This window comes from Mirounga angustirostris, unplaced genomic scaffold, assembly GCF_029215605.1.
Source record: "Mirounga angustirostris isolate CCGP_5_RB_7025 unplaced genomic scaffold, mMirAng1.0.hap1 SCAF_3, whole genome shotgun sequence".
NCBI lineage: Eukaryota > Metazoa > Chordata > Mammalia > Carnivora > Phocidae > Mirounga > Mirounga angustirostris.
In genome coordinates this window covers 57,123,225-57,267,403 of record NW_026991711.1, presented here as the reverse complement: position 1 = coordinate 57,267,403, position 144,179 = coordinate 57,123,225, and the positions used below count along the sequence as shown (strand labels likewise).

The following is a 144,179-nucleotide window of genomic DNA, read 5'->3' as shown; positions in this document are numbered from 1 at the left end:
TCTTTCTCTGATTGACTTATTTCGCTCAGCATAACACCCTCCAGTTCCATCCATGTGGTTGCAAATGGCAAGATCTCATTACTTTTGATGGCTGCATAATATTCCATTGTATGTATATGTGTATGTATATGTGTATATATATATACACACACACACACACACACACCACATCTTCTTTATCCATTCACCTGTCGATGGACATCTTGGCTCTTTCCACAGTTTGGCTATTGTGGACATTGCTGCTATAAATATCGGGGTGCACATACCCCTTCGGATCCCTACATTTGTATCTTTGGGGTAAATACCCAGTAGTGCAATTGCTGGATCTTATGGTAGCTCTATTTTCAATTTTTTGAGGAACCTCTGTACTGTTTTCCAGAGTGGTTGCACCAGCTTGCATTCCCACCAACAGTGTAGGAGGGTTCCCCTTTCTCTGCATCTGTGCCAACATCTGTCATTTCCTGACTTGTTAATTTTAGCCATTCTGACTGGTGTGAGGTGGTATCTCATTGAGGTTTTAATTTGGATTTCCCTGATGCCGAGTGATGTTGAGCACTTTTTCATGTGTCCGTTGGCCGTTTGGATGTTTTCTTTGGAAAAACGTCTGTTCATGTCTTCTGCCCATTTCTTGATTGGATTCTTTGTTCTTTGGGTGTTGAGTTTGATAAGTTCTTCATAGATTTTGGATACTAGCCCTTTATCTGATATGTCATTTGCAAATATCTTCTCCCATTCTGTCGGTTATCTTTTGGTTTTGTTGACTATTTCTTTTGCTGTGCAAAAGCTTTTTATCTTGATGAAGTCCCAATAGTTCATTTTTGCCCTTGCTTCCCTTGCCTTTCGTGATGTTTCTAGGAAGAAGTTGCTGCGGCTGAGGTGGAAGAGGTTGCTGCCTGTGTTCTTTAGGATTTTGATGGACTCCTGTCTCACATTGAGGTCTTTCAACCATTTGGAGTCTATTTTGTATGTGTTGTAAGGATATGGTCCAGTTTCATTCTTCTGCATGTGGTTGTCTAATTTTCCCAACACCATTTGTTGAAGAGACTGTCTTTTTTCCATTGGACATTCTTTCCTGCTTTGTCAAAGATTAGTTGACCACAGAGTTGAGGGTCCATTTCTGGGCTCTCTATTCTGTTCCATTGATCTATGTGCCTGTTTTTGTGCCAGTACCATACTGTCTTGATGATGACAGCTATGTATTAGAACTGGCAGTCCGGAATTGTGATGCCGCCAGCTTTGCTTTTCTTTTTCTTTTTCTTTTTTTTAAAGATTTTATTTATTTATTTGAGAGAGACAGAATGAGAGACAGAGAGCACGAGAGGGAAGAGGGCAGAGGGAGAAGCAGACCCCCTGCCAAGCAGGGAGCCTGATGCAGGACTCGATCCCGGGACTCCAGGATCATGACCTGAGCTGAAGGCAGTCGCTTAACCAACTGAGCCACCCAGGTGCCCTGCTTTTCTTTTTCAACATTCCTCTGGCTATTCGGGTCTTTTCTGGTTCCATACAAATTTTAGGATTATTTGTTCCATTTCTTTTTAAAAAGTGGATGGTATTTTGATGGGGATTGCATTGAATGTGTAGATTGCTCTAGGTAGCATTGACATCTTCACAATATTTGTTCTTCCAATCCATGAGCATGGAATGTTTTTCCATTTCTTTGTGTCTTCCTCAATTTCTTTCATGAGTATTTTATAGTTTTCTGAGTACAGATACTTTGCCTCTTTGGTTAGAGTTATTCCTAGGTATCTTCTGGTTTTGGGTGCAATTGTAAATGGGATCGACTCCTTCATTTCTCTTTCTTCTGTCTTGTTGTTGGTGTATAGGAATGCCACTGATTTGTGTGCATTGATTTCATATCCTGCCACTTTACTGAATTCCTGTATGAGTTCTAGCAGTTTTGGGGTGGAGTCTTTGGGTTTTCCACATAAAGTATCATATCATCTGCAAAGAGTGAGAGTTTGACTTCTTCTTTGCCGATTTGGATGCCTTTGATTTCTTTTTGTTGTCTGATTGCTGTGGCTAGGACTTCTAATACTATGTTGAATAGCAGTGGTGATAGTGGACATCCCTGCTGTGTTCCTGACCTTAGGGGGAAAGCTCTCAGTTTTTCCCCATTGAGAATGATATTCGCTATAGGTTTTTCATAGATCTAAGCCCAGCTTTGCAATGGTAAAGGAAGGATATGAAGCAGAGAAAGTAAAAGAGAAACCCTACCCTTGTTGATTGCAGAGAGCAACAAGGAAGATGTGGAAGGAAGGACCAGTTCTCTGTGATCTGTGCAACAAGGAATTGTTGTTATCAAATATTGGTGAACATGCTTTCTTACAAACATTGTGTGTAGGCAGTGAGATCTGAATGCCTGATGAGTGGGGAAGGTTAGTGAAAGCTGTGGTGTTTGCAAGTTATTGTGGAAAGAGTTAGGATTATTATTTCCACATTTCACTTCTAATATTTTTTTTTGAATATCAGAAACACATACTCATTGTAAAAAGAAGGAACTTTTATCTCATCATCCGGAGCAATCACTGTTCTTGTGTTTTCTCCTGTAATTTCTTTAAAGGCAATCCCCAGAAGCCTCAGGAGTTTCTGAGAATGTCTACGAATTTAAAAAGAACTTTAAGAAGAAAAACTAGGAGGGGCGCCTGGGTGGCTCAACAGTTGACCGTCTGCCTTCGGCTCAGGTCATGGTCCCAGGGTCCTGGGATCGAGCCCTGCATCGGGCTCCCTGCTCGGCGGGAAGCCTGCTTCTCCCTCTCCCACTCACACTGCTTATGTTCTTTCTCTCGCTGTGTCTCTCTCTGTCAAATAAATAAATAAAATCTTAAAAGAAAAAAAAGACAAACTAGGAGATAAGAGAGTAAATAATGCATGAGATACTCAGAGATGAATCTTAGACTCTCAGAAATGCTGTTTGGAATAAATCTGAAGGAGTGGTTTGTTAAATTTTATCATCTTAATTTATATTATAATGAGAAATGGAGTGCAGATGACTTCCGGGTCCTCATTTTCTCCTACTCTTGTAAGACTGCTAGAAGAAATGACTCATTATAGAGAGAATTAATGAATGGGAACTAATGAGCAAGAGCCAGGGACAAGTAAAAATGACTGTAAATATATGAACACCTTTGGTCTTGACCGTAGTTGGAATCATGTTAGAAACACTCAGTGGATTACTTTTACTTAAGGTGTCTAATGGTCCTTGTCTAAAATGAATTTAATTGTTACTTTTCATTACATTTTTCCATGTTTCAGTGACCTGGACATTCCTTAGCGAGCTGCATGCAGGTTTGGAGAAGTTAAATTGCAGCTCAATAGGCGTTGACTTTAATAAGCTTTTAAGTTTTGTTTTGCATGAAATTGTTAATAGAATAGGGAAATGTGGTGACCAGTGGTTCTCAACCTTTACTAAGGAAAAGGTCTCTTCATGATGTAAAACGATGTGATAGACCACTCATATAATACTGGCTTTCTTTGCCTTGTCTATGTGAATATGGGTTAGTGTATTCTGTGGAATAATTACTTGACTTCAGGCCATAGGCTGGGCTTCAGCTACTTATTAGAGATGAGCAAGCATCTTGCAAAGAAGGACTCTTAGCGTAGAAAATCTCCTCCTACTCAGGAGTCCTCCCACTCCTGGAAACTTCTTTGAGTCCGGTTTTCTCAGGAATTTTATGAGCCTTCTTGTTTTGTCAGTTTGTCTTACTTCAGTCACTTGTGGCAGGCCTGAGCAGGAAACTATCTCTGCTGTATGGTTTTGTGATTCCTTCCTTTGTTCTGTGGTAAATACCTACTTTGATCCAATAGATTAAGCCAATTGAGTGACATAGAAAGGAGCCTCAGGGCGCCTGGAGGGCTCAGTTGGTTAGGCATCCAATTCTTGATTTCGAATCAGGTCATGATCTCAGGGTCATGAGATGGAGCCCTGTATCAGGCTCCACACTAGGCTCCATTAAGATTCTCTCTCTCCTTCTCCCTCTGTCCCTCTCTCCACCCCCTCCCCTTGTGTGTTGCCTTTCTAAAAAAAAAAAAAAAAACGCAAGAGAGAGACTCTTGACTGCCTATCTGCTGGTCCTATTTTTATTGTTACACGCAGGCCAAGTGCGTCACCCAGGTTGATGTTTGAGTGCAATAATTTAACTTCAATGGGATACTGCAGATTTCTCTACAATATTGAGAGAACTAGAAGTACGTTTTGAGTAGATACTACATTGTTGACGTTTCCTTTGATTTCTTTCGGGGTACAGATCCTGCAGCTTTCTGCCCTGTTTTAGCTAGGGATGCAACTGTTCCGGTTATTATTTTGTTCAGAAAGGAGAGAGGAGTTCTGTTGAGTCACTCCATTCAGTGCTGGCTGCAGAACATTTCTTGCACAGTTGGAAAAATAGTCTGTTGCTTTTATTGAAAGGATGATCTTTCCTTTGGCAGGAACAAAACCTGTATTCTATCTAGCAGAGAAACACTTATGTAGTCAGAAAGACAGTCACTTTTAGCTCTAAAAAATATACCAATTGAAAGCTAGTTTTGTGATGCAAATGTAGTGCCAATGACTAAGCTACTTTGAAGTGCAGAAGTCACAGAGTGGCTTGGCAGAGGCCTGGAGTCTCCCCGCTCCCCCCATAGTATTCTGAACAGATGCTGAAATCCTTACCTTTACTAGAGTTTTGAAGGTTGCCTTTCTTACACTGAACACACTCTCTTTGTCAAGAGAGTTTAGAAATACAGTACTGTAAAATTTAAGCCCCTCTGAAAATAAGCCACCAGGAGAGAAGTCAGCATAATGTTTCTGATTCTGGGTTTCGTTGCCGATTTAATCATTTATTCGCTCGGTGGACTTGAGCAAATTACTTCACTAAGCCTCAGTTTCCATATCTGTAAAGTGGAAAAGATAAGAGAATTTACCCCATAGAGTCATAGTGGAAATTAAATGAGATCTAGCACAGTGCCAGCATAGTGGTTCCAGTAATACCAGCTATTATTATTCTATTATGAATAAAATATCTAGCAGTAGCTGGTATTTTATACCCACTCTTAAGTCCTAACTTCTTACTCTTTTTTCATGGCTTTTTTTTTTAATGCCATACCCTGCTAATGCCCCTCACTCAAAGACCACCAAGAACATTCCTGTAGTTGAACAAGTTGGATTTGCTACTCGTAGCAGAGAAGGAAAACACCATGGGAAATCATGGGTGTCTCAGTAAGAGGGTTTCAGAAGGAAACTTAGGAGGGTTTGGGCTTCCATTGATCACTTGGGGGAAGGTCTGAGGAAGCAGGAATTGCCTCTAGATTGGGTGCTGTCGGAAAGTGGGGGCAGTTCTATGATTGGGTATCTCAGTGAATCTCATCTATAGGAAGGGGAAATGAATGAGGATAAAGTTGTACAGGGTAAAGAAGTAGCAGTCACTCATTTTGGCTAAGGGAGCGGAGGTGTTTGGTATTTTGTGGGTGGCACAGTGATCTGTTTTTGTCTGAGCTTTGCCAAACTCATGAAGTGGCCCGGCTTTGTCCCATTTTATCCTGGTCTCAGAGTAGCCTTGTCCAAGGCTGATATTCTGTGAGACTGTTTGTGAGAATCACATGGTCTAGCTGTGAGCACCAGGCCAGCTTCTCCGTCAGGGGCTACTCCTCTTTCTTTCTCAACCATGATGACTAGAATTCTGAAGAAATACTCCAGTGATTTAAATGAATATCACCTCTCTCTCCCATGCAGAGTTGAATGAGATCCTAGCCAACTTTTCAGGAAAAAGTCATCACTCATTTATTCAGTCAATAGAGGTTTTTGTTTGGGATCTATGGGCATTGTTCTTTGTGCTGGGGCTCTGACAACAAGCAAAGGAAGACCACCTTATATTCTAATCAGGGGACGTGGGCAAACAAGGAAACAAATGAAGAAACCAAATGTTCTCAGCTCTTGATAAGTGCTCTGAAGAAAGTAACCAGGGTTTGACAGAGAATAATGGAGGGTCTGTTATTCACAATGAGGACAAGTGTTACAGAGAGCCTGGTGGAGCTTTTATGGACTGGTTGAGGCTGTAATTCAGATTTCCTACATCACAGCCTGTGTTTAATTTCCTTAAATCATTTCCTTGAGTTATTTAAGTTTGCATCTCTTATGGTATATTTGCATGCACACATTTTTCTATAAGTGATATCAGTATTACTAATAGATATCAGACACAGGATTTTGTACTTATGCTAAGAATATTTGAAATACTTAGAAATCTCAAATCTGGTAGGGAAAAGTGTAGGGTAATGGAGAGTCTTTTGAAAATTTGCATTTGTAGATTGTGGGGTTTGTAATACACTGTTTTATTCCACAATGATGTGGCATGAGAAATTAGCCAATTCTGGAAGCTCTATTAAAGAGGAAATACAGTTTTTCAGTTACTTTACTTTATTCACATGGCAATACATTTTCAAGTCCACTAGTTTTTTCTGCCTTCTTGCAAATTAAATAACTTGGGCCTAATTTTTCAGTTTTTACTTTTACATTTTTCTTTGACTATTAATCAAATTGTGCCTTCTGATTGTGGCAATAACAATAAGAAAAAATAAAGACCATTCTTAAGAATACAAGTATTTTTAAAATTATAGATTTAAATTAAAAATTAACAGCACTTATTAAACTTTTAATTGCATTAATTTTGTATTTTACTTCAAAATAAAATGACCAGAGTTAGAATTTGAAATAGTATGAAAAATTCAGTAATGTGATCATCTCCTTCACATTTGCTTCTGGGATGGAAAATTCTTTTTTTTTTTTTAGCAAGCCTTCATTTGTCTTACCACCTCAAGCATTTACTCAATTACAGTTGACCCTTGAACAACATAGGTTTTGAACTATGTAGGTCCACTTATATGCAGATTTTTTTGGGATAAAGTGCAGTACTGTAAATGTATTTTTCTTATGATTTTCTTAATAATATTTTCTCTTTATTGTTAACAATACAGTATATACTATATGTAACAAAGTGTGTTTACTGTTTATGTTATCACTAAGTCTTCTTGTCAACAGTAGGCTATCAGCAGTTAGGTTTTGGGGGAGTCAGAAATTATACATTGATTTTTGACTGCATGGGGGTCAGTGCCCCTAACCCCTATGTTGTTCAAGGGTCAATTCCATTGGAATTGTCCATTGAATATTTCTTGGTATTGATAACTTGCTGGCCCTTCTTTGCTAATTTAGCTGGTAACAAAGAATTGGCTCAGTACCTTTGGGCAGACAGAAGAGCAACACAAAGATAAAGGCTGAAAAGTTCAATTCTTCCTTAGCAATAAAGGTTTGTTGTAAAAGCTGATGCTATATCTAGTTATTTACCTGGGGATGTATATCTCATTGGCATATGAGGAGGGTGCTTTTTTCCTTTTATCTCTAACTTTAACAATTTATGTACCTTTGTAAGGTATTTATTAAGAAAACATACACTGGTTTTTGATAGGCAAGAAACTGGCTGAGTTTGGATTGTGACAAATATAGAAAGGATAGTGGGAATCTTCCATAGTCAGTAGAGGCAGGAACAAGATGGCACCATGGAAACACCAAATTTTGCAAGTTGGAAGATATTGTATTTGAAATTTAATTGACAATTTCCTCTTGGCCAAATCTGCCTAAAGAGAAACAAAGCAAAAATGAACTGTTGGGACATCATCAGAATAAAACACTTTTACACAGCAAAGGAAACAATCAACAAAACTAAAAGACAACCTATAGAATGGGAAAAGATATTCACAAATGACATAACAGATAAAGGGCTACTATCCAAAATTTATAAAGAACTTATCAAGTCAACACCCAAAAAACAAAAGTCCAGTCAAGAAATGTGCAGAAGAGATGAAGAGACATATTTCCCAAGAAAACATACAAATGGCTAACAGACACATGAAAAAATGTTGCTATGACCCCGCAATTACACTACTAGGTATTTATCTAAAGGATACATAGTGATTCCAAGGGCACCTGCACCCCAGTGTTTATAGCAGGAATGTCCACAATAGCCAAACTATGGAAAGAGATGTCCATTGACAGATGAATGGATAAAGTTGTGGTATAGATAGACAATAGACTGTTACTTGATGATCAAAAAGAGTGAAGTCTTGCCATTTGCAATGACATGGCTGGAACTAGAGGGTATTATGCTAAGTGAAATAAGTCAGTTGGAGAAAGACAAATACTATATGATTTCTCTTACATGTGGAATTTAAGAAACAAAACAGATGAATATAGGGGAAGGGAGGGAAAAATCAAATAAGATAAAAACTGAGAGGGAGGCAAACCATGAGAGACTTAAATATAGAGAACAAACTGAGGGTTGCTGGAGGGGAGTTGGGTGGGGGGATGGGGTAATTGGTGATGGGAGTTAAGGAGGGCACTTGGTATAATGAGCACTGGTTGTTATATGCAAACTGATGAATCACTAAATTCTATCCCTGGTACTAATAATACAGTATATGTTAACTAAATTGAATTTAAATAAATTAAAAAAAAAGGAAATAATGGTATGATTTTTATTGTACACACACACACACACACCCCACACACCCCACATCTTCTTTTTCCATTCATCAGTTGATGGACATTTTGGCTCTTTTCATAATTTGGCTATTGTGGACATTGCTGCTATAAACATTGGGGTGCATGTGTCCCTTCAAATCAGCATTTTTGTATCCTTTGGGTAAATACCTTGTAGCGCAATTGCTGGATCATAGCAGAGCTCTATGTTTAACTTTTTTTTTTTTCTTTTTTTTCTTTTTTTTTTTCTTCTTATGTTAATCCCCATGCATTACATCATTAGTTTTAGATGAAGTGTTCCATGATTCATTGTTTGTGCACAACACCCAGTGCTCCATGCAGAATGTGCCCTCCTCAATACCCACCACCAGGCTAACCCATCCTCCCACCCCCCTCCCCTCTAGAACCCTGTTTGTTTTTCAGAGTCCATCGTCTCTCATGGTTCGTCTACCCCTCCGATTTCCCCTGCTTCATTCTTCCCCTCCCGCTGCCGCCTTCTTCTTCTTTTTTTTTTTCTTAACATATATTGCATTATTTGTTTCAGAGGTACAGATCTGAGATTCAACAGTCTTGCACAATTCACAGCACTTACCAGAGCACATACCCTCCCCAGTGTCTATCACCCAGTCACCCCATCCCTCCCACCCCACACCCCACTCCAACAACCCTCAGTTTGATTCCTGCGATTAAGAATTCCTCATATCAGTGAGATCATATGATACATGTCTTTCTCTTTTTGACTTATTTCACTCAACATAATACCCTCCAGTTCCATCCATGTCGTTGCAAATGGCAAGATCTCATTCCTTTTGATGGCTGCATAATATTCCATTGTATATATATACCACATCTTCTTTATCCATTCATCTGTCGATGGACATCTTGGCTCTTTCCACAGTTTGGCTATTGTGGACATTGCTGCTATAAACATCGGGGTGCATGTACCCCTTCGGATCCCTACTTTTGTATCTTTGGGGTAAATACCCAGTAGTGCAATTGCTGGATCATATGGTAGCTCTATTTTCAACTTTTTGAGGAACCTCCATACAGTTTTCCAGAGTGGCTGCACCAGCTTGCATTCCCACCGCCAGTGTAAGACGGTTCCCCTTTCTCTGCATCCTTACCAACATCTGTTGTTTCTTGAGTTGTTCATTTTAGTCAGAATGACAGGTGTGAGGTGGTATCTCATTGTGGTTTTGATTTGGATTTCCTGGTGATGAGTGATGTTGAACATTTTTTGTTTCTGTTAGCATTTGTATGTCTTCTTGGGAAAAATGTCTGTTCATGTCTTCTGCCCATTTCTTGGCTGGATTATTTGTTTTTCAGGTATTGAATTTATAAATTCTTTATAGATTTTGGATACTAACCTTTTATCTGATATGTCATTTGCAAATATCTTCTCCCATTCCTTAGATTGCTTTTTCATTTTATTGGTTGTTTGCTTCGCTGTGCAGAAGCTTTTTATCTTGATGAGGTCCTGAATGTTCACTTTTGCTTTTGGTTCCCTTGCCTCCAGAGACATGTCTAGTAAGAATTTGCTGCGGCTGATGTCAAAGAGGTTACTGCCTATGTTCTCCTCTAGGATTTTGATGGATTCCTGTCTCACATTGAGGTCTTTCATCCATTTTGAGTTTTTCTTTGTGTATGGTGTTAGAGAATGGTTGAGTTTCATTCTTCTGTATATAGTGTCCAATTTTCCCAGCACCATTTATTGAAGAGACTGTCTTTTTTGCATTGCATATTTTTTCCTGCTTTGTCAAAGATGAGTTGACCATAGACTTATAGGTCCATTTCTGGGTTCTCTACTCTGTTCCATTGATCTATGTGTCTGTTTTTGTGCCAGTACCATACTGTCTTGATGATTACAGCTTCGTAATAGAGCTTCAAGTCCAGAATTGTGATGCCACCAGCTTTGCTTTTCTTTTTCAACATTCCTCTGGCTATTCAGTCTTTTCTGGTTCCATACAAGTTTTAGAATTGTTTGTTAGCTCTATGAAAGATGCTGGTAGTATTTTGATAGGGATTTCATTCAATATGTAGATTGCTTTGGTTAGTGTTGACATTTTAACAATATTTGTTTTTCCTATCCAAGAGCATGGAATGTTTTTCCATTTCTTTGTGCCTTCCTCAATTTCTTTCATAAGTGTTCTGTAGTTTTTAGAGTACAGATCTTTTACCTCTTGGGTTAGATTTATTCCTAGGTATCTTGTGATTTTTGGTGCAATTGTAAGTGGGATCAATTCCTTGATTTCTCTTTCTGCCACTTCATTATTGGATGTATAGAAATGCAACAGATTTCTGTATGTTGATTTTATATCCTGTGACTTTGCTGAATTCATGTATCAGTTTTAGCAATTTTTTGTGGAGTCTTATAGGTTTTCTATATAGAGTATCATGTCATCTGCGAAGAGTGAAAAGTTTGACTTCTTCCTTGTCAATTTGGATACCTTTTATTCCTTTTTGTTATCTGATTGCTGAGGTTAGGACTTGAGAACAGACATCCCTGTCATGTTCCTGACCTTAGGGGAAAAGTTCTCAGTTTTTCCCCATTGAGGATGATATTCACTGTGGATCTTTTGTGTACAGCTTTTATGATATTGAGGTATGTTCCCTCTATCCCTACACTTCAGAGAGTTTTTATTAAGAAATGATGCTGTAGGGCGCCTGGGTGGCTCAGTTGGTTAAGCGACTGCCTTCGGCTCAGGTCATGATCCCAGGGTCCTGGGATCGAGTCCCGCATCGGGCTCCCTGCTCTGCGGGGAGCCTGCTTCTCCCTCTCCTACTCCCCCTGCTTGTGTTCCCTCTCTCGCTGTGTCTCTCTCTGTCAAATAAATAAATAAAATCTTAAAAAAAAAAAAAGAAATGATGCTGTATTTTGAAAAATGCTTTTTCCTCATCTATGAGAGGATCATATGGCTTTTAAACTTTCTTTTATTAATATGGTGTATCATGTTGATTGATTTGCAGATATTGAACCACCCCTGTAGCCCAGGAATAAATCCCACTTGATCATGGTGAATAATCCTTTTAATCCTATTAGCTAGTATCATGGTGAGAATTTTTGCATCCATGTTCATCAGGGGTAGTGGTAGTAATTCTCTTTTTTAGTGGGGTCTTTGTCTGGTTTGGGGATCATGGTAATGCTGGACTCATAGAATGAGTTTGGAAGTTTCCCTTCCATTTCTATTTTTGGAACAGCTTCAGAAGAAAAGGTATTAATTCTTCTTTAAATGTTTGGTGAAATTCCCCTGAGAGGCCTCCGGCCCTGGCCTGTTGTTTGTTGGGAGATTTTTTTTTTTTTGAAGATTTACTTATTTATTTTAGAGAGAGTGCAGGATGTGGTGTAGGGGCAGAGGGAGAGAGAATCTCAAGCAGACTCCCCACTGAGTGCAGAGCCTGATGTGGGGCTTGATCTCACAACCCTAAGATCACGACATGAGCCAAAATCAAGAGTCTGACGGTCAACTGACTGAGCCACCCAGGTGCCCTTTTTTGGGAGATTTTTGATTACTGATTCAATTTTTTTGCTGGTTATGGGTCTGTTCAAATTTTCTATTCATGTTTCAGTTTTGGTAGTTTATATGTTTCTAGGAATTTATCCATTTCTTCCAGACTGCCCAATTTTTTGGCATATAATTGCTCATAGTATTTTCTTATAATTGTATTTCTTCAGTGTTGGTTGTGATAGCCCCTCTTTCATTGGTGATTTTATTTATTTGGGTCTTTTCTCTTTTCTTTTCGATAAGTCTGGCCAGGGGTTTATCAATTTTGTTAATTCTTTCAAAGAACCAGATTCTAGTTTTGTTGATCTGTTCTATTGTTTTTTTTTTCTTTTTTTCATTTCTATATCATTGATTTCTGCTCTAATCTTAATTATTTCCCTTCTTCTGCTGGTTTTAGGCTTTATTTGCTGTTCTTTTTCCAGCTCCTTTAGGTGTAAGGTTAGGTTGTATATTTGAGAGTTTTCTTGCTTCTTGAGGAAGGCCCATATTGTTATGTACTTCCCTCTTAGGACCATCTTTGCTCCCAAATGTTTTGGACTGTTATGTTTTCATTTTGGTTTGCTTCCATGGTGGGTTTTTTTTTTTTTAATTTCTTCTTTAATTTCCTGGTTAACCCATTCATCTTTAGTAGGATGTTCTTTAACCTTCATGTATTTGTGGTCTTTCCAAATTTTTTCTTGTGGCTGACTTTAAGTTTCATAGCATTGTGGTCTGAAAATATGTATGGTATGATCTGGATCTTTTTTTACTTGTTGAGGGCTGATTTGTGACCTAGTATGTGATCTATTCTAGAGAATGTTCCATGTGCACTCGAAAAGAATGTGTATTCTGCTGCTTTAGGATGAAATGCTCTGAATATGTCTGTTAAGTCCATCTGGTCCAGTGTGTCATTCAGAGCCATTGTTTCCTTGTTGATCTGCTGCTTAGATGATCTGTCCATTGATGTAAGTGGGGTGTTAAAGTCCCCAACTATTATTATATTATTATCAATGAGTTTCTTTAAGTTTGTTGTTAATTGATTTATATATTTGGGTGCTTCCAAGTTAGGGGCATAAATATTTATAGTTATTAAATCTTGTTGGATAGACCCCTTTATTATGATATAGTGCCCTTCTTTAACTATTATTATAGTCTTTGGTTTAAAATCTAGTTTGTCTGGGTTGTCTGGGTGGCTCAATCAGTTAAGCGTCCACTCTTGATTTCATCTCGGGTATGATCTCAGGGTCATGGGATTGAGCCCCACATCAACACAAAGTCTGCTTGTCCCTCTCCCTCTGCTTCTCCCCTTGCAATCTCTCTCAAGTAATAAAATAAAATCTTAACACAGTCATAAAAAAACACAAAACTTATTTTGTCTGATATAAGAATGGCTACTTCAGCTTTCCTTTGATGTCCATTAGCATGATAATTTGTTCTCTACCCCCTCACTTTCAAGCTGGAGGTGTCTTTGGGTCTAAAATGAATCTCTTGTAAGCAACATATTGATGGGTCTTGTTTTTTAATCCATTCTGATACCCTGTGCCTTTTTCTTGGAGCATTAAGTCCCTTTACATCAGAGTCATTATTGATAGGTATGAATTTAGTGCCATTGTATTACCTGTAAAATCCCTGTTCCTGTAGATTGTCTTTGTTACTTTCTATTCTTTGTTGTTTTTGGTCTGTTGTTCCTGCTTAAAGGATCCCCTTTAGTATTTCTTGCAAAGCTGGGTTAGTTTTCACAAACTCCTTTAGTTTTTGCTTGTCCTGGAAACTCCTTATCTCTCTTTCTATTCTGAATGAAAGCCTTGGCTGCATGTTTTTCCCATTTAGCATATTGAATATATGATGGCACTTCTTTCTGGCCTGCTACATTTCTATGCAGGTCTGCTGCTAACATTATGTCTCTACCTGTATAGACAAAGGACATTTTGTCCCTAGCAGCTTTCAGAATTCTCTTTTTATCTTTGTGTTTTGCAAGTTTCACTATGATATGTCTTGGTGTTGACCTGTTTTTACTGATTTTGAGGGGAGTTCTTTGTGCCTCTGTTTCCTTCCCCAGATTAGGGAAGTTCTCAGCTATAATTTGTTCAAATAAGCCTTCTGCTCCTTTTCCCACTCTTCGTCTGGGACTCCTATGATACAGATATCATTGCACTTTGTGGAATCGCTGAGTTCCCTAAGTCTGTATTTGTGATCTAATAGTTTTCTTTCCCTCTTCTTTTCAGCTTAACCCCCCACCTCATAATTTTATCTTCTATATCACCTATTTGATCTTCTGCTGCTTCCATCCTCATTGTGATTATATCCAGTTGCTTTTGCATCTCGGTTATAGCATTTTTCATTTCAGCCCAATTAGGTTTTAGGTCTTTTATCTCTGCAGCCAGGGTTTCTCTGGTGTCTTCTATGCTTCTTTCAAACCCAGCTAGTATTCTTATGATTGTTGTTCTAAATTCTTGTTCAGATATATTGCTTATCTCTATTTTGAGCAAATCCCTGGCTATGATTTTTTCTTGATCTTTCTTTTGGGGAGAACTCCTCTGTCTTGTCATTATGTCTAGGTTTCTGTTTTGCGTATTATGAAAGCTTGTTATGTTTCTTGCTCCTGAGAGTAATACTATATTAAGAAGGGGTCATACATTGTCCAGGGCCTGGTGTTTCTGGTATATGATGTGTGCACTCTGCTGTTGTGTTTTAGCTGCTCTTTGCCACAGGCCAGTCCTCTACAGAGTTCCTCCTTGCTTGCAGTGGGGAGTATTTGGAACTTTAACGAGGTGTGCTTTGATTTGTTTGCTAAGATAAGCCTCACATCTGCTAAGTTCTCTCCTTCCAATTGTGCAGATTGTTTTCTTAATCCTCGGATCGGTTTCCTAGTTGTTCAAAATGATTTGATGTTGATCTAGCTGTGTTCAAAGGATGAGGCAAACTCAGGGTCCCCTTACTACTCTGCCATCTTAACTCCTGTTTGTTTGTTTGTTTGTTTTTTAACACAGTGTTATATATTGGTTCATGACTGTAATCTTAGCTTCTCTTTGGTCATTTCTGTACCTTGTATTGACTTAATATTCTTGTTTTTACACAGATATTGTTGTTTGTGAGTTTTTAAATTTTGCTTTAGATGTTACCTGACAGGTAAATTTCACTGCCCATTGCAGTTATTCTTTTACATTACCAATTTTTACACTAAAATGACTAGACTATCAATTTATTAAGAGAGGAGAACTTACATTTTCTAAATCCTCCACAATCTATGGCTCAAAATTGACTCTATGGGAGGCACTCAGTACTGTAAGTCCTTATTTTGAGAGATGGCTCTCTTTTATTCCTGGACTTGATGTCTCTTTAATGGAAAGCTGCAATATTATGAGCCATAAACACCCATATCATATAAGACTACATTTTTTCCTTGTATTCTGAGATAGAAAGATGAAGTGAAAAAGACTGAGAAGTGATGATGGGGTTTGGAAAAGACTGCCAGATTTAAACATACATGACTGAAAAAAAGATGAAGTGTTTCCATTTCACTGCATTTGTAGGAACAATTCCATGACCATATTCCTAGATTCCTGTGCTATTCTAGTGAATAGGCTGTTTCTTGAGCTAAGAGTATTTGGAAAAGTCAGGTTTCATTCTTTGGTTTGTTATCCCTAACCAGTGGTACTTTGTGAGTGTTTTTTTTCTTTGCTCAAGGTTTTCTTTCCTATCCTTCCATGACTTTTTTTCCTTTGTTTCCCCACATTGATTGACAAGGTCCCTGCTAAGCATGGATCAGGTGTTGGGTGGAGGCCTACTGATTGGTCCTTGGGTTGTCTACTGTTCTGTGATGTCCACGTCAGCTGTGCTGTCATCCTCTGATTCCAGAAGTCACAACCACCCTTCCTGTGTTCTACCTGTGACTGCCTGCATGCAGATCTAACACCTCTTTTTCATCTCTTGAAGAATACACTTACCCAAAAACCTGGTAGACAGAAGATTTCACTGAGGATTTTATAGTGAACAAAAAGGAGTAGATTTACCTCAAACATTCACATCATGCAATTTTAACATCTTCACTAGACAAGTTTATTTTATCCTCAGCTTGGTGGCAACTGAAGTTTTCTGCCTCCTTTCCCCTAAATAAAGCTCTTCTCTCCATTTTCTGGATTTTGTTTGGGAGTACTTAAAAATGTTCACCACTTTATCCTAGAGAGCAGTGAAAGCTCTCATTATGAGAAGTTCTTTTGCCAGCCATTACCAAGATAATAACTGTCTATCAGCTCCCTTTAAAGCTGTTTTCTTGGCAGATTGCACTATTTTCTCTTCAGCTGTCCACCTCCCTCACTTGAGAATAAATGTAAAAAGTCAAATGAGAAAAGTGTATAAGTAAATATGGTTTATGTTTCCATAAATGATAACTACAGTTCTAGGCCATCAGTACATTTTAAATATTAATTTTACAAAAAAGAATTAAAAAATTTTAAAAAACCAAATTTCCTCTGAGTTCTTAGATTCAGATATTTCCTTCTGTGTCTTTGGGCTTACTTATTTGTTGGCTGCTTTTGCCATTTTTACAGATGTTGTTAATATCCTCAGTGTTTGATTATCCTTGGTTGAAGCAAGGAAAACTTTTTTGATATCTCTTTCAGCTTCTTTGAGCAGAGTTGCAAAATAAATGAATTTGAATTTTATCTTCCTTGCATTCCCAGCCTGTCTTTATTGAAGAAACATGTTTCAGTTATGAATACAGATGTTTGAAGTCACAAGTTGCTTGTATTGAAGGTTTATTATTTGGAATGGCAACTTGTTCAGAAAAACCCATATCAAAACTTTTTTTTTTTCCTTTTTCTTTTTAAATTTTATTTTAGTATGTTATGTTAGTCACCATACAATATGCCATTAGTTTTTGATGTGGTGATCCATGATCCATTGTTTTCATATAACACCCAGTGATCCATGCAGTATCTGCGCTCCTGAAAACCCATCACCTGGCTAACCCATCACCCCACCCCCTCCCCTCTAAAACCCTGTTTGTTTCTCACAATCCATAGTCTCTCATGGTTCATCTCTCCCTCCAATTTCCCCCCATCCATTTTTCCCTTCCTTCTCCTAATGTCCTCCATGCTATTCCTTATGTTCCACAAATTAGTGAAACCATATGATAATTGACTTTCTCTGCTTGACTTATCTCACTTAGCATAATCTCCTCCAGTCCCATCCATATTGATGTAGAAGTTGGGTATTCACCCTTTCTGATGGCTGAGTAATAGTCCATTGTATATATGGACCATATCTTCTTGATCCATTCATCTGTTGAAGGGCATCTCACCTCTTTCCACAGTTTGGCTATTGTGGACATTGCTGCTATGAACATTGGGTGCATATGGCCCTTCTTTTCACTACATCTGTGTCTTTGGGGTAAATACCCAGAAGTGCAATCGCTGGGTCATAGGGTAGCTCTATTTTTAAATTTTTGAGGAACCTCCACACTGTTTTCCAAAGTGGCTGTACCAACTTGCATTCCCACCAACAGTGTAAGAGGGTTCCCCTTTCTCCACAACCTTTCCAACATTTGTTGTTTCTTCCCCTGTCCATTTTTGCCATTCTAACTGGTGTAAGGTGGTATCTCAATGTGGTTTTGATTTGAATTTCCCTGATGGCTAATGATGATGAATATTTTTTCATGTGTCTCTTAGTCATTTGTATGTTTTCTTCAGAGAAGTATCTTTCATGTCTTCTGCCCATTTTTTGACTTGACTGTTTTTTGGGTGTTGAGTTTGAGAAGTTCTTCATAGATCTTAGATACCAGCCCTTTATCTGTAGTGTCATTTGCAAATATCTTCTCCCATTCTGTGGGTTGCCTCTTTGTTTCGTTGACTGTTTCCTTTGCTCTGCAGAAGGTTTTTATCTTGATGAAGTCCCAAAAGTTCATTTTTGCTTCTGTTTCACTAGCTTTTGGAGATGTATCTTGAAAGAAGTTGCTGTGGCCGATGCCCGAGAGGTTACTGCCTATGTTCTCCTCTAGGGTTTTGATGGATTCCTGTCTCACATGGAGGTCTTTCATCCATTTTGAGTTTATCATTATGTATGGTGTTAGAGAATGGTCGAGTTTCATTCTTCTGCATGTGGTCCAATTTTCCCAGCACCATTTATTGAAGAGACTGTCTTTTTTCCATTGCATATTTTTTCCTGCTTTGTCAAAGATTATTTGACCATAGAGTTGAGGGTCCATATCTGGGTTCTCTATTCTGTTCCATTGGTCTGTATGTCTGTTTTTGTGCCAGTACCATGCTGTCTTGGTGATCACTGCTTTGTAATATAGCTTGAAATTGGGTAACATGACGCCCCCAGCTTTGTTTTTCTTTTTCAACATTTTGTTGGTGATTTGGGGTCTTTTCTGAATCCATACCAATTTTAGGGTTGTTTGTTCCAGCACTTTGAAAAATGCCATTGGAATTTTGATCGGGATGACATTGAAGGTATAGATTGCTCTGGGTAGCATAGATATTTTAACAATGTTTATTCTTCTGTTCCATGAGCATGGAATATTTTTCCATCTTTTTGTGTCTTCTTCAATTTCTTTCACGAGCGTTCTGTAGTTCCTAGAGTATAGATCCTTTACCTCTTTGGTTAGGTTTATTCTGAGGTATCTTATGGTTTTTGGTGGTATTGTAAATGGAATCGATTCTCTAATTTCTCTTTCTACAGTCGCATTGTTAGTGTATAAGAAAGCAACTGATTTCTGTGCATTGATTTTGTATCCTGCCCCATTACCGAATTGCTGTATGAGTTCTAGTAATTTGGGGGTGGAGTCTTTTGGGTTTTCCACAGAAAGTATCACGTCATCTACGAAGAGAGAGAGTTTGACTTCTTCTTTGCCAATTTGAATACCTTTTATTTCTTTTTGTTGTCTGACTGCTGTTGCTAGGAATTCTAGTACTATGTTGAACAATAGTGGTGAGAGTGGGCATCCTTGATGTGTTCCTGATCTTAAGGGAAAGGCTCTCAGCTTTTCCCCATTGAGGATGATATTCGCTGTGGGTTTTTCATAGATGGATTTTATGAACTTGAGGAATGTTTCCTCTATCCCTATACTCTGAAGAGTTTTACAGGAAAGGATGTTGTATTTTGTCAAATGCCTTTTCTGCATCAATTGAGAACCATATGGTTCTTCTCTCTCCTCTTATTAATGTGTTCTATCACACTGATTGATTTTGAATGTCGAACCACCCTTGCATCCTGGGGATAAATCCCACTTGGTCGTGATGGATGATCCTTTTAATGTATTGTTGGATCCTATTAGCTAGGATTTTGTTGAGGATTTTGGAATCCATATTCATCAGGGATATTGGTCTGAAATTCTCCTTTTTTTGGGGTCTTTGCCTGCTTTGGGGATTAAGGTAATGCTGGCCTTCCAGAATGAGTCTGGAAGCTTTCTTTCTGTTTCTATTTTTTGAAACAGCTTCAGTAGAATAGGTATTATTTCTTCTTTGAATGTTTGGTAGAATTCCCCAGGGAATCCATCAGGCCCTGGACTCTTGTTTTTGGGGAGTTTTTGATCACTGCTTCAATCTTGTTACTGGTTATTGGCCTACTCAGGTTGTCAATTTCTTCCTATTTCAGTCTTGGCAGTTTATAGGTTTCCAGGAAGGCATCCATTTCTTCCAGGTTGCTTAATTTATTGGCATATAGTTGATGATAATTTTATAATAATTGTTTCTATTTCCTTGGTGTCAGTTGTGATCTCTCCCCTTTCATTCATAATTTTATTAATTTGGGTCCTTTCTCTTTTCTTTTGGATAAGTCTGGCCAGTGGTTTATCGATTTTATTAACTCTTTCAAAGAACCAGCTTCTAGTTTTGTTGATCTGATCTACTGTGTTTCTGCTTTCTAATTTATCGATCTCTGCTCTAATTTTAATTATTTCTCTTCTAATGCGTGGCTTAGGCATCATTTGTTGCTTTTTCTCTAGTTCTTTATGGTGTAGAGTTAGTTGGTGAATTTGGGATTTTTCTGTTTTTTTGAGTGAGGCTTGGATGGCTATGTATTTCCCCCTTAGGACCGCCTTTGCTGTATCCCATAGGTTTTGGACCGATGTGTTTTCGTTCTCATTGGTTTCCATGAATTGTTTAAGTTCTTCTTTGATTTCCTGGTTGACCCAAACATTCTGGAGCAGAGTGGTGTTTAGCTTCCAAGTGTTTGAATTTCTGCCAAATTTTTTCTTGTGATTGGTTCCAGTTTTAAAGCATCATGGTCTGAGAATATGCAGGAATAATCTCAATCTTTTGGTAATGGTTGAGCCCTGATTTGTGACCCAGTATGTGGTCTATTCTGGAGAAAGTTCCATGTGTGCTCGAGAAGAATGAGTATTCTGTTGTTTTAGAGTGGAATATTCTGTATATATCTATGAGGTCCATCTGGTCCAATGTATCATTCAAAGCTCTTGTTTCCTTGTTGATTCTCTGCTTAGATGATCTGTCCATTGCTGAGAGTGGAATATTGAGGTCTCCTACAATTAACGTATTGTTATCAATATGACTCTTTATTTTGGTTAACAGTTGGCTTGTATAGATGGCTGCCCCCATGTTGGGGGCATAGATATTTACAATTGTTAGATCTTCTTGTTGGATAGACCCTTTAAGAATGATCTAGTGTCCTTCTGTGTCTCTAACTACCGTCTTTAGTTTAAAATCTAATTTGTCTGATATCAGAATTGCTACCCCAGCTTTCTTTTTATGTCCGTTGGCATGGAAGATGGATCTCCGTCCCTCACTTTCAGTCTGGATGTATCTTTAGGTTCAAAATGAGTCTCTTGTAGACAGCCTATGGATGGGTCCTGTCTTTTTATCCAATCTGCAACCCTGTACCATTTTATGGGATCATTTAGGACATTCCCATTGAGATTGATTATTGAAAGTTATGAATTAATTATCATCACGTTTCCTTTGAAGACCTTGCTTTTATAGATTGTCCCTGTAAATTTTTTTCTATATCACTCTTGGGGTCTTTCTCCTTTTGTAGAAACCCCTTAATGTTTCTTGCAGGGCCTGCTTAGTACTCACATATTCTTTCAGTTTCTGCCGGTCTTGGAAGCTCTGCATCTCTTCATCCATTCTAAATGACAGCCTTGCCAGATAAAGTATTCTTGGCTGCATGTTCTTCTCATTTAGTATCCTGAATATGTCTTGCCAGGCCTTTCTGGCTTGCCAGGTCTCTGTGGATAGGTCTGACGTTATTCTGATGTTCCTCCCTCTGTAGGTAAGGAATCTCTTCCCCTTAACTGCCCTTAAGATGGTTTCCTTGGTTCTAAGATTTGCAAGTGTTATTATTACATGCCAGGGTGTTGGTCTCTTTTCCTTCATCTTGGGAGGGGTCCTCTCTGCCTCTAGGACACGAATGTTTGTTTCATTCCCCTGATTAGGGAAGTTCTCAGCTACAATTTGCTCAGATATATCTTCTAGTCCTCTCTCTTTCTCCACCCCCTCTGGGATTCCAATAATTCTGGCATTGGAATATTTCATGGTGTGACTTATTTCTATGATTCTATTTTCATGGATTCTGAGTTGTTTTTCCCTGGCCGCCTCTTTTCCCTTTTTATCTATTATTTGGTCTTCTGGGTCACTAATTCGTTCCCTGCCTTGCTTACCATAGCTGTTAGATTATCTAGATTAGATTGGGTCTCAATGATAGCATTTTTAAGTTCTGCCAGTTCAGCTTTCATTTCTGCCCTTAGAGACTCTATGTTGCCATTAATCGATTTCTCCATTCTAGCTATTGTCCTCACAATTGCTAGCCTGAATTCCATCTCCGACATCTTGGTTATATCTGTATCCACTTGTAAGTCTGTGGCAGAAGTCACAGTCTCTGAGTCTTTTCCTATTTTGGGGGTTCCTCCTCGTCATTCTGTTGAGGGGTGGTTGAGGGAATGTGCAGAGTCCAAATTATTGACCAGAACCCAAGCAAGATGCACCTGTTTTCTAGGGACCTTAGGGTTGCCTGCCTCTTGTTTTCCCAGCCTGTCTTCTGCGGGAGGGGCCTGCCGCGCTGTTACTCAGGCAACCCTGTTTGGGTGGAGTTGCCCTGCGTCCCTGTGGTGGGGGATGGGCTCAGTGGGAATCAGTCTTTGGGGCTTTTGTTCTCTGGCAGCTTTCCCTGGTGGCTTTCCATGTCTCTTCCGCGAGTCAGAGCAGAAGAGACCGTTTCCAACCCTCTGCCTCAGAGCAGAGAGACCTTAGTCTGTTCTTCAGTGAGCTCTCCAGGCCACACCGTCTCCGTTTCTGTCCATGCTGCTATAACCTGCAGTGTCCTGGGTTGTGCACCCCTCCGCAGCGCTCCCAGTCCTGCCTCCAGGTCGGGGCACATCTCTGCCCTTTGTGCTTCTAAAACTGCCAGCCCTCCCAGTTTGTAGGTGTGACTCCACCGCTCCGAGTTTCCGCCCCCGGGGCTGCCCTAAAGTCTTTTCCCCGCCGCTACCGGTCTGCGAGTCTGTGCCTGTCCGCAGCACACAAGGCTGTTGCTCACCGGCGGTGCAGGATCTCCATGGCCAGGCACCGTCCCGCTGCCATTTATCCTCTGATATCTGCCCGCGGAATCACAGCTCCCTGCTTTGTACCTTGAAACCAACCACCTCTGATATCCTGCTTGTAGAGATTCAGATCTTACATCTCAGGCTGATTTCGTGCTTGTTCAGAGTGGTGTGGAAGATAGCCAGCTCATTTCCGGTGACTCGTTGGAATAGGGTCCCCTACTCCTCCGCCATCTTTTCCTCTCCCTTCTTGTATCAAAACTTTTAAGAGAAACAATTCAGAACCTACATTCTCTCCCATAGGCAGTCTTTCTTATCTTACTTTTTATTATATTCTGTGTCCTTGGAAGCAATTTTTGATAAAAATATCATGGTCAGTTTTACTTTAGACATCTCTTTTTGTCAGAAATTATTATTATTATTTTTAAAGATTTTATTTATTTGAGAGAGAGAGAGAGAGAGAAAGAGCACAAGAGGGGGGAGCGGGAGAGGGAGAAGCAGACTCCCTGCTGAGCAGATAGCCTGATGTGGGACTTGATCCCGGGACTCCAGGATCATGACCTGAGCCGAAGGCAGTCGCTTAACCAACTGAGCCACCCAGGCGCCCGTCAGAAATTATTTATAGTAGGTAGTGGCATCTTGCATTTACATATACATTTCTTTTCTTAGAATTTGTCTTTAAGAATTAGAATTTGAACTAGAATTTATCTTCAAGAGACTCTACATGGGGGATGTTAATAATGATAATAACTGATAGTGTTTGACTTGTCTTTTTTGTGTGTTTTTAAGAAAAAAACTCTAATCTTTGGGGTAATATATAGAGCCTGGTGTAGTTATGGAATGAATGCTTTCAAAATTCCCAAATGCCAATTCTGATACCATCCTGCTAGTTTTGGCCCATCTCCTTTTGTGTACTCCACCTTCCCAGCTACTGTCAGTCATCCTGTGCTGAAAGGACGGGTCTTAATAATCATGTCAATTGCTTGCATTCATTTCATTCCTGTTTTGTTGAGGTATTGTGCAAGGTGTTTTGTGAACATTTTCTTTAATCAACAGTCATAAATAAGTCATAGGTATGAATACCCCTCACAGGAAAGAAACAGGTTCAAGAGGAGCCTCCCTTATGCTGCTAAAAAGAAAAAACAAGATTTCAAACTATGTTTCTCTGACTCTGGAAAAGCTCTCCATTACATCATGTCTTTTCCAGGATGATGACACAGTACTGTCTGATTTGGCATTATTCTCTAACCCATGGGCCCACCCAGTGATTTGACCTGACTGCCAGATGAGAATCTCCGGGCTGACTACATTCTTTGGGCACTCAAACTTGACATTGCCCTGGGGCCAACTTTGCCACCAGGACTGTTGTCTCAGCCCTGTCAGTTTTGCCTTACATCTCCAGTTTCCTGGCCATTCATCCAGCATGTCTTGTTTTTGAGTTAATATCCTTAGGACAGAGCCACCCTGAGAACTACATTTTAGAAAGGAGTCCAAAATTCAAAATTTGGAAAGTTCAGCATTTTTGAATAAAATATTTTGAAATCAAAGAATATCCCAATTTTCTGTCCACTTGCATTATTGAAGGATTGTTAAAAACTTTAAGAAAAGGTTTATGTTTTTTTTTTTTTTTTAAGAAAAAAAAAAGGCAGCTCAGGTCACAGCCTAGAAATTGAGGTCTCTGCTCAGAGTTGAGAGAGAGAGAATTTTTAAAAGTTGGGGAAATAGGGGCAACAGCTGTCCCTTTTGTTATCCTTAGTGCTGCAGTCCCAGGATTTTAGGTTCCTTCGTCAGATGCAGTGTCATCAGAACCTGCTGAAGCAGAACCTGTCACCAACCCAACAGCTCCAAGGATTTACCCTGGGGCCCATCCACATTTGCATTCTCCAAATGTAAGCAGGGAATCAGAGGTCATGTGAACTGGCCAGGTTGGAATCCTGATCCCCAAATACCTAAAAATGCTCCTCTTTCCCCAGTGTGTCAAGGTGTGAGCCTTTGAAAAATTTCCCCCAAAAAGCTTAAGAAATCAACTCATTCATTGGATTTTAATTGAATTCCTTGAGATGACTAAGCAACAGATGCCAGGATGATAAACGGCAACTAGGAAAATGCTAATCACACATCAGCCTGGAGGTATAAAGTGACAGAAGCAAAATCTCTGTGGGTCACCCCAGCTAGTGTGGCAGAGAGAAATGAGCTTGGGATTTGAAGCCAGAGGGCCTTGGCAAATTCAGGGGGAACCTCTTTTTTAAGTGTAATTTTTATTATTTTTTTAAAGATTTATTTATTTGAGAGAGAGAGAGGTGAGGCAGAAGTAGAGGGAGAGAGAATCTCAAGCACACTTCCCACTGAGCATGGAGCCTGACATAGGGCTTAGCCCCACCACCCTGAGATCATGACCTGAGGCAAAATCAAGAGTCAGACACTCAACAGACTGAGCCACCGAGGTGTCCTTAAGTGTAATTTTTAGACCAGTTCGGCAATATCTCTGTATAACAGTGAAATACTCATTTCACTTTTAGGGGTTTTGTTAGTATTACATGGGAATTTTGAGTACTAAAACACTTTGTAAAAATGTAAAGTACTCCACAGATGTTTGTTATTTGCATTATTATCACTATTATTACCTTGTTAAATTAAGGGAACTAATTTATTTGAAAGGCACTAGTTCTAAAAAGGGAGGGAGGGAACTCTTATTGAACCTTGTGATCCCAGGATGCTAAAGATGAGTGATTCTGGATTAGAGGAGCTTGGAGAGTTAGGGTGTTTAGAAGCTTGAATACCTGAATTATGGGAATTTTACCCTTGGCTTATTGCGTGGACTTTTAAAGGGAACTTCAGGTCTCAGTTGAGTTAGGGTCAATAAATCTTTATTGAAATCCTTGTTCCAAGTACTATCCTGTGTGCTGGGATTCTGAGACAAATGAGACATCATTTCTGCCCTTCAGAAGCTATAGACTGGGGGAGAAACCAACATAACCAGACTATTTTGATACATTATGGTAGCGATGGAATGAAGGTACATTCATGGTGATCCACCAGCACTCTATGGATCTCCAAATCCAATGGAGATTTTTCAATACTTATAGGAGCCTGCCTGCCTGCCTCCCTTCCTCCCTCCCTCTCTTTCTTTCTCTCTCTTTCCCTCTCTCTCTCTCTTTTCCTTCCTTCCTTCTTTCCCTCCTTCCTTCCTTCCTTCCTTCCTTCCTTCCTTCCTTCCTGCCTGCCTGCCTTCCTTCCTTCCTTCCTTGGCTCAACCTGTCCCATATTGAGTTTAATTGCTATAAGTTGACACCTGAGTTACCTTCCAGATTTCTATGCATATTGATAGTTTCCCACATTGGTAGTCTCACTTTCTCATGATAGAATTAGAGTTTGTTTTCAGACCTTTTGCAGTTATGATGCAAAAATGTGACTTAGGTGCTACAGTCAGATGTATCTGTGTAGCGTTTAGGGGAGGAAGCAACATAAGGAGGTACCTGTGGGAAGACTGGCAAGTGATGGTAGAGGCATCTGATTCTTCTGAGGGCATTTGAGGCAGAGTTTTTGGCATCCAGTCTATGTGAGTTCAGGACCAAGCACCTTGTGGCAGTGGTGGAGTCTCTCCTGTAATTGAGTATTGCTTCTGATGGTTTCAAGATGTGTATCATTACTATTGACTTCTCTGGTTTCTCTATAAATTCTGCAAGATAACAAATATCCTTTAATAAATTAATTTTTGTAAAACATTATTCATAATTGCCAATACTGACTGCCATGGGCCTCAAATTAAGAGTTTTGATGTTATCTCTCAGTGAAGTGGTACATACATTTTTATGTCTATGTGCTATAAGCATTAATTTTTAGAAACAAACTTTGTTTTTTTAGGGCAGTTTTTGGTTCATAGCAAAAGTGAACCTAAAGTAGAGAGTTCCCATATAACTCTTACCCTCTACATGCACAACCTCCCCCACTATCAACATCTTGCACCAGAGTTACAATTGATGAGCCTATGCTGACTTGTCATCATCACCCCAAGTCTATAGTTTACATTAGGGTTCACTCTTGGTATTGTATACTCTATGAGTTTTGATAAACATGTAGTGAAATGTATGTGTCATTTTAGTATCATACAAAATAGTTTCACTGCCCTAAAAATTCTCTGTGCTCCATGGGGCACCTGGGTAGCACAGTTAAACATCTGACTCCTAATTTTGGTTCAGGTCTTGATCTCAGGGTCATGAGGTCAAGCCCTGTGCTATGCTCCATGCTGGGCATGGAGCCTACTTTAAAAAAAAAAAAAAATCCTCTGTGCTCTAACTCTTCATCTCTCTACACTAACTCTTGGCAACCACTGATCATTTTGCTGTGTTCCTAGTTTTACCTTTTCCAGAATGTCATATAGTGGGAATCATACAGTATGCAGCCTTTTCAGATGTAGCTTCTTTCACTTAGTAATATGCACTTAAGAATCCTCCATGTTAGGGGCACCTGGGTGGCTCAGTCGGTTAAGCGTATGCCTTCGGCTCAGGTCATGAACCCAGGGTCCTGGAATCAAGTCCCACATCGTGCTCCCTGTTCCACAGGAAGCCTGCTTCTCCCTCTCCCACTCCCCTGCTTGTGTTCCGTTTCTCGCTGTGTCTCTCTCTGTCAAATAAATAAATCTTAAAAAAAAAAAAAAGGATCCTCCATGTCTTTTTATGGCTTGATAGCTCATTTCTTTTGTCACTGAATAATCCATTATCTAGATGTATCACAGTTTACTTATCTATTCACCTAATGAAGGACATTTTCGTTACTTCCAACTGTTGGCAATTATGAATAAAACTGCTGTAAACATGTACAGGTTTTTGTGTGACTATAAGTTTTCAACCCGTTTGGGTAAAATCAAGGGACATAATTGTTGGTAAAATTGTGTTTAGTTTTGTGAGAAATTGCTGAACTGCCTTCCAAAGTGGCCGTACCATTTTGCATTCCCACTAGCAGTGCATGGGAGTTCCTCTTGCTCCACATCCTCACCAGCATTTGGTGTTATCAGTGTTGGGATTTTGGCCAGTCTCACAGGTACATAACGGTATCTTATTGTTTTAATTTGCAATTCACTAATGACATACAATGTTGAGCATCTTTTCATAGACTTATTTTCACAAAAGAATTTTATTAATTTAAATTCAATTATTTAACATATAATATATTATTAGTTTCAGAGGTAGAGGTCAGTGATTCATCCATCTTATATAATTAATACCCAGTGCTCATTGCATTGCATGCCCTCCTTAATGTCCATCACCTAGTTACCCCATTCCCCTCCACCCCCCTCCCTTACAGTAACCCTCAGTTTATTTTCTATAGTTAAGACTCTTATGGTTTGTCTCCCTCTCTGATTTCATCTTATTTTATTTTTTCTTCTCTTCCCCTATGATCCTGTTTTGTTTCTTAAATTCCAAATATCAGTGAGATCATATGATAATTGTCTTTCTCTGATTGACTTATTTTGTTTAGCATAATACCCTCTAGTTCCATCCATGTCATTGCAAATGGCAAGATTTCTTTTTTTTTTTTTTTTGGCTAAGTAGTATTCTAGTGTGTGTGTGTGTGTGTGTGTGTGTGTACCACATCTTCTTTATTCATTCATGTGTCGATGGACATCTGGGTTCCTTCCATAGTTTGGCTATTGTGGACATTGCTGCTATAAACATTGTGGTGCATGTGCCCCTTTGGATCACTACATTTATATCTTTGGGGTAAATACCCAGTAGTGTAACTGCTGAGTTGTAGGGTAGCTCTATTTTCAACTTTTTGAGGAACCTCCATACTGTTTTCCAGAGTGGCTACACCAGCTTGCATTCCCACCAACAGTGTAAGAGGGTTCCTCTTTCTCCACAACCTTGCCAACATCTGTTGTTTCCTGACTTGTTAATTATAGCCATTCTGACTGGTGTGAGGTGGTATCTCATTGTGGTCTTGATTTGTATTTCCCTGATGATGAATGATGTTGAGCATTTTTTCATGTGTATGTCTTCTTTGCAGAAATGTCTGTTCATGTCTCCTGCCCATTTATTGATTGGATTATTGATTGATTGGGTGTTGAGTTTGATTAGTTCTTTATAGATCTTGGATACTAGCCCTTTATCTGATATATCATTTGCAAATATCTTCTCCCATTCTGTCTGTTGTCTTTTGGTTTTGTTGACTGTTTCCATTGCTTTGCAAAAGCTTTTTATCTTGATGAAGTCCCAATAGTTAATTTTTGCCTTTGTTTCCTTTGCCTTCGGCAATGTGTCTAGGAAGAAGTTGCTGCAGCCGAGGTCAAAGAGGTTGCTGCCTGTATGCTCCTCTAGGATTTTGATGGATTCCTGTCTCACATTTAGGTCTTTCATCCATTTTGAGTCTATTTTTGTGTGTGGTGTAAGAAAATGGTCCTGTTTCATCCTTCTGCACGTGGCTGTCCAATTTTCCCAGCACCATTTGTTGAAGAGACTTTTTTCCATTGGATATTCTTTCCTGCTTTGTCGAAGATTAGTTGACCATAGAGTTGAGGGTCCATTTCCAGGTTTTCTATTCTGTTCCATTGATCTATGTGTCTGTTTTTGTGCCAGTACCATACTATCTTGATGATTACAGCTTTGTAATAGAGCTTGAAGTCTGGAATTGTGATGCCACCAGCTTGGTTTTCTTTTTCAACATTCCTCTGGCTATTTGGGGTCTTTTCTGGTTCCATACAAATTTTAGGATTATTTGTTCCAGCTCTGTTAAAAATGTCAATGGTATTTTGATAGGGATTGCACTGAATGTATAGAGCCTCCATTTTTTATTGCATCTCATTCATAGCCTTTTTGAGATTTCAACTTGATTAGATTTTAGTTCTTTTATTTCTCCAGAAAGGGATTCTGTAGTGTCCTCTATGCTTTTTTCAAGCCCAGCTAATATCTTTAAAATCATTATTCTGAACTCTAGTTCTGACATCTTACTTATGTCCATACTGATTAGGTCTCTGGCAGTCAGTACTGCCTCTTGTTCTCTTTTTTGAGGTGAGTTTTTCTGTCTTGTCATTCTGTCCAGAGAAGAATAGATGAATGAGTGAACAAAATACTAAAATGGTAACAATGATCCCAGAGAAATATACAATAAACAAGTCAGAAGAGACCCTAAACAAACAAACAAACAAAAATTAAAAAAGAAAAAAATAGAGAATATAGTCAGGTGAATAGAACAGAGCAATACACTGGATCCTGTGTGTATTTTGATCTGTTTGTTAGAAAACTAGGTCCCAAAATTGTAAAGAAAGAGAAACTTTTATATGTACAAAAATAAAATTAAATACAATGAAAGGATAGAATGTAACTCTAAAAAAGAAAATTAAAGACAGAAAAAAAAAGAAAGATAAATAAAAAAAAGAAGGAATATAAACAGGTGAATAGGACAGAGCAATACACTATACCCTGAGTATATTTTGGTCAGTTTGTTAGAAGAAACTACATCTCAAAATTATAAAGAAAAACTTATATATATACAAAAATAAAGTTAAATACATTGAAAAGAGAGAATGTAACTGTAAAGATGAAAGTTAAAAAAGACTTAAACAAAAGAAAGACAGAATATGATCAAACAGGTGAAGAGAACAGAGCCATACACTAGATTCTGTGTGTATTTTGATCTGTTTGTTAGAAGAAACTACATCCCAAAATTGTAAAGAAAGAAAAAGTCATATATATACAAAAATAAATACAATGAAAGGATAGAATGTAACTGTAAAAATTAAAATTAAAAAAGATTAAAAGAAAGAGTTGCTAAAATAAGAAATTGGTTGAAAAAGGAAAGAAAAAAAATTAAAATTGAAAGACTAAAGAATCATAGGAAAAAAACCCATGAGTTCTATATACTATTTTCCCCTAGTGCTGGAGTTTTGCAGTTCTCTATGATCGGTAAACTTGGGCTTAGCCAGATGTTTTTGCTGATCTTCTAGGGGAGGGGCTTGTTGCGTTGATTCTCAAGTGTTTCTGCACCGAGCGGAATTGCACCGCCCTTGCCAGGGAGCCAGGCTAAGTAATCTGCTCCTGTTTGCTCTATGTGGCTTTTGTTCCCTGAAGGCTTTCCATGGATTTTAGAGGATGAGAATGAAAATGGTGGCCTCCCACTAATCCTACTATGGTTTACTTTCTGCATTTGTAACTGAGGAATAGGCCACATTTCCATTTGAGGTTTGTGGAAAGAAATAGGCCACATTTCCATTTGAGGTTTGTGGAAAGAAATAGGCCACATTTCCATTTGAGGTTTGTGGAAAGAAACATCTATTTTATTGTTTAATAAAAACAAATACAGATTTTATTGTTCATGAAAATAAAAACATTTTTGCTGCCACATTCATGAAAAAAAAAAAAAGAAAGAAAGAAAACAGTGGCCTCCCAATCTCCAGTCCCAGACCTGAAAGCTCGGGGCCCCACTCCCAGTGTGCCCTCAGAGAAAAGCAGTCAATCACTCCTGTCTCCCCGGTCTCCAGCCGCACTCTGTGCTCACCCGGCCTGTGACCGAGCATTTCTATCTCAGGCATGTGACCCTGTTTCAAGTCTCCAAACCTGCAGATTCCTGTGTTGTTGCCCCTGGGGGAGGAAGGAGGGGTCTTGCTGTGGTTCTGCTGCTTGCTGGGCCCCTGTTAGGATGGTGGCCTGACCATGCTGCAGTTCACAGTATATAGCAACCCTGAGCTGAGAGCCCACTCCTGGGCTCGCTGATGGCAACCGGCTTCCCCACCCCGATGCCTGGGAACTCTGCTGCACTCAGGCACCCCTCGTCTTCCTGTGACTCCAGGGATCCAGAAACCACACTGTCCCACCTAGGATTCCAACCCCCCTTTGCCACCTGAGCACCTTTCAGGTAGGGATGTACCTCATTGGAGCAGACTTAAAAGAACTAATTTTAAACAATAAACTTGACATCCTGTTTTTGGATTGTCTTTATATTTTATTATGCTGGGAGCCTAAAACAATAGAAATGGTTCCGGGCTTTCTCAAGTTCTGAGAGATTCTGCCTTGAGTTGAAGAAAGAAGAGTAAGGGATGAGGGAGAGAGGAATGGGGATGGTTGTGAAGAAGTACATTGTCAGAGGTAGAGGATAGTAGACTTAAAGAGTGATGAAATAAACTATTAGAGAACAGGGATATTCTTTCCTTTCATAAAGTTAGTCATTCACTTCTAGTTGAAGGGTGAGCCAGAGTCTCCTGAATGTCTGCTACCTGGCTGTCTGGTGAATAGGAGCAAACTGTAAAATAGGCTTTTGTGTAGCAGTTCCCCTCTGACCTCAGGCCCTAGTGGTCTGAAGTGAGTGACCATCTTTGTCATACAGGAAATGCTTCTGTGTGCTTTCACCTTGACCAAGATAGAGTTGCAAAATGTATTGGCCTAACTATTAGCAGGACTGACTTCCACCTTTTCTTTCTGAACGATGACCCATCGTAGGGATGCTATTAAGATAAAATGTGATAATGGTGTGAAGATACTTTAAAAAATAAAGTGTTTTACAAACGAAAAGTCCTACAGGATTGATTTTCCATTTTGGCTTCTCATTGATTGACATTTACCGAGTTTATGGGACCTTTAGGATACAGTATTCTAAGTTTAATGGGAAGATTTATTTTGTTTCCCAAATGAATCTTGCTATGAATGCCTCACCACTTTCTTTTGTAGCAAAATGTACCTTGTGACTACTCAATAACATTCTTAATAATGAAGAAGTGAAAATATTATTTAACCACAATTTATTACTTTCCCTAAAAGTTTTCAGTTAGCAATATATTTGGGAATTCCCTCTCACATTAAAGATCTCTCTTGATATTCACCTCTAAAACATGAGTTTGAGGTTTTGATATGATTCTACTTTCATAAGTAGAAAATAGCAATTTTTTTATCTTCAAAAGCCTTCAAGCACTATCTTAAATATCTTGTCTACATGTTACGTTTTTTCTTTTAAATATTAGAAAGAAGGTTTCTTTTTTGTAATTTTCTTAAGGAAGATCTGAAAAATGATTATACTTTAGGATGAAATGCCTTAAAAATTGACTAGAATAAGGAATGCTGAGTTGTAGCATTTTTTTTTAAATATTATGGCTAATGTTTATGAGAATAGTCAATGATTATAATGTTGTTTTCATTGAATCATTGAAGGTCAGTAATTGATAACACTTTAAGATTGTGGGAAGTTTTTTATCCAATTTTTTTTGTGCAAATGCATTAATTCTCTTAAAGTTTAGCACTAGTCAGGCTTTGGATTAATGTTTAAATAAGCAAAGAAATGTTGACATTGACCAGTTGGATAATTAACCACTGTGCAACATAGTGTACAATTCTAACTTCTATAAATTTTGGAAATATTCATTCATCAATGTTTATATATTACACCAAGATTACAGAAGACTACATATAATATCTCCAGATTTCCTACTTTGGAAAAATATTGTACTTTCAAGTAGTTGTGTTTTCAGCCTCAGGGTGAAACTCTTCCACCCTAGAGCTAAGTAATTTTGAGCTAGTTTACTTAATACTGGTGAATGAGTCTGAGGGCTTCAGGGAGTTCAGTTTTTCTTCCTTTCAGTGGGGAGCTAAAAAGGCTTTTGCTTTTTTTTTTTTTTCCTTAAGTAGGCTCCATGCCCAGTGTGGAGTCCAACATGGGGCTTGATTGAACTCATGACCCTGAGATCAAGACCTGAGCTGAAATCAAGAGTTGGATGCTTAATTGACTAAGACACCCAGGTGCCCCCCAAAAGGCTTTTTTTTTAATTTTTAAAAAAATTTTATTTATTTATTTGAGGAAGAGAGGGAGAGTGCACCAGCAGGGGGAGAGGGAGAGGGAAAGGGAGAAGCAGACTCCCTGCTGAGCATGGAGCCCAATGCGGGACTCGATCCCAGAACCTGGGGATCATCACCTGAGCTGAAGGCAGATGCTTAACCGACTGAGCCACCCACGCACCCCTAAAAAGGCTTTTTTAAAAAAGGATTTCATTTTTATGGTTCTCAAAAATCTCAACACCTTAGTAATTACTAAGTCAACATATATTAAGATTCAATACCTAGCATTGCAAAGTAATCATTTGACATTTAATGGTGGAAAGGGTTATCAAGGGGTTGTGTCACTAGTAAAATAATAAATGACTTTTTTGGGTAGAAAATTAGAGGCAAATGTGCAATTCCCATGGCTCTGTGCTGGGCAGCTGAGTTCTATGGAAAATAGAAGAGAACAGAGGAGTAAATGAATTGGGAAAATGTGAGTAATGCTCCATGTATATTAAATGGACTCAGCAAGGAATGGAGCATTGGTACAAGTTAAATTAAAACACCTTTAAAAATCTGTGTAACTGGTGGGCGCCTGGGTGGCTCTCGGTTAAGCGTCTGCCTTCAGCTCAGGTCATGATCCTGGGGTTCTGGGCTCTAGCCCCATGTAGGGCTCCCTACTCAGTGGGGAGCCTGCTTCTCCTTCTTCCTCTGCCCCTCCCCCTGCTATGTGCTGTCTCTCTCTCTCTCTCTCTCAAATAAATAAGTAAATAAAATCTTTAAAAAATATTTGTGTAACTTGACATATTTAGAACAGAGCTCATCTTCTCCACCACCTCCTATCCTTCAACCAGCTTCTTCTCTTCTTGATTCTTTCTCAGTTAGTGGTTTGTATTTTCTAAATCAGTTAGTGGTTTATACTCATCTAAACCTGAGGTCTGGAAGTCATCCGAGATTCCTTCTTCTTTGTTAACTTCACATTTGGCACCAAGTCCTATCAATGCTACCTCCTACATTTGTTCCCTTCTCTCAATCCACCAGGTTCATGAAATTACTACAAATGTCTGCCGTATCACTTGCCACTCCATGTCTCACCTAGAAAACATCTACTTGCTTTTCAAAACTTTCCCTAAAGATTACCTTTTTCCATTAAGACTGACTGACTCCTGGGCACCTGGGTGGCTCAGTTGGTTAAGTGACTGCCTTCGGCTCAGGTCATGATCAAATAAATAAAAATAAAAAAAAATCTTAAAAAAAAAAAAACTGACTGACTGACTCCCAACTGTTCCAGTAAAACTGTGGTTCTTAGCTTTGGTTGTACTGGAATCACCTGTGGTGTTTCAAAAAACACAGCCGCTTACAGATATTCTGATCTGATGAGTCTGGGGTGTAGACTGCAGTAGGATTTTAAAATACTCCACAGGTGATTGATTCTAAGGGGTAGTCAAGGTTGAAAATTACAATAAAATAATCTCCCCCTTGTATTGCCTTCTCTACTGTATCTTATAACAATAGTTCTGAAGACTGATTAAACATCAGTCACTGGGGTGCTTTAAAAATACAGATTTTGGGGGTTCTGGTAGACAGACTCTAAGGCACTCCCCAATGACACCAACTTCTGGTGTTGAAGCTCTTGTAAAAACCCCTCTCCTTGGGTATGGGTGGGATCTGTGACTAATATTTTGACAAATAGAATATGGCAAATGTGGCACAGGTCACTCTGTGGTCATTGATTACACCAGGTTAAATAAGTTCCTTGCTAGCAGATTTGCTCTTTTTCCCTTGCTGGCGGCTTTGAAAAAGCAGTCTGCCATGTTCTGAGAAGGCTCTGGATAGGGCCAAGTGGCAGAACTGTGAGCAGGTTTTAGGAGCTAAGAGTGGCCTCCAGTCAATAACCAACAAGAAGCCAGGGACGTCGGTGTTACAGCCACAAAGAAGTGAATTCTGGTAACAACCTAACAGAGTTTGGAAATAGATTTACTGTCAGTCATGAGTCCAGAGGACAAGTGAGCTCTGAGTGACCTTGGTAGAAGCCTTGCAGAGGACCCAGCTAAGCTGTGCCTGGACTTCTGATTTAGGGAAATAGATAATCAGTATGGGTTGTTTTAAGCAGCTAAATTTGTGGTAATTAGTTATACAGCATCAGAAATGAATACAGGGCCTGTTATGCTTTTTCTTATAACCTACCCTATTTAAGGCCTCATTCTAAGATGAAAAGATAGAAACTACTTCACTGGTTAGATATCCGGATGCCTCTGCAATGGCCTAATAGTAATTATCCTCAAACCCTTTAAGCTCTAGGATTCCAAAACCTACCCTTCTACTCCCAAAGTCTATGTGTGAGTGAAATATGTCATTGCTGGGTGCAGTGAGCAAATCCTTGGTGTTTTCAAGGGTATCTGATCTTACAGGAGATACTTGGTAGGAAATGCTGGGATGACCTGTCCAAGAGGTGGTTCTGAGGATTTAGGGGTTCCTTCAAAGAGAGGCCTAACCTGATTGGTGATACCAGGTAGGTAAAGAATTACCCTTCATCTTTCTTTTCTCTCTTTTTTAAAAGACTTTATTTATTTATTTGAGAGAGAAGGAGAGAGCACAAGTAGGGGACGGGCAGAGGGAGAGAGAGAAGCAGACTCCCGCTGAGCATGGAGCCCAATGTAGGGCTCCATCCCAGGACCCCTGGACTGTGACCTGAGCTGAAAGCAGATGCCCAACCGACTGAGCCACCCAGGCACCCTCATCTTTCTTCTCTGATGTGAAATCTTCCTATTGACACTTAAAGCCGAGGGCAAAGAGATAGAGTTGAGAGGTCTCTCTGTAGGTGTTCTCCTTTAGGATGCAGGGTTGGAACAGATTCCAGGGCCCCTCAGTGTAGCTTCCTGTTGTTAGCTGTATTCAAAGTTTTGATGGCAAATCAGGGAGGAAGGGGAGGAGATTCTATATGGGGTAAGAGATTATATGATATTGAATTTCAAGGTCCTTCCTGACTCTAAGATTATTTGATTCTAGAATCTGCAGTACTCCTAAAATAATTCTGTGAGAAGGATGTTCACATCTAGGTAAATGCATTGGTCATTAGTACTGGTCTATTGATAAGTGTCCACTCAGTTCTCTTATTCCAATAACATCTATAAGTTGGCTGGGCACTTTCTCAGACTTTCTAAATCAGTTGCCTGTTGGAGCTCCATTAATGTTGTCTTTTCATCATTATTTTAGATTCTTTTTCCTGCAGATTATCAAAAAATGAGGTATTGTTCTCTAATAAAAGAAAAGTATTTCTGGTAGGGCGCCTGGGTGGCTCAGTTGGTTGAGCGACTGCCTTCGGCTCAGGTCATGATCCTGGAGTTCCAGGATCGAGTCCCGCATCGGGCTCCCTGCTCAGCGAGGAGTCTGCTTCTCCCTCTGACCCTCCCCCCTCTCATGTGCTCTCTCTCTCTCATTCTCTCTGTCTCAAATAAATAAATAAAATCTTTAAAAAAAAAAGTATTTCTGGTATATTACATTTGGTTCTCATGAGTCACCTTACACTTTAGCATTTAAGTTACCGTTTGTAATAGTGAACTTTCTAGTGATTATCCTAACTTGAATTTCACATAAAAAAAACAACAACACACAAAACAAAAAGGAATCCATTTTACTTTTGAAACACAGTAAAGAATCAGTGCCTTTTTAATAGATTTTCTTTCATCATATTAGAGTAGAGACATTGAACATACTTTGGGATGCCTAATGAAGAGTCAGAGGATTCTTATTATTTCTTGGAATTAGTAACCTTTTAACACTATCAGATCAAGGATTGCTTATTGAATATATACTTCATGTCCACCCTGAATCAGGAGAAAAATAAAACACAGTTTCGATACTCAAGGAACTTCATGCCAGTTGAGGAGGAAAGATGTGTACGTGTGAGACAATAGAAGTCAAGGGGACAATTATGCAGAGCACAAATAACTAGTTTAAGGGAGGTTAGAGATTAAAGCAGGCTTGAAGGTTCAAGGAGGATTCTGGACGAATAGCTGCCTAGCTGGGCCGACAGGGTTGTAAGAAGTAGGTGGGAAAAAGATAGGGAGGCAGGTATTGTCCATCAGGGTGGAAACATGAGGGAAGAAGAAAAGCTCATTGGCCCTGTATTAGTTTTCTAGGGCTGCTGTGACAATATACCATGACCTGGATGGCTTAAAACAACAGAAACTTATCCTTTCACCATTCTGGAGCCCAGAAATTCAAAATCAAGATGGCAGCAGGGCCATGCTGCCTCTAAGGCTGTAGGGGAGAATTGTTCCATGCCTCTCTTCTAGCTTCTGTTGTTCCTGTAATCTTCGGTGTTCCTTGGCTTGTAGATGCCTCATCCCCATCTCTGTCTCCATCCTGGCATGGCATTCCTCCTGTGTCTCTGTGTTTCTTTTTTTCTTATAATAGTCCCCTTAGCTTACCAGATGAAGGGCTCACTCTACTCCAGTATGACCTCATCTTAACTTACCTTTTAATTACATTTGCAAAGACCATTTTTACATCAGGTCACGTGTGCAGATTCTGGCAGTTAGGATTTCAGGGTCTTTTGGGAGGACACAATTCAACCCATAGCAGCATCTGTGGGGGTTAATTGGGAAGTAGCAGACCAGCCCTGAATGCCAAACTGAGGTCTTCAGATGTAGGCACTGGGAGCCCCTGAAGAAAGCTGAAGTCCTGCACATGGTGCAGAAGAAGGTGGCATGCTGAAAGCATGGAGGGATATTAATAATTTAAATGAATTTGAAGAGATGGAGCAAGATGTGGAATCGTGTGTATAGTTAATAGAGTGTACATTTTAAAAGTGATAATGGCCATATATATGTAGAGACTACATCTGGAAGAATTGGAAATCACAGTAGTTTCCTCTAAAAAGAGGAACTTGGGGCCCTTGGGACAGGAGTGGGACTGGAGACTTAATTTTCCCTATAATTTTTCTATTTAATTGTCTGCTTGATTTATTTATTTATTTTTTTTAGCCGTGTATGTGGATTACCTATACAAAAAGGAACACTGCAAAAAAGTAAAACTGAAAAATAGACGTGAGGCATTTTACTATGTAAAGCAGCCATAAGGTAACTTAACGAAAATTTGAAATATCGTCATTAGAGAATAAATGTGTGTGTTCTCCACATTTAAATTTCTTCATATTGAGTCTTCTAGATCAGGCAACTGCTGTGTATCAAAGGACCAGCCCTTGGTGTCAGCAGATAAGAATACCCAGTTGGTCTGGGTGTTTGAGTGTGATGTTCTCCCTACTCCCAGCTGCCTTTTCTGGTGTCCTCATTGCTTTAAATATTTAACCTTAAATCTGTGTTTTCCCCTTGCTTTAAAGTTTAAAGTCACACTCTCTTCCTCAACGAGTGAAAGTTAAGACTAATTGGGCTGCCAGCACTACCGAGGAGAAGTGGGATGACCTTGTCCCCCACGCTATAGGACTGGGACCTAGAGAACAACTTGACACATCTATTTCTGGACCTCCGATGACTCCCATGGAGGAAAAAGAGGAGGCAGGGCTGTGCTGGTGGCTTCTTTCTGGCAGTGGTGAGTGGGAGAGGTAGATGGGGCAGTGTGGGTGAGACCACGCACAAGTCTGGCTCAGAGGAGACGCATCCACTGAGAAATCTGCCCTGCGGAGGGCATGAGATGAGAACTGCCTTTCTTCCTACACCTCAAATTACTCCATGTGCCTCCAGGCTGCTACATTCAAAGAGATAAGCATTAATAACCATGGAGACTGGTTTCCTCAGATGGGACATCCTTGTCATTTTATCAGGGTTTTCTGGAACATTGCTACCAAAGCTCCAAATGACATAATGCTGCAAAAATCTAATTCTTGGCCTTCGTAATCTCTGGGCAGTTCACACCATGGCAGCCCTTGAAATTGGGGTAGTTAAAATTAGGCAGAAAATTTGCTTTGTTTTTAACTCCTTCAACTGAAAGAGGCTCAGAGTATGCTGAGCAGAGAACCCCGGCCCTGGCAGTGTGGGCCTCTCTGGGCGTCCTGAGCTTTGGTGCAATGCAGCTAGCAAATGTAAGAGGCATCCAGCCTGGGAGTTTATCAATTCAGTTCAGCACACTTGCTGAGCACCAGTCATAAGCCGGGTAGTAGGGAAGATAAATAAGGCACAGTTTTCAGTCTCTGGTGAGAAAGAGATATATATATATATATATATTAAAAAAAAAATCCAGGTCTACAATCCCTTATGCACATTATTGAAACCCCAAAACCTCACGGAATTGAATTCTTTTTTCCAATAACCCATCTGGCAGCAAAACTTGAACTGATGTGAGTCTGTTTACATATATCCTTTATTTATCCCCTTTAGGGTGACTCTTCAAATGTTTTGCTTAAGAAAAATTAATGGGATATTGCCCCACACCCCACTGGGGATGTTATATAACATTGTTGATTATGCACCAGATTTCTTTTCTAAAATCCAAAAAATTCAGAATATGAAGACCCATCTGGCACCAAGGGGTTGGTACTAGGGTCTATGGACCTGTAGTTGTTAAATGCTTCTTTCTCTGGAGGAGAGCCTTCTTTCTCTGGCACCTGGTACCTTCTAGGATGAGGACTCAGGCTACATTGTCTCTTTATGGCAACAAACTTTTGTTAAGTAGCAGCCTCAACCTGGCTTTCTCTAGAACTGGGGTTTTCCACCTTTCCAGTTAGGACCCTATAGTTTCCTTAGGCTTTTTGAATAATGTTCTTTCTTCACTGCAAGTGTTGCCTTGCCAAAGACTTATTCCCTTTTCCTAATATTCCCAAATTTCTCCTTGTAGGTATTGGTTAATCCTGGTACAGTTTGATCGTTTCTTTCAGAGCTCTAAATAGTCTGTGTCCTACTTAAGCTATGGACTCCCTTTGAAATAGTAGGTAGACGGGCACCCAGGAGTCAGCCTCCAAAACAGGGAGATTCTGCTCTTCAGACAAAAATAGGCTTTTCCAATCTTAATATAAAAGTGTTTCTAAATAGTGTTGATCCCTCATCCTCTTGTCCTCCCTCCTTTCTTCCTATAGGCAGACATAGGCTTGTGGTAAAGTTTAACTTTAGCAAGTGCCATGTTCTCTTTCTTTGGGACTATGAGCTCACATCAAAAGTGTCTAGGCATCCAGTTCTCTCACTTGAGCGGGACAGAATGACTTGAGTGGTCCTCGTTCCTGTGAACTTTGAGGCCGGGGGAGGGAGTGTCTCCCTTGTGTTCTCTGATATCTGAGATGTAAATCACTCACTGGAAGGGGTGACAGCCTCTTCGAGGGGCTTGAGGAGGCTTTTTAAAATCTGCAGCATTGAATTTAGATACTTCTGTGTGGGGGGACACTTGCCTGGACTAGAGGAGGTCACAGGACCTGCAGAGTAGTTCCAGGATGGACTCACCGGATGGGAATCAGAGCGAAAGGCAGGGAAGGTTTTAGTTTTCTAAGGAACATCTAGGAACGAAAAACCAGTATTCACTGGGTGTTATACGCAACTAATGAATCATTGAACACTACATCAAAAACTAACGATGTACTATATGTGGGCTAACTGAACATAAAAAAAAAAAAAAAGGAACCAGGAAAACCAGTATTCAAAGCGAATACATTTGTAATACATTTTGTTAGCATTGTCTCATTGTCTGTTTCCCATCCACGGCAGGTAGGAAAGCTGGTAAAAAAGAAAAAAGAAAAAAAAACAAACTAGTGTGATTATTTTTAGAGATAGCATGTGAGAGTTCCTTTTACTATTTGAAATCTTCTTCTCTTTCTTCCCATTTAAAAAATTCATCCCCAAATGCAATTCTTTGTAGAGAATTTAGAAAATACGGCCTAGTTAGAGAAGAAAAGAAAAATCCCATTATCTTGCTGCCTAGAAATGACCATTTTTATCATTTTGCTGTATGCCCTTATTGACTTTTTTTCTAAGCCTATTTAAAAACTTCAGTGGATTGATATTCTTGCATGCATATAGTGTATGTCTGTGCATGAAGCATGTGGGTCTATCAATTTCACAATGTCTTTTAAATTTAAAAATATGTCAAGTTCATCTCTTCGTGGTTCAATAAATTTACTCCAATTCGATCATTTTTTCCTGATTCTAGTATTAAAGAAGAAGGGCCTATGTTTTCTTCTAGGGGTTTTATGGTTTCAGGTCTCACATTTAGGTCTTTAATCCATTTCGAGTTTATTTTTGTGCCTGGTGTAAGAAAGTGATAGAGTTTTGTTCTTTTACATACAGCTGCACAGTTTTCCCATCACAATTTATTGAAAAGACTGTCTTTCCCCCCATCGTATATTCTTGCATCCTTTGGGGAGGATTTAGAAGTGTTAGAGGGGCGCCTGGGTAGCTCAGTTTGTTAAGTGACTGCCTTCCGCTCAGGTCATGATCCTGGAGTCCTGGGATCAGTCCCACATTGGGCTTCCTGCTCAGCAGGGAGTCTGCTTCTCCCTCTGACCCTTCCCCCCCCTCTCATGTGCTCTCTCTCTCTCTCAAATAAATAAATAAAATCTTTCAAAAAAAAAAAAGTATTAGAGCTAGTGAAGGAGCCTGAAGGACATTATGGATGAGTTGGGTCTATGTGATTAGGTCATCAGTGTTTGTTAATTGACACTTACTGAAGTTAGACTCCACCCTCTCACAGAGACTGGGAGATAGGGTTGTTATCTTCCTTGATGACTGCATTTCCAAGGAATGACTTCCTGATCCTTGAGGACATGCCTGAGTTGGGAACTGGCAAGAGGCTGGGAGAAGAGTTACATCTCCAAGGGGCAGAGAAATATTCACAATAGAAAGTTTCCAAAGTAAATGTTCTACGGAAAAGGAGGTCAGGGTAACATAGTCAGGAAGAACATGTAAAGTTTAGTCCGGCTTAGGGGACATTAAGACCATCTTGGTCAGTGGAAAGCAGTGGCAAGCTGGCTGAGACCCTGGCAGACTGTGGAAGAAAGATCTCCTCAGGACCTGGTCAGTAGGGACTTAGAACATCCCTTCTGTTCCAAGAAGAGTGTTAATAAGTAAGTAGCTTAGTGTATTTTAAACTGCATTTGCATTAATTTATAGAGAAGACAGTTCAGCCCCTAATGGACTTTCAAAATCCAGGCCCTTTTACTGACAGCAGTCTTTTAGTAACTTATTCTCTTATGAAAATTAATTTTTGAGCTTGAAACAAGATGCTAAATGATTTTCAGCACAGGGGATGGTTATGTTAGATGGAGAGGGACTAGCAGAAAACAAAATGCTCTTTCAGTGTTTCACATTTAGGATTAATCAGACTCAAGAAAACCAGTTCTCTGGTCACTGTTACTGGTAGTTACTCTTCCCTCAGGAAGCTACTGAAACACAAGAGTGTTTATAACTCCTACTTCACGGGAATGTATTGTTTAGCATAATGTCCTCAAGGTTCATCAATATTGTAGCACATGGCAGGATTTCCTTCTTCTTGCAGGCTGAATCATACTTCATAGTACATACCTACTGTATTTTCTCTGTCCATTCATCCATCAGTGGACATGTAGATTGCTTCTATGTATGGCTATTGTGAATAAGGCTGCAGTGGACATGGGAGTGCAGATAGCCTTTGAGATCCTGTTTTCAGTTCTTTGGATAAATACTTGAAGTGGGATTGATGGAGAGCAACACTGGAAGCTGACGAGTAGGTTTTGAAATCATTTTAATTTTCACTTCCTACAAGTAGTTTCTCATTGAAATGCTGGTGCTCAGTAGAAAAGGATTCATAAGGAATTTATGTAGAAACATGGAAGGTGGGTATAAGGGTTATAGAGTGAGAGAAACAGGTGTTTTAAATAGCAGGTGATTTCCTTTCCATTCTCCCCAGGCTCGTGCAGTGGGAGGTGGCCTACTTGTGTGGAAAAAGGAAAGAAAGCTCTGGTGCTTGGTTTCTACAGGCTCTGGGCTAGTCATCAAGGGGTGCGTGGCCCCTGAATTTATTTGTGAAATGTATGCATGGGGCAGTCTTTGGCTATCTCCAGATGCCTGGGAAGTCTGTGGCTCAGAAGGAGCTGAGAACCACTGGCTGTCTTGTTCTGTCTGGTACTCACCGTATGGCCTTGGATAAATCACTTGACCCTGGAGACTCAGTTCTTTGAGTGGATGATGATGAACATCTCACAGGTTTGGTATAAAGGTTAATGATGAGATGAAAATAAAAAATGTTCTGACATTTAAACGCTTAATAATTGTTTATTTTCTTTTTTTCCCTTCCCTCCCAAGCTTGTCAGAGGAGAGCCATTCTCTGGGGAATTAGGGAACAGTGGGTTCTGCTCTGAGCTCATCCTAAGAAATGTTAAGGCTAAGTAACTTCAAAGTTACAGGAAGAAGAATCTCCCCAAATTTAAAATTTAATACCCTTTGCTGCTGTGATCACTTACCAGAAGCAGCAACAAAAGCCCCAGAGAAATGCATCCAGCTGGGGTTCATTCTGGGAAGCATTTCCTAAATTTAGGCCAGTGCAGGGAAGACACTGGGCACAAGGTCACACAGACCCCACTGTCAAAGACACTCAAAGTGGGGCATGCCTCCCACTTGCTAAGGAGGGACATTGGGGGCTGTGAGAGTCCACTGAGCCCCCCTGGGGGAGGCAGAAGTGAACTACTCCTTAGACTCCAGACAAATCTTTTCTGTTTATTTTATGAGCATGAGCTCAGTTTTGTTGTCGCATCTCAGAGGGGAGCTAACGAAAGATGTTAAATGAACGAGCAGTATGGACCTTCGTAATAGTTGGACGGGGTGTGGGAACAGTTCCCACTTGGAAAGAAAGGTCCATAGTAGGACCCTCAAACTTCCCTTTGTAGCAAAATCACTGTTGAGGTAAAAGTGCAAGTGTGAAATTATAAAGAGATGAGCTGGCAGTAGGCTTGACTTTTTTCTTTCCCTCTCATTTATTTTGCATTTCAGATAACCAACTAGCACATGATGATTAAAAGAGGATGCCGTGTCCTTTGCCTTCTGTCTATCGTGGAGGATGTGTGAAATGAAGTGCTAACATGAGGCCACGGGAGAAACTTCCGGGGAAATGTAAGTGCAAACTCAGCTGGTGGGAAGGCACAGTGAGCTTTTTGTGTTATAGATTCTTCCTTGCTCAAAATTCAACTACAGTATTTATATACTCTATACGTTATAAACTTAGTATAAATTCTAAACATTATTATACATATTCTATATATTTCCTATATGTAGTATATATTACAAATATATTGTTTATATATTTAAATTTTATATAAATTATAAGTGTGTATTTCCCATAGAGAATATGTATTATATATTACATGTAGTTTTAAATTTTATCACATAGTTAATATTATATATATTTGTTACATATAAAATAAAATTAAAAACTGCTACTTTCTCCCATCAAGCCATGTATCTTGTTTGAGGCCTTTGGAAATCACCCCCACAAAGATCTGGAAGGGAGCTAATTTGCACAGGGTCACAGAATCAGTCAGGGTAATTCTCTAAACATGCTCACAACCTGACATGCATTTTTTCTATCTCAATTGCCAGCAGGTGTTTCTTAAGGAAAGAATGCTTTCACCTGACCAATTTCCTTGCATAGATTTGAGTCACATTGTGTTATCTTAAATTGCCTTGGGGAGTTAAATAATGTGTTGTCGCTGAGCAGAATTTTCAGTTTCTTTGGGGGTTGGATATTGTCCAGGTGCTCACTGAATAGAGATATTTGGGCTGTTTTTACCTCATTATTAGAATGAGAATGAATCCCTCTTAGATTCTCATCTTATAAGGTGAGATCTCTCAACTAGTGATTTTTTTTTTTTTCTGAGAGAGTAGACATAAGCTAAAATTTTAGGAACTTCTTAGAACTGAAATACCATTTAGCTTTTCCTCAACAAAGAGTCTGCAATTATAAATAAATCATTTGTTAATCTTATAAGGGTAGTATCTAATTCTATATGGAAACATCCTCTGGTAATTCATTTGTGTTTGATGCTCTCTCAGGGTTTCCATAGATTCTGATCACAGGCCATGTTTATAAACCCTCTTTACAAAATACAGCCTAGAGCTGAGCAATTAAGATTTTAATTTTATGCAGCTTGATTGCTCTCCTTCACTTAAAAGAAGTGAATAAATGCCTACATTGAAGAGAAACGTTATTAACCTTTTTTGTTTGTTTATCAGACTTGTATAGCTTGCATCAAAATACTCATGTAATATTACAGTTTGGCTTATCTTATTGTTATGTGCTGTGAATTTTCTCTCTAACTTATTGATAGTGGTTTGCATACAGCAGGTGCTCAGTATTTCTTATAAACTTATTACAATTCATACCAATATTGCCTTTTTGATCTTATTGCAGCATCACACTGATTTTTCATTAAATTTAACAGCTTTACTAAGAAATAATTCACATACCATAAAATTCACCTATTTAAAGTGTACAAGTCAGTGATTTTTAGTATATTCACAGTCATACGACCATCAACAGTATCTAATTTTAGACTATTTTCATCTCCCCCCAAACCCTGTACTCTTAGCAGTCACTCCTTATTTCCCTCCAACCTCTCTAAACCGAAGGCAACCACTAATCTACTCTGTTTCTTTAGATTTGTCTATTCTGGACATTTTTTTTTTTAATTATGTTAGTCACCATACAGTACATCATTAGTTTTTGATGTAGTGTTCCATGATTCATTGTTTATTACACCCAGTGCTCCATGCAATACGTGCCCTCCTTAATACGCATCACCCGGCTTATAAATGAAATCATACAATACGTGGTTGGCTGTGATTGACTTCTTTCACTTAGCATAATATTTTTAAGGTTTATCCATGTTGTAGCATCTATCAGTGCCTCATTACTTTTTATTGCCAAATAATATTCCATTTTATGCGTATATCACACTCTGTTGATCCATTCATCAGTTGATGGACATTTAATTTGTTTTCAGTTTTTGACTATTATGAATAATGCTGCCATGAACATTTGTATACAAGTTTTTGTGTGGACATATTTTCATTTCTCTTGGATACATATCTAGCAGTTGTATTGTCGGGCCATATGGTAACTCTATGTTTAACTTTTTGAGGGAATGCCAGATGCTTTTCTAAAGTGACTGCACCATTTACAATACCAGTGGCAGTGTATGAGAGTTCCAATTTCTCCACATGCTCATTAACACTGTTAGTATCTGCCTTTTTGATCATAGCCACCTTAGTAGATGTGGAATGGTATCTCACCATGATTTTGATTTGTATTTCCCTGATGGCTACTATATGTTGAACATTGTTTCATGTGCTTATTGGTCATTTGTAAATCTCCTTTGGAGAGATGTCTTTTTGAATCCTTTGTCCAATTATTAATTGGGTTGCTTGTCTCTTTTCATTATGGAGTCCTAAGAGCTCTTTATATAACCTAGATATAAGTCTCTTATCAGATATATGATTTGCAAATAGTTTCTCCCTTTCAGTGGGTTATCTTTCTGCTTTCTCGATAGTGTCCTATCATGTGTCCTAACATGTAAGTTCTGAATTTTTACTAAGTCCAGTTTATTTTTTTTTCTTTTGTTGCCTGTGCTTTTGGTATTTCATTCTAACATACCATAGAGATTATGCTATGAGAGATCATCTCAGAAGGAATATTTCTTGGTTGTGTAATAATTAACTCCCACTTGCATGGGGGTCCAAAATAGAGCTATCTTTAGCACTAACCCTAAGTAAAAATGTGATCTAGATGATGCTTGTTTTCAGCATCCCCGTTCTGTACCTCACTGGTACAGAAAGTGTGCTTTTGGCACCTGCCCTTTAGTAGATGTCTCCAGTGTCCCACATCACATCCCCTCATCTATTGCTGATTTCAGCCATGGCTGCCAGGGACAGTTCCATGTGAAGTCAGGTGTCCCTAGAGTACACAATACTCACTTAGGGTGAGACCAGCATGTCTTTCCACTTTCAGCTCTAGGGTCTTCTCCTATGGGTGCAGAAGCCCACAAGTACAGTCAGAAGAACAGGGGAGTTACTGCCCTATAGGAGTCCTTTTCCAATTGGGGATGGGAGACTATGGATAATTCTTCAATTTCCCTTTCTTTAAGCAGAAATAATTCTGGGAGGTGAGAAGACCCCAGCAGAATGGAGCCCTGTGCTTGTATTTTTTGCCTCATCATTCTCCTGCTCCCTTCTTTCTGCACGCTGGGAGAGTCTCTTGAATGGGTTTCCTGCTATCATGTCCTTCCCTCAAGCTTTGCTTTTGAGAGAACCCAAACTAAAACATCCTTGGTGGTTCCCCCTCATCCTGCCTCTGGTATCTTGCGCTGTCCTCCATCTCCTGAGCTATCTCTGCAGACTCCTGTGGGAACATAACCCACGCCTTTCCTGAGTTTCTCTGTTTCAATAAATCTTCTGTATATTTAATTTCTTTTGAGCTCAGTTAGGTGGTTGTATAGCTAACCTGAGGTACTTCTGTACCTTCTGGGAACACTTGCATTTTAAAGAGTAACTTTGGTGACTTTCCTGATAATAGATGGAGGGAGCTGTTCTAGCAACAGCAACTCAACTTTTCTCTCCTTCCTAAATCACAGCCCAAGGATGACTATCTTCTGTCACATTTGAGACAATCTCGTGTTGACTATTTCCCCAACTAATATTGTATTATATCTTTGCTGCAGACAGTGGTTAAATTATAAATGTTATATCTGTGACTTAAGATACTTCTTTGATAATAAGTTAAGCTGGCTTGAAAGAAGGATAAATGTGGGGATGTTTTGATGGCCAGAGGACAGATGCTATTGCAAGGCTGCAGGAAGAGACTGGAATAGGTACAATAAGGAAAAGAATAAAGCTAGAAACAAGAAACAGTAAGGGATAAAGTGCACAAAGGATTGGACAAATAGTCACTTAGAACACATTTTTGGGTAGGTAAAGTCTGTGATAAAGGTTTGTTGATGAATAAATGCACGAATAAACAATTTTTCCTTTTATACCAGGAAAGAATATACATATCATATTTACTGTGGTCCTTGTAACAAAATTTGATGGTTTTAAAAATATATTTAGATACTCCTTCAGGAGTCAGAGCCCAATTCCCCTCCCCTTGAGTTAGAGCTGGATTAATGACTTGCTTCTAAGGAATAGATTGAAGTTGAAGTGATGGTGTGTAACTTTCGGGAACAAGTCATGCAAATGCACTGTGTCTTCTGTCTTGGTTAATCCCTCTCAAATTGTTCACTTGGGATAAGCCCATAGCCATGTTGCTCTATGGAAAGGCTCACACAGTGAGGAACTGAAGCCTCCAGACAATAGCCATGTGAGTGAGCTTGAAAGTGGATCTTCCAGCTTCAGATAAGCTTTCAGATTACTGCAGCCTGCACCTCTCCCCACCCAGAGATTGACTGCAACTTCATAATAGCCACTGAGCCAGGGGAATCTAACTAAACTACTTCTGGATTCCTGGTCCCTTGAAAGTGTGTGAGATAATAAATATTTGTTGTTTTAAACTGTTGAACTGCTAAGTTTTAGGATAATTTGTACACAGCAATAGATTAATATACATGGCCAAACCTCAATAAATGGTAGTGGTGGTAGTGGTTGTGATCATAAAATGATGATAGATGATGAAGATGATGAAGAAGGTGATGATATGATGATGATGATGGTGGAAAAGGAATAGGAAGGGGATGATATTGTTCCAAAAATCTCCTGTTTGGGAGGAGAGAAATCTTTCTTATAAACCTCTTTTATATATTTTGCTGCTTCTTTGGCCAGCTTTTGTCTGAACCATGAGACAAGGAGTGCTGTGATGTTGCTTCAGGGGTGAGGCTCTTGCTGGTGGGTGGAGAAGTTCTAGTTGTTTGTGGCCACATTGGATTCTTCCACAGTATCTTGGCACTGTGACACTTTATAAGAGGATACACATGAATGATATTCCACTTTATACCAGGCTCTGCCTCAGTGTCAGTAGACATGATTTTTCACTCTCTTTGTGAAAGTATAAGCCACTGAGCAGTGAGTCGGTCTCACCAAAATCACACATCCAGGACAAAATTCAGGTATAATCTAGAAATATGTGCTTGCTTATGCACAAATGGCTGTTATGACTTCTGTCACCTTCGTGCTTTAAAATAGAGAGGAGAACAATTTGGGTTCTGCTGGTCACTAATCTTGGATAGATGAGCCATGGAGGACTGTGTAATGATAAGGACAATGATAATAATGGCCACTATGTATAGAGCGGACGTTTTATATAACCATGTATATCATCTGTTATGCTCATCACAACCCTGATTACTAAGAAGAAGGTTGCATTTCAAAGATGTTAATGAACCCATGGCTACTAGTAGTGTTGAGGCTGAGCCTCAAACATGGTTCTGGTGACCTCCAAAGAATGATTTCTCTCTACTGTATGTACCACACTGCCTCCCTTCCTTAATACACAACCATTGCCAAAGGTTTAAGAGGGTAAACACATATCCAGTTTATGGAACTGTTTCAACTTGATGGGTACAAATATAAAAATTAGAGTTTTCTCAATACTTTTTTTCAGTTATGCTCTGTTCAATCTCTTTTCCCCCATCCATAAATGAGATTCTCGGCAGTACTGTAGCTTATTGATCACTCTCAGTATTTGGTCAGCGCAGTCTGTGGTGGGAAATTCCTGAAATGGCTCCTGTGTTAGAGAGGCTCACACAACAACATCCAGGGAGAAGCTGAGCCCTTCAGTGTAAGAGCTTATGAGGAGCTGAATGAGTGAGTGAGCTTGGAGTCCTATCTTTCTTCATTTGAGCCTTAAGATGACTGCAGCCCCAGCCACCATCTTGATTGTAGCCCGAAGCAGAGGATCCAGCTAAGCTATACACAGATTCATGTGTCATAGAAACTGTGAGATCATAAATGTCTGTTGTTTGAAGTCACTAAATTTGTTTTGCAGCAGTAGATAACATAGTTTGATCCAGTTTAAAATTTTAATACAACATCCAATTTAATGTTCATTTCCTCTCCTTCTTTCTTTCCCCTTCTGGATGTGGTTCGAGAGACTTGCAGGACCTGCTCTTCCATTTTTTCCCTCACTCCTGCCATTTTGGGGTCCTGTCTCCCCTGGTGGGTTGCGGCTGGGTGTAGGAACAGGGAAAGACACAAATATCTCTTACTTGACTGGTGTGTTTGTTCTCTATGCTGTTACTGTTTTTCTGGCTTTTACTAAATGTCTGTCAAACAAGTGTTCACATACTGGCTCCCTCTGGGGCATATGTGTGGATGAGTTCTCTGTTGAATCCTTCAGAGATTCCTAGTTTCTTGGTCCTTTCTGATTCTCCCTGAACAGTTTGCACACCAGATATTCGGGTTCAAGTTCTTACTGTTGGACTTTCCTCACTATCAGTGGGATCTTGAATGGGTACCTACAAGGTGGAACAAGTCCAGCTACCTTCAGGTATGTACATTTTCCACTGTCCCTCTGCTACCAGCTCTCTCTGCCCTGCTGTTCTCTCCAAATAGGATTGCCAGATTTAGTAAATAAAAACATAGAAAATCCAGTTAAATTTGAATTTCAGATAAACAATGAATACTTTTTTAGTATAAGGAAACTCCAGTGCATCTGTATTTTATCTGGCAACCCTATCCCCATACTCTTGAATTTTTCTCTAACAGCACACAGAGGAGAGATCAGAAGGGCCATTGAATTGAAACTGAAATGCTACTCTGTGGTAGTTAGTAGAATGATTCTCATGGCTGTCTCCTTGCTTGACTTGAGATGGGAAACACAGGGAAAGAGGGACAGACTCATCATGAATACTAAATTCTCTTGAGTTGTCTATTCAGTGGTTTCTTTGATTCTCAGGTGTGCATTTTTGTAGACTAACAGAGGGGTGGGCAGTGAATTTTGGGGGGGTATTCTTTGGGAGTGTCTGGCCCCAATTATGCATTGTGATGCTTTCTTGGACTCAGTGTGGGGTGGCATGCTCTGAATCTGGGAAAATAGGAAAAAAATTCTCCTCCATATTGTGTGTGCAAGTTACAGCACAGCTGCTTTAGGGTAATCATAGGTTTTCTCATCTAAGTTGTGATTTAACTTGCTTTTGTTACCCTAAGTCATCACTTATATTTCAATAGCATGTGGGCTTAAAATTTGTCAGAGTATCCACATGGTGAAAATGAATAAAATTACCTTATTTAGCCTCCCTCCCTTTCCTGTGTTTAAATATTTTGAAAAACTGTTTCCTTGATGCCTTTTTGAGAACTTGAATCTTCATTAAGGCATCTCTCCTTGAGTTGGTGAGACATTGGTAAGCTCTGATGTACCTAAAGTTCTCTATTATGCGGTCCCATATTTTTTCCTTCCTGAACACCCTAAATTGACTGCTGGTGTCCTTTGCCAATAATGTTGCCAAGCACTTAACCCAAACCCCCCAAAAGGGACCAGGTACTCATTCCCCAGGCTGCCTACAGCTCACAGCTCAGGCCCTTCCAGGGAATCATCCTGGACTGCAGGAACTACCTCACTGCAAGATTGTACCCCATGCTTGGCCGAGAAGGGGAGGCAGCCTACAGCCATGCTTGGTCCCTAGGGGAGGCTGAGGGGGAGGTAGAGAGGGATGCATGATACAAAGGTCTTGTCATTTTTTGGCATGTTTGGGACAATTTCATCTCCATTTCACAGTCCCTCCCTTGGGTTGTCTGTGTCCTTTGTTGCAATTATATTGTTTAAATTCTGTACTTTTTTCTGCTTTTTTCTCTTTTTTTTCTATTTTATACTGAACTTTCCTTCAAAATCAGTTTGGAAAACACAACAGGATTAAGTTCCATTTTTATTTAAAATGTTTTTTTCCTAGATACTTCTCAAAACTAGCTTGAAAACAACATGTTTATTACAAAATGCTTAAATTCCATAATTTCTGTTAATAACATTGTTTTCTACTGTATTTTTACTCAGAAGTTGCTTGGAAACTTCATTTTTATCCCAGCAGGCATTCTGTACTTTTCTGTTAAGTATTTCTTTTATTAGCTTTTTCCTAAAAATTAGCTTGGAAACACAGCTTTTTATCACAACAGGCTTAAATATCCTCATTTTCAGCAGAATTTAGGCTCGTTTTGATGAAAATAATTTTCCCAAGCTAAGTTTCAGGAAAAAAAATCTGGTATAGACCACCTTTTCAACAGAAAAGTATTCAATTGAAGAACTTGATGCTAATCACATTTGCAAGATAGTTAAAGATGAATCCTTTCTTACTAGGTCTGAAAGATTATTTCTTTCCCTAAGGAATGTTTTTGATAACAATTTAGAAATAGATTCAGCTCAGCATGTTTTATGAATATTAATATCTAACATTATTCATGGCATCATGAATAAAGCCTTGCCTGTCCTTTAATGATATTCTTAGACCAGCTGTTCCGTCCCCAATTTTTTCTTGCTTCCCCTCCCCCCCCCTTTAAAAACATCCTCTGTCGTGTACATGGGTGATCTGGTGATGCCATCCTCTGGTTTAAATTTTTAATGGGCTTTCCATCGTCAAGAAAGTGGTTTTTAAACTATGTTCTGCAGGGTGTTGGGTTCTGTGGAGGGGTTCAGAGGCTGCTGTTGACCCTGGGCAAGCACAAGGGGGAGTCTGAGTCACAGGGGCTCCAGGCCCCCAACTTTGTTATTAGCCAGAACAGTTTTAATGGGTTCTGGGCTACATAATGCCAGGGTTTCCTGTGCATTTCCTTCATACAAATGGTTCTAGGCATTTTTTAAAAACCTCATTTTCAGTGGTATGAGTTACAAATATTTTTTTCCCCTCACTTTGTATCTCTAGAGTGCAATTATGGCCATAGACCCTTTATTTTTCCATTTTAAAAAGAACAACTGAAATTATTACATGCCAAATTAAGAGGAAGTTTAGCATCTTCTTTTTAGGATACTCCCTGGTATTTTATGAACTCTGGGAACTAACATGATTGGAAAGTTGAGGTTCGTCAGGGCAACAGGAGATGGGTCAGATACTGCCACTACTCCTTGAAGCCACATGATGTCACTGTGGACAACTGGCCATTTTGACAGATTGTGTAGGTTGGCTTCTGGCTCACAACTACGCAAGCCACTAAGAATCCTCAAAGAAATGTCTGTGTGGTGGGTAATCCACTGACTCTTTATTGTGCTTAGGTAAGGGGTCCCACACCTGAATTCCCAGGGACATAGGTCTTGATACTTACTTCTTTTTGGCCCTTGTAAAGTCGTCATCTAGGCACCAGAAGCCCCAAGAACACTGTTAATGAACTGACTCTGGGATCTGCTCCTTGTGAAATCGTCCCCTATGTCTTGCTGGCAATTCATATTAGTAGGAGTTGGACAGCTTTTCACCTTTCTAGCTCTTAAACTACAAAGGGTCTTATTACATTAACTTTATTGGAGGATAGGTCTATATACTCCTCACCCTCTTAATGGCTCCCAGATGGCTTCCAGGGACCACAACACCTTTACTATAAGTCTTGCATTCCATGGTATTTACCCTCTCCTGGGGAGGGGATTCAAGATGACTTTCTGGAAATCTTTTTTTTTTTTTAAAGAAACTTTTTTTTAAAGATTTTATTTATTTATTTGACAGAGAGAGCACAAGCAGGGGGAGTGGCAGGCAGAGGGAGAGGGAGAAGCAGGCTCCCCACAGAGCAGGGGGAGCCTGATGTGGGACTCGATCCCAGGACCCTGGAATCATGACCTGAGCAGAAGGCAGTTTCTTAACCAAATGAGCCACCCAGGTGCTCATGGTAATTTTTGCTAGAGAAGAGGATGACTCTTCCCCCTCCTTCACCCTTTCAAGTTTTAGTTTTTAGCAGAACATTCTCCAAATGATCATAGTCACTTCCTTTGAGAAGTTAATATCTGGTAAAAGAGAAAAAGACATAAACTTATAATTATTTTAAATTTTTATAAGTACAATAAAAGAGGAAAAGAGTATGTAAGAACAGATGCTGGAAGAATTGTTGGGGTCAAGATTGTGAAGGGGATTGGGGCACCTGGGTGACTCAGTCGGTTAAGCGTCTGCCTTCAGTTCAGGTCATGATCCCGGGGTCCTAGGATAGAGCCCCTTATCTGTCTCCTTGCTCAGAGGGGAGCCTGCTTTTCCCTTTCCCTCTGCCTGCCACTCCCCCTGCTTGTGCTCTCTCCACTCCCCCCGTCAAATAAATAAAATCTTTTAAAAAAAAGATGGTGAAGGATCTTATATATCATAGTATGTAAATTTTATTCAGAAGTAATAGAAAGTGAGAAGAGACCTTTAAACATCAGAGAGACAGGATAAATTTTGTTTTTAGGCAACTAATTTCAGAGGTTGTGTGGTAGATAATGAACTCTGTAGGGAGAGACCAGTGGTAGGGAGGCTTCTTAGGCAATGAGCTATTGTCATAGTGTAGGCAAGAAATGTTGAGGGCTTGGACCAGTGCAGTCCTAGTGAGACTGAAGAGGAGTGATGAATTCTGAAGATTTTCTGAAGTGGAATTGATAGAAATTGGTGAGACTGTGGAAGTCAAAAAGAGGAGAAGACAAGACTGGCCCTAAGAGTTTGGATGTTGATACCATATTGAATGTAGTGAGTTTTAGATAGAGAAAATTTTGTAATGAAAGAAGGTAAGTACTGTTTGGGGACATTGGATTGGAAAGATATTTCACTGGGTATATAATTCTAAGGTTGGCAGTTTTTTCTTCCAACACATTTTATGTGTCATTCTAGCTTTCATTGCAAATATTAAGAAGTCAGCCAAAATTCTTACTGCTGTTGATTTGAATATAATGGGTCTATTTGTTTCTGACTGCTTTTCAGATTTTTCTCTTTATCTTTGTTTTGTAGCAGTTTAACTGATGTGCCTAGGTATGACTTTCTTTGTGTTTTCTTGCTTGGCTGGATAGTTATCCTGTTTTGCTGAGCTTTTTGAATGTGTGGTATTATGTCTTTTTTACCTGTTTTAGAAAATTATTGGCCATTATGTCTACAACTATTCTGAACATTCCATTTTCTCTCTCACCTTTGTATGCCATTCCAACTAATGTGTTAGAAAACTTGGTATTGTCCTACATGCCTTTCACATTGTGCTCTGTTTTTTGTTTTCAATTCTTTTTTCTTTATTCTCAGTTTGGATAATGTAGTTGACCAGTCTTCAGGTTCATGAATCCTTTTTTTTCTGTTGTTCAGTCTGATATTAATTAAGCCTTTCTAATGCATTTGTAATTTAAGACACTGTATTTTTCAGTCTTAGGTTATCCATTGGTTAGTTTTTAGAAATTCTACTTCTCTATAGAAATTGTCCATCTTTTCATTTGCTTTGTCCATCTTTTCCTCTCATTTATTTAACCTATTTATTATAGTTAAAGTGCTTGTCATCTAATTCCAATAATTTGTTTATCTGTGGGTCTTTCCCATTGGTGGTTTTTTTACTTTTCTGGTCATCAGTCATCTGATTACTTTTCTTCATATGTCTCACAATTTTTTATGGTATGATGAACACTGTGTTTTTTTTTTTTTTTAAGATTTTTTTTTAATTTATTTATTCATGAGAGAGAGAGAGAGAGGCAGAGGCAGAGGGAGAAGTAGGCTCCCCACAGAGCAGGGAGCCCGATGTGGGACTCGATTCCAGGACCCTGGGATCATGACCCAAGCTGAAGGCAGGCACCCAACTGACTGAGCCACCCAGGCGTCCCTGAACACTGTGTTTAATAAATTTTTTATTTTAGAATAGTTTTAGATTTACAGAAAAATTATGAAATAGCAGAGAGTTCCCATATATCCCAAATCCAGTTTCCCCTCTTATAAATACCTTACATTAATATGGCACATTTATCACAATTAATGAACCAGCATTGATACATTGTTGTTAACTAGAATTCACACTTTATTCAAACATACTTAGTTTTTACCTAGTGCCCTTTATCTATTTTAGATAATAGATTATATTATCTACCTAAAATAGATAATTTATATTTATATTTAGATGGGATGACTCTTTAGGTTCCTCTTTGCTGTGACAGTTTATCAGACTTCCCTTATTTTAAATGACCCTCAAAATTTTCAGGAGTATTGGTTAGATATTTTGTATAATCTCCTCAATTGTCTGATGTTTTCTGTGTGATTAGGCCAGGTTATAGATTTTAGGGAAGAAAACCCCAGGGATGAAGTGCCACTTTCTTTACATCATATCCGGTGTATATACTATTACTGTAAATTATCACTGTTGATGTTAGTGTTTGTCAAGTTTCTCCATTATAAACTTACCTTTATTCCCTCTCTCCCTGCTATACTCTTTGGAGGGAAATCTGTATGCATAGCCTATACTTAAGGAGTGGGGAGTGAAGCTCCACATCTTTGAGGACAGAGTATCTACACAAATTATTTGGACTTCCTCTGCATGGGTGATTTATTTATTCTCTTATTATTTATTTATTTATTTATTCAACCATTTACTTAGATCACTATGGCCTCATAGATACTTATTTTGTATTTTGGGTTATAATCCAATACTACATTATTTATTTTGGTGCTCAAATTGTTCTAGTTTTGGCTATTGGGATCTCCTTCCATTAACTTCTTTGACATTCACCCCCAACTTGTGGGGTTTTTTTGAGCAATTCCATCCTTTATGGCATTATAAAATGCTCCAGACTCATCTTTGATAGTTCTTGCCTGTCCTAGAATCAGCCATTTCTTCAAAAAACCATTATTCCTTCTACTGAAGAATAGTGTTAGAAACCAATATCTGAGTTCTAGGTGTGCTTGTTGCTGCTGGTGGTCTGTTGTTGATTCCAGGCCCTTATACATACACATGTCTATAAATATTTATGTAACCATCTGTATTTATACTAAGCTGAACATGATTTCATAAGGATGCTTTCAACTCCATCACCAAATGGATTATTATAGCCTTTACCCCTTATATGTAACCTCCCACTCCAGCAGTAAGAAACCTGGTTCCCAATATCTGCCATCCATTTACTGTTTAATCAATATGCATGTAGAGTTTCAAACTGCTAATCTCTCCTCCCAGGGGAAACAACTTAATCAATTAGGGTACAGTACTTATGCGTAGTTCCTTTCATCTTTAGTCTTATAGACTCCACTTATTTCCAAAGTCACTTAGGTCAGCCCTTTTTCCCTCCACCCCCTTCAATGTTGTCTCATATGTTTGTTATACAGTTAGATTCTTTTTTCTTCACATTTTTCATTCTATCCTGGGATCTCCCTACCTTCTAAATAATTTTAAAAAACATTTGTATGCATTAAAGTTCACTCCTTGTGCTTTTGGCACAAGTTCCATGGGTTTTGACAAGTGCATAGTTTCACATATCCACCATTACAGTGTCATATAGAGTAGTTTCACTGACCTAAAAAAAAAAAAAAGCCCTTTCACAGATGACAGAAAACTCACAAAATCTTTTCTCCTGGGGAGTAAGTCTTTATTATGGACAAGGTTTGGGTATTTTTCACAATTAGTACTATTCCTCTTCCCCTTCCCCTGACAAGGCAGTAAGGGGATGTTTGTAGGATTTTTATCTTGAGAACTAGTGAGATTTCTTGGGGTAAATCACACAGAAATTAGAGGGCGCTGTGCTTCACCTATTTAATCATGCCCCAAACCCCATGGTAACCACTGCTCTGCTTACTATTTCTATAGTGTTATTTTTTTCCGGAATGTTATACAAATAAAATTGTACATTATGGAGCTTTTTCAGACTTGCTTCTTTCACAGTGCTTTTAAGATTTATCCATTTCATTTAATAACTTGATAGCTCATTCTTTTTTTATTGCTGAATAATATTCCAGTGTCCAAAATATATCAGAGTTTGTTAATCCATTAACCTATTGAAGGATATCCTGGTTGCTTCTAGTTTTTGGCAATTGTGAATCAATGACTTTTCTAACACCCATCAAAGAATCAAGGTTGGAGGGAAAATTCTTACCCCCAAATAAGGAGAAATAAGTGCAAAGAGAGAGTCATACATGGAGCAGTAGTCCCTGGAGTGATAAAATAGAGAAACATTTGAATGGTGATTTTGATATATTGCTGGAGGTTACACTTGGACATGAGACATGACAGTGAAAATCTCCTTGGGGGCCCTCTAATTTCTGTGTGATTTACCCCAAGAAATCTCACTAGTTCTCAAGATAAAAATCCTACAAACATCCCCTCACTGCCTTGTCAGGGGAAGAGGAAGAGTACTAATTGTGAAAAATACCCAAACCTTGTCCATAATAAAGACTTACTCCCCAGGAGAAAAGATTTTGTGAGTTTTCTGTCATCTGTGGAAAGGGCTTTACTCCCACTCCAGACCTCTCTAGCCTTCCTGTCTCACCTAAGATGGGGACAGGGGTAGGGAACATACTCAACAGAGATAAGAGGTTCAAAGGAATAGATTTGAAACATTGTAGCCAGGCAAAGGAGGGAAATAAAGAGCTATAGCACTGGGGAGAAAAAAAAGAAACTTGTGAAGGTCACAGACAAGAGACACAAGCCCACTAAAAGACTGAAACTTAACCAGAGGATTATAGAATGCTTATCCTCCTTTGTCCCTTATAACCACACAAATAGGGATCCTGTATAACTGGATTATAGCTGAAAGATATGCAAGATATAGATTCTCTCTGAGGAGCAGTACTTAGGAATTTTCCCCAAAGTCAACAGGTGAGACAAACAAGGACACTAGAGGAATTTGAACCCTCTGACAGTTACAACTACAGCAAACATTAAACATAGCCCAACTCTGGCCAGAGTAACATAAATTCCCACACTAAAAGGTTATTTACCTCAGTTTCTAATACCCAATACAATACGCCTGGCTTTCAGGAAAAAAAAAATTCAAGTCATGTCAAAAAATAAGAAAAAAAATTCACAGTTTGAAAAGACAAAGCAATTATCAGAAACAGAATAAGATATGACACAAATGTTAAAGTTATCAGTCAGGGAATTGAAGATACTTATGGCTAATATGTTAAGGGTTCTAATGGAAAAAGTAGACAAGATGGAAGAACAAATGGGTAATGTAAGCAGAGAGATAGAAGCCCTAAGGAATCAAAAGGAAATTCTAGAAGTTAAAGACCGTAATAGAAAGGATGAATGCCTTCAATGAGCTCATCAGTAGGCTTGACCCAGCCAAGGAAAGAGTCAGTAAGCTTGCAGATACGTGAATACAAACTTCTCACACTGACATTAAAACAGAAAAAAAAAAAAAAAGAAAAGAAAATGTAAAAACCCAAGAATTGTGAGAAATTTCAAAAAGTGTAACATTCATGAAATTGGAATACCAGAAGGAAAAGAAAGACTAGGCAAAAGAAATACTTGAAGTAATAATGATGAAAAATTTCCAAAATTAGGACAGACCCCAAACCACAAATCCAGAAAGTTCAAAAACACCAAGAAAGATTAAAACCAAAAAATCCATACCTAAGAATATCACAATCAAACTGTAGAAAGGCCAAAGCAAAGAGAATATCTTGAAAAAGTCAGAGAAAAAATACTTTATCTGTAGAGGAACAGGACTAAGAATTACAGTGGACTTCTCATCAGAAATCATGCAAGCAAGAACAGAGAACAAACTATTTAAAGCATTAAAAGAAAAAAAAATACCAACCTGAAATTCGATATTCAGGAGAAATGAAGACTTTCTTCAACAAACAAAAACTGAAGAATTTCATTGCTAGCATATCTGCTCTGCAAGAAATGTTAAAAGAAGCTCATCAGGCAGAAGGAAAATGATATATTTACAAAATATATCTGATGAAAGGCTTGTATCCAAAATATACAAAGAACTCTTAAAATACAGCAATAAAGAAACATCCCAATTTTAAAAATAGGTAAAAGATGTGGACTGATACCTCACCAAATAAGATATACAGACAGCAAATAAGCATATAAAAAGGTGCTCAACATCCTATGTTATGAGGGAAATGCAAATTAAAACAATAATGAAATACCACTATAAACCTATTAGAGTGGCTAAAATCCAAAAAACTGAAAATACCAATTGCTAATTAGGATACAGAACAACAGACATTCTCATTCATTGTTGGTAGGGATGCAAAATGGGACAGCACTTTGGAAGACAGTTTGGCAGTTTCTTACAAAGCTGAATATAGGCTTAGCATAATCCAGCAGTTGTGCTTCCTAGATATTGACCAACTGATTTAAAAACTTTGTCTACACAAAATCCTGTGTACAAATATTTATCAAGTTTATCCAGCTTTTTCTTATTGTAGACAAGGGAGTGACAACTTCTAAACTGTTTACATGTTGGAGCTGAAACAGGAATCCTGGATATTATCTTTCAAAGAACTGCAGTGACTGGAGGAAATACTACTGGGAAATAATAGTATTTTCCTTTTAAGTATTCATAAAAGCTTAAGTCCACAGGACTGCCTATGTGGTATGATTTTGAAAATTTTTTTGCCTTCCCTTAAAAGAAATCCTACAAATACAAATCTGTTTTGTCCACTGACTAATGCCTTAATTTCCATCATAAAGGTATCATTTAAAAATTTTATATCTTTCTTAAGTGAAAACAATAATAATTTAACCTATTCTCTAAGATCATATAAATGACTTTCTGTTTCTTTTAAAAATATATATATATATTTTCTACTTAAATTGCAGTTAGTTAACATACAGTGTAATGTTAGTTTTAGATGTACAATATAGTGATTCAGCATTTCCATACATCACCTGGTGCTCATCAGGACAAGCGCACCCTTAATCCCGATCACCTATTTAACATCCCTCCTTTCCCCCACCAGTAACCATCAGTTAGTTCTCTATAGTTAGGAGTCTGTTTCTTGGTTTGCCTCTCTCCTTTTCCCCACCCCCATGACTTTCTGATTCTTTACTGTGAAGTTGTTTTGATAGGAAAAGAACTCAAGGCTATAGTCTGAAATCTGAGATAGGATGGAATGGGCAGACAAGGAAGAAGTGATGGCTGGTAGAGAATGTAGATAGGACCTGGGGGGTTGGAATAGCACAGACAAATTTTACCTACTAAATAGTTTGCTTGGGTCAGCCACTGTGAACTTCCATGTTAACCTGTGAGGAAAGCAGAAGGATGTACCTTTCTGCCCCAGCACTCTTGTGAGACTGCAAATTTTGGTTTGTCGCTTTCACCTCTCTTCTCTGGGTTGCCACGTGATGCCTGAGCTACACGCATTACTCCCTACATCCTAAAAGCCATACTTGCAGACAGTCCTGATGTGTCCCTTTTTCTCAGTCTTTGAGAATCTTTCCTGGAAGTCAAGGTCAAGTTGTACAGGAGAACTCTAAATGGCTTGATGGGATTTTGGGTTAAGAGGGACTAAGGAACAATTGTTAAAACATCCTTTATTTATGACAAGTGATCTCTACTGAGAGGAGTGTGGTGTGCTTGACTGGCTGTTCAAGAAGGTACAAAGTCAGGCTGTGAGAGAGCCTTTTTTCTGTGGTACGGAACGTGGAGGGCTGCGACAATGCCTTGAGCATGAGCTGTCCCTGATAAGCCCTTAGAGAGTCAATCAAGCGCTGCGGGTTTCTTCCCTCTGACTTGTCCTCGTGACCCCTGATTTCCCTTTGGGTATCTGTAGCCATGTTCTCGATGCCCTCACGGACTTCTAGAATGCTTTCAATCTTTCCCTTCCCTGAAAAGTTCTGGTGCTGGAAGGTTTCACAACCCAGCCTAACCCACACAGATTGACTCGCACGGCGCCTTGGACCTTTAGCTAGGTGGAGCCTAGGAGGAAAGTTAGGAGTTGCATTGTTGGGGCCCCCCACTCCTTCTCACCCCCTTCCTGATCCCAGGGCCTCTAGAGAGCCCCTACCTTCAGCAAGGGCCCCAAAGGGGAATGCGCCCCCGAGGCAGCCTTGCTGCCTGGAGGGAAGATCCTGGCCTACTGGAGGGAGAATTAGGCTTTTGTCCTCTTACTCTTCTCTTAAGAATGGCAGAAACTCTAGTAGGAGAAATGGCCAGGTTTGTATCCACTTCGTGCTAGTAAAACATTTTTTATATGTGGTGTACACTGGAGATAAGGCTATTAGCTTAGTCTTGCAAGAGGGACTTTATCTAGGTGGAGGGTATTTTCTGGGACTCTATAAAGTTTTCTCAATATGCTAGGTGCTAAGCGGAGAAGTGGAGCCTGTGAAATACAGCTTTTATAAAAAAGAGGGGCAAAACACACTTGGAGGAATTCCCTGGCCCAAACTGCAGAGCCTTGGGAAAATTGAAGCCATTCTTTAATTATGGAAACACTGTATTAGTGATTTTCAGTGTGTGCTCAGCACTTGCACTGGAATCATCAGGGAGAAGTTAATTTAAAATGCAGATTTCTGGCTGATTCTTTGCCTCCTGGATCAGAATCACTGCAGTGGGGTCTGGGACATCTATGTTTTACACTAATTTCCTTGGTGATCCTTCTAAGGATCATTAAATATTGAGTGCCCTACAGACTGTCCTTTAACATTATTTTTAGCTTTTTAAAAATTATAGTATGATTAACATACAGTATAATATTAATTTCGGGTATATAAAATATTGATTTGCATTTCAATACATTACTCAGTATTCACCAGGATAAGTATAGTCAACCATCTGTCACCACACAATGTTATTACAACATTATTGACTATATTCCCTATGCTGTACTTTTCATTTTTGTGACTTATTTATTTTATAACTGGATGTTTGTATCTTTTAATCTGTTTTGTTCATCTCCCCTACCCACCTTCCCTCTGACAGCCCCCGGTTTGTTCTCTGTATTTAAGAGTCTGGTTTTGGTTTGTTTTGATTGTTCATTTATTTTGTTTTTTTTTTTTAGATTCCACATATAAGTGAGATCATATGGTATTTGTCTTTCTCTGTCGGGCTTATATTCTAAACTTAAAACACTCCACAGTTGTTATATTCATAAGGCTAATGTTATTTTTGGCTTAAATCAAATGGTAGGCAAAATTCTAAGATGACTTCCAATGACCCATGCCCTTGTAAAATCTTCTCCCTTTGATTGTGGGTGAGTCTTTTAACTTACTTCTAACCAGCAGACTATGACAAAAATGATGGGATATCACTTTCTTGATGATGTTACATTAGATAGCAAAGATGAAGGGATTTTTCAGATGTAATTAAGCCCCTTGCAGTAGCTGAGTTTAAGGTAACCAAATAGGGAGATTAATTTGGTGGATCTGACCCAATCAGTTGAGTGCTTTAAAAATGGGTCTAGTGGTCAGAGATAGAAGAAGCAGCACAAACATTCTCCTGTTGGCCTTAAAGAGAGAAACTGACATGTTGGGGAGAGAGTTGCATGGCAGGGAATTATAGGCAGCTGCTAGGAGCTGAGAACCTCTGTCTTATAGTCACAAGGACCTGAATGCTGTCAAACCAGTGAGACTGGAAGAGGAGCTTGAACCTCAGATGAAACTGCAGCCCTGGCTGACACCTTGACTGCAGGCCTAAGAGACCCTGAGCTGAGGACCCAGCTAAGTTGTGCTCAGACTCCTGACTCACCGAAGCTGCCACACAATAGATGTGTGTTGTTTGCTGCTGCTGAGTTTGTTAAGCAGCAATAGAAAACTCAATACAAATGTTAAAGGATAAAATATCTTATTTCTCAAGCATTGCCTATTAGATTTCTCAATTGTCTTGAGTCTGCAGCAACAGTCTTCACATCAGGGTCCAGGAGCCTGACGGGGATAGGAGACTTTTCCAAAAGGTACATGGGCACAAAAAGTGTGCAGAGCATCAATTTTCATACCCTCAGTGTCCATACATAGTCTTTTATGTAGTCGCACATACTCTTTTCTCAAATTTATTGGCCTGGAAAAGTGCCTGCAATTCAGGAAGTTTTATTTCTTTTCCACCTTTCTTTTCACATTTGCCTTTCCTCCACTTTCCCAAAGGATGTCATACTTTCGCATATCTGAAATCCTAGCACAGGGAATTGTTTGGGGGTGTGAAAATCTCCAGTGAAATGACACATATCAGTATTGATGATGCCTCCATTAATCAAAACCCCATGCACCTGCTATGGGATCTTGTGTCTTTCTCTTTTACACATTTCTCTTGTGTATATATTGTGACATTAGAAACAGGCTATTTTGGCTTCTGTGGCAATGTTCTGAACTCACATGTATTATAAGTAGGGGTAGCAGGAGTGATGAAAATTTTTTCTATCCCCTACTTGATGTCTGTGAATGCAACACTTCCCAGGGGGAGGCTCATGAGAGAAAAGTAGAGACAACATACTCTATGATCTCTGCACTCCAGGATCCAGGCCAAGGAGCCAGTCCTACCTGGCACCTGACTGTGTTCGCATCAGAGGGAAGAGAGATACATAGAAAAAGGAGTGATGTAAATTTTCCAACTATCAGAGACAACTTGTTTATGTACTTTTAAAATATATGATGGTGGGTCTTATATGATATTTTATCCATTTTGGGCAATTTAAAAGAGGGATGGAAGGGTTTTATATAAGAAAAAATTTACAATTTATAACCATCAAAATGACAGCTTTTCACCTGTTGGACATAAGATGGGAAATTTTATATAGCAAAGGGAATACAGTCAATAATACTAATAACATTGTATGGTAACGGATGACTACACTTGTCATGGTAAGTGTTGACTAATGTATAGAATTGTTGAATCAATATGTTGTATACCTGAAACTGATATAGCATTGCATATTAATTATACTTCAATAAAAAGAGTCATAAAAAGGAAAAAAAAAAGAAAAGAAAAAAAAAGATGGGAAATTTTAGTTGTCAACAAACAATTTAGAGGAGATCCATAGTTTCTCAAAATTTTTATGGAAATATACAGTTCAAAATGTGAAGACAATTGATTATATCATTTAATTACAGGCTAAGGAATCCTGGGTTAATAATTCCCAAATTTCTGTGGCTTAGAACAGTGAAGATGGTTTATATCTCATTTGTTACTCGTGACTCTATTCCATGCTCTTTTCTGACCAGGATCCAGGTCAAGGAACTGCCCCTACTTGGGACATGGCTGTGCTCATAGCAAAGGGAAAAGAGAGATCGTGAAAACATGGGTACATTCTTAAGGCTTTAACTTGGAAATGGCACCATGATTTTCATCACATTTTATGGACAAAACCAAACCACATGGCCAGGCCTGATCTTAGGGGAACAGGAAACAAAATTCTCCCATTGGAGGGATCAGGAAATATTTGAGAACACAGTCTACAGAATTATAGATACTCACTTATAATAGGTGAAATGTGGATGGGCCCAGTGGAAAAGGAAGAGCAAAAAAAGAAAGATAAAGATGAGCCTTGGTATGAAAATAGAGGCACCAGGACACCAGTGAGGATGCAGCTAAGTGAATAGGGCTTCACTTATTTGGACTGACCCTTTTTTTTTCTTTTTCTTTTTTTTTTTTTTTTACTTCTTTCAAATGATTTCAGTTACAGTCATTTAAATCCTTCATGAACAAAGTTTTTAGGCTGCTGACACATACATGAATCAAGTCCAATCAATAGTGGATTTTTTATCAAACACTTGTGAAATTGATGTTTTTGATTGGCAGGTTTGTTTCATTTGTAACTTTCCAGAAGTACAACTTCACCACTTGCCATTGTGTGAAATGATTTGTTCATCTATTTGAAAACAGCATGTAAGAAAATTGTCAGGGAAAATGATGAGACAACAAATTCTGTTTTGAAATCCTAAAAGCTTCTCAGCATAGCAAACTTCATAGAAACCTTCTGGAATTCTTGATGAGAACTTTAGGATCAGTCAGTCACCCAAGTTTTAATGCCAATCTGTAACATAAATGCTTCCAATATTCAAAGCTGTTCTGTCATTTGATATATTTTAATGTCGAATCTCACCTCCTACAACTGTATTGGGAGATTTTGCCACATGAAAATTTCATATGAAGTTCCCAAAATTATTATGTGTTTAACATATTTAAACATTTTTTTTCCTTTAATTTCAATCTGGAGTAGTAGAAAGATTGATTATAGTTTAAAGAAAGCTTAGGAAAAAAACATGATCATGAACCACTCTGTCTTTATTCTCTTTTACTCTCAATAAACTTAATCTGTAGTTACTATAACATAATGTCCTGCTTTGTATCTTGAATATAAATGACCTTTTCCCTCGGGAATCCTGCATGCAAAGTATTTAGAATTGAGCCAGCCATACAGTAGGCACTCAGTAAACATTAGCTAACAAAAACAGTAAAAGCAATCCCGACATTTAATGAACTGAGGAAGATGGTTAGGCAACTGAGTGCCACAGGGAAGAACTGAAACCCTATTTTGAAAAGTTAATTTTTGTTCTAGTGTGCAGAGTAATGGAAGTGGTGATTTGAGAGAGCTGATTTAGCCAGTGAGTCCAATCGGAAAGGTGATGTGGGCAGCAGGATTTGGAGGATCAGTTGTATTGGATGTTCTTCTCTGAAAGTCTCTCAGAACTTTTCCTGGTGGCCAGGCTCTGATTTTGAAGTATTGTGTTTCATCCTGGAAATTTTGTAAATGGAACTAGAATCAGGAATATTTTACTTGTTCTGCTTTATAAAGGTAGTCAAATAATTGTGTGTATTTATTTATTTATTTGTTTGTTTGTTTATTTATATTATGTTCAGTTAGCCAACATATAGTACATCATTAGTTTTTGATGTAATGTTCAACGATTCATTAGTTGTGTATAACACCCTGATGTTCATAGCATCTTCTACGTCTTAAAATTCTCCCCTTGAGCTTTTGAGAAATACAGTGATGATTCCAAGATCATCCAGCCAAAAGTGATGGAATTGGACCAAGAAGCCAGGCATGACTACACATCTAGACTTCTTTTTACTCAGCTATGATTGTTGTGTTACTGAAAGGTAATCAAAATCTCACTTTTTGAAGGCTTGTCCCCATATCAAAAACAATTGCTATGATACTGAGTCATCTTCTGCTAGGACATTCCTACAAGATTCTTGGAGACAGTTATTTGTCCTATTTTGCCCATTAGTAAGTACAACCTAATTGTATATAACTTTCCATCTACGCAAACAACGAATCATGGAACACTACATCAAAAACTGATGAAGTACTGTATGGTCACTAACATAACATAATAAAAAAAAATTAAACCTCAAAGAATTTTAACTGCTTGTGTTTCCAGGATTAGTAGGTTGGGCTCAGGACTCTGACATTATTTTGAAAACAAATTGGGCTCTTTCTCTAAAAGGTGATCAGTTTAGTCATTGCAAAGTCAATATTTCCTTTTTGAAATAGTTTGAATGTGATGGAAGTCTTTAAGTGTTTGTCTTAAAATATTAGCATAGCACCATTAAAAGGGGATGGTATAAATTTGAGAAGTAGGAAGAGAATACCTAATTTCTTTTGAAAAATTTTTGATGGCTATTACCCAAATTTTCCCAATTTAAACCTAATATGTACTGAATTGTCTTCCAGTATCCTCAATAGGGGGGAGGTAGAAAGAAACAATGTTTAATTGGATTGTAGATACATGACCCAACACTTGCCATTAAATCGGTGAAGAATCAGCCAAATCAGTTTGGTGTCTTAAAGGCAAAAACAACTCCTTGATTAACTAAATTTCTCACTTTTTAAGTTGGGCGGCTTTCTTGTTGCATGGATACAGTATCAGATAAAACTAAAAATTAGAGATTTTCTGCAAACCATATGAAGCATTTACAACATTTATCAAGGCAGCTCTTGTTGAACCTATTTGGAAGCAGCTGAACATGGTGGAGAAGACCCAATCAGCTTTGGGTCCTCTCAGCTCTACTTAGAGCTCCCTCTCTCTCGACTCCTGGTGACCCAGCTCCAGGAACCAGGCCCATCTGGTGTAGAGACACCTATTCTGTGTTGCATTCCTAGGGTGTCTGTCCTCTAATCCTACCTGAGATAGTAACTAATAATGACTGCCAGCTCTCAGCTTCCAGGGGCTCTTTGAGTTTTAATGAGAGATTAAAGGGAATAGCATCTCTAATGATTATATCTCAAGTAATGGTAGGTGAAATTTTGGGGGTTAGGGAATTCTCAAATCTTATCCCAAGATACCTGTGTTGCTATGGAGGCTGTTCATGCAATGAACACAGTTGATCAAAAACAGAGCCAAGGTCAGACAGTGAGCAATTTAGTCCAATTATTCATCTGGACTCCCACTATTATTCCTCTCTGATTTGCACGCATTAAGGATGAGTTTTGAGAATTTGATACCTATAAATGACAAGCTAGGGAAAGGAAGGATGAGGAATACAACCACAGATATTAACTGAGAACAAATATATCCTAAACACTGAACTCGGTACACAGGTGAGCAAAAAAAAGTAGGGTCTCTGTCCTCATGTTACTTGATAGGATAGTGATAGGAGCTAGAAAGTGATCAAACATGTACATACATACGATGAATTGCAGTAAATGCTGTGAGGGAAAATAAAAGGATGCTTTTGCCCAGGGGAAGATTATCTCACTGGTGAAGTTCACAGACTCTGGAGCCCGATGTCTGGATTCAAATTCCAGCTCACCTGTATGATTTTGTGTTTCCTCCCTCTGAGAATGTGCACAGTGTGGGGTCTTGCTGCCTTTGCCCTGATTTTATGCCCTTTTCTTGATGTGGGTGGTGGAGGGTGGTGCTCTGGTTCTGGATGTTAGCCCAGATCTAAACTGGCTCTTCTGAAAACTCTTCAAAGTTCTAATACTTAAGACTCTTCCACCAAACTCATAAAATTTTCTTGAAAGCTTACTGCAGGTAAATTATCAGTTTATTGTACCAACTCTTCAAATCCTTCTTGGTTAAGAGATCCATGCAATTAAAGCAAATGTATTAAAACATTTATACTTACTCAGTCTTAACAACAAAATTTCACGTCAAACCAAGAACAACCACTTAACCTATTGAAGAGCTAATTTAGTTTCAGCCCAACTATTTTGAAATAAGCACTTCCATAATAAAGTCTAAATTAGAGTAGCTCTTTTCTAGAAGTTACTGTGTATATATTTATAACTTTATAATATATGCTGTTATACTTGATTTAATATTCTGTTATTTCCAACTGGCATTAAATTCATTCTGTTTATTTGACTTCGGGATTCATAAGTGTCAGTGACCCTTTGCTCATGTTTCATGCTCTTTATACAGTGAGTGAAGGGAGTGGCCCTGAGTCTGATTTGTAGCTGTGGTGATGATATCTTTTTAATTCCCAGAATATATTTAGGAAGATGCACATGTAAATCATAGTCATATCTGAGGAATAAAAACACTAAAAAGAACAAAGTAGTTGGTGGTTGAAATGTAAAAGGCAGACTGATGTGGGGGAGAGATCAGAAAGTTCTTTATTAGTACTTTTTAAAAAAATTTTTTAAAAATTTTATTATGTTAGTCACCATACAATACATCTTAGTTTTTGATGTGGTGATCCACAATCCATTGTTTTAATATAACACCCAGTGGTCCATGCAGTACGTGCCCTCCTTAATACCCATCACTGGGCTAACCCATCCCCCCCACTCCTCCCCTCTAAAACCCTGTTTGTTTCTCATAGTAATAGTCTCTCATTGTTCATCTCCCCCTCCGATTCCCCCCCTTCATTTTTCCCTTCTCCTAATGTCCTCCATGCTATTCCTTATGTTCCACAAATAAGTGAAACTATATGATAATTGACTTTCTGTGCTTGACTTATTTCACTTAGCATAAGCTCCTCCAATCCCATCCATGTTGATGCAAAAGTTGGGTATTCATCCTTTCTGATGGCTGAGTAATAGTCCATTGTATATATGGACCACATCATCTTGATCCATTCATCTGTTGAAGGGCATCTCAGTTCTTTCCACAGTTTGGCTATTGTGGACATTGTTGCTATGAATATTGGGGTGCATATGGCCCTTCTTTTCACTACATCTGTGTCTTTGGGGTAAATACCCAGGAGTGCAATTGCTGGGTCATAGGGTAGCTCTATTTTTAATTTTTTGAGGCACGTCCACACTGTTTTCCAAAGTGACTGTACCAACTTGCATTCCCACCAACAGTGTAAGAGGGTACCCCTTTCTCCACAACCTCTCCAACATTTGTTGTTTCTTTCCCTGTCCATTTTTTGCCATTCTAACTGGTGTAAGGTGGTATCTCAATGTGGTTTTGATTTGAATTTCCCTGATGGCTAATGATGATGAACATTTTTTCATGTGTCTGTTAGCCATTTGTATGTCTTCAGAGAAGTATCTTTTCATGTCTTCTGTCCATTTTTTGATTTGATTATTTGTTTTTTGGGTGTTGAGCTTGAGAAGTTCTTTATAGATCTTAGATACCAGCCCTTTATCTGTGGTGTCATTTGCAAAGATCTTCTCCCATTCTGTGGGTTGCCTCTTTGTTTTGTTGACTGTTTCCTTTGCTCTGCAGAAGGTTTTTATCTTGATGAAGTCCCAAAAGTTCATTTTTGCTTCTGTTTCACTAGCTTTTGGAGATGTATCTTGAAAGAAGTTGCTGTGGCCAATGTCCAAGAGGTTCCTGCCTATGTTTTCCTCTAGGATTTTGATGGATTCCTGTCTCACATTGAGGTCTTTCATCCATTTTGAGTTTATCTTTGTGAATGGTGTTAGAGAATGGTCGAGTTTCATTCTTCTGCATGTGGCTGTCCAATTTTCCCAGCACCATTGATTGAAGAGACTGTCTTTTTGCATTGCATGTTTTTTCCTGCTTTGTCGAAGATTATTTGACCATAGAGTTGAGGGTCCATATCTGGGCTCTCTGTTCTGTTCCATTGGTCTGTATGTCTGTTTTTGTGCCAGTACCATGCTGTCTTGGTGATCACTGCTTTGTAATATAGCTTGAAATTGGGCAACGTGACGCCCCCAGCTTTGTTTTTCTTTTTCAACATTTTGTTGGCGATTCGGGGTCTTTTCTGATTCCATGCAAGTTTTAGGATTGTTTGTTCCAGCACTTTGAAAAATGTCACTGGAATTTTGATTGGGATGGCGCTGAAGGTATAGATTGCTCTGGGTAGCATAGACATTTTAACAATGTTTATTCTTCCGATCCATGAGCATGGGATGTTTTTCCATCTTTTTGTGTCTTCCTTGATTTCTTTCATGAGTGTTCTGTAGTTCCTAGAGTATAGATCCTTTGCCTCTTTGGGTAGGTTTATTCTGAGAGGTATCTTATGGTTTTTGGTGCTGTTGTAAATGGAATCGTTTCTCTAATTTCTCTTTCTACAGTTGCACTGTTAGTGTATAAGAAAGCAACTGATTTCTGTGCATTGGTTTTGTATCCTGCCACATTACTGGATTGCTGTATGAGTTCTAGTAATTTGGGGGTGGAGTCTTTTGGGTTTTCCACAGAAAGTATCATGTCATCTACCAAAAGAGAGAGTTTGACTCCTTCTTTGTCAATTTGAATACCTTTTATTTCTTTTTTTTGTCCGATTGCTGTTGCTAGGACTTCTAGTACTATGTTGAACAATAGTGGTGAGAGTGGGCATCCTCATTGTGTTCCTGATCTTAAGGGAAAGGCTCTCAGCTTTTCCCCGTTGAGGATGATATTCACTGTGGGTTTTTCATAGATGGATTTTATGAGCTTGAGGAATGTTTCCTCTATCCCTATACTCTGGAGAGTTTTAATCAGGAAAGGATGTTGTATTTTGTCAAATGATTTTTCTGCATCAATTGAGAGGACCATATGGTTCTTCTCCCTCCTCTTATTAATGTGTTCTATCACAGTGATTGATTTGTGAATGTTGAACCACCCTTGCATCCCAGGGATAAATCCCACTTGGTCATGGTGGATGATCCCTTTAATGTATTGTTGGATCCTATTTGCTAGGATTTTGTTGAGGATTTTGGAATCCATATTCATCAGGGATATCGGTCTGAAATTCTCCTTTTTGATGGGGTCTTTGCCTGGTTTGGGGATTAAGGTAATGCTGGCCTCATAGAATGAGTTTGGAAGTTTTCCTTCTGTTTCTATTTTTTGAAACAGCTTCAGTAGAATAGGTATTATTTCTTTGAATGTTTGGTAGAATTCCCCAGGGAATCCATCAGGCCCTGGACTCTTGTGTTTTGGGAGGTTTTTGAAAACTGCTTCAATCTCGTTACTGGTTATTGGCCTATTCAGGTTGTCCATTTCTTCCTGTTTCAGTCTTGGCAGCTTATAGGTTTCCAGGAAGGCCTCCATTTCATCCAGATTGCTCAGTTTATTGGCATATAGTTGTTGATAATAATTTCTAATAATTGTTTCTATTTCCTTGGTGTTAGTCGTGATCTCTTCCCTTTCATTCATAATTTTATTAATTTGGGTCCTTTCTCTTTTCTTTTGGATAAGTCTGGCCAGTGGTTTATCGATCTTATTAATTCTTTCAAAGAACCAACTTCTAGTTTCGTTGATCTGATCTACGTGTTTTTGGTTTCTAATTCATTGATCTCTGCTCTAATTTTAATTATTTCTCTTCTAATGCATGTCTTAGGCATCATTTGTTGCTTTTTCTCTAGTTCTTTAAGGTGTAGAGTTAGTTGGTGAATTTGGGATTTTTCTATTTTTTTGAGTGAGGCTTAGATGGCTATATATTTCCCCCTTAGGACTGCCTTTGCAGTATCCCATAGGTTTTGGTCCGATGTGTTTTCGTTCTCATTGATTTCCATAAATTGTTTAAGTTCTTCTTTGATTTCCTGGTTGACCCAAACATTCTTGAGCAGAGTGGTCTTTAGCTTCCAAGTGTTTGAATTTCTGCCAAACTTCTTCTTGTGATTGAGTTCCAGTTTTAGAGCATTGTGGACTGAGAATATGCAGGGAATAACCTCAATCTTTTGGTATCGGTTGAGACCTGATTTGTGACCCAGTATGTGGTCTATTCTGGAGAAAGTTCCATGTGTGCTCTAGAAGAATGAGTATTCTGTTGTTTTAGGGTGGAATATTCTGTAAATATCTATGAGGTCCATCTGGTCCAATGTATCATTCAAAGCTCTTGTTTCCTTGTTGATTCTCTGCTTAGATGATCTGTCCATTGCTGAGAGTGGAGTATTGAGGTCTCCTACAATTAACATATTGTTATCAATAGGACTCTTTATTTTGGTTAACAGTTGGCTTGTATAGATGGCTGCTCCCATGTTGGGGGCAAGGATATTTACAATTGTTAGATCTTCTTGTTGGATAGATGCTTTAAGAATGATAGAGTGTCCTTCTGTGTCTCTAACTACAGTCTTTAGTTTAAAATCTAATTTGTCTGTTATAAGAATTGGTACCCCAGCTTTCTTTTGAGGTCCGCTGGTATGGAAGATGGATCTCCATCCCTTCACTTTCAGTCTGGATGTATCTTTAGGTTCAAAATGAGTCTCTTGTATACAGCCTATGGATGGGTCCTGTCTTTTTATCCAATCTGCAACCCTGCGCCATTTTATGGGAGTGTTTAGGCCATTCACGTTGAGAGTGATTATTGAAAGATATGAATTAATTGTCATGTTGCCTGTGAAGATGTTGTTTTTATAGATTGTCCCTGTAAATTTCTCTTGTATAACACTCTTGGGGTCTTTCTCCTTTTGTAGAAACCCCTTAATATTTCTTGCAGGGCCGGCTTAGTTGTCACATATTCTTTCAGTTTCTTCCGGTCGTGGAAGCTCTGCATCTCTCCATCCATTCTAAATGACATCCTTGCCGGATAAAGTATTCTTGGCTGCATGTTTTTCTCATTTAGTACCCTGAATATGTCTTGCCAGGCCTTTCTGGCTTGCCAGGTCTCTGTGGATAGGTCTGACATTATTCTGAGGTTCCTCCCTCTGTACCTAAGGAATCTCTTCCCCCTAACTGCCCTTAAGATGGTTTCCTTGGTTCTAAAATTTGCAAGTTTTACTATTATATGCTGGGGTGTTGGCCTCTTTTCCTTGATCTTGGGAGGGGTCCTCTCTGCCTCTAGGACTTGAATGTTTGTTTCATTCCCCAGATTAGGGAAGTTCTCAGCTATGATTTGCTCAAATACATCTTCCAGTCCTCTCTCTCTCTCCACTCCCTCTGGGATTCCAATAATTCTGACATTGGAATGTTTGATGGTGTCACTTATTTCTCTGATTCTATTTTCATGGATTTTGAGTTGTTTTTCCCTGGCCTCCTCTTTCCCCTTTTTATCTATTATATTGTCTTCCAGGTCACTTATTCGTTCTTCTGCCTCAGTTACCCTAGCTGTTAGATTATCTAGATTGGATTGGATCTCACTGATAGCATTTTTAAGTTCTGCCAATTCACCTTTTATTTCTGCCCTTACAGACTCTGTGTTGCCATTAATTGATTTATCCATTCTAGCCATTGTCTTCACAATTGCTAGCCTGAATTCCATCTCCAACATCTTGGTTATATCTGCATCCATTTGTAAATCTGCAGCATAAGTCATAATCTCTGAGTCTTTTCTATTTTGGGGGTTCCTCCTCCTAGTCATTCTGTTGATGGGTGTTTGAGGGAATGTATAGAGTCCAAATTATTGACCAGAACCCAAGCAAGATGCACCTGTGTTCTTGGGATCTTAGGGTTGCTGGCCTCTTGTTTTCCCAGCCTGTCTTCTGGGGGAGTGGCCTGCCGCACTGTTACTCAGGCAACCCTGTTTGGGCAGAGTTGCCCTGCCCCCCTGTGGCCGGGGATGGGCTCAGTGGGAATCAGTTTTGGGGGCTTTTGTTCTCTGGCGGCTTTCCCTGGCGGCTTTCCGCATCTCTTCCGCGAGTCAGAGCAGAAGAGACCGTTTCCAACCCTCTGTCTCAGAGCAGAGGGATTGCAGTCTGTTCTTCAGTGAGCTCTCCAGGCCACACTGTCTGCATTTCTGTCTGTGCTGCTATAAACTGCAGCGTCCTGGGTTGTGCACCCTTCCGCAGCACCCCCAGTCCTGCCTCCAGGTCGGAGCACATCTCTGCCCTTTGTGCTTCTAAAACCGCCAACCACTCGCAGTTCACACGAGCGACCCCACCACTCTGGGTTTCCATCCAGGGGGCTGCAGTTTGCAGGCGCAACCCTGCCGCTCAGGGTTTCCACCCCGGGGGCTGCCCTAAAGTCCTTTCCCCACCCCATTGGTTTGTGAGTCTCTGCCCCGTCTGCAGCGCGCGAGGCTGTCACTCACCGGCGGTGTAGGATCCCCACGGTCAGGCACCCTCCCACTGCCGTTTATCCTCCGATATCTGCCTGCAGAATCCAATGAGTGTCCATTTAAATGAAATCAACCACAGGCCCCAAAAGGCAATCACAGAGACCCTTAATTATTTTAAAAATTAAATTAAAATAATTAAAAATAATTATTTTCCTCTTGTCTTAAGTCCTTAATATTTGTAGGTGTGGACAGTGCTTATATTTGGCTGATGTAGCCAGAATTCCATGGGAGCAGATATCCTGTATCAAGGCAACAACACTTATTTTATCAGCATTCCATTGAAAATGCTGCTGTCAACTCAGCCATTAGCTTCATTTTGCAAACTGATTCTCTTTATAGTTACCCATATTGGATGACAGAGTTTCAAAAGGGAAGAAGTGGAAGAAAGAAGTATGCCTGCTGAGATAATTGCACTCGTCTGTCTCCACAGGATATAAAATATCTCCTTTATCCATTCATTCTTCTAAGCATGCTATTTCAGAGTGCAGGTCAGCTAAGAACTCAAATGTTAAAAAGCCCAGATGATATTTCCAGAGCAATACATTACCCAACTTTTGAGCTAGTACAGACAAGGTGACCGATGGCTGGTGGGTTGGTCATATGCCCCAGAGAAGTGTATAGTCATGCTTGAAAGTGAGTCCTCTGGGGGAGTCTGGGTTGCAGTTTTGAAACTATGGTTTGTTTGCTACAGAACAAGCCAACCATGGTTCCTTCATGCAACGCTTGTGTTCCATGCAGCTAGAGGTGAAGCAAGGATGTGTTTTCTTCTTTCTCTTCCTCAAGTTTGAGTAGCATTTAGTTTGCTATTTGAGCAGGAATATTAGCTCCCCTTATAGATGGGGGTGTCAGGAGATAAGAACTCGTGCTCTCCCCAGCTCTTCCTTATGAAGAAATCTTGATGTTACTTTTGGTGATGCAACTCCTCCTTTAGATTATAGGGGTTTTGTTAGAGGGTAACATGGACAGTTTTTTTCAGTTTAATACAATATGAGAATAGGAAGGAGGCAGGAGGGGGCAGTGCTCATGGGAGAGGAAAAAGAGGCAAGGAGAGAAAGGCAGAAATGAGAGATTTGGAATTGCAAATCTGTGGTTAAAAAGAACAGCTATGGAGGTACCAATTTCTCTGTGTTTTCAAGGCCTGTACAGCGAATAGACATGTGTGGAGCCCTCCCCAACCGTTCTGCACGACTGAGTCTTCCCCTGAGTGTGATCTTAAACAACCCTATCCCATCTCCTGGCCTTCCTCCCTGCCTTCCATTTTAGAAATACCAGGGAGACGAAGTCTGATTATATGCCCAGGATAGCATGAAAATAAGGGAAGTTTTCTTTAAGAAAAAAAAAAAGAAATAAAACAGCCATTGATTATTAGGCAGTAGTCCCCCTGCTCAGGGCAGGGCCAAACTCCCTCTGTTTTCATGATACCTCAGCAGCTGCTGTTCTAAGATCTCACAAACCTGGCCTCATGTGAAGGGGTTGGAGATACTAGAAGATGATTAGAACAGTGTGGAGTGTTAAATAGTTTCTCTATTGTAAATATTATTGTATGATGCTTAAAAATGCTTTTCTCCAAAAAGACTGGACTTTTGAGGGACAATTTCTGTGGAGTTTGGATAAGCAGGAGAGATGTCTGCAACAGGGTGCTTGGGGCTACTAGGGAAGCATTTTTATTTACATGATGATAGCAGTAATACCATGTGAGTTAGTTAGAGGGTAGAGGTAGAGGGTAAGTTAGAAGGATTTCATATCACCAGGTAAGGAACTGAGCATTTCATATGCCTGAGTATATTTGTCTAATTAAAAAATCATTTTGGAAATAAGACTTTATATTTCAGAGTTTGTCTTATATCCAGGCCAGTACGATTTAGTCTTTAATGATGGCCCTTCTATAAGTTCTGAAAATATTCCTCGAGTATGGATTTTACTAATTTGTAAGGGATTGCTAGATAATTCTTCCAACTCATGTCCTGCTTCCCTGAGGCATTTCCAACTTTAAAGTCACTATTTCTCTTTTTCACTAACTAGATGTGTTTGGTATTGCAGGGGTATTATAATTGCTGAGACCCTAGCCTTCCTTCCAACTTCTCAGGTGGGTGGTAACCTATAGAAGCCCTTGTGGCTACTCTATTTTTACTGGGATTGAAGCATTATAATTTGATTCTGAAATTTCCTCATACATACTATAGTGAAAAATTTTAGAAATATTTTCACCATTTTTATTAAAATGGAACATACATTATAACGACTGTAGAACTTAGAATAAGCTCTGGTAAACAGAGGTATATATTGCCGAATTTATTATCTTGGGTTCCTAGTACCTTGTGCAAAATATCTATTCTGACAGAGACTTCTAATATTCTCCCAATCCAGTGCTCCTCTCTTTCCAGACACATGGGAGAATTGCAGTTGCATAAGTAGTTACTGCCATTGAATTGTGAGCAGAAGAAACATGTGTCTCTTCAGGGCTAGAGCATTTATTTGCTGGTGTGTGACTCTCTAGCTCTGCCCATTCCTTCCAGTGGGAGCCCTGAAGCATCGTGGAGAAATGGTGGCATCTCCAGATGCGATAACCACAGGGAACAAAACTGATCTGCCAGTCTATACTGTGCATATAGTAGGAGTGACAAATAAACTTTTGTATTTTTAAGTTACTGAAATTTCTGGGATTCTTTGTTAGTGCAACATAACCTAACCTATTCTAACTACCATATGCTTCTTCACTAACATACACAGATGATGGCCTGTGGACAAATCTGGCATGCTGTCTATATTTAAAAACTTCTTTATTTTCTGTACTTCTTTTCTTGTGGTAAAGTAGATCTAATATACATTTTACCTTTTATTTTATTTTATTTTATTATGTTATGTTAGTCGCCATACAATACATCATTAGTTTTTGATGTAGTGATCCACGATTCATTGTTTTCGTATAACACCCAGTGCTCCATGCAATACGTGCCGTCCTTAATACCCATCACTGGGCTAACCCATCTGCCCACCCCCCTCCCCTCTAAAACCTTGTTTGTTTCTCAGAGTCCATAGTCTCTCATGGTTGTCTCCCCCTCCGATATCCCCCCTTAATTTTCCCTTCCTTCTCCTAATGTCCTCCATGCTATTCCTTATGTTCCACAAATAAGTGAAACCATATGATAATTGACTTTTTCTGCTTGACTTATTTCACTTAGCATAATCTCCTCCAGTCCCATCCATGTTGATGTAAAAATTGGGTATTCATCCTTTCTGATGGCTGAGTAATAGTCCATTGTATATATGGACCACATCATCTTGATCCATTCATCTGTTGAAGGGCATCTCGCCTCTTTCCACAGTTTGGCTATTGCGGACATTGCTGCTATGAACACTGGGGTGCATATGGCCCTTCTTTTCACTACATCTGTGTCTTTGGGGTAAATACCCAGGAGTGCAATTGCTGGGTCATAGGGTAGCTCTATTTTTAATTTTTTGAGGCACGTCCACACTGTTTTCCGAAGTGGCTGTACCAACTTGCATTCCCACCAACAGTATAAGAGGGTTCCCCTTTCTCCACAACCTCTCCAACATTTGTTGTTTCTTGCCTTATCAGTTTTTGCCATTCTAACTGGTGTAAGATGGTATCTCAATGTGGTTTTGATTTGAATTTCCCTGATGGCTAATGATGATGAATATTTTTTCATTTGTATGTCTTTTTTTGAGAAGTGTGTTCATGTCTTCTGTCCATTTTTTGACTTGATTATTTGTTTTTTGGGTGTTGAGTTTGAGAAGTTCTTTATAGATCTTAGATATCAGCCCTTTATCTGTAGTGTTATTTGCAAAGATCTTCTTGCATTCTGTGGGTTGCCTCTTTGCTTTGTTGACTGTTTCCTTTGCTCTGCAGAAGCTTTTATCTTGATGAAGTCCCAAAAGTTCATTTTTGCTTTTCTTTCCCTTGCGTTTGGAGATGTACCTTGAAAGAAGTTGCTGTGGCCAATGTCCAAGAGGTTCCTGCCTATGTTCTCCTCTAGGATTTTGATGGATTCCTGTCTCACATTGAGGTCTTTCATCCATTTTGAGTTTATCTTTGTGAATGGTATTAGAGAATGGTCGAGTTTCATTCTTCTGCATGTGGCTGTCCAATTTTCCTAGCACCATTGATTGAAGAGACTGTCTTTTTTCCATTGCATGTTTTTTTCCTGCTTTGTCGAAGATTATTTGACCATAGAATTGAGGGCCCATATCTGGGCTCTCTATTCTGTTCCATCGGTCTATATGTCTGTTTTTGTGTCAGTACCATGGTGTCTTGGTGATCACAGCTTTGTAATATAGCTTGAAATCGGGCAATGTGATGCCCCCAGCTTTGTTTGTCTTTTTCAACATCTCCTTGGTGATTCAGGGTCTTTTCTGATTCCATACAAATTTTAGGATTGTTTGTTCCAGCACTTTGAAAAATGTCATTGGAATTTTGATTGGGATGGCGTTGAAGGTATAGATTGCTCTGGGCAGCATAGACATTTTAACAATGTTTATTCTTTCAATCCATGAGCATGGAATGTTTTTCCATCTTTTTGTGTCTTCTTCGATTTCTTTCATGAGTGTTCTGTAGTTCCTAGAGTATAGATCCTTTGCCTCTTTGGGTAGGTTTATTCTGAGAGGTATCTTATGGTTTTTGGTGCTATTGTAAATGGAATCGTTTCTCTAATTTCTCTTCCTACAGTTACGTTGTTAGTGTATAAGAAAGCAACTGATTTCTGCGCATTGATTTTGTATCGTGCCACATTACTGAATTGCTGTATGAGTTCTAGTAATTTGGGGGTGGAGTCTCTTGGGTTTTCCACAGAAAGTATCATGTCATCTACCGAGAGAGAGTTTGACTCCTTCTTTGCCAATTTGAATACTTTTATTTCTTTTTTTTGTCTGATTGCTGTTGCTAGGACTTCTAGTACTATGTTGAACAATAGTGGTGAGAGTGGGCATCCTCATCGTGTTCCTGATCTTAAGGGAAAGGCTCTCAGCTTTTTCCTATTTAGAATGATATTTGCTGTGGGTTTTTCATAGATGGATTTTATGAACGTGAGGAATGTGCCCTCTACCTGTATACTTTGAAGAATTTTAATCAGGAAAGGATGTTGTATTTTGTCAAATGATTTTTCTGCATCAATTGAGAGGACCATATGGTTCTTCTCCCTCCTCTTATTAATGTGTTTTATCACATTGATTGATTTGTGAATGTTGAACCACCCTTGCATCCTGGGGATAAATCTCACTTGGTTGTGGTGGATGATCCTTTTAATGTATTGTTGGATCCTATTAGCTAGGATTTTGTTGAGAATTTTGGAATCCATATTCATCAGGGATATTGGTCTGAAATTCTCCTTTTTGATGGGGTCTTTGCCTGGTTGGGGATTAAGGTTATGCTGGCCTCATAGAATGAGTCTGGAAGCTTTCCTTCTGTTTCTATTTTTGAAACAGCTTCAGGAGGATAGGTATTATTTCTTCTTTGAATGTTTGGTAGAATTCCCCAGGGAATCCATCAGGCCCTGGACTCTTGTGTTTTGGGAGGTTTTTGACCACTGCTTCAATCTCATTACTGGTTATTGGCCTATTCAGGTTGTCTATTTCTTACTCTTTCAGTCTTGGCAGCTTATGGATTTCCAGGAAGGCATCCATGTCTTCTGGGTTGCTTAATTTATAGGCATATAGTTGTTGATAATAATTTCTAATTGTTTCTATTTCCTTGGTGTTAGTCGTGATCTCTCCCCTTTCATTCATAATTTTATTAATTTGGGTCCTTTCTCTTTTCTTTTGGATAAGTCTGGCCAGTGGTTTATCAATATTATTAATTCTTTCAAAGAACCAACTTCTAGTTTCGTTGATCTGATCTACTGTGTTTCTGGTTTCTAATTCATCGATCTCTGCTCTAATCTTAATTGTTTCTCTTGTAATCCGTGGCTTAGGCATCGTTTGTTGCTTTTTCTCTAGTTCTTTAAGGTGTAGAGTTAGTTGGTGAATTTGGGATTTTTCTATTTTTTTGAGTGAGGCTTGGATGGCTATGTTTTTCCCCCTTAGGACTGCCTTTGCAGTATCCCATAGGTTTTGGACCAATGTGTTTTTGTTCTCATTGGTTTCCATGAATTGTTTAAATTCTTCTTTGATTTCTTGGTTGACCTAAACATTCTTGAGCAGAGTGGTCTTTAGCTTCCAGGTTTTTAAATTTCTTCCAAATTTTGTCTTGGGATTAAGTTCCAGTTTTAAAGCATTATGGTCTGAGAATATGCAGAAATAATCTCAATCTTTTGGTATGAGATTGAGACCTGATTCGTGACCCAGTATGTGGTCTATTCTGGAGGAAGTTCCATGTGCGCTCTAGAAGAATGAGGATTCTGTTGTTTTAGGGTGGAATGTTCTGTATATATCTATGAGGTCCATCTGGTCCAGGGTGTCATTCAAAGCTCTTGTTTCTTTGTTGATTTTCTGCTTAGATGATCTTTCTATTGCTGAGAGTGGAGTATTGAGGTCTTCTACAATTAACATATTGTTATCAATATGACTCTTTATTTTGGTTAACAGTTGACTTGTATAGATGGCTGCTCCCATGTTAATGGGCATAGATATTTACAATTGTTAGATCTGCTTGTTGGATAGACCCTTTAAGAATGATCTAGTGTCCTTCTGTGTCTCTAACTACAGTCTTTAGTTTAAAATCTTATTTGTCTGATAGAGGAATTGCTACCCCAGCTTTCTTTTGAGGTCTCCATCCCTCACTTTCAGTCTGGATGTACCTTTAGGTTCAAAATGAGTCTCTTGTAGACAGCCTATGGATGGGTCCTGTCTTTTTATCCAATCTGCAACCCTGTGCCGTTTTATGGGAGCATTTAGGCCATTCACGTTGTGAGTGATTTTTGAAAGATATGAATTTATTGTCGTCATGTTGCCTGTGAAGACCTTGTTGCTATAGATTGTCTCTGTAAATTTCTGTTGTATATCATTCTTGGGGTCTTTCTCATTTTATAGAACCCCCCTTAATATTTCTTCCAGGGCTGGCTTAGTGGTCACATATTCTTTCAGTTTCTGCTGGTCATGGAAGCTCTGCATCTCTCCATCCATTCTAAATGACATCCTTGCTGGATAAAGTATTCTTGGCTGCATGTTCTTCTCATTTAGTACCCTGAATATGTCTTGCCAGGCCTTTCTGGCTTGCCAGGTCTCTGTGGATAGGTCTGATGTTCCTCCCTCTGTACCTAAGGAATCTCTTCCCCCTAACTGCCCTTAAGATGGTTTCCTTGGTTCTAAAATTGCAGGTTTTACTATTACATGCCAGGGTATTGGCCTGTTTTCATTGATCTTGGGAGGGGTCCTCTCTGCCTCTAGGACTCGAATGTTTGTTTCATTCCCCAGATTAGGGAAGTTCTCAGCTATGATTTGCTCAAATATATCTCCTAGTCCTCCCTCTCCACCTCCTCAGGCATCCCAATAATTCTGACATTGGAACGTTTCATGGTGTCACTTATTTCTCTGATTCTATTTTCATGGATTTTGAGTTTTTTCCCCTGGCCTCCTTTTTCCTTCTTGTCTATTAATTGGTCTTCTAGATCACTAATTCATTCTTCTGCCTTGCTTACCCTAGCTGTTAGATTTTCTAGAGTAGATTTGATCTCATTGATAGCATTTTTAAGTTCTGCCAGTTCAGCTTTCATTTCTGCCCTTAGAGACTCTATGTTGCCTTTAATCGATTTCTCCATTCTAGCTATTGTCTTCACAATTGCTACCCTGAATTCCATCTCTGACATCTTGGTTATATCTGTATCCACTTGTAAGTCTGTGGCAGAAGTCACAGTCTCTGAGTCTTTCCTTTTTTGGGGGTTCCTCCTCCTAGTCATTTGATTGGGGGGTGGTTGAGGGAATGTATAGAATCCAAATTATTGACCACAACCAAAGCAAGATGGACCTGTTTTCTAGGGCCAGCTAGGGAGGCTGGCCTCTTGTTTTCCCAGCCTGTCTTCTGGGGTGAGGGGCCTGCCACACCATTACTCAGGCAACCCTGTTCGGGCAGAGTTGCCCTGCCCCTGTGGTGGTGGATGGGCTCAGTGGAAACCAGTTTGAGGGGGCTTTTTTCTCTGGCAGCTTTCCCTGGTGGCTTTCCTTGTCTCCTCCAAGAGTCAGAGCAGAAGAGATCTTTTCCAACCCTCTGCCTCAGAGCAGAGAGATTGCAGTCTGTTCTTCAGTGAGCTTTCCAGACCACACTCTCTCAATTTCTGTCTGTGCTGCTATAAACTGCAGTGTCCTGGGTTGTGCGCCCCTCAGGAGCACTTCTAGTCCTTACCTCCAGGTCAGGGCATGTCTCTGCCCTTTGTGCTTCTGAAACCACCAGCCACCCCCAGTTCATAGGCATGGCCCTGTCGCTGTGGGTTTCCATCTAGGGGGGGCTGCCCTAAAGTCCTTTCACTGCTACTGGTCTGGGAGTCTGTGCCCTGTCCCTAGCGCAGGAGGCTATCACTTACTGGTGGTGTAGCTTTCCAGGCTTCCTCCCACTGCCCTTTATCCTCTGATATCTGCCCATGGAATCACAGCTCCCCGCTTCATATCCTGAAACCAACCGCCTGCGATATTCTGTTTGTAAAGATCCAGATCTATCTTCTTACATCTCAGGCTGATTTTGTAGGTTTTCAGAATGGTCTGGTAGATATCCAGCTCAGTTCCAGCAACCAGTTGGAATAGGGCCCCCTACTCCTGCATCATCTTTTCCTCCTCCCTACATTTTACCATTTTAACCATGTTTACAATTCAGTGGCATTAAGTCCATTCCCATTTTTGTGCTGCCATCATTATCATTCATCTTCAGAACTCTTTCATCTTCTCAATCAGAAAATTGGTAGCTCTTCAACTTCCATTCCGCCCTCCCTGCAGCCCCTTGTAATCACTCTTCTACTTTCCATTGCTATGAATTTGCTTTTCTCTGGGTACCTTATATAAGTGAATAATAATACAATATTTATCCTTTTGTACCTGGCTTATTTCACTTAATATGACATCCTTAAAGTTCATCCATGCTGTAGCATGTCAGAATCTCCTTCCTTTTTTTAAGATTGAATAATATTCCATTGTGTGTATATAATACTTTTGTTTACTTGGGTTGTTCCCACCTTTTGGCTATTGTGAATAATGCTGCTATGAACATTGGTGTACAAACAGCTGTTCGGGTCCTTACTTTAGTTTTTTGTTGGGTATATACCCAGAAGCAGAATATATCATATGGTATTCTATGTTTAACTTTCTTTGAGGAAGCACCATACTGTTTTCCACAGTGCCTGCATCATTTTACATTACCATGAGCAATACAGGGTGGTTTGCCACATCTTTGCCAATATTTGCTATTTTCCATTTTATTTTAAATTAATTTTTTAAATACTAGCCATCCTAATGTGTATAAAGTGGTGTCTCATGGCTTTGATTTGAATTTTCCTAATGATTACATTTGTTGAGCATTTTTTCTGTGGCTATTGGTATATTTCTTTTGGAGAGATGTCTATTCAGGTCCTTTGCCCATTTTTGGATCAGGTTGTTTATGTTTCTTTTGAGTTGTTGCTGCCTGTTTTTGTTTTTTAATTTTTTATTGTTATGTTAATCACCATACATTACATCATCAGTTTTTGATGTAGTGTTCCATGATTCATTGTTTGTGCATAACACCCAGTGCTCCATGCAGAACGTGCCCTCTTTAGTACCCATCACCAGGCTAACCCATCCTCCCACCCCCCTCCCCTGTAGAACCCTCAGTTTGTTTCTGAGTCCATCGTCTCTCATGGTTCGTCTCCCCCTCCGATTCCCCCCCTTCATTCTACCCCTCCTGCTATCTTCTTCTTCTTTTTTTTTCTTAACATATATTGCATTATTTGTTTCAGAGGTACGGATCTGAGATTCAACAGTCTTGCACAATTCACAGTGCTCACCATAGCACATACCCTCCCCAGTGTCTATCACCCAGCCACCCATCCCTCCCACCCTACCTCCCCCTCCAGCAACTCTCAGTTTGTTTCCTGAGATTAAGAATTCCTCATATCAGTGAGGTCATATGATACATGTCTTTCTCTGATTGACTTATTTCGCTCAGCATAACACCCTCCAGTTCCATCCACGTTGTTGCAAATGGTAAGATCTCGTTCCTTTTGATGGCTGCATAATATTCCATTGTATATATACACCACATCTTTATCTATTCATCTGTCGATGGACATCTTGGCTATTTCCACAGTTTGGCTCTTGTGGACATTGTTGATATAAACATCGGGGTCCACATACCCCTTCGGATCCCTACATTTGTATCTTTGAGGTAAATACCCAGTAGTGCAATTGCTGGATCGTATGGTAGCTCTATTTTCAACTTTTTGAGGAACCTCCATACTGTTTTCCAGAGTGGATGCACCAGCTTGCATTCCTACCAACAGTGTAGGAGGGTTCCCCTTTTTCCATATCCCCGCCAACCTCTGTCATTTCCTGACTTGTTAATTTTAGCCATTCTGACTGGTGTGAGGTGGTATCTCATTGAGGTTTTGATTTGGATTTCCCTGATGCCGAGAGATGTTCAGCACTTTTTCATGTGTCTGTTGACCATTTGGATGTCTTTGGAAAAATGTCTGTTCATGTCTTCTGCCCATTTCTTGATTGGATTCTTTGTTCTTTGGGTGTTGAGTTTGATAAGTTCTTTATAGATTTTGGATACTAGCCCTTTATCTGATATGTCATTTGCAAATATCTTCTCCCGTTCTGTTGGTTGTCTTTGGTTTTGTTGACTATTTCCTTTGCTGTGCAAAAGCTTTTTATCTTGATGAAGTTCCAGTAGTTCATTTTTGCCCTTGCTTCCCTTGCCTTTGGTGATGTTTCTAGGAAGAAGTTGCTGCGGCTGAGGTGGAAGAGGTTGCTGCCTGTGTTCTTTAGGATTTTGATGGACTCCTGTCTCACATTGAGGTCTTTCAACCATTTTGAGTCTATTTTGTATGTGTTGTAAGGATATGGTCCAGTTTCATTCTTCTTCATGTGGCTGTCCAATTTTCCCAACACCATTTGTTGAAGAGACTGTCTTTTTTCCATTGGACATTCTTTCCTGCTTTGTCAAAGATGAGTTGACCATAGAGTTGAGGGTCCATTTCTGGGCTCTCTATTCTGTTCCATTGATCTATGTGTCTGTTTTTGTGCCAGTACCATACTGTCTTGATGATGACAGCTTTGTAATAGAGCTGTAAGTTCGGAATTGTGATGCCACCAGCTTTTCTTTTCTTTTTCAACATTCCTCTGGCTATTTGGGGTCTTTTCTGGTTCCATACAAATTTTAGGATTATTTGTTCCATTTCTTTGAAAAAAGTGGATGGTATATTGATGGGGATTGCATTGAATGTGTAGATTGCTCTAGGTAGCGTTGACATCTTCACAATATTTGTTCTTCCAATCCATGAGCATGGAACGTTTTTCCATTTCTTTGTGTCTTCCTCAATTTCTTTCATGAGTATTTTATAGTTTTCTGAGTACAGATCCTTTGCCTCTTTGGTTAGAGTTATTCCTAGGTATCTTATGGGTTTTGGGTGCAATTGTAAATGGGAAGAAATTTCTCTTTCTTCTGTCTTGTTGTTGGTGTATACGAATGCCACTGATTTGTGTGCATTGATTTTATATCCTGCCACTTTACTGAATTCCTGTATGAGTTCTAGCAGTTTTGGGGTGGAGTCTTTTGGGTTTTCCACATAAAGTATCATATCATCTGCAAAGAGTGAGAGTTTGACTTCTTCTTTGCCAATTTGGATGCCTTTGATTTCTTTTTGTTGTCTGATTGCTGTGGCTAGGACTTCTAATACTATGTTGAATAGCAGTGGTGATAGTGGACATCCCCACTATGTTCCTGACCTTAGGGGGAAAGCTCTCAGTTTTTGCCCATTGAGAATGATATTCGCTGTAGGTTTTTCATAGATGGCTTTTATGATATTGAGGTATGTACCCTCTATCCCTATACTCTGAAGAGTTTTGATCAAGAAAGGATGCTGTACTTTGTCAAATGCTTTTTTGCATCTATTGAGAGGATCATATGATTCTTGTTCTTTCTTTTGTTAATGTATTGTATCACATTGATTGATTTGCGGATGTTGAACCAACCTTGTAGCCCAGGTATAAATCCCACTTGGTTGTGGTGAATAATCTTTTTAATGTACTGTTGGAACCTATTGGCTAGTATTTTGGTGAGAATTTTTGCATCCATGTTCATCAAGGATATTGGTCTGTAATTCTCCTTTTTTTTTTTTTTTAAGATTTTATTTATTTATTTGAGACAGAGAGAATGAGAGAGACAGAGAGCACATGAGAGGGGGGAGGGTCAGAGGGAGAAGCAGGCTCCTCGCCGAGCAGGGAGCCCGATGCGGGACTCGATCCAGGGACTCCAGGATCATGACCTGAGCCAAAGGCAGTTGCTTAACCAACTGAGCCACCCAGGTGCCCCTGTAATTCTCCTTTTTGATGGGGTCTTTGGTTTGGGGATCAAGGTAATGGTGGCCTCATAAAACGAGTTTGGAAGTTTTCCTTCCATTTCTATTTTTTGGAACGGTTTCAGAAGAATAGGTATTAATTCTTCTTTAAATGTTAGGTAGAATTCCCCTGGGAAGCCATCTGGCCCTGGGCTTTTGTTTGTTGGGAGATTTTTGATGACTATTTCAATTTCCTTAGTGGTTATAGGTCTGTTCAGGTTTTCTGTTTCTTCCTGGTTCAGTTTTGGTGCCTGATACATCTCTAGGAATGTACCCATCTTCAGGCTAACTAATTTGCTGGCATAGAGTTGCTCATAATATATTCTTATAATTGTTTGTATTTCTTTTGTGTTGGTTGTGATCTCTCCTCTTTCATTCATGATTTTGTTGATTTGGGTCATTTTTCTTTTTGATAAGTCCGGCCAGGGGTTTATCAATCTTATTAATTCTTTCAAAGAACCAGCTCCTAATTTCGTTGATCAGTTCTACTGTTCTTTTGGTTTCTATTTCATTGATTTCTGCTCTGATCTTTATTATTTCTCTTCTCTTGCTGGGGTTAGGCTTTATTTGCTGTTCTTTCTCCAGCTCCTTTAGGTGTACGGTTAAGTTGTGTACTTGAGACCTTTCTTGTTTCTTGAGAAAGGCTTGTATTGCTATATACTTTCCTCTTAGGACTGCCTTTGCTGCATCCCAAAGGTTTTGAACAGTTGTATTTTCATTGGTTTCCATGAATTTTTTTTTTAAAGATTTTATTTATTTATTTGATAGAGCGAGAGAGTACAAGCAGGGGGAACAGTAGAGGGAGAAGGAGAAGCAGGCTCCCTTCCAAGCAGGGAGCCAGATGTGGAGCTCAATCCCAGGACCCTGGGATCATGACCTGAGCCGAAGGCAGACGCTTAACCATCTGAGCCACCCAGGCACCCCTCCATGAATTTTTTTCATTCTTCTTTAATTTCCTGGTTGACCCATTCATTCTTTAGTAGGATGCTCTTTAGCCTCCACGTATTTGAGTTCTTTCCGACTTTCGTCTTGTGATTGAGTTCTAGTTTCAAAGCATTGTGGTCTGAAAATAGGCAGCGAATGATCCCAATCTTTTGGTACCAGTTGAGACCTGATTTATGACCTAGGATGTGATCAATTCTGGAGAATGTTCCATGGGCACTACAGAAGAATGTGTATTCCGTTGCTTTGGGATGGAATATTCTGAATATGTCTGTGAAGTCCATTCAGTCCAGTGTGTCATTTAAAATCTTTATTTTCTTGTTGATCTTTTGCTTAGATGATCTGTCCATTTCAGTGAGGGGGATGTTAAAGTCCCCCACTATTATTTTTGTTAATGTGTTTCTTTGCTTTTGTTATTAATTGCCTTATATAATTGGCTGCTCCCATGTTAGGGGCATAGATATTTACAATTGTTAGATCTTCTTGTTGGATAGACCCTTTAAGTAGGGTATAGTGTCCTTCCTCATCTCTTATTACAGTCTTTGGTTTAAAATCGAATTTGTCTGATATGAGGATCACCACCCCAGCTTTCTTTTGGTGTCCATTAGCATGGGAAATGGTTTTCCACCCCCTCACTTTCAATCTGGGGGTGTCTTTGGGTCTAAAATGAGTCTCTTGCAGACAGCATATCAATGGGTCTTGTTTTTTAATCCAGTCTGATAGCCTGTGTCTTTTGATTGGGGCATTGAGCCCATTTACATTCAGGGTAACTATTGAAAGATATGAATTTAGTGCCAAGTATTGCCTGTAAGGTGACTGTTACTGTATATTGTCTGTGTTCCTTTCTGGTCTATGTTGCTTTTAGGGTCTCTCTTTGCTTAGAGGACCCCTTTCAATATTCCTTGTAGGGCTGGTTTCGTGTTTGCAAATTCCTTTAGTTTTTGTTTGTCCTGGAAGCTTTTTTTCTCTCCTATTTTCAATGACAGCCTAGCTGGATATAGTATTCTTGGCTGCATATTTTTCTCATTTAGTGCTCTGAATATATCCTGCCAGTCCTTTCTGGCCTGCCGGGTCTCTCTGGATAGGTCTGTTGCCAATCTAATGTTTCTACCATTGTAGGTTACATATCTCTTCTCTGGAGCTGTTTTCAGGATTTTCTCTTTGTCTCTGAGACTCGTAAGTTTTACTATTAGATGTCGGGGTGTTGACCTATTTTTATTGTTTTTGAGAGGGGTTCTCTGTGCTTCCTGGATTTTGATGCCTGTTTCCTTCCCCAAATTAGGGAAGTTCTCTGCTATGATCTGCTCCAGTATACCTTCTGCCCCTCTCTCTCTTTCTTCTTCTTCTGGGATCCCAATTATTCTAATGTTGTTTCATCTTATGGTATCGCTTATCTCTTGAATTCTGCCCTCGTGATCCAGTAGTTGTTTATGTCTGTTTTTCTCAGCTTCTTTATTTCCCATCATTTAGTCTTCTATATCACTGATTCTCTCTTCTGCCTCATTTATCCTAGCAGTTAGCGCCCCCATTTTTGATTGCACCTCATTAATGGCCTTTTTGATTTTGACTTGGTTAGATTTTAGTTCTTTTATATCTCCAGAAAGGGTTTCTCTAATAACTTCCATGTTTTCTTCAAGCCCAGCTAGTATCTTTAAAGTGATTCTGAACTCTAGGTCCCACATCGTACTGATGTCCATATTGAGTATGTCCCTGGCAGTCTGTACTACCTCTTGTTCTTTTTTTTTTTTTTAAAAGATTTTATCTATTTATTTTTTTGAGAGAGAGAGAGAGAAACAGCATGAGAGGGGATAGGGTCAGAGGGAGAAGCAGGCTCCCTGCCAAGCTGGGAGCCAGATGCGGGACTCGATCCCAGGACTCTGGGATCATGACCTGAGCCGAAGGCAGTCGCTTAACCAACTGAGCCACCCAGGCGCCCACCACTTGTTCTTTTTGTTGAGGTGATTTTTTCCGTCTTGTCATTTTGTCTAGAGGAGATTAGATTAATGAGTGAACAAAATACTAACAGGGTAACAATGTCCCCAGAAAATATACTCTAAACAAATCAGAAAAGACCTGAAGCTGGGGGAAAAGAAAGGGAAAGATAGAAAAAAGAAAAAGCAAAAAAAAAAAAAGAAAAAAGATAAAAGGAAACAAAAACAGAACAAAGCAAAAAAACCCAGAATATGATCAAATATGATCAGGCTGGTGCATAGATCAGTGCCACACACTAGATTTTGGGTGTATTTTGGTCTGTTAGAAGAAAGTGCCTTTCAAAATTTTAAAGAAAGAAAAATTTATATATGTACAAAAATAAGGTTTGATATGATGAAGGGATGGAATATGACTGTAAAGATGAAAATTATAAAACATTTTATAAAATGAATTGATAAGTTGTTTGAAAAAAGAAGAGGATTTAAAAAAAAAAGAAAAAAAAGGGAGAGAATGTGATCCAGCAGGAGAGTAGGAAAAAACCATACACTAGAGATTTAGGGCATATTTTGATCTGTTAGAAGAAACTATCTCAAAATTTTAAAGAGAGAACACTTATGTATATATGCCAAAAATATGGGTAACTACTATGAAGGGATAGAATATGACTCTAAAAATGAAAAATAAAAATGTTTTTTAAGAAAGGGATTGAGGGGCGCCTGGGTGGCTCAGTCGTTAAGCGTCTGCCTTCGGCTCAGGTCATGACCAGGGTCCTGGGATCGAGTCCCCGCATCGGGCTCCCTGCTCAGTGGGAAGCCTGCTTCTCCCTCTCCCACTCCCCCTGCTTGTGTTCCTGCTCTTGCTGTCTCTCTCTCTGTCAAATAAAAAAAAAAAAAATCTTAAAAAAAAAAAAAAAAGGGATTGATAAGATGTTGGTTGAAAAAGGGAAAAAGAAAAATTCAAAGAAAAAAAAAAAAGACAATTAAAAAAAAAAAACTTTGAAAGACTAAAGAATCCTGGTCAAAAAGCCATGGATTCTATGTGCAGTATTCCCCTAGCACTGGAGTTCTGCCATTCTCATTGATCGGTAAACTTGGTCTTGGCTGGCTGTTCTCTCTGATCTTCTGGGGGAGGGGCCTGTTGCCATGGTTTCCAAAAGTCTTTGCCAGAGGCGGAATTGCCCCACCCTTGCCCAGTCCAGGCTAAGTAATCTGCTCGGGTTTGCTCTCCGGAGCTTTTGTTCTCTGCATGCTGTCCGTACAGCTTTGGAGGACGAGAGTGAAGATGGCAGCCTCCCAATATCCACCTCGGAGGAGCCAAGAACTCGGGGCCTCGATCCTCAGTGTGCCCCCAGAGAAAAGCCGTCAGTCACTCCCGCCTCCCCGGTCTCTGGCTGCACTCTGTGCTCACCCGGCCTGTGACTGAGAGTTTCTATCTCTGGCACCCAACCCCATGCGGAGTCTCCAAACCCAGCAGATCCCTGCGGTGCGCTCCCATGCTGCTCCTCCCCGGGGGAGGAAGGTGAGTCTCCCCGGATCTGCCGCTTGTTGGGTCCCTGCTGGAGCAGCAGTGGCCCGACTGTGCTGCGGATCACAGTTTATGGCAACCCCGAGCTGAGAGCCCGCGCCTCAGCTCCATCTCTGCAGCCGGCTTCCCTGCTCTGATACCTGGGAGCTCTGCCGCACTCAGGCACCCCCGGTCTTCCTGTGACACCGAGGGTCCTGAGACCACACTGTCCCACGAGGGTTCCACCCCCCGCTTAGCCACCAGAGCGACGTCCCTTAGTGGAGCCGACTTCTAAAAGTTCTGATTTTGTGCTCTGCAGCACTATCAATTGCCAGAAGTGGTTGACAGAGACCCCCTCCCCCACTGCCTATCCTCCCGAATATCGCCTTGGATTCACTTCTTCACACATCCTACCTTCCAGAAAGTGGTCGCTTTTCTGTTCAGAGAGTTGTTGCTATTCTTTTCTTTGATCTCCTGTTGAGTTTGTAGGTGTTCAGAATGGTTTGATCCCTATCTAGCTGAATTCCTGAGACCAGATGAAATCCAGGTCTCCTACTCCTCTGCCATCTTGCTCCGCCCCCCTGCCCGTTTTTGTAAATACAGTTTTTTTTGGAACACAGCCATTCATTTTTATAGGTGCCGTTGTGCTTAACAGCAGAGTTGAATAGTTGTGATAGGAGCTGAGTAGCCCACAAAGCTTAAAACATTTACTTTGTGACCTTTTACAGAAAAATATTGCCAAGTGTAGAACATTAGAGCTTCTCTTTACTTTCCCCAGGAAACCAGGCAAGTGTACTCTCCTGTCACTCTTCCGTTTTCATCCTCTCCACTCTTGACCTCAAGACATGAAACTTACTCCATTGATCATACCTGTGAAGAACGTAAAATTTGGGAGTTGGGAAGGAGAACAGATATAGGAAGGACAATATTTCAAGGTCATGAGGTGAAAACATGAAAGAGGAACTCCACAATGCTTATTTTTTTATATTAATATTTATTCATTACCTTTAATGTACTAGGGTACTGCTAGATACTTTTCATGCATAATAACATTTAGTTGTCAGAACATATCTCTGAGATAGATGTTCTTATTAACCTTATTTTAAAAATGAGGGCATTGAGGGATTTTTGCCCAAAGTTACATTGTAAGTGACTGAATCAGGATTTGAACTCAGCCCAGTCTAGCTCTAGAGTCTCAGCTTAGCCCCTCCATCACTATGCTGAGCAGAAACAAGTTACATGTGGAAAAAGGGAGCCTACTAAGTAGGTTGGAGAAGAGCTGTGTTCCAGAAAGTGGATGTAGGGAAGGTAAACGTTATAGATTTAAACTAAATTTCAGGTGGCCTTGAGTGCCAGACTGTGGATTTTGGACTTTATTGTGAGAACTTTGGGAAGCTTACATGATGGAAATCAATCTGGGGTTGTGAAGAGTTGAAGGCATGAGATGAGGTAAGGCAGAGGGAGAGCTTGGCAGGCTGTTATAGTACAACCGAGCACAATGAATAAGCCTTCAACTATGATGCTATAAATTTTAAAGTGGATAATAAAAAGTTGTGAATCTGTTTTCTTAGAGTAATGACTCTAAAAGTATTTCTAGGTTAATTTTAGAGGAGAATATAGGTCGCCCCTCTCCTTTCTCTGTCCTTGGCTGGATTTTCATCTACCATGGAGAATGCTGAGAGAGATGCCATAATAAAATTGGGAAATGGGAAATATCTTCCCCTGAAGCACCTTTGCCTATGAGTGTAGTCATTTGTGCCTTTCTTAAGGCTTGTGGGGACCTTCTTAATTCATGCAAGGACTGAGAACTTGAATTTGATCTCCTAGTTACTAATAAGTTAACAATCTTACTTTGTTCTATATGACAGATAGGACTCTGTTTATAGTACTTCTATTAGTTTTGCCAGATAGAAGAGGTCTTAATTTATCCTGAAGGGGTCTATAGCAGGAATAAGTCAAACTGTTGTTACCACAAATGCATTTTTGAGAATTGGAGGCCTGTCGATGTTCAGAGAGCTTCTGGTATTATGAAAGGTCCAGGAACAAGGTAAACATTTAAGGTGAGTTTAATGAAGAACTATAACAATTGTACCTAGCTTTGGCTTTATCAGGATTTGCTTTAAAATATAACATTCACAACAGAGTGAGTTCTCATGATTCATGTAGTTAGGTTCCATAAAGTCTCTGTGAACACAGAGTTAGCAAATAATGAACCTTTGCTGTTGTGGAAATGCAGGATAAGTTCTTGCAAGCCTCTGGTCACAATATTTTCATTAACAGATCAATGCATAACCTTGTGGTATGTGTGTGTCTATTTAAAGACTTCTTATTTAAAACAGATGGTTGATTCTTGAACATTGAACTATGGCCAACAGCATTGTAACTCATGCCTGAACGAAGCTTCTCTAACACACATGTTTTCTGCATAAGGCACATCATAGCCTTCTGTGCTTAGGAACACTAGATGGCACTTCAGTACCCCAGTGACTGGGAGCCATTTTAACCCCCAAATTGGCAAGTGTGGCACTAACTACACAGCAGAAAGGACACCTATTTCCAGTACGGGAACTGGAATAAGAAGGTGGAGCACCAGCTTGTTCCACCTTGGCTGGGAACATGTGCATCGAGTGATTCGAAGTTTTTGCCACTCTGCACATTTTCCTAAATGATCACAGAAGCTCCACAAATATTGATTTTGGGGTTACAAATAAATTGTAGCAAGTAGGTAAACTTGTAAACATAGAATCCATGAATAATGAAGATCGATTATATGTGATTAATGAATGACATTATTTTTATAACCAAAGTTCAATTTGGTTAATTATGTGCTAACCCATGCTTAGTTAAACCCTGTCTGGGGAAAATCCTTGATCCCACACAGTTCTTCTCTGATTTGTAGGGAGAAAGCATAGGGAGGTAACAACAACTGGACCAGGTACTTGCCTTGCAAATCGAAACCCTGCATGACAGTGAAGACCCTTTCACCAGTCCAGGTGTGAAAAACACCACTTGAGTGATGACTAACCCATATGCTCACCCTAACTAGTGAGAACTCACAACAGACTTAATCTCCTTTTGCCTCTTGTGCATCACTTACAACAGAGCATGTGAAGCATAGAGGGTTTTAATCTTGGGACGGGACTTCCACCCTAGGAGAATAAAAAACACAAGGAATTGCCAAAGCTAGACTTGCATGTCTCCCAAGACAGGAGCATCAATCAAACAGCAATGGAAGATGCTGTTTGATGCAGCCAGGGAGTTAAACCCAGGCACAGAAAGACCAGGAAGTGTACTCTGGGTCCTGCTTACAAGCCTCGGTGAATTAAATTCATAGGTGAAATCCAGGAGGTAGAAAGAATGATTCAGCTGGTTAATTGTAAAGTTTGATTCAAATTTGAAAGCTATCCAAGCTGCCCCCTCTTGAACAGTGAGAACAGTGGGGTCGTTTCAAACTTTGGAAGCAATTGCCAAACAAGGAACTGAGTCCCCAAAGCCCTTAGGTCCAAGATGTCCTGGTGCTAGCTCATTGTCCTGTCCAACACCATGGAGAGACTTCAAGGCCTCACCTCAGACCTCCTGCACTCCACTGGCACCCAGGGGCCTTATAGCAGTGGTGACTCCTCCCCACGCTTCCCAACTCAGACCTGTCCTTCATTGCAGGCCCCGTGCTTTCAAACCATCTGTGAGTCAGGCTTGTCACTGCTGTGTCCCTGCAGGGAAAGCCCAGACTCCTTTGGCTTTACCCTGGTCCTCTTCCATGATGCCCTAAATCTTGATTAAAGTGCGGTCGTAGGTACTATCATTAGAAGTTCTGGGGATTGTCATAAGAATGGTGAAAACACAGTAAGCTTTGGCACTTTTGAAGGCTTTTCTGCAAAATTTAGTTCTGTGCAACACTTTATTTCTGAATGATGCTAAAGTAAACAAGACCTAATCATTTTGGATGAATTGCTTGGTTCACAGCCTTCCTGGTTCATGCATATTTCTATTCTAGGTAGAAAGAATGATAGTAAAGTTTCTCAAATGAGAGAACTAGCATGAAGGAGCATGGCAGGGTCTCTTGGTTAGTGCCCCAATAGCCAGGTCCCACCTCGTTCTTCCAGGATGGCTCTGCTGAGGCCACCATCTCAGAAAATATCAAATTTCCGGTCTCCCTTGCAGCTAGGGGTGGGCATGTGACTGACATATGGCTAATGAGATTCAAGGGAAAGTCAGTGGGGAAGATTCTGGAAGAAGGTTTCCTCCTCGATTTAAAAAAAATTTGAAAAAAAATTGAACAATACAGAGACGTATCAGGAAAGTTCTCTGACAGCCCACGTGACTCTGGCCCTCTCCCCTCCTGCCTTTGCACTGAGTTGTGGTTAAGTCCGCTATAGCCCAATTGCTGTCACAAAGAGACTTACTACTCATGCACCAAAAATGGCAGGTGGGAGAGAGAAGTCCTGATCCTTGATGACACATTGAGTCCTTGAGCCAACCGTGGCACTGCCTTTATTCAGATTTCTTGTTATGTGAAAGAATTAAAACTCCTAAAGAGTTATTCTGGATATTCTGATATGTGTATCTGTAAACTTCCCAACAGATCAGGGGAGGAAGGGACTTCCTTTTAAGGTTTGTGTTCTGGGTTTGATCCTCAGAGCACATTTGAAAAGTAAAGAAACCGATGGGCAAAGATGCAGAAAAAATCATGTATGTAGACTGGTAGAGCAAGTTGTTAATGAGGCCAGGGCTGGGGTTGATTTTTTTTAAGATTTTATTTATTTATTTGAGAGAGAGAGCATGCACAAGCAGTGGGGAGAGGGAGAAGCAGATTCCACGCTGAGCTGAGAGCCCGAAGTAGGGCTCTATCCCAGGATTTTGGGATCATGACCTGAAGTGAAGGCAGACACTTAACTGACTGAGCCACCCAGGTGCCCCTGGGGTTGATTTTTTTGGGCAGTTTGGTTGGTGTTTTCATTTCATGGTCACCAGCTGAACACTTAATGCTCTCAACAGCAACAAGAGCACCACCACCACCATAATGGTGATAGCTAACACTTTACTGAGTGCTTACACCGGGTACTGATACTGTTCTAGGACTTTACACTTAAGAACTAATTCTGCCGGGAACCTGTCAGGTCTCCAAGGTGGCCCTTGATGGTCCCCAGCTCCTGGTGTTCACACCTTCAGGTCCTCACTCCTCACACTGTACCAGGGTTGCTTTGTGTGGCCAAGGGCATCAGGCAGAGGGGCTGGTGTGTCACTTCTGAGATTAGATGATGAAAGACAGCCTTCCTTCTTGGAGAAGAACTGAGGACTCCACCCAGACTGCTGCTTGGTATTTTTGTGGACGTGTATTATTTGATCACTTGGGTGGGGTGGTCCCCAGTGTGGAAGAAGTGGTATAAATCCATCATCATCTCTACGAGAAGAATAAGCTCCTGTGCCCATGGTGGGTCAGCAGAATCACCTTTCTACATCAAGGACACTGTGTACAAAGGACTCAGCCCACTTAGAGTCATTCTTTTATTAAATCGGTGACTTCAAAGGCTAGTGCAGATCCAAAGCCTGAGCTCAGTAGCTCTCTCACTCTGATATTTAGTGCCTGTCAAGGATTTGGACTTGTGTAGAGGACAAAGAAAATTTGTTAAAAATAGGGGTTACACTTTGGGAGGTATTTATTTTGTCACAGGTTGGTTCCTGCTCCAAGCAGTGGGTTAACTTAGAGTTCATATGCTTTTCAAATTTGTATTAATTAATTCCCCCTCCCAATGACCTCTGAATGTGTTAGAATGAGAGCTCCTGGCAGGTCGAGGTCTTGGAGGAGATGTCAGACATTTGGAGAAATCATAGAATATTCATTCCAGAGACAACGTACACAAAGGCTCCCAATTACTGAATAGAAGTGTGGCACAAAATTAAAAATCCCCTTTGTAATAATAAAAATTGTATCATTTTACAGTCTGTCTAGCTCTTTTAATTTTTCAGAATACCTCTACATACATTGTTTCTTTCCACTCCACTCTTATTCTGTTACAGCTGAGGAAAAGTGACTTAGAGAGGTCAATTGATTTGTTAAGGTCATCCAACAATTATAGCTTGTTTATTTGGTGCTTACTGTGCCTATTTACTATTCTAAGCACTTTACAGATATCAACTCATTTAATCCTAACAACAACCCTGTGAGGTAGTTTTTGTTGTTAGCCCCATTTTTATGAATAAGGAAGTAAGGCCCAGAGGGGTTAATTAACTTGTCTAAGATCACATAGCTAGAAAGAAACCGAGTCAGGATTTGGACTCCTTTAGTCTGACCCATGAGGGCTGCCTACCTCCAAATCTTTACCCACTACCAGGCCATGCTGTTAATCATTGAGCTTTACTGTATTAACTAGCAATATAGGCTGGAATCTGAACCCAGCTTCACATTTGAAACTCTAATATTGATTTCTTTGCTCAAGATGGTAGCCATCTTGTTATAGAACCAAATATAAAAAATTACATATCAGATGTCCACTGTTCTAGAAAACTGTTAACTTGTAAACATGGCCTATCTTTTCTAACATGCTAGGTTATCTGCCATGTTTGATGGAAAGACCTTCAAATGATAGCATTGGGAACCATCCCATAAACCTTGAGAAATCTATCAGTCTGTTACTTCTGATTCCCGAGTGTCCCACATGCACCACAGGGCAGCTCTGAAGGTGCCAAGTCCTATCTGCACATGGGTGCCTGTCCTTCCCCCACTCTACCTTAAACCTAAATGGAAATCAGGCAGATGTCTTCCTGGGTTGCTTTCCCCAGGCCCCAACCTGGATTTAGCTCTCAAGATCTTATTTCTCTGAGAGCGAGACCTGAGATCTGGGGCCAGCCCCTTATTGCCTTCGGTATTTGTTACCATTGTGCATGAGCCGACTATTTCAGCGTGACTTACAGGAGGCAGCATGGTGCAGGGGATGTAGTGTGGGCTGAGGGTCAGGTCAACTGGTTAGGGTTTTTATCTCTCCTTTACAGTTTTCTCTCTTAAAGGCTCTCCTCCTCTTCCTTGACCTTATGCATATGCAGAGGAGGCAGCATCCAAAATGGCTTGTACCTGTTTCTCCCACCAGACATCAAAGATTGGGCTGAGTTACCCTCTGTGCCTCCTGACATCAAAGACACCAGCAGTTTTGACATCCTGGAGGGAGGTTGGTGTGGGGCCAGTGGCTGGAAAATGTTTACATTTGTATAGAAAGAATCAGACTACCTTCTACCTTGCACACATAGTACCTGAGCGCTTACTTTCGAGAACTTTCTCATATACTGTTAACACTGACAACAGTTCTGTCAACTAGTTCTATTATTATCCTAAAAGATCTTATGAGGTTACACTACATCAAAAACTAATGATGTAATGTATGGTGATTAACGTAATAAAATTAAAAAAAAAAAAGATTTTATGAGGTTTTAGGACTTGTCCAAAGGGTGACACAAGGATTCAAATCCAGAACTTTTTACCTTAACTCCAATGTTCTTTTCATAATGCCACACTGCTCTGCCCATTACCATCCTCTTTCAAGAACTTTTTTTTTTTTTTTAAGATTTTATTTACTTATTTTTGTGAGAGAGAGCTCAAGCACATGAGCGGGACTGAGGGGGAGAGGGGCAGAGGGAGAAGCAGGTTCTCTGCTCAGCAGAGAGCCCGACATGGGGCTTGATCCCAGGACCCTGGGATCATGACCTGAGCAGAAGGCAGACACTTAACTGACTGAGCCACCCAGGCACCCCTTTTTCAAGAACTTTTTAGAACTTTGTAAAGAAGATCTTATAGAATATCCAACCACTAACTTTGAGTCACCCAATAATTTAGAACTAATAATAATATCAGCTAATGGTTATTGAATGCTTACTATGTGTCAGGCACTGTGTTATGTGCATCAAGTCTCATTTAGGTCTTAAAACCAAAACCCTGTAAAGCTTTGCTCCTCAAGATGTGGTCTGCAGACCAGCAGCATGGGCATTACTAGGAACCTCTGAGAAATGCAGCCTTCAGACCCTGCTCCAGATCCCCTGAATCAGAGCCTGGATTTTACTAGGATCCTAGGCAATTAGTGTGATTATGGATGTCTGAGATGTTCTGCTCTGAGGAACTGCCCTTGCCCATTTTATAGGGGGGAGAAAAATAAGGCTTGGAGAGATTTCAGTAACTTAGATGTCCATTTAGCCTGTGCATTCAAACCAGTATGCCTGCCTCCAAAGCCTTGCATATTACAGATGACTACTTTCCATATTTGAGCCTCAGCCTGTATGCCTGTCACATGGAGATAAAGGTGCCTAAGGGTTTGGGTGTCATTGCATGACATACAAGATAATCGTGCAAAGCAGAGCAGGCTGAGCATCTTGCCCATAGCTAAAAGACAGCTTGGGTTATTTTCCGTAAAATGGTGTTAATAATGCCCACTTGGCAACATTCTGAGACTCTCCACCATAATGCCTGCCAAGAACTTAGCCAGGGTTCAAGAAATGGTGATTATATTTTATGTGTATAATGATGAAAACTCATGGTTGAGGACTAACAAGTGTTTCTTCACAAATTTCCAGGCAAAGTGTGATTTCTCCTTGTTTAGAAGGACAAGGACTCCCTTTCTGTGGCAACCCCCACCCCCCATTCCTGTAGCAAGAAACCTAAAAGTGAGATAAGCAGGAACAGAACATTTTATCTACCCAGAGGCCTTGGGCTTTTCCTGTACTTATTTGCTTAGTAGGGAGAAAACTGGACCATGAGCAAATGTCCATTTCTGTATTTTCTAGCAATATCTCCCTGCTATGGGTATGATTCTAAAAGTATTTCAGCCTTGTGAATGAATGCCACTTTTTTTTGTATCAATGCATCACAGGGCTCCTTTCTTTTCTCACCAGGGGAGACATCACGAGTCTTTCTGGAGTAGCTCATGCCAAGAAGTCACACAGGGACTTGGCGTCCAGAGATCTGGTCATTTGGAACTTTGCTGGTGTCATAGATGTGGTCCGACCTCCAGCTGATGGGCTCCTGGTCAGTCATCCCACTGTTTGCACCCTTCCCCCTCTGCTCTTGGGTTGCTGGGGGAGCATCTCTTTTGGGGAGTGACCAGTGCCATTTTTTTCACTGCCTGCCTTGCACTGTGTTGCTTCTAAGTCTAGGCTTCTGTTCCCATGGTTCCCATTTCTACAAGGAGGTACAGGGCGGTGGCTAATGCACCCCAGTGTCTGGTGACAGACTGCATTCAGATCCTGGATCTGCAAGTTACTTCACCTTTTTTGTGCCTTATTTCCTTTGCTGACAGGGAATAGTAAAAGTACCTACCTGCTTCCTTGTGGGAAGGGAATTCCCTTCCCTTGTGGGTTGTGGGAATTTAGACAAATTTAGAACAGTGCTTAATGTATAGTAAGTATTCAGTAATGGCTCTTGTTATCTTTTTTGTTTTTCCCAGGAAATCTGTGACCAGGACATTTTTATTTCCCACTTAGCCGATGAACACATCGGGGTCACCCAAGTACAGGTTCATAATCCCTTGTACCAAAAAGCATTGAAATAAGAGATTTTTTTTTAAAATAATTCATTTAGTAGTAAAACCTGACCAGAACTGACATGATAGTATCTATGATCTTTATTTATCACACCTAGTGTAAATATTCATGTTTCACTGAAAGAGTAATGTGTTAGATTTTGGGTGTGGCTATGTACCCTGCTGGGAGTTGATGAAACTTTGAGACTCAGATTGCTTGCCTGAAAAACACAGTTAGTGATATCCTTGTTATGGGGTTGCTAGGGGATTAGATAAAGGAATGCATATATATTGAGAAGACTGGCCATCCTGTTCTTCTCTCAGATGGAGACTAACTAGAGCCGAGACTTCTGGGACGAATATAATAGGGCCCCCAGAATGAGCTATTTAAGGAGCCTCTTGAGAAAATGATTGAAATGTAGGCCCAGTTCTTGATGTGTAGGTTCTGGGGTAAGCAGGAAAAGAGCTAAACTCTACCTTCCACCAATGCCTTACTGGGTCAAAGGGGGTCAGAGGGGCTTTACTGCTAATTATGAGGCAGCAAGGGCAGATGTCCACTCTGAGCTGGGTTTAGATGCTACTGCCCATCACCCCAGCCCTGACCCCACCTGCACTGACTGCATGTGCCTGTTCTCACAAACTGCCCAGGCTCTGCCACGGCCTTCTGTCTTTTCTGTCCTCCAGGCACTGGGCACACAGGTTGTCCTTCCATTTCATGAACTCTGAGTTCACTCCTGGCTCTGTGACTTGACATTTGTGGACCCCTCTGCCTGGAACATTCCTCTCCCAGATCTTCCTACAGTGGGCTCATCATCTAAGTCCTAGGTCTATTGTCACCTCCTCAGAGAGAGGACCTGGCCACCCCACTAGCTAAATGACCGCTTGCTTCTCATCATTCTCTATCTTACAATCCTGGTTTTCTCCCTTTTTTCTACTGAGCATGTACCCATTATCTCATGTTATCTGATCTATTGGTTCATCTTCTTATTGTCTTTCTTACTGCATACGAATACAAATCCTTAAGTGTGGGGGCTTTGCCAGTCTTGTTCATTATTGTGTCCGCAGGCTCTAGAACTGTGCCTGGCACATACATTTATTGAAAAATAAATGAATCAATGAATGGGAAACTGTAAGGGAAATCCAGCTTGGAAGACCCTGTGTCTACTTTATACAATGGCATCAGGAGGCATCAGATTTTATCCCCTCTTCCAGACTGTTTTGAGGAGCATGGAAATCCTGCTGGTATCATGGAAAGCAAATCTGAGGTGACTCCAGCCTGAATGATTGAGGCTCAAGGAAAAATATGAGGCAGAAAACAATATCCTGTAGACAGTTTCTCATAGTGGCAGTTGGGGATAGACTATGGAATGAGCCTGGGATTTGGGGTGGTGAGTTTGTGGGGATTCAACTGTACTTATAAAATGTTATTCCTTTTTAAGAAAAAGAATCTCAAGCAAATATAGCAAAGTGTTAAGATTTGATAAACCTGGGTAGAGGATGCATGAGTATTTGGTATACGATTCTCGATAGTTTTATCATTGTTTGAAATATTTTTTAATAAAACTTAAGAAACAGATATTTCTATTAGGTAAGATCCAGGAAGATAGATTCCTCTCTGTGGATAGGGGTGGTTTTACTGAGAGGTGGATGGAATTCATAGATGGAAGCTTACAAAAAAGAAGTGATTGGGAGAGAGGGAATCAGAACCCTCCGGGTAGGGCAACCAGGTTAGGATCCTCTTGTGAGGGGCTGATTTCCTTGGGGACTTTTCCTCTAGACTCTAGGCATAGTTGGCGAGAATTAACCTCTCCCTCTCCCCATATTTTAGTTACCTTTAAAAATTTGTTCTAACCCTTTAATGAAGAAATTCATGTAGTACAGTCTGTTATGGCATTCTGGAGAGATGAAAGATGGGGTAGTAAAGAGAAAAGGGAATCTTGTTCCCCTTCTCCCTCGCACCTTGAAGAAGAAGCTTCATTCTTTTTCTTTCTTTCTTATTAAACTTTTGTTTTAATGGGTCTCAAAATTCTGTGACAGATTTTTGGTCAAGTTGTTCCCATTAAAAAGTACTGATTTTAAAAACTAATACCTTAAAACTGCCACACACACACACACACACACACACACACACACACACACACAAACAAATGGTCCACAAAACGTTCTCCTTTCCTTCTGAAGGTTTTACGATGCATTGTTATCATTAACCAGTCTTTTACTATTAAATGGCCAATTGACACAAACAGTTCTGAGATGGTTCTTCCACCACTGATTAAGACTGAGGTGGCAGGTATTGGGGATAATATTCATTTAGGCTTCTGAGCTTTCTGGGCAGACTTGGTGACCTTGCCAGCTCCAGCTGCCTTCTTGTCTATTGCTTTGATGACACCCACAGCAACCGTCTGTCTCATGTCACGAACAGCAAAACGGCCCAGAGGAGGATAGTCAGAGAAGCTCTCAACACACATAGGCTTGCCAGGAACCATATCAACAATGGCAGCATCACCAGATTTCAAGAACTTGGGACCATCTTCCAGCTTTTTTCCAGAACGACGATCTATCTTCTCCTTCAGCTCAGCAAACTTGCAAGCAATGTGAGCCGTGTGACAATCCAGCACAGGGGCATATCCAGCACTGATTTGGCCTGGATGGTTCAAGATAATCACCCGAGCCATGAAGCCAGCTGCTTCCATTGGTGGGTCATTTTTGCTGTCGTCAGCCACATTGTCATGACGAACATCTTTGACAGATACGTACTTCACATTGAAGCCCACATTGTCCCCAGGAAGAGCCTCACTCAAAGCTTCATGGTGCATTTCAACAGACTTTACTTCAATTGTAACATTGACTGGAGCAAAGGTGACCCCATGCCAGGTTTAAGAACACCAGTCTCGACTCGGCCCCCAGGGACAGTACCAATACCACCAATTTTGTAGACGTCCTGGAGAGGCAGACACAAAGGCTTGTCAGTTGGACGAGTTGGTGGCAGAATGCAGTCTAGAGCTTCAAGCAGTGTGGTTCCACTGGCCCATCTTTACGGATGACTTTCCATCCCTTGAACCAAGGCATGTTAGCACTTGGCTCCAGCATGTTGTCACCATTCCAACCAGAAATTGGCACAAATGCTACTGTGTCAGGGTTGTAGCCAATTTTCTTAATGTAGGTGCTGACTTCCTTAACAATTTCCTCGTATCTCTTCTGGCTGTAGGGTGGCTCAGTGGAATCCATCTTGTTAACACCAACAATTAGTTGTTTTATACCCAGTGTGTAAGCAAGAAGGGCATGCTCACGGGTCTGCCCATTCTTGGAGATACTGGCTTCAAATTCACTGACACCAGCAGCAACAATCAGGACAGCACAGTCAGCCTGAGATGTGCCTGTGATCATGTTTTTGAGAAAGTCTCTGTGTCCTGGGGCATCAATGATGGTCACATAATACTTGCTGGTCTCGAATTTCCACAGGGAGATATCAATGGTGATACCACGTTCACATTCAGCTTTCAGTTTATCCAAGACCAAGGCATACTTGAAGGAGCCCTTTCCCATCTCAGCAGCCTCCTTCTCAAATTTTTCAATAGTTCTTTTGTTGATCCCACCACATTTGTAGATCAGGTGACCAGTAGTGGTAGACTTGCCCGAATCTGCGTGTCCAATGATGACGATGTTGATGTGAGTCTTTTCCTTTCCCATTTTGGTTTAGGTTGAGCGGTGGTTTTCATGACACCTGTGTTCTGGCGGTAAACCCGTTGCCGAGGAAGCTTCGTTCTATTGGGTAGATGCATTTGGGATTCCCACATGTGGCCTTTGGGACTGTGAGCAATTGCCCAGTGGGAGCTGAGAGGGATGGGGTATGAATCCTTGATGCTGAAGACTGCTCCTGAGTGAACACTTAGAGCTGTATAAAGCCGGATGCTTGTCCTTGTATGTTAGTGAGACCTAGAATGTGACCAGTAAAGGGAAGTGGGCACCTGAGTTGTATATGAATAATAGAATGTCAAACGGAATGCGAAATTCTTGGAATTTGGGTAAAGCCCAAATCTAGAATAGGATGTAAGTACCCTTACATTCTAAAGACACATCTAAGTAAAAGACACATCTAAGCCAGTCTTAACGAAGAAATGACAAATGTGATCCAGCAAGTAACATCCTGTTTCACCTATTTTTGCTTATAAAAAAAGAAAAGACATTTGAAAGGATTTTATTGAAAGAAATCCATACAAATGAGAACTCTTTGGCTTTTTTTCCAGCATGTTCCCAACACCTCTCCCCTTCCCAAGAGGACCACTATAGAGATTGGCAGTGCCTACGCAAGGGGATGCTGGTCTCTTAGTCCTGGCAGAGGCCCAGGGGACAGTGTTACCATTGGGACAGGGCATGGAGAAAGAGGTCTGGAAAATCTCGTGTCCCTGGGTATCAAGAGTAAGACTGATGCCCACCTCCTGCCTAGAGAGTTCTGAAGCAGTAAGGCTGTCTGGAGCAGCCCACAGAGGTAGGGAATGGGGAGGGGGGAGGGGTGCACTGCATCTGGGCCAGTCTATGATGTTTGTGTTCCCATGGCCATGACCAGTAGAAGTTAACAGGGCCTCAGCCATCTTCAAGTGATCCTCCCCCAAAAGGCTACCTGCAATGGGAAGGAGACAACAGCAACTAGGGGCTGAGGCTGGACTGCTGAGGATAGGAGATGGGGGAGATTGAAAGAGGCAGCCCAGATTGCCCAGGGCCAGGTCAGAGAACTGGGCAGTACTGAGTTCAGAGCTGGCAGGGAGGCTCTGAAAGATGGACACCTATATTACTTGAAGGCTTGATATCCGGCTACGGTGATCTCAGGGCAGATCTTCTGTAGTTTGCTCCCTCTCCCCACTGCCTCTCTGAGTCTGTAAGTGTGCAAAGATAGAAAATGAAAGGTGGAAAAGGCATAAGAGACCAGATCATGTACCCTGGTACCTAATGGTAGGTGTTTGACCCATGGGCCAGAACTGGATTAGGGAGAAGGAAGAAACTGTTAATAAGATATGATATTGCTGTTTGATATGATTCTACTGATTTTTTTAATACCTGAGAGTGAGTCTTAAAGTGAATTAAAGTGACAAGGGCTGCCTGAGATGTTGTCTGGGAGGGGACAGGAAGCTTTGCTGGAGCATGCCAGTAATGGGAGAAAAATAGCACTGTTTCCTGGTTGTGTCTTATTGTAATCAGCTCATATAATAAACCACAAAGAACTTGGCACAGTATCTTATAGATGACAAATTCTTGGGAAATGCCAAAAGGCAGTTATTATGACCATCATTTTTGTCCTCCCCTACATAGCAAGTGAGTCAGGTCCAAATCACCACCAGACTCAGAGGGCACAGGGCAACAGAACAAAGCAATGTCTGGAAACCAGTGTAAAAATCCAAGAAAGTATCAGTAATCAAATCACACTTTAAAGTTCACCCTCAGATCCGCTTGCCAGAAAATGCTAAAGAAAGAAACAGGAAAGATGAAATATTTTAAATTTGTGTTGAATAAATGTGCTGTCCTTCCCAAGGAGGGGGGAAGGTTATTGACACACCTTGAGTGACATATTCTAGATGCTCCCCCTGGAAATGTCTCTTGATGGAAGCCTTCAGGGCATTTCAGCAGATTGGGATGGGGGTACATTTTGGGTGTGGTTTTCATATGGTCTGTGGGCCTTGGGATTGCAGGGCATGGGTCCATTCTTGTTCCTCTGGCTTTCTTGTGGAACTAGCCCAACTGTCATTTTGCATATCGAGTCATGTCATTTCACCATGGCCTCACCCTAGAAATGGAGAAGAGCCTTATGGGTAAGCACTCACTTTGTGGAGAATCTGGAAGGCACGACTATGCTAGCAAACACAGATGAACAGAGGGAAAGCATGGATGGTAGAAATTTATGCTAATCCAAAAATGTCAATTGCTTCAATCCTTACCAACCATCTTCTTTGACACCCTAAGTTTTTCACAGACTAATCTGAGTTTTATTTTTGTTTCTTGCTAATCTAATATTTGGGGATGATGAGAAACACTGAAATGGAAAGAAAATAGGTAAAGTAATGGGGCAGGAGAGCCTAATCCATAAACTGGATTGAATACTTTGGGGTTAGCTATAAATATTGTTTTGTAATTATGTGTCATTGTCTGGGTGATTTATATGGACACTCTGTGAAATAGGAGAGATGTACCCTGTACCTGTTTTGCTTCCTCTTTGGATTTGGCTCTGTTAATAATAAAGCTTATAAAGTGAAGAAAATTACCACTGACACAGAATCACAGAAGGTACCAGGGCATTGGGTAGGAATAAATTTTAGGCAATTGAGACTGCATTTGAAAGAATCCTTTGTTAGAGCATTTCCTGGAATAACGCACTATTGAGATTTGCCATGATTGATTCTGGGAATCTTGGGGCCACTTTCTCTACTATTGTAGGAAAAACACCCATCCAAGGAATCAATATGTTCAAGTAGAGCATGCACAGAACAGTTTAATATATCCATCTCTCCTTGGGAATAGCTTATTTTTTAAATCACAGGAATACTTGCTCTTTTGAGTGCTGACCCCACCTTTATCTTAGGTGACCTAAGACAATAATTTGACAAAAAAATAATTCTCCAAATACATGATGGAAGTTGACTCATTAATGTGCAGATGGGGACATGTAAGGAAATAGAACCCTCTAAATTCAGCAATCTTATTCTGCCATAGCCCATGTACCTGCCTCCACCTTTATTAGCTCTCTACCCTCACTGAGACCTCCAGACTTTCCCCTTCCTGTTCCTTTCACTTGTTTGTTATACACAACCCTGCTCATTTCATTCATTCATTAGGTAGCTCCTTGCTCATGCACTTTGTTATATAACTCCCTGTGTATCTCAGGCACGTGGTACACACTTCCACTCACTTCCACTAGGCAGCATGCTGTGAGAGGGCCAGATGAATGGGAATAGAAAAAGCATCAGGACAGAAGTGGCAGGTACCCTGTCCCTTACAGCCAAGTCTGAACAAATGTGAAAAAACCTCAATCAAATCCAGGCTCGTGTCAGTACCCAAATAATTGGCTTGAATCACAAAAGGGCAAAGACACCCCCATCTTGACTGACATATGGGTCTGGCCTCCATGTGAGAAAAACCAGTAGCTGTTTAACACTCCCAAGGGGACTGGCAAGCACTAGGCAAGTATGTGAGATTGCCTGGCTCACTGGCTAGAAGTCAGACATTCTAGTGTTTTAGTTCCTCTCTCCAGAATGGTGGTAGGTGGTTGGGGGGGAAGGTAGAGTTAGCTGAAAGACTGGGCAGCAGGTTCTGGTTGAGGTGGGACGATCCTATGGAATGGGAAAAAAATATAAAATCTGTGGCTCTATTTAGTACCCCTCTACTCCTAGCTACTCAGATTTGAGATAGAAGATAACTAGGAGGTTCCTAGTTTGATGCTAGCTTGAACTCCTCTTGCCTCATGGCCAAGCCTTCAGATGACTGACTTGGTATACTTTCAGTTGCTTCTTGAGGGCAGTATCTGTGCCTTACCTATTCTCTCCCATGTCTCTGGACCTCTCACTATACACGGAACATGGTCAACATGTCTCAGGTGACATCTGAGTAAATACTGGAATGAATATTTTAGACAGCTTTAATCTATAAGCCTTATTTATTTTTCATTTTTCCCCAAGCTCTCACATTTAACTCTTCATTTTATTTTATTTTTTAATTTATATTTTAAAAATATTTTATTTATCTATTTGAGAGAGAGATACCAAAATAATGAGACAGAGCATGAGCTGGGAGGAGAGGGAGAAGCAGGCTCCTCGCCAAGGGACGTCTGACATAGGGCTCGATCCCAGGACCCCAGGATCTTGACTTGAGCCGAAAGTAGATGCTTAACCAATTGAGCCACCCCGGTGCCCCTAATTCTTTATTTTAGACACCAACCAGTTTTAGATACTGATTTAGGTTTTCAAGTCCTTATCACTGCTTTAAATGCCCTTGTGTCCTTCCTTACTCTCCTCCCTGACCCAAGTGAGAATTATGTTCTACCCATAACCTGGGCATGCAGCTCCCACTGATTGCACAAAATGGGATTTTTACAATCTCTTCCCCTCCCCAGTTTTGTTGAGATATAATGACATTAAATATTGTGTAAGTTTAAGGTGTACAATGTAATAACTAGTTTTTGCAAAAATGATGACCACAATAAGGTTAGTCAACACATCCTTATCATTTGTTTTCCTCACTTCAGTGGACTTTGTGGTCAGAAAGATCTGCATTTGGACTCCAGCTGTATTAATCAATAACAGATTTTGGGCAAGTTATTTACCTTTTCTGAGCCTCTTCTGCTCACCTATATAGTGTGGATAACAAAGCAATGTCTTAGCATTATTGTGAAGACGTAATAAAGTCAAAAGTATAATATACCTAAGAGTGCTAATGAATAGGTGTTAAATCTTTATTAAATCCCTTTTCTCCCATGGACCATGGCTAGGCTCTACTTCAGTGGTGAGTTTACCTCTCCATGCATCTCTCCAAGCTACTGTTATAACCAAAAGGTTTATTATCTTTATTTGCTATTAAAAAATAAAGAAATTAACTTGGCCATGGTCACATGACTGGAGTTCAATATAGCCAGGATTTAAACTCAGTTTTTTTTTTTTTTAAGATTTTGTTTATTTATTTGAGATAGAGTGAAAGAGAGAGCACAAGCAGGGGGAGCGACAGGCAGGGGGAGAAGATGCAGGGCTCCATCCCAGAACCCTGGGATCATGACCTGAGCTGAAGGCAGACACTTAACCAACTGAGCCACATAGGCATCCCAATTCTTTTTGACTTATGTGCCCACATGCTCTTTTTATTCTGTACATTAGCAGGGTGCTACCATCAAATGTATTTTATTCTATTCTAGCATTTTGAAACTGAACCAAGTTTTTATTTTAATTTTTTAAAAAGATTTATTTATTTTGGAGAGGGAGGGAGAAAGAGAGAGAATAGGGGAGTGGGGTAGAGGGAGAGAGAGAGAGAGAGAATCTCAAGCAGACTCCTTGCTGAGCAGGAAAATGGGCAAAGATGATTGTCTCATTACCTTGCTGAGCACTCCACCAGTGCAGGGCTTGAGCTCATGACCCTGAGATCATGACCTGAGCTGAAATCAAGAGTTGGACACTTAGCTGATTGAGCCACTCAGGTGCTCCTGAACCAAGTTTTTAAAGTTCTGCATTTTTACAGAATCACACGATGAGTACAAAGCAGATATCAACAAATGCTCAACTGCTGTGGTTGTATTTTACTGATCCAATATCCCATTCTTTATCCAGCACCAAAAATAGATTCCCCTGAGTGTATGTCCTCACCTTTATCCATATACTCATGTGTGGACAGCTGAAAAATGATATCCATGTCAAGTTCCTGGAACCTGTGAATGTTACCTTAACTGGGAAAAGGGCCTTTGCAGATGTAATTAAGGTAAGGATCTTGAGATTAGGAGATCATCCTGGATTACCCAGATGAATCCTAAATCCAATGACAAGATAAAGAGGGATATTTGAGACAAAAGAGGAAAAGACACAGAGAAGAGAAGGAAGCAATGGGACCACAGAGGCAGGTATTGGAGTGATATGGCCACAGGCCAGAGAATGTCTGGAACCATCAAAATTGGGAAGAGGCAGGGAGGGATGCTCCTGTACAAACTTCCAAGACACCTTGTTATCAGACCTCTGACCTCCATAACTGCAAAAGAATAAATTTCTGTTGTTTGAAGTCACCAAATTTGGGGTGATTTGTTACTACAACCTCAGGAAACGAATACACCATGCATTTATATGCATAAGCTAAATGAAATCAGAAATTACATTTCTTTAGTGCTTTCCCTCTCCTGTGATTCCTAACTCAGACATTGTTCCAGACTTTGAAGCAATGTTATTTGCTTGGTTTCCTATCTTAACTACTAATTCTATGGCTGCCTTGGCTGGTAGTGTAGCTGTAGGGCCTCTACCAATCAATCTCGAATAGACCAAGGACAGATGAGATTGAGTGAAGTTTGGAGAGTTTGGGTCTTAGAGACCCAGGGTCAATGTTTTGTCTTTAATCACTTGCTTAGAGGAAGACAGAAAGGTGAGGTCAGAATTTCCATTAAATATGGAAGATATTAATTAGGAAAATGGGCAAAGATGATTGTCTCATTACCTGGCAAATTGATTTTAGCTCACTAGCAACTGGTACCCCTAGATCTGAAAGTCATGCCAATGGGTAGTTTAACACATTCTTTGAAGAGATGTGACAATTGCCTCAGTGAAGAATGTGCATCATTTGAAATTAAATTCCTGTAGGATAGTATTAAGGTAAAAAGGAGAGTGATCTCTTGACATCTAGAAGTGAATAAAGTGACCAAAGGTTATTTGCAAGTGATTTGTAGTGAATAATTGCAGACCTAAGATGGAAAATGAAATAGATTAAATCTTCAAGACTTGAGATAAAGACTCCAGTTCTGGAGCTAATGTGGTATAAGATCTGTATCTTACTAGATGGGAAAGAAAGGAGAATAAATAGCTTTCTGATAAAAGAAACTTGTCTGTAGTGATGATTTCTCCAAGGACCTATTTTCTCTGTTAGAAAATCAAAGAGGAAAATTATATTGCAAGGTCACAGAATTAATCTTTCTCTGAACAACAACAACAAAAATGCAATTAAAAAGACAGATTTATACCTCGAAATAAATCTGTTGATAGTGATTGTGGTTCCTATTTGAGTGTCAGCTAACTGGGGACTGATACATGAATAAAAATTATTCCTGATTAAAAGAACTGTGGAAGCTGGGTTTGGTTTCAGGTCAGAGTCCATTGGTCACTCAGAGGTGGTTGCACTCTGTTCCACAGGAAGGGCAAATCAATCAGAGTGAGAAAGAATTAGAAGCTGAGATGTTCCTGTTCATCCTGATTTTGTCACAATTTTATGAATTCTCAATTTTAACTGTAATAGCCGTCACAAATTTTCATTTTTCATAGCTGTTACTTGGTCAGAGATGTCACACAGCTGTTCCTATGTCTCTGATCCTCCACTCTCTTCTTTTATTTCTATACATTCCTATCATCAGTTATGGTGCTTTGGGTGATAGGTAACAGGTGTAGGGGATGGTATTTAGAGGGTAACTTCCTCTAAACTGTCAACATCTACATATAATCTTCTGGGGAAATAATAACAAATGTTATTTATATCTAGATGTTGACAGTTTAGAGGAACTTTTGCACATTCCAAAGTGCAATTTTTGGAAATCAACTACTTAACTATAACCATAAAGCATGCTTCTATCTGTTACATAATGTAAGAAAAAGTACCAAGACAGAAAACTAAAATTAAAAAAAAAAAGTGAGTACATCTCTTGGACTTCCTTACCACTGTCTCATCTAGGTTATCTGGGACTCATTGGTCACAGTGTTTTTCATGCTAGGTGTATGTTATCTACTATTGTGTAACAAACTATCCCAAGATTAACAGATTAAAATAATAAACATTTATTATATCAGAGTTTCTGTGAGTTAGAAACTAGGAAGCAGCTTAGCAGGGTGGTTCTATCTTGGGGTTTATCATGAGGTTACAGTGAAGTTGTTGGCTGGGGAGGTAGTCATTTCAAGGCTTGAGTGTGAGAAGATCTGCTTCCAAGTTCATTCACATAGTTGCTGGCTCTTGGCAGATTGGGTATTAGCAGTAGCTGTAGCCAGGTTGGCCTTGAAGAGTGGAAGTCTGTATTGTTGAACCCATGCATGACCTTCTCCCTGCCACCATGGCCTTTTTGCTCACAAGCCTGTTGGGCAATGGCAGGGGTGGCTGGGGAAAGAGGCTGACTAGTCTCTATGGAGTAGCCATCCAAACTGCATGAACGTTAAAATCCTCCTCTGAGATCCATTCAAAAATGTTTGTCTACATACCTCTTTCCTAGACCTCCTAGCCACCAATTTTCTAATCTTGTTCCTTCCAAATCCCTGACCATCCTGCCAAACCATTAGCCACAGCTCCTAAATTGGTATAGACATGTATCTTTGGGCACCTCTCTCATTATTCCTTGATATTTAATTATGTGTCTTCTCTCATGGAAATTTTCACACTGTCAAGTGGACATATTGGACAAGATTAATTTTTAGTGGCATAAACAGGTATAATATCTTAATCAAAAGGGCTTCATTGTTTTTATATAACAATTAGTCTGAAGATTAGAACAATTAGTCTGCAGTCCAAGCTGGGTCCTCAAGGGAAACTTTAAAAAACAAGGCACCTTCCAGCCTTCTGCTACTACCCCTAGGCCATGGTTTTCCTACTCTTGACAATAGCAAAGTTCTATTGACTTTTTGCCCAAATACATCTTTGTGCCTCCATTCTAGCAGAAAGGGGGAAAGAAAGGAGTAGAAGCATTATGACAACAAATCCTTTTTATCAGGAAAACAAGAGCTTCCTTACTCTGCTCTTATCATTCAGAACTAAGTTCCATGGTGTTCTTCAGTGAAATAGGGTCTGGGGAGATGAATATTTCTCGCTGGGATTCTCTACGTGAGAAGAAAAGGATGAATGGATATTGGCAGTTTCTACTATTTATGATCTTTTTCTTTTCTACAGTTAGTATATGTTGAAGTTGGTGGATAGAAATGAGAGTAGGTTGAGGATCTGGGGGTAAGGATAGGAAAAGGAGGAGGGGACTGTCAGGGGGAGGAATTGGATGCTAGAGGAATGGGTGCCCTTTGTTTTTAGTAAAGTTAGTTAATTTCCACTTCATGTCAGGTCCCATTGTTTTTCTAAGAGAGGAGACCTAAAAGGTAAGGATTCCTTAAATTTCATGCCACTTTTCCTGCCTTCCTTACCTTGTGAAAGGAGAACCTCTTGTTCACCCATTATTGCATGATGAGTCTTATGAGGATTTGCTTTGGTCCATGATACATGTTTGGTGGTTCTGTGTCTTCTCTGTCAACAACCAAAGTGACTTCTTTGGGTTTGGACTTCCATTTCCCTCTTCCTCTGGAGATATTGGCTGTATATTTGCTGTCTAAACAGAAAAATGACTCTAAGGTGATGGTTTTTGACTGAGTAGTTGGGAAGGGCAGAGATTATTAGACCAGTGAGGCAGGTAATTTTAAGTAGGTGGGACTTGGGAAGATACCAGATCACACCATCTATCTAATATACCAAGTTTTCTACTTGGCCTAAGCAAGGGTGTTTGGCTGTAGACATCATCCTTTAACTCATTTTAGTTAAAGACTGACTACCCAGGCCCCATGTAAATGCTCTCTAGATTCCTGGGAAATAGCCTTTGAATAGGGTGGCCTTCTGTGCAAAAGCTTTCCGTTCTACGTTCATGACCATATTTAAATAACAAGCTGCCAGTAGCACTGAATATTAGTAAAATGTCAGATTTTCCTACCAAGAGATTATTCTTATGCCATCTTCTGACACTGCAGTGGAATAGAACATAGATTATTTGTGGGGGAGAGGGGATCATTAACACATTTGTTATGTGTGAGTGTAATACACATTATAAATCATACATATATACATTGATAAACTGGAAGCATGAAGCTACAGAATTTACTGTGCAATAAAAAGTTCTGGGTCTAAACTAATAATGAATACAGTGACATGAACCTGGTGTCACAGCTCATAAACGACATGAAAAAAGATTTTAATTCTTCACTTACCCTGAGATAATTATTGCCAGTGTCAGTGGAAACCTATTCAAACTATCAGAGTTTCTCCTTTTTGGATTAGTAGGTTTTAATAATTTAAGTCATGCCTTTGATTTCTAGGTTGTTTCATTGGCAACCTAGTTGGGAGTCTTTTTGGCAACTAAGTGGGTGAGAACATGTCCCACAAGCACCCCAACTTATGGAAAAGTGTCAACAGCTTTTTTTTTTTTCATTTCTAACCAGTCACAGAGCATCACATTAGAGCTGAATTACCCCCTGCATATTTGTTCCAAGGAAGATTTAGATCCTTACATTTTGTAGTTTGGGATTCTACTGATCTCCACCTGACATGACACCACCCATTCCTCTCCAGTCTATGTTCTTTATTCTGGTGTGGCCAGTGTCCCAGGTCATTGATTCTGTGGGAAAGCCAAACTTCTCAGAAACAGAAGGGCTTGTGGCTGCCAACCTGGTCAGTGTCTGTGACCCTGATGTTCCCTCTATGATCCATGCCTTGTCATGACTTCATGATTTCCTATCCCCTCCAACCCAGGGATATACTTTGTCAGCTGATCTGTCACGACACTTGAATAAAGTTCTCTTCTTGTTCATGACCCATTTCGGCATAGTAAGAACATAAATTTGAAGAGGTGGAAGGGAGTTTAGAGCACCAATTTTTCATTACCTGCCATCCTATTCTCTGGCAGCTCATTACACAAAGCTGCCAAATCCCTAGGTAAGATGTCAGGCTACCTTGAAAACTACATTTACTAAAAACTTCATTTGTAACAGACACCCAAGGGAACATAAGAAAGTGGCAAAGAACAATTAGGTGACAGTATCTTTTTCTGGATCTACTTTATTATTTATCCTTTTCTTGCAACTGTCAGAACATATTTGTGTGTACATTCATTTAAAAACACCGCAGGAGCTAGGAGAAATCCAGTTTTCAGTTTTTCTCCCATGGCAGTCTCATGGAGAGATTGTCCTTTTTCATATCCCAAAAAATATAGCTTGCAGGAGTCCAGAGAGCAGGAGCTTCAGGTTAGCTGACAAGGGAAGGTATAAGAAATCCCCTCATAAAAATATTGTACTTTAACATCTTATTTCTCTTTTTTATCCTCTCATAGTACTCTTTTCTTTCTTCACATGAAAAATTATTTTTCTTTATATTTGTAATTTCTCCTCAGATTTTTAATTTTCCTCAGATAAGCCCCAATCCTGGGTTCCTTGGTTTAGCTGGCTATAGCAGAGAGAACTAGCTGTCCACCACATATTTGTGCTCCCCTTTCCACAGTGGGCAAGTGTCCAGCTAGAGACTACACTTCCCAGGCCCCTTGAATCAAGGTAGGATTGTATGACTAGTTTTCCCCAAATAGAACACGAGCAGAAGTTATATGCTTCTTTTCTTAGCTTGGTTTTTAAGAAATGATCGTGCATTCTTTGCCCTTTCTTCTCAGGACCTCTGCTGAGATTCAAAGAACTCCAAGGCCCAAGGGGATGATGGAGCCACAGAACAGAGGGTGACTGTATCTTGAATTAACTTGTGAAAACAGTTGACAAACACTTGGACAGTGCCATGAGTATGAAATAAACTTCTCTTGTGTTAAGTCGCTAGAATTTTAGGGCTTCTTTGTTATAGCAGCTATTGATAGTCTATCTAATATACCATCTTTAATCTGAATCTTATCTTTTCCATCATTGGTCCTCTATAAACTGGCTGCTTTCTGTCTTCATTTGTTCCTTCTTACTCTCCATGATTTTCCTGGGTGAACAGCTAATGGGATAGGTAAGGCTGGGGGTAGAGGGCAAATGGAGAGATGATGAATTCTGCTTTGGGGATATTAATCTGAGTTGCCTAGGGGATATCCAGGTGAAGGTGTCAAGTAAGAATTTAGACATTGCCTCTGATTTCAGAGAGGTGTAGACTAGAGGTAAAAGTTTCAGAGTCAATAGGCTAACACTTACATTTAACTCCAGAAGGATTGTTGAGATTATCTATGGAGAGAGAGTAGAGAATGGAGAAATGTGCCTTAGGTTTCTCAACATTTAGGGAGTGGGTAGGAAGGTGTTTGACAGATTAGAATGGAAACTAGAAGGAAAACCAGGAGAGGATGAGGTCAAAGGAGCCAAGAGAGAAGAGTTATTCAAGAAGGAAGGAGTGGTCAGTATTTCCAATGCTATTGACTAGTGGGGTAACCATGGCAGCATCAATGACCTTGACAAGAGATGTTTCCTAAAGTTGATGGTGAGAAGCCAGACTAGACTGGTTGAGGATAGAACTAGAGGTAAGGACTGGGGACTATCTGGTGTAAAAGACCCTTCAAAAAATTACAGAGGAAGAGCAGCAGAGAGATAAGGTAGAGTGGGAGGAGGTGTGGGATGTGGGGTGAAGGAAGATTTTCTAAAGATGGTAAGCACTTGAGCCTATTATATGCTATTGGACATGATCCAGGGGGAAAGGGACAAATGATACAGGAACACACGTACCATGACACTGCCCAGCTGTTCAACATGAACACGATGCAGTGCAATTTCTTCTTACTCCATGGAGAGTCTTCCATGATTGAATCAACCTACAGTGACTTCTGCCTCCTCCAGCCTCCTCCAGCATGTATGATATGTATGGCTTTTCATAAACTTACTCTGAACAGCTTAGTATGGTGGAAACACCAGTGTTTGGAGTTGGCAAGACTGGGACTGAGTCTTTTCTCCATCCCCTTTCCGATGCTTCTCCAGACACATCTCTTTTCACTTTTCTTTCTTACTTTCTATTCCAAACCATTCAGATGCACTTGAAGTTCATGTATATTGCCTCTGTAAATTCTTGACCTTTGCAGGTGCTATTGCCCAGGTCAGGTATGCCCATTTCCTCTTCTCCCCCTCTAAGAATGGCTAAATCCTACTAATCAAGGTCAAGTGTTTTTTATATAATACTTCCTTGATCTTGCTAGTTAGATGCTCGTCCAGTGTGTTCCCACAGAAACACTGCATTCTTCTGCAGTAGCACTTATCACACTGAAGGACAATTGTCCTTAATAGTCTTACTCTCTAATAGGCCTTGAGCATCTTAACAGTAGAAATCATGCCCCATTTATCTTTGGATCCCAAGTGACTTTCACAGTGTCAAATACATGATAGACATTCAAAAAATGTTTAATGAATGAATGGGTGACTGAAATAGTCAGAAGATTGGCTGTTGGGAGTCAGTTGTCATTAACAATCTTTACTTATCCAGTGTCTAAACAATATCTTTTTGCTCATGTAGTTGCTCAGATAGAGCCCACATTTAATCATATGTCATTATGCTAAAGGATAAAGAAATGTCCATGTCACTGCAAGAAAGTTAGTAAAATATATTCCAATAATAGGTGATATGACTTAAGAAATTTTAAGAAATGGAAATAGAGTTGAAATTGAGTAGAACAAACACAATCTATTGATTAAATTGCTTGGAAAAAAGCTTTCGATTTTAAAGAAACCAAGGGACATTATAAAATGTATTTCTAGTGGTGAAAAGTTAATTCTCATTGGGTAGTGAAAATGAATATAGGATACAGTGTCAGGAATAATTATCTCAATTGATGATGAAAAAATATCTTTCTGTTACTGTTGTTTTAACCCCCCCCTTGAGATAGAGGGGTCGGGGGGAAAGGTATTGTGTCTCATTTTCAGGACAATTTCCTTCAACAAATATGTCGCTTTTCAGTGAGACCATTTGTGAATTACCTGCAGGTGCTTTGAAAAGCCAGACTTACAATTCTGTCATAAGCATCCCATTTTTTATGAAATCAGTCACCTTTAGGCTCTTATTAGAAGAACTGTTGGGATCTCCCAGCTGCTTCATAATGGACATTGAAAAATGTCCTTGCACTTTAGGGGATCAAAGTGACAACAGCGTACTGAATGGAAGGTAGGGAACTTATGAGCTGTAAGTTGTCTGGAGCAATTGGGGGAAATAACATTCTTATGGCAAATTATCAGCATGACTAAATATGGCTTAACTCAAAACTGTAAAATGGAATATTAATCCCAAAGGAGAATTTTCTTCTATTCCCCTCCCCCCATATTTAAAAATAAACTTTCACTGATATGAGTAAGAGTTTCCTAAGGAAAATGAAGGCAAAAGAAATTAGCTTCAGGTTATCAGAGTGTATGTTAGGCCTAGACATAAACATCTTTATAAAACTCACTTAATGGTTGAAGAAAGCCATGGTGAATGGAATGCTTTGGATTCTTAACACCAGAATGTAAGTACAAGACTCTGGACTCTGGGAAACAAACAGGGTTACAGAAGGGAGGTGGGTGGGGCGATGGGGTAGCTGGGTGATAGGTAATAAGGAGGGCACGTGTTGTGATGAGCACTGGGTGTTTTACGCAACTAATGAATTGTTGAACCTTACATCAAAAACTAATGATGTACTATAGGCTGGCTAACTGAACATTTAAAAAGTACTATATTCCTAACTCTAGAATGATTTCACATGTCATTTCATATTTATAAAGCATATTTGATCACAGAATTGAAATACAAGTTCTATGAATCCATTCAACAGACTGAGAAGTACGTACAATGGAGGGGTAATAATATGAAGAATAAGGATCAGGGCAGCAAACCCTAGGAGACTGTTAGAAGTGCAGAATCCAGAATCTCAGCTAACTCATGTGCACATAAGAATTTGAGAAGCACTGTGCTAGGCTGTCTACTCTGAGTTAAGTCCAGCTATTCTGCCACTCTGGGCCTCTGTTTTTCCATTTGTAGATTGGATGGAATGGTGTTAGTCACTAAGTTCTTATTCCTGACCTTGAAGAGACCCTGAAGTGGAGGTGACCCCTGGAAGGGAGAGGGTTATGTCTGTGCAAGACACCTGGCCAGTGGTGCACTGAACACCATGTAAACTTTGTACCATGCAAAATGCCATATACATGCAAAACTGCTCTATTTTTGGATGAAATGACATGTCGGAACTGGTGACATTTTTTTCTTTGGAATTTCATGCCGTGATGGCAGGGGTCATTTGCAGTCATATCTGGGAGCCAGGGAATTGAAGTCCAGAGAGAAAGAGCGCAAGTGAGCAAGCTTGGGGCAGAGCAGCTGTGGTGATCCAAGAGGGTCAGGACCCAGTTAAGAGTAAAGATGAAGGGTCATATTAATGATGATACATTCATCATGCTTTTCCCTCTGCAGAGTTCTCACTGGACGTATTTCAGTGCATTCTACCTAGTCCTTACTGGCGTCCATATGTTAACCACCATTAAATATTTACATGGTCTTAGTGTACCTCAAATCTTTTTTCATTTAATGCTAGCCTGAAGGCTCCAGAGTCTTCTCTCTCATTTCACCTCCGTATCTCCCTCTCTAAAAATGTCACAGTGTTGTTCTCAGGTGCTGCGTCTTGCTGACTAACAGCTGTTCAGTTAAGTTGTTCCTTTTCAGTCCCATCTACTAGCAAATTTTTACAAGAGCTACAGACGTGCAGAGAAAACAGAAATGACAGAAAAGTTGGCATTCCAAATGGTGTAAAAAAGAAAAGGATCTGGATAAGTCAATGATAGTGTAATTAACCCCTATATGATTTGGAGGTGACTGTGTCACTTGTTGTCTATCCTGGGACCCATCTGAGAAAAACTGATCATCAGGGCCTGCTGCCCATCTTGAGTGGACATGTTTCCCATGTTTCCTCATCTTTCCTTAATCCAAACAGGATTGGCTTTAGTCTCTCTAAATTTAGTTATTTGCCTAGGAACGCTATTTAAGGAGTCTCTGACATTTTCATCATGAAGATGTTCTGGTACAGGAAAATCAACCCTAGTTCTGGAGTTGGAAGGCTAGGTTTGGGTTCTGACTCATTAGCTAAGTGCCCTTAGGAAATTCATGTAGTCTTTCTGAGCATCAGCTGTCCTCCAAAATCTATTCTTTCCTTCCTCATGGGCACCTGGTTGCCCAGTGAGAGACCACATTCTCAGCCTCCTTCATAGGTAGGCATGGTCTCATGACTAAGTTCTCTCCAATGGAATATAAGGAGAGGTGGTGTGTGAGGAAATTGCCTACCATGGATTCTTTCTCCTCATTCCCCTTCTTTTGGGGAGCTGGGTCCTGGACCTAGGGATGACTTTTTAAATGGTGCAGATGAAGACAACACCCCTAGGGGATGGCGGACCAACAAGATAGGGGAACCTGGATCCAAAGATGTCTTTACAAAACACAGCTGACCTGCCAGCTTACACCTCCAAGCTCCATACTATAAAGTATGAGAGGAACAAATGTCTATTTCATCCACTGCATTTTTTGTCTCTTTATTATAGCTGCTTATTCTTTTTGTTTTGTTTTGTTTTGCTATTTTTTAAATTTTATTTTATTATGTTAATCACCACACATCACATCATTAGTTTTTGATGTAGTGTTCCATGATTCATTGTTTGCGTATAACACCCAGTGCTCCATGCAGTACATGCCCTCTTTAATACCTGTCACCAGCTAACCGATCCCCCCACCCTCCTCCCCTCTAGAATCCTCAGTTTGTTTCTCAGAGTCCATAGTCTCTCATGGTTCATCTCCCCCTCCAATTTCCCCCCCTTCTATCTTTTTTTTTTTTTTAACATATAATGTATTATTTGTTTCAGAGGTACAGGTCTGTGATTCAACAGTCTTATACAATCCACAGTGCTCACCATAGCACATACCCTGCCCAGTGTCTATCACCCAGCCACCCCATCCTTCCCACCCCCCATCCTTAATACAACATCTATATCTTTATTTATAAGATTGAGGAAATCATAGCTTTTGACAGAACTGTTGTGAGGGTTAAGTTATATGATGTATGTGTTTTATAATTTGTAAAGTACATACTATTATAATATTAGCTTTTATTGTTTTTGTCATTCCTTGCATTTATGAGACCAGAGGTAGGCATGACAGAGGAAGGGATAGAAGATGGGTGCCAATAATAAAGTGTCTGGAGGGGCATAAGTCACTTCTAGAAGATACCCTGATCCTGCTGGGAAAAATGGGAAGGTATGAATAGAGAAGCATAATGGTGAAATTATGGATTTGGATTCAGACTGCCTGAATTTAAATCCAGATTCTGCTACTTATTATTGTAGGCAAGTTACTTAACCTCTCTGTTCTTCAGTTTTCTCAGAAAAATGAGGATGATAATGGTGCCAACCTCACTGAGTTCTTGTAAAGACTAAACATGAGCTGTGAGAATTCATGCATATATGACACTTTGAACAATGTCTGACACATAGGAATCATGCAACAAATGGCATTAGTATTTGAATTACCGCTGTGTTTACAGGAAAGGACAAGTGGAAATGAGGAGATGGGTGTATAAATGGGTAAGTGGCCTCTCCATCTCAAGATTGACCATTATCCAAGACTACTTCAATATCCTTGTGGAGACTTACTAACACTCTGAGTCCAAAATTCCTTCTCTTCTCAACTCCTTTCCCATACTTCATTGGTTCTCAAATGTACATTTTTACATTTCAAAAACTGGAATGAATCTTAAAATGGACGGTGTTTTACCATTGTCATGAGCCAGGCAGGAACTGTGATGCAGTTGTCACTCCCTGTCATTGCATGAAAAACCTGGGCCATAGCTATTTACATATTATTGTTACTGCAATTCAGTTATGTACAGTGTTGGTTTCATTGTTATTTTAAATATCTTAATATTATGCTGATATTTGGCATTAAAGTGATAAATTATGACTCCAAATAGATATGGAAACAGAGCAGCATGTGCATTTAGTATTATTGAAGCAGGTATTTTTAGCTGGAGTCATGATAAAATTCCATATTCACTTGAAAAGCAAGAGCCAAGAGTATCATAAGTAGATGAAACTGTGTTATGTTTTATTGCTGAGACATATATATATATATATATATATATATATATATATACACACAAGGATTGTTGACCCCATGCCTAGATATGCAATTCAAGATGGAAAAATTGTCAAAGTTCTCAGATTATATGAAAAGAACTTGTAAAGCTACAAGAAGCTGTGTGAAGAGGATTATGTTTAAGGCATCGAACCACTAAACATCAGTTTGTCAGAAACTTCTTGCTAACTTGGAATGGAAGCAGATTGTCACCAACATGTAAGTCAATCTTGGGAAAAAGTATAAATTAAATTGAATGGGAAATGCTGATAAGCTCAGTAATTTTGGCATGTTTAGAAATGTTTATGTTAAAGGTATAAGAGATCCTGAAACAAATAATACATTATATGTTAATAAACATTTTTTTAAAAAAGGTATGAAAGATAAAGAACTTGATCATGGGTACAGAAAAGCATCATATCACTGTAATAATAAGCAAAATTTCAGAGGCCAGAAGTTGTTACCATATTTAATTTAGTCCATAAAAATTAAGAATGAGATATTCTTCAAAAATTAAAAAAAATGGATGGATGATGGTTGAATTGATAGAAGACTGGCTTAAAGTAATCTGATATAGACCACCTGGAGCTGTGCACCAAAAATGTTGATTCTTAATGTAATTTGGATATATGTTCAAATAAATAATAAGCTCACATAAAGTTTAGGGACTTGGTTATTATTTTTGAGAGGCATGACTGGACATCTACAACCCTTCAACATCTCTAGCCACAAACCATTTAAAGGCAATTTGTGGAAGGAATATGGATCTTGGCTGTTGTCTGGGAACTTTCTGGTAAAATAAAGTGTTAGTACTAAAATTGATAGTGTGGGTGGTAAAGGGCTTGAAAGAAAGATGGAGAGATAAGTGTTGCTCTTAGTAAGATGGACAGTAACGTGCAGGAAAACATGAACATCAATGACTTTGAGTCAAAAAGTGATTTGAACAGAGCTGGATTTAATGTGAAAAAGTTTGGGGAATGCCTGAAACAACTTATTATATATATACATTTTCCTTTTAAATGTGCAGGAGTGATATATGAAAGAAATCTGCATCTAAAATTTAAAAGGGTTTTTTGATAAGTTGTGATAAGAATATATCATGTTACAGCTTAATTATCTTCATTTTTTTTCTTTCTTAGTGCCTCATAAAATAAGCATGCATAGCATATTCCAGTTAATGATGTATTAGAGACAAGCCACTTCCAAAGCTGGAAAAGTGGGAGCACTGGAACTGACCAATCTCTGATGTCTTAAATGTCAATATTGACACCCCAACCATACTTTCATGTCCTTCCTGATTTCTTACTTCCATACTCATACAAAATATGTTCTTTATGCCAAGAAAGCCTTTAATTCCCTCAGTTCCTCTTTTTTATTTTCCTTTACACTTCATTGATCCTTTCCTGTGTCCATCCTGCCATCTAGTCTAGACCCCATGAAAGGAAGCTGGCACCTTCTGCCTTCCCTCCCCTTCGGCTACGCCTTTGTCACAGGCACTTGGCTAATTGTCAATTTGGGGTCCATGCTTTAATTTCATTAGAAATTAATTATGATGTTTTAAATATACACCAAAGTATAGGCATCTGTATACCCATCACCCAAATTTAACATATGTCCTATTTGCTTCAGATTTATCTCCTTTTTTTTTTTTAAGATTTTATTTACTTCTTTATTTATTTGACAGAGTGAGACACAGCGAGAGAGGGAACACAAGCAGGGGGAGTGAGAGAGGGAGAAGCAGGCTTCCCGCTGAGCACGGAGCCCGATAAGGGGCTCGATCCCAGGACCCTGGGATCATGACCTGAGCAGAAGGCAGACGCTTAACCAACTGAGCCACCCAGGTGCCCCTCAGATTTATCTCTTAACGGGTTACAGTGAAAGCCCCACTCCCCCAAACTGTACCCCTCTGTGCTAGTTGATAAAGTTTTGCCCCCCAGCTCCAAGCCCATAACTCTGTACTCTGCTGTCATGCGAGGGCTAGGACTTTGTTGACATCCCTCTCCTTTGTCAGTGGATCCCTCCTACCTTCTTTCAATTGTTGGTGGAAGAGGGAGATGGGAAGGCCAGAGGAGGGAAGAGGGATGTGCTTTTCCTGCCAGTGTCATCTCGGTCATGCCGCTGCAATTGGTCCTAGCAGCAGTTGGCTTCAGTGTGCTGGTTCCTGGACCTTTCATACCACCTCAGAGACATCAGCACCAGTTAATCAGCACCCTTTCCCTTAAGTCTGAGTCTCTGAAGTATCAGCACCAGCTGAACAGTGTATCTCCTCGGAGATCTGGGTTCTAGACCTGCAGGACCTCACTTGTAAATCTCTGAGTTCTAATAACCCATCTCTTCCTTCACTCCCTCACCCCAGGAACAGCAGGAGGAGTTTCCTGCCATTACAATTTCTGTATTACCTGCGCACTGGGTATTAATAAGACTGATGAGTCACTGACCTCTACCTCTCATAATACATCATATGTTAATTAATTGAATTTAAATTAAAAAATATAAAAAATGTAAAGTAAGATAAAAAAGTAAAATTTACTGTCTTTTACACACACACGCACACACACACACACACACAAGAAACAAAGCTAAATGTCTGGCCTAATAGGAAAAAGATTGACTGCCTATGTATATCTGGCTTTGGAAAAATCAGGCTATCTCTATCAATCTGTGATACCGTGCATTTGAAGGTATCATGGTCACCAGGATGCAGCAGGAAATCAGTGAGTGGTTCGCTTTTCTTTCACCCCAACTACATGTGTTGTATTCCTTTGAGGTAATGACTGTGGGTGTTGTTTATTTACATATATAAAAATAAACAAATATATATTAGCCAGTCCATTTCTAATCCAAACCAGAAGGCTTTGACTGTAGTAGGGTTTTCACGGTTTTGTTTTGTTTTTAAGTGTGATAATATATTATTTTTCTTCTAAATATTATATCTGCTTGTTGCAAAAACTTTCCAGTAGTCTGAATCATACAAAATACTTAAATTCTCTCATCAAAAAGCAAAAAAACAAAAAAACCCACAATTTCTGTGTTATCTCAGGGTTCACTTCTTGTTTTCTGAATCCATTTCCCAATACCTGTTTAATTTCCTATATTAAATTCTCTTTGTTATAACAACTGTTACACTTTTGTCTTTCTGGTGGGGAATTGATGGATACATTTCCCTTTTCTCTCCAGAAGAAATGACTGTTTAGAAGTTGGTATAGATCACTCACACATTTTGGTGACATAACATTGATATGAAAAATTCATTTATGTATAATTTTGAACATTGTTTTTTTCCCGATTTTGTTGTTTTTCAGACAGATTCAAGATGAAACAGATCTAATTGATTCATTTACGTTTTATTGTATGAATAAATTATAGTTTATTTATTGTCCTACTAGGTAATAGTTTATGCCCACTTTGTTTTTAATATAAACATTGAGGCAAAAAAGATTTTGATGTCTCTTTGGGCTCATGTGCAAGAATCTCTGTAGGGTATAATCGTAGAAGTGGAATGGCTGGAGAGTAGGGGATGCACCTATTTAAATTTACTAGGTTAAATTTGATCTTCACATATACTGGTACTGTACTTTTCCCCAAAACCTTGTCAGCTGTTATTATTAATGGTTTTCCCCCCAATCTGATGGTATAACATGGTTTGGATTTAACTAATTTGCATTTTCCTGATTATTAATCAGAATGCTCATTAAAAAATTGTATATTGGCTACTTGAGTTTCCTCTTTTACATTTTTTCCCTATTGGGTTTTTTGTCATATGGTAAGGGGTAGGAGATATATATATATATAAATAAAATATGTAGAATATATGTATATTTAGTATACATGTTAATATATATACTAATCCATTGCCATTATATGTATTTCAAATATCTTTTCCTATACTTTGGCTTCTCTTTTAACTGTATGCTGTTTTCTATCACAGAGAAGATTTAAATATTCTGGAAGCCTAATTTATCAACTTTTTTTTTAATGAGTTTTTACTTTTTTATATTTTGTATAAGAAACCTCCTCCCACCGAGTCATGAAAATATTCTATATTTTCTTTAAGTTTAATTTTGCTTTTTAAATTAAATTTGTTCTTTAATCTACTTGCATTGACTTTTTTGTATGGCATAAAATTACAATGTAATTTTTTCACTTTCCACATGGAGGACCTTTTGTCTGAGCACATTTTATTCTATTTATTGTTCTATGTGATTCTCCTTGTTCCCACACCACACTTCAACTTTTATAGCTTTGTTGTTCATCTTAATATCTGGCAGGGTATCAAGAGTAAGTGACTCATTGTTATTTATTTTCTTCAAATTGTCTTGGTTATTTTTGGCCTTTTATTCTTTCAAAGTGAATTTCAGGATCAAACTTCATGAAAAACCCTGTTGGGATTCTGAGTAGAATTGCTCTGAATTTATAAGTTAGTTTGGGGAGAATTTTTATCTTTATCATATTGAAGGGGCCCTCCTACTTGCTAAGGTCTTGCTCATTGATATGTAATTTTTAGACTAGTAACACTGACATCACCTGGATCCTGTTAGAAATACAGAATTTTAGATTTCATCCCATACTTGCTGAATCAGAATCTTCATTTTAACAAGAGCCCCAGAGTTTTATGCACATTATTAAAGCTGAAGTGTAGTTTTAAAGTCATCCCTTTCCTCTTTCTAAATAGAGCTAGGGACTTAGGGTTTTGACTTTATTTTTTAAACCTTTCTCTCCACTAGATTCTCTTAAACAAAAAACAGACATGCTAAAATATCTTGCATCTTCATACATTCACTCCAACCCTAGGTGCATATCACCCATTACCATTTTGCTCCCTTCATAGTCAACCTCCTTGAAGCAGAGGTCTGTCCTCATTGCCCCCACCTCCTCACCTTCCAGCCATTCCTTGGGCTTCTGTTGCTCATAATTTTATCAAAACTGCTTGAACTCATAAAAACAAATGATATTTTGCCATTAGTGACAACATAGATGGACCTAGAAGATAATATGCTAAGTGAAGTAAGTCAGAGAGAGAATGACAAATACCATATGATTTCACCTACATGTGGAATCTAAAAACCAAACCAACAAAAAGCAAAAACAGACTCATAAATACGGAGAACAAACTGATGGTTGCCAGAAGGAAGGGGGTTGGGGGAATAGGCAAAATGAGTGAAGGGGAGTGGGAGGTACAGGCTTCCAGTTATGGAATGAATAAGTTATGGGGATAAAAGGTACAGCCTAGGGAATATACTCAATGGTATTGTAATTGCATTATATGGTAACAGATGGTAGCTACACTTATGGTCAGCATAGCATAAGGTATACATATGTTGAATCACTATGTTGTACATTGCAACTAAGGCAACATCGTGTGTCAACTACACTTCAGTAAAAAAACAAAAACAAAACCCCACAAAATGTAATACTGAATGAAGAAGGTAGAATAAAGGTTACATATTATATGATTTTGTATGTACGAAGTACAAAAATAGGAAAAGACTTAGGGTAACTGGATCAAAAAGCAAGAACCATTTATATGCTGTCTATAAGAGACTCACTTCAGACCTAAAGAACATATAGATTGAAAGTGAAGGGATGGAAAAATATTTACTATGCAAATGGAAGCAAAAAGAAAGCTGGGATAGCAATACTTATATCAGACAGAATAGATTTTAAAACAGATTAGAGACAGAGACACTATGTAATGATAAAGGGAACAATCCAACAAGATGATATAACAATTATAAAAATATATGCACCAAACACAAGAGCACCTAAATACATGAGCAGCTATTAACAGATATAAAGGAAGAAATTGACAGTAATACAGTAATAGTAGAGGAGTTTACTATCACACTTATATCAATGGACAGATCATTCAGACAGAAAATCAACAAGGAAACAGTGGTTTGAATGTCACATTAGACTAGATGAACCTAACTTATATTCAGAACATTCCATCCAAGACCAGTTGAATAAATTTTTTAAATTAATTTTTTATGTTAGTCACCATACAGTACACCATTACTTTTTGATGTAGTGTTCCATGATTCATTGTTTGTGTATAACACCCAGTGCTCCATGCAATACGTGCCCTCCTTAATACCCATCACTGGGCTAACTCATCCCCCCATCTCCCTCCCCTCTAAAACCCTCAGTTTGTTTCCCAGCATCCATACTCTCTCATGGTTCATCTCCCCCTCCGATTTCCCCCCCTTCATTTTTCCCTTCCTTCTCCTGATGTCCTCCATGCTATTCCTTATGTTCCACAAGTAAGTGAGACCATATGATAATTGACTTTCTCTGCTTTACTTATTTCACTTAGCATAATCTCCTTCAGTTCCATCCATGTTGATGCAAAAGTTGGGTATTCATCCTTTCTGATGGCTGAGTAATATTCCATTTATATATGGACCACATCTTCTTTATCCATTTGTCTGTTGAAGGGCATCTCGCCTCTTTCCACAATTTGGCTATTGCGGACATTGCTGCTATGAACATTGGGATGCATATGGCCCTTCTTTTCACTACATCTGTGTCTTTGGAGTAAATACCCAGCAGTGCAATTGCTGGGTCATAGAGTAGCTCTACTTTTAATTTTTTGAGGCACATCCACACTGTTTTCCAAAGTGGCTGTACCAACTTGCATTCCCACCAACAGTATAAGAGGGTTCCCCTTTCTCCACAACCTCTCCAACATTTGTTGTTTCTTGCCTTGTCAGTTTTTGCCATTCTAACTGGTGTAAGGTGGTATCTCAATGTGGTTTTGATTTGGATTTCCCTGATTGCTAATGATGATGAACATTTTTTCATGTGTCTGTTAGCCATTTGTATGTCTTCTTCAGAGAAGTGTCTTTTCATGTCTTCTGCCCATCTTTTGACTTGATTATTTGTTTTCTGGGTGTTGAGTTTGAGAAGTTCTTTATAGATTGTGGATATCAGCCCTTTGTAGTGTCATTTGCAAAAATCTTCTCCCATTCTGTGGGTTGCCTCTTTGTTTTGTTGACTGTTTCCTTTGTTGTGTAGAAGCTTTTTATCTTGATGAAGTCCTAAAAGTTCATTTTTGCTTTTGTTTCCCTTGCCTTTGGAGATGTACCTTGAAAGAAGTTGCTGTGGCCAATGTCCAAGAGGTTCCTGCCTATGTTCTCTTCTAGGATTTTGATGGATTCCTGTCTCACATTGAGGTCTTTCATCCATTTTGAGTTTATCTTTGTGTATGGTGTAAGAGAATGGTGGAATTTCATTCTTCTGTATATAGCTATCCAATTTTCCCAGCACCATTTATTGAAGAGACTGTCTTTTTGCATTGCATATTTTTTCCTGCTTTGTCGAAGATTATTTGACCATAGGGTTAAGGATCCATATCTGGGTTCTCTCCTCTGTTCCATTGGTCTATGTGTCTGTTTCTTTGCCAGTACCATGCTGTTCTGGTGATCACAGCTTTGTAATATAACTTGAAAACAGGCAGTGTGATGCCCCCAGCTTTGTTTTTCTTTTTCAACATTTCCTTGGTGATTCGGGGTCTTTTCTGATTCCATACCAATTTTAGGGTTGTTTGTTCCAGCAGTTTGAAAAATGCCATTGGAATTTTGATCAGGATGGCATTGAAGGTATAGATTGCTCTGGGTAGCATAGACATTTTAACAATGTTTATGCTTCCAATCCATAAGAATGGAATGTTTTTCCATCTTTTTGTGTCGTCTTCGATTTCTTTCATGAGCATTCTGTAGTTCCTAGAGTATAGATCTTTACCTCTTTGGTTAGGTTTTTTCTGTGGTATCTTATGGTTTTTGGTGCCATTGTAAATGGAATCAATTCTCTAATTTCTCTTCCTACAGTTGCGTTGTTAGTGTATAAGGAGGCAACTGATTTCTGTGCATTGATTTTGTATCCTGCCACATTCCTGAATTGCTATATGAGTTCTAGTAATTTGGGGGTGGAGTCTTTTGGGTTTTCCACAGAAAGTATCATGTCATCTGGGAAGAGAGAGAGTTTGACTTTTTTGCTAATTTGAATACATTTTATTTCTTTTTGTTGTCTGATTGCTGTTGCTAGGACTTCTAGTACTATGTTGGAAAATAGTGGTGAGAATGGGCATCCTTGACGTGTTCCTGATCTTAAGGGAAAGGCTCTCAGCTTTTGCCCATTGAGGATGATATTTGCTGTGGGTTTTTCATAGATGGATTTTATGAACTTGAGGAATGTTCCCTCTATCCCTATACTCTGAAGAATTTTAATCAGGAAAGGATGCTGTATTTTGTCAAATGCTTTTTATTCATCAATTGAGAGGACCATATGGTTCTTCTCTCTCATTAATGTGGTTTTTTTTTTTTAAATTTTATTATGTTATGTTAGTCACCATGCAATACATCATTAGTTTTTGATGTGTTGATTCTTCTCAAGTACACATGGAACATTCTCTAGAATAGATCATATATTAGGCCACAAGAAAAGTCTTAATAAATTCAAATAGAATGAAATCCTATCATGCATCTTTTCCTACCACAGTAGTATAAAACTAGAAATCAACCACAAGAAAAAAATCTGGAAAGAACACAAATATGTGGAGGGTAAATAATATGCTACTAAACAGTGAATGGGGGCGCCTGGGTGGCTCAGTTGGTTAGGCGACTGCCTTCGGCTCAGGTCATGATCCTGGAGTCCCGGGATCAAGTCCCGCATCGGGCTCCCTGCTCAGCAGGGAGTCTGCTGCTCCCTTTGACCCTCCCCCCTCTCATGTGCTCTCTCTCTCTCTCTCAAATAAATAAATAAAATCTTTAAACAGTGAATGGGTCAGCCAAGAAATCAAAGAGGAAATAAAAAAAAATACATGGAGACAGATGAAAATGAAAACACAACAGTCACAAATCTTTGGGATGTAGCAAAGGCTATTCTAGGAGGGAAGTTTATAGCAATACAGGCCTACCTCAGGAAATAAGAAAAATCTCAAATAAACAACCAAAACTTACCCCTAAAGGAGCTAGAAAGAGAACAAAGGCCAAAGACAGTAGAAGGAAGGAAATAATAAATATTAGAGCAGAAATAAGTGAAATAGAGACTAAAAAGCCCCAATAAAACAGATCAATGAAACCAGGAGCTGATTCTTTGAAAATATCAATAAAATTGATAAATCTTTAGCCAGAGTTATCAAAAACAGAGGACTAAAATAAATTATATATGTATATATATATGTATATGTAGGTACATATATATATATAAAATCTTGTATATATATGTATATATGTGTGTATATATAATTATTATTATTAAATGGTCATAAAAATAATGAGATTTTTGCCATTTGCAACAGCATGGATGGACCTAGAGGGTATAATGCTAAGTGAAATAAGTCAGAGAAAGACAAATACCATGATTTCTCTCATATGTGGAATTTACAAAACAAAACAAAAATGAACAAAGGAAAAAAGAGACAAATGAACATACTCTTAAATACAGAGAAGAAACTGGTCATTGCCAGAGGGGAGGTGGGTGGGAGGATAGGTGAAATAGATAAAGGGAATTAAGAGTACACTTACTGTGATGAGCACTGACTAATGTACAGAATTGTTGAATCAGTATATTGTACACCTGAAACTAATATATGTTAATTATACTTCAGTTAGAAAATAAAAATTTTTGAAAAGGTTGAAAAAAAAGAAAAAGATAATGTATGGCTTTAGAAGTCAGGCTAATGGTTACCCTTGGGGGATAAGTGCAAGGGGACAAGGGGAGGTTTTGGGGGGTACTGGTAATGCTCTATTTCTTAATCTGGTTATGTGAATGTATTCACACTATAAACTTATGTACTTTTCAGTATACATATTATATACTTTAATAAAAAGCTCAAAAATACTTTTTAAAAAGGGGGGAAGCCAGCCTGCTTGAGCTCAGGTTACTAAAGACCTCTTAATTTCCAAATCCATTAGGCATCTCTGAGTGCCCACTTTACTTGACCTTCTTGAAGAATCTTTGCACCTTGTTAATTCATCCTTTCCTTTGTCTATTTTCTTTCTTTTTTAAAGATTTTATTTATTTGACAGAGAGAGACACAGCAAGAGAGGGAACACAAGCAGGGGGAGTGGGAGTGGGAGAGGGAAAGCAGGCTTCCCGCTGAGCACGGAGCCCAGTGCGGGGCTCGATTCCAGGACTCTGAGATCATGATCTGAGCCGAAGGCAGACACTTAACGACTGAGCCACCTAAGCACCCCTCTTTTGTCTATTTTCACAGCAGGTGCCACAGCTTGGGCCCCCATCACCTCCTGCCTGTCCCATGCAATTCTCTTCTAACCTATGTTTCCCTTCCCAGAGGATAAACTCTCTAGAGATGCTTGGGTTCTTATAAATGCAAATCAGATCCTGTTACTGCTTTCCTTAATACCATTCCCTAAAGCTCCAATCTCACAGGTAAAACCCAAACTTCTTGGGCCATCATAAGAGCACCTTGTGGGTTAGGTTCATGCCTGACCCGCTCACCTCATTTCCTTGCCATTCCCTTTCATGAAGCTTGCATTCTAGCCAGACTAGATGACTTGTAGTTCCCTGGTAGCCCATGTCATTTCTTGTGTCCATGCCTTTGCATTTGTGTTTCCTTCTGTTGGGAATGCCTTTGCCCCTTTGACTATTTATCAAGCACATACTCATTTTTCCAGACCCAATTCAAATGTCTTCCTCTGTGAAGAATTCCCTCCCCACTTAGAGGTGATCTCTCTTGGCCACCATGGGCTGAATTTCTAGGATTGTACTTATCCCTTAGTATAGCAGCTACTGTTTACCTCTTCTTCCCTACCAGCCTGTGAACTAGTAGTAGAAGGACTTACTCTTTTTTTTTTAAAGATTTTTTATTTATTTATTTGACAGAGAGATAGAGAGAACAAGTTGGCAGAGAGGCAGGCAGAGGGAGAGGGAGAAGCAGGCTTCCCGCTGAGCAGGGAGCCCGATGCGGGGCTTGATCCCAGGACCCTGAGATCATGACCTGAGCTGAAGGCAGTGCTTAACCGACTGAGCCACCCAGGCGCCCCAGGACTTACTCTTGTCTTTATATCCCTAGTGCAGGCATAGAGTAGGCATGTAATGAATGCTTATTGCATGAACGAATGGATGACTGAATCAGGTTAGTAGAGGAGACATTTGTTCATGATGCCAATGTGGTCTCTGCTTACAGTGGTATCTGTTCCTGGAATTTGACCACAGTCTTCTGGGGACCATAGAAAATTCTCCCTCCCCTGGGAAACCCCTCATGAGATGCTCCAGCTGGAAGGGACTTCTCTTCTTCTGCTGAAATACCACTTCTTTCTGGCCCCTCTCTTAGGCACTTACCTCTTCCACAGTATTCGTGCCTCTCTTGCTCAACACACGTCATCTGTAAATTTTCTGAAGCAAGAGGCTGGTGTTTTATTCTTCTGTGTCCTTCCCCCAAATGCTCAGCAAATGTCTTGTACATGGAAAGCACTTGATTCATGTCTGTTGAAGTGAATCAGCATGGTTTTAACTCACACCAATGGGGAGTTTTTCATCTAGAACATAAAGGAGGCTTAGATTCCTGAATTGGAGAGAATGTTATGTGGGTGGAGCGCACACTGAGTGATTATTAGCATCAGGCAGGTGGGTCACTACAAAAATCAAAATAATTGCTAAAGAGAGAGCCTCAGGTCTGAAAAGCTACGTCTGCAAGGAGGCTGCCTGCCTTACAGAAACGCTCTCAACCCCCTACGGGGGGGCTTGGTAAACCCATTATATTGCAGCCTGGGGTGGAGGCAAAAGTTGCCTTTCACTAAACCTATCTAAACTTCAGATTAGATTTTGGGGCTAAGCTCTAGGAAGCTTCTGAAGGCATTTTTAAGAAGATGCCAAAGGAGAGAATGTGATTAAATTTTCTTGAGCTATGGGAGACCCTGGGAGAAAAAGCATTCCTTTTGCTTCAGCTCCCTTAGCTGAAACATCATGGTGGAGGAGAGTTCCTTTCTTACTCCCAGACGGTTTAGAATTCTAATCTCTGGTTAAATTAGGCATAACTGGAGGGGGAAAAAGAGCCGATGTGGTAAAGACAATGAGCTGAAATGGAACAAGTAAAGCTTGTGTGTGGCATACGCCTTCAGCAATTAGATGAGCTCAGATCTCATCCTGATTCTTGTCCACGCTGCTGGCCTGAGAAAGGAGCCCAGTAACTATCAAATATGCCAACGGTGAACATTTCCTTTGATTTTTCTCCTGAGGCATCAAAGATTTCAGTATTTTATTGTAATAGGTTTTCATCATGTGCTGTTTCAAAAACTGCCTTGAAAACAGGCTTGCAACTCCCGGTCCCTTTCTTGTCTGTGTTGGGAGTGAGGATGTTTGTGACCCCGATGGCTGACACTGGAGCTCTGGCCACACTGGGGCAGGTAGGCAGAGTATGGAGGTCCCCAGAATTCCTCTGACATCAGACAGAAGTCCCAGCTGGGCGGCCTTTGGGCTTCTAGGACTTGGAATTGCTTATCAGAGTATGCAGGGTAAGCACATGGTCACTCTGTGGCCCATACAGGGTCATATGTACTTTAGAGAAATTCCTCAGTATATTCAAACCCACTGAAGCACAGTTGGAAGGTGTCCCTGTGAAGCCTAGAGCAGAGCTGCATTTCAGTGGCTTTCATTTTTTTCTTTGCAGAGTAGAAACCGTGAAAGTATTAAAGGAGGTTGGAAGAAAACTCTCATGTCCTTCATGTGGCCAGTGAACTTACACCTCTTCAATTCCAACATCAAAGAGGCCTGGGTCTTCCTCCACGGAAGTCACAGTCCAGCTGAGAGCACGGTGAGTGAAGTTGTGTTGGATGTTTTCTGTTCGCCCTTCCAGTTCTACTCTCTTCCCTTTTCCATCCTGCTTTGAGTCCCATGACTAAGTCAGGGGGTCTCTTACCCTCTGGCTCCAGGTTGTGTTTGGTTAAAGGGAAACACTAGCAAGAGATTAGAGGGAGGGAGGATCATCAGGCTGGGGTATTTATTCCTTGGCTCCTGCCTGCTGGTTATCACAGGTTATATGAGTTCTTCTACTTAAAACCATAGCTTCTGTTAAGTGGTCCTCCCCTATAATTTCACTGGTTTCTCAAGGTTTTGGTAACTGCCTCTTCCCTCTGCTGCTCCAGTGCTAGGAGGGGGTGACAGTGCCCTGGTGTTACTATCCTCAGGGAGCTTCACTGACCCTTACTGTCTCTTGACCCTGGTCACATTTTGTAAACATTTCCTCTATTAAGGGCCTCCCTGAGTACCCTTACTGAGTGTGTCACTCAGGAGGCATCTTAGAAATGCAACACAGGGGCACTTAATATTTCCCACTTAATATGTGGGAAATTGTGGAAGGTATCCTAGAGGAGGTGAGGCATGAAACAAGTACGAGTTAGCCAGGTGGAGGGAATTTTAGGCAGCTGGCCGCAAGGAACTCAAGTTGGAGGAAGTTTGTAGTGGTTGAAACATCTTGTTCCTGAGGGCAAAGACATTACCTATCTTGCTTGTTGTTATAGACTCAGCTCCTGTGGAGCCCAGAGCACATCCTTTGTGATTAGTCATGATTGTTGAATGAGTGGAAGAATGGATGAAGGCAAGGTGGGGAACTGCAAGAGAAGAGGCTGGAATGTTCTGCAGGTCCTGATCACAAGGACACTATGAAGTCTTGGTAAGGAGGTGGGAAAAAGGGGGGAGGGACATATCTAAAAATATGTAAGAGGAAAAAAAATCAAAAGAACTCAATGAATGACTGGAGGAGTAGAATAAAAGAAGATTCAAGGATGACAGCCAATATGGACCTAGACTATCTTTTTTAATAAGCTATTTTCTCCTGTGTTCATTTGAGGTCCTTTTGTGGCTTTTAATCATATTGACACCTTGGGAATTCCTGCTAGCTTGAGACTTCTACTCTGAGGCAGATTATACCTTATGTGTCTAGATATTCATTCAATCAAATGTCCTGGGACCACCTGAGCTAAAGAGAACACAGTTTCTAGTCTTGCTCTGTAGTCTCTCCTTAAGCCCAGGCTCTGGGAATTAGCACTAAACTCATGTGAAGAAGGTCACATCTGCCCCATGGACAGGCAGCTTTCTTTGAGGGCTAGCACATTTCTTTTGAAATATGGGTTATTCTTCTTTTAAAATGTAAATACTTTAACCAGTTTTTCATTTTTTTCAACATGAGCTTTCAGTCTTCCTTTTACCAGTATTTACTGAGAGCCTACTGTGTGCCTGGTATGGATAGATTTGAGGATTATAGAGATATGATCCTTGCTTTAAAGGGCTCATAGGCAATTTCAACTATAAATACTAGACAGTATTCCCTCCCACACAGGATGTTCCTAAAAATATCTGTAGAGAAGTGTCTGAAGTTGGGACCCAAATCTTAACCCCATCAAGGAAGAGCTGTGCATATGGAGATTCTCATGATTGCAGAAAAGTGATTTAGTTACAACTTCTAGTGGGGTGAGCGGTATGGTGGGTCAGCCAGGCATAAATGGAAAGTGCATGTGAAGATGGCATACAAGCTCAGCTTTCTGAGGTCAGGGATTACTGCTAAAATGAGGTTGCATCTGTGCATAGTCTTAAAGGGATGATTAGGAGTTGGCTGCCCTATGAGTGTCTGGATGGAGAGCTGATGTTTCTGTCCCAATGAATGGGATTTACTCTCATAGCAACTTTGAAGTATATGATACAATATTGTTAATTATAGTAATCATGCTATACGTTAGATCCCCAGAACTTACTCATCTTATAACTGGAAGTTTGTACCCTTTGACCAACATCTCTTCATTTCTCCTATCTTTAAGTCCCTGGGCAACTGCCATCCTACTGTTTATATGAGTTTGACTTTTTTAGATTCTACATATAAGTAAGATGATACAGCATTTATCTCTCTGTCTGACTTATTTCACTTAGCATAATGCCCTCACAGTCCATCCATGTCACAAATGACAAGATTTCCTTCTTTCTCGTGGCTAAATAAGATTATATTGTAAATATATACCACATCTTCTGTATCCATTCATCAGTTGGCAGACACTTAGGTGTTTTCATGTGTTGATTATTGTGACTAATGCTGCAGTGAACATAGGGGTGCAGATTTCTCTTCAAGATAGTGATTTCATTTTTTTGAGATAGACCCAGAAGTAGAATTGCAGAAAAAAAATAATTATGTCAGGTGATGTATGTATTAACTAAGCTTATTGTGGTAATCATTTTGCAATATATATGTATTAAATAATATGGTACACTTTAAGTTTATACAACGTTATATGTCAGTTATAGATCAATAAAGCTGGAAAGTAAAGAGTGAATTGTGTGTGAAGAGGTGAGGGTATGGAGGTAGATAAATGGCAACATAGGAGCCAAGCAGGAGTCAAATCACACACAATTGCCTGCTATTCTCTTTCTCTTTCTATTAGCTAGTATTCTGTTATAAAATAATATTTATGGTAAACAATTCCAAATGATGTAGAAAGTTATAAAGTGAAAAGTAAAGTTCTTCACATCCTAGTCCTACTGCCCAGAAGAATCAAAACCATTAATATATTTCATGTTTTCTCTCATTTTCTATATGCACACCCATCAGCATATTCAGTCTTTATTTTACAAGTTACACTCCACTTAAAAAAAACAGTTTGCAGAAGTATGCAATTTATTTTTGATATAATTCCATTACATTTCTATCTGACCTCTTCTAATTATTGCATCTTCCATTAGGAATTATTAGAACTTATTAACCAAGCTAAATGATGGACATTTTTGTAGCTTCCCATTCTTTGATATTACAATTAACCCTGCAAGCAACTTCCTTACATCTTTGTGCAAATGTGTGTATCTGTGAAATAAATTTTCAATAGTGGAATTGATAGATGTCTATTGCCACATTATTAAAATATTGCACCATTGTTAGCTACACCTGTGGTCAGAATAGCATAGTACAGAGTTGGTGAATCACTATGTTGTACACCTGAAACTAATGTAACATTATGTGTTAACTATAGTCAAAACAACAAAAAAGAATAAACTTTCTGATAGAATATGTTCCCATACAGTTTTAAATAAAAATTTTCATTTGTGAATACAAAAAAAAAAAAAGTTGCAACAGTTTACGTTCATACTAATTAATGTATGTTGGAGGGGGTCATCAAGAGGATGTGACCACTGGTTGACCTCTGAACTGCACCCAGGCAATTAGAGGCTCCTCAACTGCTTCCCATCCTTGGAGTATACCTTCTTTTTTTTGTTGTTATGTTAATCACCATACATTACATCATTAGTTTTGGGTGTAGTGTTCCATGATTCATTGTTTGCGTATGACAACCAGTGCTCCATTCAATACATGCCCTCCTTAATACCCATCACCAGGCTAACCCATTTCCCCCCACCCCCTCCCCTCTAGAGTATACCTTCTGCCTGAGGCCATTCCCACAGCCAGAGCCATTTTCAGGGATGCCACCTTGAGAGAGCTGGTGTAGTTGAGATTGTCCAAGCTGTCTGACTGAACCCAGTGCAGGTCTCTATATAAACTTTTAAGATTCTGGTGGGCAAGTGTGGACATCTACTCATCTCGTGGTTTCCCAAGACAAGCCTCCTAAGTAAGCTCTCTTGCTTATTGAGATGCTCACCTACCAGTCTGGAGTGGCCTATTCAGGCTCTCCTTGCCCTCTGGGTCAGGAACCAGTTTCTATTTTCACCCAGGGAACTCCCAAGGTTGTGAACCAAAAATGTCTGAGAGTGCTGGATACTAGATTTTATTCAACTTGAAAAGTCTAGATATTATCACACTTAATATTTCACAGTATTGGGTATAATTAGACTTTACCTGTTGTCTGTCTGATAGGTGGATTCCTGCTTATTTTCACTTCTCCTTTCTCCTCCAACTATATAATTTACTTAGGCATTGGTAACTTTTTATTTACAAATTACAAATCCCAGTTAGAATGAAAAAGAAAATCCCATAGGTACTAATTAATAACTTTCCCTTATTTGACCATTTATTTTTATCCTCTATGTGTACTTCCTCCAGGACATTTCTACAGTTTCTGAAATGTGTTTTCTTTTTCTGCCTTAAATAAGTGACTATTTTAAATTAATGTACAAACTAATTTTTTCCTTAGCCCATCCTTGCTGCCTTGAGTACTTAACCCTCATTATTTCCTAGTTTTTCAAGGGTAATGTGGCACCTTAATTTCGGCTTATGTTGTAGTCAGAGAGGTAGAAAATAGGTAAAAAAAACCCCAAACAATTTCAAATAGAGCTATGCCGTGCAAAAATAAAACAAGGGTAGGTTAGAGAGTGTGCAAACTGGAGAAGGACTCAGAAATGGAGGTGAAGCAAGATCTCCTGGAAAAAGTGACATTCAGGCAGACCGCAAATGCTAAGTGAGAAGAAAGAAGGGGGTGAACCAGATAGAGGGAAGAATGTGCAAAGGCCCTGGGGTGGGAGGAGCTTAGCATGTTTGACTAGCAAGAAGATAGCTTGGCAGGAGAGTGATGAGCAAGGGAGAGGAAGGAAAGGCCATCATAAGGAGTTTAGATTTGACTGGCTGGAAGGGAGACCATTGGAAGGTGTTAAGCTAGGGAATGACATGATCTGATTTACCTTTTTAAAAGGCCGTTCTGGAGGTGCGGGCTACACTGCCTGTTTCCCTCACTCTCCAGCCCTCTTAGCCTCAAGATCTTCTCCCTTTGTAAAAAATAGCCCTCTTTTTTTTTTTTTTTACCACGTGGCACTGTGAATTTCCCAATTGAACAAAGCACGGATTAAACTGTAAAGGTGGCTTTGTATGTGGCCCTTTATCGCTCCTCTGAGTCCTTCAATTCATTTCATCAGAAATAGTTTAATTATATCAAGTCATTGGGTGCTAGCTGAAGGATTTGGGGATAGATCTGTGAGAAGATTAGATGTCATTTAAAAACAACCATTGTTGTTTTAGAACATGTCCAAGTACAAAACTGAGTCGCTTTTAGGTATATCTTCAACTCTTTAGAGATGACTGAAATGTTCCATTCCCATGAAAGTTTAAAAGGCGAGCAATTTAACATAAATCCTTTCCTTTTTCTTCTGTCTCTATTTTTTACTAAATTTCTCCTTGTTTAAAAACATTGCCTGTAGAGTGCCTGGGTGGCTCAGTTGGTTAAGCGACTGCCTTCGGCTCAGGTCATGATCCCAGAGTCCTGGGATCGAGTCCCACATCAGGCTCCCTGCTCGGCGGGGAGTCTGCTTCTCCCTCTAACCCTACCCCCTCTTGCGCTCTCTCTCTCACTCTCAAATAAATAAATAAAATCTTAAAAAAAAAAAAACATTGCCTGTAAAAGTCAACCTGAGTGTGAATTACAATTAGAGATACAGTCTCTGAGGTTGCCAAATTAGGTTCTTCACAGATCCATTAACATTTCCCCAGTTTTCTGTTGGCTGATATAGATCCAGCTCTAGGAGGACTTTTGGTTACTTCTCCATCTAGCCTCTGCACATTGGCTGATGTCTATCAAGCTAATTGCTGGCTAATTCTATAATAGATGCATCCCAGGTGTTTTTCACCATCTCTTGAAGTTTGTACTGTTTTATTCTGTACCCGGACTCCTACTTACATCTTTACTGACTTGTATAATGCATAAATGTCTAATCGCTCAGAAAGCTATGCCTCTCTCCTTGCTGTTAGCCCTGGATTAAAAAAAAAATCCTTGCTGGCAACAGTGAGTTTAGTTTAGGAATTTTGATTAACAACAAAAATCAAGTCTAGAAGACTTGGTTATTTGGAACTCAAATCTTGCAACACAATAGCTAAATCACACGCAACAAACAGAAAGGGAGTTTGTAGGCGTGGTGGGGGTGAGAGTGAAAGGAAAGTGACAAAGAAGAGAAATAGGCAGTGCCCACTCAACTTTGCTGTCTTCTGTTTCATGTACTACTCGTTGGTACAACAGCAGTAAGTGGACCTATAGCTTTAAGGCAATGCCAGCTATCTCTCCATGTTGCTTTTACTCTAGAAGCCTGAAAGTTTGGAATCTGATGTTTTCTAGAACCTCAGATGATAGACTCTTTGGTATCGTGGATGGAATTTTTTTTTTTTTTTTTTATCCTTGAGGCACAGCCAATGATCTGTTACTGATATTTTGTTCAAGTAGTACCTTCCTAAGGACACCTACTCCGAACCACTGTATTTAAAATTGCAATACTCCAGACTCCTTATTCCCTTCTTTTCTTTACTTTTTCCTGGCATTTGTCACCCTCTAATATACTGTGCTTCTTATTTATTCTGTTCACAATCTTTATCTTTCTTCCCCTGCTAGAATGTAAGCCCCAAGACTATAGGGATATTTGTTTTATTGATTCACATATCCCAAGCATATAGTAGATGCTTAGTAAATACTCATTGAGTGAATGGATGATATCTCATAGTAGGAATGGGTCATAAATATTAGCTCAAGATTCTTTCTTAGTTTGGGCATCTGATTAATTCAGCTGTTCAACCAATCATCACTTGTGAACATTTGCATGATGTAAATGTACTCTATCTACATTTGTCATAAATTTTGGTATAATTTCCTTACCAACTATGTACATTTTACTCTTACTTTCAGACTATCAAAAGCCACAAAACTAGCTATTACCTTCTAGATAGACAAATTGATATAATAGAGTCTGATCCCTATAATTAAGTATATGATATCTTAGGATCTTTTTATTGTATGCCACTTTCTATTTTATTTTGATGTGAACATCCCCTCTCTCCTTGGATTTATCATAGTGTGATATAGGGAGAGTCTGCGTTGTGTGAATGGAAGTCTCAGTCCTTGGATTCCCCACCAGAAGACTTACATGGGGATCCACGCTTGAATAAAACTAGCCAGAAGGAAAGTAGGAAGCACAAAACAGTTTATTAAAGTGAAAGTACACTCTCTAGGTGGGAGAGTGGGCAGGTTCCCAGAGGTGGAACAGGCCCTAGTTTATTTGGGGTTTGGTTGTTTGTTGTGTCTCTCTGGGCTGGGAGGAGCTGTGACGTTCAGTGGGGTGGTCTCTAATGGAGGCTGCTTCCAATAATCTGGGGGGACTCCTCACAGGTTGTTGGGAGGGGGAATTTTTGACCCTACAGGGTTTGTACCAGAACCTCATGGCAGCCTTTCTCCATGGGGTAGGGCTGTACCCACAATGCAAATGCATCATCACGAGTCTAGGAGTCACCCTGGGGCAGAGGTGGAAGAGGAGAGTGCATCTGTGGCTCTTAATTGGTCAGCCCCAAGGTCCTGAAGCCACAAGGTCAGGATGTTGTGCCCCAAGCTTCTAATGTGTGGATTATTTAGCACTGTCCTTGCCTCTAGCTCCTGTCTCTATCCTTCCCCTGCAAGGATTTGGGACTCTGTCTCTACAGGGTTCCTTCTACTGCTCATATCTAGCTTCTACATAACAATAGCACTAGGCACATGGTAGATACCAATTAAGGACTTGATGACGAACTATAAAGTGCCATAGGAATTTCAATCTTTTCTTTTAAAAAGATTTATTTGTTTTTGAGAGAGAGCTAGAATAAGCATGATGGGAGGGGCAGAGGGAGAGAATCTCAAGCAAGTTTCTTGATGAGCATGGAGCCGAAGTGGGGCTTGATCTCATGACCCTGAGATCATGACCTGAGCCAAAATCAAGAGTCCCACGCTTAACCAACTGAGCCACCCAGGCACCCCAGGAATTTCAATCTTAATTATAACTATAATGATTTAAAAATTTAAGTGGTTAATAGTTCTGTTATTGATGGTGGTAGTGCCTCAGGATTTATTCTCATGAGATGTAAGTTGCATGCTGGCCTGCTGCAAATGTTACCTCCTGGTCATGCTCCCTGCCTCCAGCTCTTTCCCCCTTGACTCTATCTTTTACCACTCCATCAGACTTCCCTCCCTAAAACCAAGCTCTGATCATCCATGCTAATTTCAGAAACTTTCAATAGTCCCCAGTGTCTTTGTAATTAAACACAAATTCTTTAGCATCTTATTGAAAGTCCTCTTTAATGGCCTCAAATCACCTTCACAGTCTCGTGTCTTACTCTTTTCATTTTCCCGGAAAATCATGAGAGTCCTTG

General features: G+C 39.7%; 1 long non-coding RNA gene and 1 pseudogene across 1 annotated transcript; both read right to left on the bottom strand.

Moving 5' to 3' along the window:
• Nucleotides 1-29,437: 29,437 nt before the first annotated feature.
• LOC129045649 (uncharacterized) lies at nucleotides 29,438-92,636 on the bottom strand. Its single transcript, XR_008505674.1, has 3 exons — nucleotides 92,511-92,636; nucleotides 59,773-59,852; nucleotides 29,438-29,516 (listed from the first exon to the last, which is right to left on the bottom strand). It is a non-coding gene; the product is annotated as an uncharacterized LOC129045649 (long non-coding RNA).
• An 11,251-nt stretch (nucleotides 92,637-103,887) lies between these two features.
• On the bottom strand, nucleotides 103,888-105,340 carry LOC123839727 (elongation factor 1-alpha 1-like; annotated as a pseudogene).
• Nucleotides 105,341-144,179: the final 38,839 nt, after the last annotated feature.